The sequence below is a fragment of the Spea bombifrons genome, chromosome 7 (genome assembly GCF_027358695.1).
Source record: "Spea bombifrons isolate aSpeBom1 chromosome 7, aSpeBom1.2.pri, whole genome shotgun sequence".
NCBI classification, from domain to species: domain Eukaryota; kingdom Metazoa; phylum Chordata; class Amphibia; order Anura; family Pelobatidae; genus Spea; species Spea bombifrons.
The window spans coordinates 15884967-16003928 of NC_071093.1; the positions used below are offsets into that span (position 1 = coordinate 15884967).

Here is a 118962-nt window from a genome sequence, read left to right on the forward strand (position 1 = left end):
TGCCCTCCCCCAGTCTATCCGTCTCTCCCCCTGCCTTTATTCCTTCAAAAAATCCCTCAAGACCCACTTCTTTAAGGATGCTTACAACATAGCACACTAACGCCCTCCCATATTCCTTTAGCTTACCCTTCCTACTCCCTCCCCTGCAATACTTTTACTAGCGTGGCTGGTCTATCCCCAACAGTGGCACTTTTACCTTTTACCTTTTGTGTAATACAACCCAACTCCCTCTAGACTGTAAGCTCGTTTGAGCAGGGCCCTCCTCACCTGTTGTCTCTGTTAGTCAATTTATGTTACATACTACTTGTTATGTCATGTCTACCCATTGTACAGCGCTACGGAATTTGATGGCGCTATATAAAACAATAAATAATAATAATAAGACAAGGAATACTCAAGATCCAACATGAACAGGACAGGACACCCCTCTACCGGGGATTCAAGACAGGACACCTCTCTACCGGGGATACAGGACAGGACACCCCTCTACCGGGGATACAGGTTACATCACAGACTCACATAAATACAGGAACTAGCCTAGGACTATGTGATAACAATTGGAGATTCCGTCACATCTTATGGCCATAGTATGCTTAGCAAACCACTACGCCAAAGTACTCCAATATACGGTGGGTCCTAACGCTAAAACCTGCCTACAGAGGTACTAAACAAACCAAACAAGAAATCTAAACACATAGCAATGAGACATACCTTTAGACTGCAGACTGAGACAAACATAATGGGTGGGACACGCCTTATAAAGGAAACAGAGCTGAAGCAAAGAGCAGAACTAGAAGCAAGGAATGGAAGATCAGAACAGAGCATAAGGAAATCCAGGAATGGATTGAAGCAAAACAGAGAAACTGAAGCAAGATAGAGATATGCAGCTCTACAGCCTGGGTAGAATGTGACAGGGTATAAGGCATATCAGGGGGGCAGAGTGGCATATCAGGGGGTTATAAGGCATATCAGGGGGCACAGTGGCATATTTGGGGGGCATATCAAGGGCACAGTGGTATGTGGGGGATTATAATGCATATTTGGGGGGCACAGTGGTATATAGGGGGTATAAGGCATATCAGGGGCAGAGTGGCATATCAGGGGGCAGAGTGGCATATAGGGGGTTATAAGGCATATCAGGGGGCAGAGTGGCATATAAGTGATATAAGGCATATTTGGGGGGGGCAGAGTGGCATATTTGGGAGAACAGAGTGGTGTCTGTGGGGTATAAGGTATATCAGAGGGCAATATGGTATATGGGGGTATAAGGCATATCTGGGGGGACAGAGTGGCATATCTGGGGGTATAAGGCATATCGGGGAGGGCAGAGTAGCATATCAGGGGGTATAAGGCATGTCAAGGGGTATAAGGCATATAGGGGGTATAAGGCATATCTGGGGAGGACGGAGTGGCGTCTCTGGGGTATAAGGCATATCAGGGGGTATAAGGCATATAGGGTATATAAGGCATATGTGGGGAGGGCGGAGTGGCATATCTGGGGGTATAAGGCATATCTGGGAGGCAGTGTGGCAAGCCTGGGCTCAAATGTGCATAACTGAGGGGGGCAGATTGGGAAATAAAAACAAGAAATGCATTTTTCTCAAAGTTTTTTTTAATCTGCTATTTGTTTTTAACATCCTGTTTGTTTATTAAATTATTTTAAATAAATGAAAAATGTAAAAAAAATTTTTTATCCAATTCATCGAAAAAATAATCGGCCAACTAATCGATTATGAAAATAATCATTAGTTGCAGCCCTAGAAATTTGCCATCACAATTTGAAGACACAATTTTTTTAAACAACCTGCTAAATGCAAAAATGGTAAAGGGACAAACCAGAAATCATATGCACTTTAATGCAGAGTCCTTCCATATGCATGTGCCCCTTTTCCCAACCCCCAGCTTAATGTCCTGCAGGAGATATTGACTGTTTGCTACTCACTACTTACATGTTACTCACTCACCTCCAGTCAGATTGAGTGCTCACGCAGTGAATGCTGAGTGCAGGGCCCATTAAGGCCCCCATGTGCATGTGTGTAAAGTGCTTTCATTGATTTCAGTGGGAGCACTTTCGTGCAGCCAATCAGTGGCAAGAGTAGTAGGAGCATGGAAGAGTAAGGCAACATCTGGTGCAAGACAGCCTCTTCTGTCTGAGGTAAGTGCGTTTATTATTTTGAATGCATACATAAGTACAAACAGAGTTCTTTAATATGCATTCTTCTTTACGGAGGTGCCATTAGACATTAGACTGTCCCTTCAAGGAATATATTTACAAATATTTCCTTCACAACCCATGAGTATGCATATACAAGAAAAACTTGTGTAGTTTTAATGTAAGATTATATAATGTAAGATTATATACAATTAATTGTGTGAGAAGCATATCTGTTACCATTCACATGATTGACTGTGATTGAAGAACATCTGTTACCTTTCACATGAATGATGATGATGGAAGAACATCTGTTACCTTTCACACGAATGATGGTGCCATTGTCATCATTGGATGTATAGGGAGGTGGGTACATCTCTTCTTTGTGGAAGTAATAAATGTCAGTATCATTCTCAGTCAGGTCCCATAGAGAAAATGTGACACTGCTTTCTGTAGGCGTGACCCAACAGTTGTGGTGCTGGAATGGCAGGTGGGAAGAGTTGAACGATCCTTCACAGATAGTCTTTTTTTTACTAAGCCCCTTTTTCAAAGCTACCTTGAATACCTCCTTTGCTTCACTAACGTTGCAATGAAATGTTAAGTTGATTTTTCCATCAACAACAACATAGTTATTGCTTCTTTCAGTGTCTGCAAAAGTAGCATGAACAAAATTAGGTGAAGTCATTGGGCGCACATAATCCACATTATAAAATGTCATTAAAAATTACAGTATCAATGTTTTTTTGGAATTCACTGACTAATTCACATTTCAATCAATTTCAAAGCTGGTCTAATATACACGGGCATAGATAAAATGAGGAAAAAATTAAAATTAACAATAAGGCAGAAACATTTAACCCCTTAAGGACCAGGCTGTGTTTTACCTTTTGTACCCTTTGGGACCAAGGGTGTTTTAATACTTTTGCAGTGCTCGTGTTTAGATGTAATTTTCTCCTCACTCATTTAGTGTACCCACACAAATTATATGTTGTTTTTTAGGACAAGAAGGGCTTTCTTCAGATACCTTTTTTATCATGTTATCTAATTTTCCATAAAAAATAATAAAATATGATGAAAAATTTTCTGACTTTTATCCAAAAAATCTTTTACTCATCCAAAAAAAGCTAATGAAAAAACCTGTTAAATAGATTCTACTATTTGTCCTGAGGTTAGAAATACCCAATGTTTTTTTTTTTTTGCTTTTTTCTGCAAGTTATTGTGCAATAAGTACAAGTAGCGTTTTTTCTATTTTAAAAATATTGTTTTTCCAAAGCTGGTCATTCTGCTCCATGTGCTATTTCAGGTATCTTTGAAGCCGACCAATGCAATTTACCGGTACCTCATCAAACCATATATTTTTGAAAACTAGACACCCCAAGGTATTTCAAATGCTGGTATTTTAACCCTTTCCATGCACTAATTCTACTACCACCCTTTGTCAAACTTTGTGGTAGGTATGGATTTACAGCTCCTGGTATAAGTCACTTTCACACAAGAACCCAATATGTGTTCAGCAACATCTCCCAAGTACAGTGATACCACCCATGCATGGGTTTGTCGGTGTTTGTGGTTAAAAGTCTACATTTTGGAAGGACGCTTTTTCCCCCCATTTTGGTCAGTCTGTGCCTATGCCCTATCTTTGAGCCCGGCCACTCCAATTTACCCCATCAAACCATATATTTTTGAAAACTAGATACCCCAAGGTATTTCAAATGGTAGTATTTTAACCCTTTCCATGCATGAAATTCTACCACCAGCCCCTGCCACAGTTTGTGGAAGTAATTGTTTTTTTTGCATTTTCTTCACACAAATTGTACTTCGGGTATAAATATATAGCTCCAGGCCCCATTAAACCATTCTTTTTTTTTAAATTAGACACCCCTTCGGTATTAGAAATGCTTTTACTTTAACTCTAATATTAGCACTTGCTCATAATAATAAACTTAATTTTGTTATTTTATTTTATTCTTTTTGGACTTTTTTTTACATTTTGCTGGAACTGGATGGTCCCTCTGATGCATAATAATTTTTAAATGTTCCAATTTTTTTTTAAGCTATTTCTCCCAATTTTTTTTTTTTTTTTTTTTTTTTAAATTAAATACTAATTACATAGTGATGAGAAAGCTGGGCTACACTGACTTGCATAGTTGAATGCAATACCTGTATTCAACCTGCAAGTGGAGCCAGAGTTCTCTAGAGGGTCTGGAGATTTTTTTTACAGGACGCGCCGCCATCTTGCGAGTGGCAAAATCACTCTCCGGAGAGTTCACAGCTCGTCCTGGGGTGAAGTTTAGGAGGTGATCATTGATCGCCTCCTAAACTTTTAAAACGGGCGTCCACCGCCATAGAGTTTATGGCAGATGTGGACGCCCATGGGGAGGGGCCATACATGGGCCATGATGCCAATTTCGGTGTTGCTGAATGCCTCGACACCGAGGCATTACAGCAACACCATTTAAGCTTGTTTAATGAAATGACGGGTCAGGCACATCATGGAAAAAAGGTCACTTAATGACTTATGACATGCCTGACCCGTCAATGGACATTAAGGGGTTAAGAATAACCTGCCAGCACAGCTGGAATGAGATTATTTTAAAAAAGCATGAAAAGTTACCTTTGCAACAGCAATTTGGGTTGACTAAGCAAATACAATACCTACACACTGACTATTAGTTTAACATATCAAAGTACTGTTTAATCTCCATATTAATCTTCAGCATGCTATAATATCATTTTACTATCTGCTTTTTATCATTGCTTAACCCACAATATTTTCTGGAATAGCACACACATTTATAAGGCAAATAAGGTCCTATATTCTATGTGCAATTAAACAGTTTGACAATACTGTTTTTAGCCAAGATTTCTGTTTCTTAAAATCTGGACTCATACCCAGTCATGTGTCTCATATTTTCCCCAAAACAAAATATATGGACACAAATTCATGGTATGCATCTGCTTGCTCCCTAGTATCCTGATTAGATTAGTAACACTGTAATTTAGTCTCATTATCTCTTTTATAATTGGAGTCAATTACTGTACTAGTATGCACAGGGCTACAAACACTGTAATCTTTTCCATTCGTTATGATCGGTTTTGCAGCATTAAAAATACTAGTAGGCCCCAAGGCAGTCTAATTTTGCTGAATCTTCAGTCAAAATATATGTTTGCTTTAGGGGAAAAAAAAGTCCCTTTCATGGGACTTCGCATTCGCATGGGAGTCTTTTCAGCACTCTACCACATGGACACAGGCAGCAAGGAATGTATTTTTGGTTGAACACATCTCCTGCAAGCCAAGTGTCTAGGGGGCGAGGAAAGAGGCAAATGTAGGTATATATAATGCTATTAGGCAACTTAATATCAACAGGTTTCTCTCCGCATGTTGCAGAAATGCAACTCTGACAATTTGGCACGTGGCTTAACACAGCCTTGCTGAGAACCATGTCTGCACTTTAATAATTAGAGAGCACATATTTTAATTACATCATGAGGAAGACCCTTCTTCCTGTTAAAGCTTTGCTTCCTTTTCATTCTGGGGTCTTCCACAACCAACATACTCTACCCTGTGACCAATATAATCTTACCTTAAAAGTTTACTATAAACATAGATAAAAAAACTAAGATTGGCGGTTAACAGGAAGTGTGGAGGATATTTTTTTGTCACAAAATGAAAAGGAAGCTAAAATTAAATGCACACGATTCAAGCTTACTTATTTTTACTTAAAGCGGTATCGAAAATGGATATTCAAAGATTGGTCACAGAATGGATCCCAACAACATCCATTTAATATCCAAGAACTTACCAATAAAATACATCTCAATCAGAATATTTTAATTACCAAGTACAATTTCTAAAATAGGTCATGACAACTAGTACCTACTATCAAAATAAAAGTATTCTGCCCTTTTTAGAGGTTCAATCCATCATATATACCATTTAGGAGAGTCCTCCGAATCTCAGCTCGTTACCTGTATAAAAGACACCTGGGAGCCAGGCATCTTGCTGATTGATAGGGGATCAAATACTAATTTCACTGAGTAAAATGCAAATCAATTTATTTCAAATGTGTTATTCTGGATTTTTTGTTGTTATTCTGTCTCTCACTGTTCAAATAAACCTACCAAAAAAAAAATACTAAAACTATAGACTGATTTTCTGTCAGTGGGCAAATGTACAAAATCTGCAGGGGGATCAAACAATGTTTTCCTTCACTGCACTAACACAGATATACTCACCATTGTGAATACTGCAATTGATTTCAATAGTAGCTCTTTCCTGCCACTGATTGGCTGCTTCAAGTAGCCAAAGAATGGCAAGAATCATTGGACCACAGAGGTGGAGGGCAGAAATGTTATTATTTTTTATTAATAACTGAATGTATAATCACATAAAACCAACACAAAAATGTTTGAAGTGTTTCTAATTTTAAAAACAACAACCACGTATTTGTGTCTGCTTTTATGTTGAAAGAAGGGCTTTAAATTCTCACTCTACTTTTTGTATTATCGAGTCTTATGTGGTCATCTAGATACCCTTCCTATAATTTAAATTTCTTGATGATGTGTATATGGATAATGAGGTATTTTTACATTGTCTTGCATTTGCTTTTTACTTTACGTAATTAAAGAATTTAAAAAAAAGCTTTAAATTCAACAAAGTAGACTACGCAGCACCCTTAACTTAAACATATACTGTTACTTTTATTATAAAGGTAATATCTTTATTGTATTTGTATTACGGTATGTAAAATAGAACATGACTATTTATTATTGATAATTATTGATAATGTTTATGTGTGGTATATTTTTTTATGTTTTTTAATTGCAAAGTGTATTTGAGTAATAATGCAAACCCGCTGACACTTTTATTCTTTGTAGTGAACGCTATAATATAAACAGGAAGTGGAGAGCAGCACCTTAACCACCGCGGAATACCTCCTTCACCTCCTTCTACAGGTTGTTGATGTGCACAAAAACAGATGGCTATATTGTGAAAAGAAATTATCCTTTTAATTTACTTGTATAAATCATATAGTTTTCTGCATTATTGAATGTCTTAAAAAGTCTCTCCCATTGACATAGTGTCAAAACTACTAATATGATTTTGTTCTTCAAGATATCAGTCTTGCTGTCAAATTGGATTTGATCCTATATAACCTAGGCTGCTACCTAGAAGCAATGACAGACATGGAATCACTGCCATGACCATCTGTTTCATGTATACTCATAAGTAGACTTGGGCGCCCGCCAAGTCTCCGTGTTCGTCTTCATGTTCATCTTTGTGAAAAAACATTCGCCTGTTACCCTGTTCTTTTCGGGTGAATATTCGTGTACGTTCTTCGTGTTCCTTTTTCTCTTTGTTTTATGCCGGTTTTCTAGCAGGGATTAATACGGGGTTAACACGGTAGCGGTTAGCAGCAGCTTTGGTGCCAGAATTTTAAAGGCCCGTAAGAGCGACTCTATTGGTCATCGACAGGGGTGTCCTCCGGTATCAACCAATGAAGGCCATTGTTAAAATACTGGAGATCAATTCCTAAAAAATTCCTTGTTCGACCCTAAGATAGAAAGTTGCCAGGCGAGACCAGTCATGTCACCTACTGATATTGTATGGCAAGACTAAATAGCTCTTAAAAATTAAGAGCTGGATATTAGCTAAAGTGTCTCTGGTGGGTGGATGATCCATAAGCCTACAGTTCTTTATCAAGGCTAGTAGAACTCCTAAGTGATATTTGTTCCCTCTTCTTAAAAGATTAGTCACACTAGTGAGACATTCCCTGTCATTGAAGACCCCACAGCTGAAAACAAATCATAAAAAGGCACGACTGATCTTTGCCTACCAGTGAAACCAAAATCATTCTGGGAAAAATTCTATGGACAACTGAAACCAAAGTAAAGCTCTTTTGCAATGCAGTCTAGTGATATGTTTATAGGCAAAAAAAATAGGCTTTAAACAAAAATAACTTCTTACATACAGTTAAATATGGTGGAGGACCTGTAATAATGTGAGGCTGCTTTGCTGCCTCTGGTACTAGAGACCTTATACGTATTAAGGGAATCATGAAATCACAGGATTACTAAGGCATTTTACAGCAAAATGTACTATCCAGTGTCAGAAAACTAACACATGGGTCCATCAGTTGGATAATGATCCAAAGCACACATCTAAAAACACCACAAGATGGCCAAAAAGAACAAAATGGAATGTTTTAGACTGACCATTGATAAAACCTGATCTAAATCAAATTGAGAACCTTTGGGAGATTTGCCATTGGAAAAAGGAATCTTGCAAACAGTCAAGAGTTTGAACAGATTGCAATTGACAAATGGGAAAACCAGATAGGTGCAAAAAGCTTATAAAAGGCTACAAGAAATGTTTGGAGGCTGTCACTGTTGCCAAGAGCTGTGCCAAATATTAGGGAAGGGTGCCTTTAATGCTACCCAGGTCATTTTTTATGTATCTTCTGTAAAAAAATCACTACATGCATGCTGAAAAGGCATCTTTTTTCTTAAATACTTTTACTTACCAATAAAATGATCTGATACAACAAAGTAGGTATAATTCAAATTATTTCTGAAGATCTTGTACAAAATATTCAAGGGTGCCAATTATGTTGACCATAACTGTATATTATGTATACGGTGATTGTAGCTAGTGAAGTGGTTGATAGTTTTATTTTAAAACGTAGTAAATTATGGTAATTATTTATTATTATATGCTGTTTGTATAATGTCAACAGATGATAATGACAGACATGTCATGAAAATAGACAAATTGAAGGAATAAGGTGTGGAAGGATATTTCCAGTTTCTATACCATTCCATCACCAAAAAAAATTAAATTAACCAGACAAAAAGCAACACATTGTAGTATTTAAAAGAAAATTACAATATGTGCATATACATGAATTTCAATGCATCCTTCCAAAAAATAATCTAATGACAAAATAGTGCTTGCTACTTCAAACCAATATGTTTTACTTTTTTCTTCATAAAGCAAAGTTTAGGAAGAGCGTCCCCTAATCAGTGTAATTCACAGAAACCCATATAAAACTCTAGCCAACCCTAAGTGAAATAAAAAGTAAAGCTGCAAAGACGCCCACCAATAGTCTAATTTCAGCCCATTCTTAGATTGTTCAGCGTTAACCACAGTTATTTCTCAAAAAAAAACAAGAGTAAAAACGTTTCACATAGTAAGTAGGAAACTCTGCAGGTCATGAATGTTCCAAGTCAATTACACAATGCATTTTGTTTATGTGTAGAACACTACAAAGAAAGAAATAGATAGTATAACATAAGATAGATCACAGCATATAACAGCACTTAAAGATGATAAACTTAAGTTAAGATTCACTGGCAATATAGCTTTGTATATTAATTTAATATGTAACTAGGTATTTCTATGTGTCATTAGTACATGCTATCCTGTGCAAAGTATATCGCTGGACTTACCAATGCTTTGAGTGAAAAGGATGAAGCTTATAGACAGGGCCATCCACAGAATCATGGTCAAAATATGAAACTTGTGTCCATGCATATGAGGGGGAGACAAAGGCTTATAGTAGGTCTTCAGGTCTTATTCCCTCCTGTATAGTTGGTGTTTAGGGCCCTTTGTCTTTTTCAGAAGAATGGCTTCAAAGAGCGTGCTATTGCACAGCTAACTTTTTTCTTATTGGTCCCCCCCACCTCAGTTAGTTCTATATTACCACGTAAAAGACAGGAAACTAGCTTGATGACTTCAGCTTCTCAACATACGTTCTACAAAAACAACCTATTGTGAAATGTTTTAAGATATATTATTTTCAGTTCTCAGTTTTAATGTTTTCCTAATTATTTTATGTTCAAAGCAAAAAAATAAAATACATAGAGCTACAAATACATAGAGTTTCATATTTTGAGATTGCCAATAGAAAATAATATCTTTACATTTTTCTCAATATATTTGATGATATAATAATTTTCACTCTTGATGCAAAGGGTATGAAATCTACCATGCATTCCCACATAACATGGCATCTGAGTGGTCCCCAGGAGCATTTCTCAAAACTCTCCTCCTTTCCCCAAAATATTTTGTTTTGTTTAAATGTATAATTATTACATCATAATTATTATTTATGTATTATTACACTCAAAATTACTTAAGATCCAAGCCAAGTTACTAAAATTAAATACTGAACATGTAAGACCAGGTGTGACTCTTGATATTAAGCTAGGAAGAATGCTGTAGGGTGTATTCAAAATAAATGTTACCGGTTAGGAACAAATAAAGCTCCCAACAGCTGTGAACTTCAATTAACATCATGATCACAGACCTTGTGGCTGGCTAAGATTGATGACAGTTGTCGTCAGGTGCACCTGAAGTGCTTATCATTACACTCTGCACGGGACATTTATAACATAAAAGTAGCTTTTGTAGTGTGTGAATAATATCAAAGCAACAGAGGTAAAAATAGATTTTCCTCTAACTGCCATTCATCTTGTAAACAATGCTCGTAGTTATATGTTTTATGTTAACCACTTCATAGACTCATCTTTTTATCACATCCTCAATGTTACAATCTATAACAAAAACATACAATGGTTAACTTTATACTGGAATCCTCCCACTTGCACAACAACAGTATCGTGAGCTTTATCGAAATATCATTTAGGTTGTATCTTTGAGGGCCTCCAACAAAATCATCCAAGGTCAGCTATCTCTGATACAATGAAGACATTTTATTTTCTTCATGTGTTAGACAATACTACAGTGTAAAATGTTTGAATTTGTGAAACACGTTATAAGGAAGTGACAATATTTAATAGCATTGTAATATATTTTTAACATTAAAAATCCTTCAATAACTTTTCAGACAAATAATATCAGTTAGGCATGGGTTGGGGGGCGAGAACAGGGCTTTGCTATAGAATAGTGCCTGATGTTTTTGTGCCCTGTGTGAACTACATTGTATTTGCTTTCTATCTGTAATATGTCTGCTTCTATATCGTCTCGTAATTAAATTAGTATTAGTAATTACTAGTATAAAACACAACAGGCACGACAACTTGTAGGCATGCATTCCTCTATGGAAGCACAGCACACCATAGTTAGAAAATGTTGTAGGGTACATTTAAAACAAATGTTATGCTTTGGAAATAGACAAACCTCCCAAATGTATTCGGGTCTATTCACTAAAGGGAGAGATGGCAGATGAATTGTAGTTTAAATTTCCTAACTTCTCTATACATTATGGAGGGCCAAACCCAGTACACCTCTGGTACAGCAATTATGCATTACGCAGAGCACCTTGCTGGAGAAACTTGCCAAAGTTGGCTCTTCGTAATGAATAGTGAAGTAAAGGAATTGAACGCCCATTATCCATTGCAAACTCACCTGCCAAATCTCCCGGAATAAACCCTGACATTATGACATCTCTTATACAGTGTCTAGAGTTTCCGCTTTGAACACCATCATGCAGGACATCTGGAAATTAAGGATATGCCAGTTGAGAGCTATTGGGGAATTATGTTAGCTACATATCATCTAATGATCTGTACACGTGCTAGCAATTCATCAACCCATTTCTAAAGCATTATGGAAGAAATGATAGTTTTGTTGCTCATTTCTATATGCCAGCATCTAAAATGTAGACAGTTCATGATCCTCACATGCTATCAAAATTGAATAAATGATTAGCACTTTTTAAAATGTACACATCGGCAGTGACAGCTGTATTGGCAGGCCCGAGGTGACTATCTGATCATATGTTAATAAAACTGTTAGGAATCTGTATCCAAAATTATGTTTAAGAACATTACATTTTGCCATCTGTTTAAGCTCTGACAAAAATAGTCTTTAATGCGCAGGGATCTGTTAGGAAAATTACTGCAGAGAAATAAAAAAAAACTACAATTAAAATTACATTTTTCTTCAGTGTCACATTCAAAATTGTATTTAAAACTATCAGATAGACAAAGAACATAATACATTGTGCCAATGCTGTCCTGAATTAGAATGAGCATAGAATAGCTAAAACTATAACAGACTATATATACAAAAGACATAGTTGCTAACATTCATGTGTTTATTCACTAAAGAGGGAGTTGGTAGCAGAGCGTCACTGGCTTCTCTTACACAAAGAACAACCCCCTGTGAGATTCTGCTCCAAGAATTTGATGATCCTGTATAAAGCATGTTTAAAATAGTGAAATTTCTGAGTGAAATTTCTGAGGCACCCCATTAGTAACAAGAAACCATTAACTACATCCTCATGTCACTCAACTATTGACATATCCATTCAACACTTTTAACATTCAGACCCAAACACTATAACTTATTTATGGGGGGACAGTTTCAAATGCCTTACTGAAATCTATATAAGTCGTATTTACTACTCCTCTTTGGTCTATCCCTTACGAAAAAATTACTGCAGTTTTTCTGAAGTAATACTGCAGTTTTTTGGACATGAAAAAACTGCAATACTGCACTTTTACTGCAGTATTACTGCACATTTACCGCAGTTTTACTGCATTTGTACTTCACTGTACTGCAGTTGTACTGCAGTTATTTTTGTACGGAAGTACAAATGCAATAAAGCTGCAGTGCATTGAAGCACAACTGTAGGTTTGCAATATATAAAAAAAAAGTGCAGTAAATGTGCAGTAAAACTGCAGTACAGTGAAGTACAAATGCAGTAAAACTGCAGTAAATGTGCAGTAAAAGTGCAGTATTACAGTTTTTTCATGTCCAAAAAACTGCAGTATTACTTCAGAAAAACTGCAGTAATTTTTCGTAAGGGATTATCTTAATTACTCAGTCCAAAAATCACTTTGGTTTGTTTGCAGTAAACCTTTGCTGTTTCGACTTCCAAACCATTTACATCCAGATTTTTACCGATTCTTTTTTTTTTAACATGGCTAAACAATTTAGAAGAGAAGTAGGAAATTAAGGGTATTGTTTATGGGTCGGTAGGTAAGGGTTAGCAGTTTAAATTTTATTAGGGAAGGTATGAGGAGTAATTAGAGGGACCAGTAAAGTGGTGCAGCAGACAAGCAATGATGGGATAAGAATATTATTTAAATATTCATGAGGTAACTTACTTTTTAAGCCAAATATCTCCAGAAAACATTAAACTCATTTTACTCATTCAGTCATTGTATTCTAAACACTATGAAATAGACAGTTCAAAGTCATCACATTGACTTGGAAAAGTATGCCAATACTGGCAAGGAGAGCATTTGTGTTTCTTGCACCAGATAATTAGCTGCCAACTTCCAGATCAGCCACCTATGCGCAATAGGAAAAAATAATTTAGGAAAAAGTACAAGCTCTATCTTAGAAATCTAATAAACCTAATATCTAGGAAAGATATGGATAATATCAGCCGTTACGTGAACATTTATATCAGATACTCCCAGTGGGATGGAGGGGTACTAACAAGCCATACAGCAGCAAAGTATGCCAAGCTTCGGCCCCTCCTTTCATCCGCTCCATGAGAATGTCAAGATGGTGATTAGCGTATGTAGAACTACCTAATTCATCATCACGCTGCATATAAGATAAATATATATATATATATATATATATATATATATATATATATATATATATACGGTATATATATATATAAGAAGCCAGTTCTGCATTCACTTAACCTCTTCCTACATCCCAATGCATGTGATATGGGGAAGTAGCTTTGATTCTGCTTGCATATATAAAAACACCCTACACACTTTATTAATAACATAGTTTTATTTTTTGTATGGTGGTCGAGCTTCCTACCCGATTTTCAACTTGACTGCTGCTTGGGGGTTAATTTTCAATTTGACACAATGAAACTGTGCTGCAGCTAAATTTGAGTCAAGTTGAGATGCTGTTGAGGTGGAAAGTCTGTCCAAATCATGAAAGTTTGCCCCTGTAAACTCATCTTCACTGCATCTCTCACGCTTGCCAAATGTACATATTTTTATGTCTTTTATTTACTCTGTAAATACCAATGTTGCTTAAGTAATAGGAAGATTATGTATACTAGCACAGTGTAAACATATAGTGCAAGGTATGCTGGCTATCTTATATGCAGGGCCAAACTGCGGAAGAAAAGGGACCCTGGCACTTTAAGGCCTGTGGCCGCTAAATGATGTTCACGCAGGCATCCCTAACCAACTATTTCACACATTGCCACCCTGGGGCAGCAATAAGGTAAGTGTACAGCTTAATTGTAACTCAGCCATTTGCTTGGTTTACCAGATGTCCAGTTCATGTCTGGTTATATGTGATACTGCATTTTGAAATAAAATATTAGGGAATGGAGGTTTCTATCGTTAAAGAAGAACTTTAAATCATATTAATGAACAGTCTGTGGTTTCACAGAGAGAAGAAACACCAAGATAGATATGAGTTTGTGTTTTCACACTCTAGCTCAATTAACATATGCATTTCATCACATTGGTTTTCTTCACGCATTACCTGCATGATAAAAGTGAATACCGTATTTGCTCGATTATAAGACAAGGTTTCTTCCAGAGCAAATGCTCAGAAAAAATACCCCTAGTCTTATAATCGGGGTCATCTTATAATTAGACCTCAACTGACTATGTCTGACTATGAGACTAAGATCCGCCTGTCCCCCCCCCCACTTACCGGTACTTCTGAGTCCCCGGTGCTTAGTCCGGGCAGTGTGTAGAGCTGTACGCGATTCGCGTACACAACTTCCGCTGCAGCCGGGAGGAGGTGCGGTTAGCAGCGGGGGTTGTCTGCGTCCATCGCGCAGACCTTCCCCGGCTGTCAGAGATCAGAGTTCTACACGCTGCCTGGACTACACACCGGGGACTCAGAAGCTCCGGTAAGTTTGGAGGAGGGAGGGGGAGGGAGTGTTAAATGGGGGCATAAGGCATTTCTGGAGGCAGAGTGCTCTGTGAAATGCCTTTTAACCCCCTTAATGCCACTCTGCCTCCAGAAATACCTTTTAACCCTCTATACGCCACTCTGCCTCCTGAAATGCTTATACCTCCCTATATGCCACTCTGCCCCATAATATGCCTTTAACCCCCTAAATGCCAGAGTAGCATATAGGGATATAAGGCAATTCCTTGAAAAAAAAGGAAATAAAAATAAAATATTTTTCTCAATCATAGCTTTTATTAAAAAAAAATTGTTCACATAGTTTGCATGAATTAACATTTACTGGTAAAAAATTTTTCCCATAGGGTCGTCTTATATGCAGGATTTTTCTTTCTTTTAATAAATTACCGTATTTGCTCGATTATAAGACGACCCCGATTATAAGACGACCCCCCAAAATCAAAATATTAATTTAGGAAAAAAACAAAAAGCCTGAATATAAGACGACCCTATAGGAAAAAAAGTTTTACCAGTAAATATTAATTCATGTAAATATATTTTTTAAATTTCCTTTTATTTGCCAACCTGCCCCCCCCAGTTATGCCACTCTGCCCCCAGAAATGCTTTATACCCCCCTATTTGCCACTCTGCCCCATGATATGCCTTATACCCCTATATGCCACTCTGGCATATAGGGGGTTAAAAGGCATATCATGGGGCTGAGTGGCATATAGGGGGTTAAAATGCATTTCTGGAGGTATATATGCATATCATGGGGCTGAGTGGCATATAGGGGGTTAAAATGCATTTCTGGAGGTCCAGAAATGCATTTTAACCCCCTATATGCCACTCAGCCCCATGATATGCCTTTTAACCCAGCATGTACTGGCTACCTTGGCTTGATAGGAGTGTGATTGCTGCTAACAGCAATCACACTCCTATCAAGCCAAGGCAGCCAGTACATGCTGGAACCTGGGGATGATAGTAGTGGGATTACAGCCTCCCTATGCCATGCTACAACCCCCACCCGCCTTACACATCCATGCTATCACACACAAACACACATTCACAAACATTTAAATACTCATTCATTCCATTAATCACACATACTTCACACATTAATCACACATACTTACCCAAAAACCCTCCCCCACCCCCTTACCTGAACTGCAGATCTCTCACTCGAAGACTTCTGCAAGGGACCGGCTGTACGAGCAACTGCTCTGGCCCCGCCCCCAGAGGAGGGAGGGGGAGATAGAGTTCTGTGAGGAAGCTACAAGCTTCCTGTCCTCCTGCTTCTAACGGAAGAGACGCTGCTCGCGACCGGTAAGCAGCATGGCCCCAGCCATTTCTTTGGGGTCTGATTAGAAGACGACCCCGATTATAAGACGAGGGGTATTTTTCAGAGCATTTGCTCTGGAAAAAACCTCGTCTTATAATCGAGCAAATACGGTAATATTCAGATTTTGGGGGGTCGTCTTATAATCAGGGTCGTCTTATAAGCAAGCAAATACGGTACTTAAAAGAGGCTTCAGAATGCCCCCACTTTTGTTTGGAATTTTTCACTTGAGTTCATTTTATGAGACAAGTTACTGTTGTGTATTGTTTCTACTTACCATACTGCATTTTTTAAACTAAAATTAAAGCAGCAAATGCCATATTTTTGGGCAAGAAAGTATTGTATGGTGCTGCCCCCTTGTGGTAGCAGATAGAGTTAGCACTCCTATATTCCACCCTATCTGGCCACATATGCAGTAATATAGTCAAACTGAAATGGATGTATGTTACCACAATCTTTCTGTCGCTTAAAATGAACTGGTTAGGATTTTGCTTCTCATGCATCTTCAAGTCAAGAGGCAGTCTGCATATCCGCTAAATTGAACTGTGATACATATCACCATAGAAACTGTGACGTTAAGCCATCTTTTCACTCTGCAAGATGCTGTGTCAGCTCTTCCCTACGTGTACTGCATTCAAGAGTCTGTTTTCAACAGCATGACATGCTATTATTTTAGCAGAGAACCTGCTAAGTATTTTCCTTCTTAGGAATTAGGGTCCAGCTATTTGGTTCTTAATGGTCATTAAAAACAGTTGCATTTTAATGTTATTATTTTTTGCTTGGAAGATAAACAATTCAATGAAATACACCATATTTTAGGTGAAAAAGCCAGTGTGGAGTTGAGATAGACAAGAACCCAAAGCCCAGCTTCACCCAGCTGATAAAGAAGAGAAGACCAAGCAACCTTATACACAAGTTCGAGTTCATCAATAGAAGAGGATTGCCAGTCGACTTTAAGACCTCTCTCCCTTCTGGTACTTTGGTATTCTTGCATATCCATATTCAGAGGGCAAGTCCTGCAAGGCTCGCATACAACTTGACAAGCCAAGCACTGGTATTAGAGTGCTAAGGGCAATAAAATTAATATTAAAAATAGTTTGGTGAGTATGTTTGCCTTGTGCATCTATTCACCTATGTCAGTACCACAGACAGCGGACAGGATATTAGGATCAGGTAGAGCCATTTATATTTATATAAGCCAAAATGCATACTAAGTGCAACTGTAAAAGCATTCTAAATGCTGTACATTATTAAATGCACCATATATTTTTCTCTAATATCAAAGCAAATGTTTTTACCTGAACATTCTACAACAACTCACTGTCTTGGCTGTCCACAAATTAAATTATGTAAAATTATACTTTGGACTGGTGACTTTCAGACAATGGCAGTTGCTTTATTTTACCATAACAGTATCCCTCTGTTTCTGGTTGGACCCTCATGTACCACCATCACAATCAACACTAACTTGAACAATCCAGGAAATGTCCCTTTTGTACAGTAAGCACCCTTTTTGTAATCTACATTCCTACTATTATCTGTTAGATACACTATATAACCAAAAGTGTATGGACAACCCTTAAAATTATTGAGCTTCGGTGTTTCAGCCACACGCATTGCTAACCGCTATATAAAATCAAGCACATAGGCATACAATCATAGAAAAACATTGGCAATATAATGAGTCCTACTGAAGAGCTTAGTGACTTTAAATGTTGTATTGTCATAGGATGCCACCCTTTGCCACAAGTCAGTTCATTACATTTCTGTCCTGCTATATCTGCCCCGGCCCACAAGTGCTATTGTTGCAAAGTGGAAGTGTCTAGGAGTAACAACAGCTCAGCCACCAAGATGTAAACTACACACACTCACAGAGCAAGGTTGCCATCCTGTGTACCACCACTCACTACAGAGTTCCAAACTGCCTCAAGTAGCAACATCAGCTTAAACACTGTGCGTCAGGAGCTTCATGAATGGACACAAGCCGAAAGTTATTATGTGCAATGCCATGTGTGAGCTTGAGTGGTGTACATAAGCCCCACGAGACTCTGGAGCAGTGGAAACCTGTTCTTTGGAGTGAGGAGCTGGAAATCTGATGGGCGAATCTGGGTTTGGTGGATGCCAGAAGAACACTATGTACTGGAATGTATAATGCCTACTGTAATGTTTGGAGGAAGAGGGATAATGGTCTGGGGCTGATTTTCAGGGTTTGAGCTATGCCCCTTGGTTCCTAGTAAAGGGTAATGCCATAGCATACAAAGGTGTTTAGACAATTGAATGTTATCAATTTTGCAAGATTTTGGGGAAGACCCCTTTTTTGTTCCAGCATGACTGTGTCCCTGTGTACAAAGTAAAATCCATAAAGGCATGGTTTGATGAGTTTGGTGTAGAGGAACCTTAGTGGCCTGCACTGAGCCAGACAATCCTTTGGCCTCACAAATGATATTTTGGTTGAATGTGCACAAATTCCCACAGAGACACTAGAAAATCTTGTGTAAAGCCTTCCCAAAAGTGCGGAGGCTGTTATATCTGCATGCCCCCCTTCTTAATGCCCATGGTTTTGGAATGAGATGTCCAATCAGCTCAAATAGGTGTGATGGTCATTTGTCCACATACTTTTGGTGATACAGTATAAGTTAACTTTTTTTAAATGCTAGAAAATGAGCAATGCATTGGAAAGCATTGTATCATTTAGGTAAAAAGGAACAATCAGTTGTGATTACTCATATCCTGGAACATTCCAAATCTGCTGGGGGGCTTCAGATATAAAAGATTACTGTGCCAATGTGGCAATTATTTCCCCTCCAGGACTTGGTTCTGCTAATCTCCACCCACTGTACATAGAAACATAAAGCTAGCATAAATAAATCATAATTTATTAAAGCCCCTCCTACACTGCTTTTACCTATACATTATTGTAATATATCAGTGGTTAAGTGTCAGGACCTATTAGGGTGACCAAGGCTTCACATACTAATCCTCTGTATTTTAAAACCATAGGGCTTCGTTGAGCTCTTTCAGAATGTGATGATAGCTACAAAGGGAACCGTGAAATGAGAATTCCCCTTAAAAGCACAGCCCCAAGGCAAGATGAAATACTCAAGGGAACAAATTGTTTTCAAATAGCAAGGATGAATTCAACTAACTGTTGATCCACTCTGTTAGACTGAAATAAATATACTGCCTATACAAAAGGGTAGTCTAACTTAGCAACAAATTGAATGTGCTTAGCCATTTATAGCTTTTTTAATGACTCCACGGCTCACTATTAAAAAGGGAGTAACATTGAACTAAAATGTGCTGCTTCTGTCAGATGCTAATTATTTGATTGCATTAAACGAAAAAATAATAACTATCATAGGTGGAACTTGTCAAAGGACAGGAGGTAACAACAAAAAATATACAAAAAATAACTCTACACAAGTGTTTGGATAAAAAACAACACAGAACTAAGAAAATGTGAAGGAATCGTTTCAATACAAAATGTAGAAATGATGAAGCATGACAGAAGTAAGATGTTTGATAAAGATGAGTTTCTTATCTGCTGTCACAGACAAATTACTCATGTTTTCCAAATGGAATAGTAAAGTAATGTAAGTTGAATGTGTTTGAAAGCCTCCTTAGTAAATTTATCCAATAGATGTGGTTGTTTGGCTCTCTCCACCAAATGTATCGGTTTGTCTTAGTCTGTTAATTCTTGTCTTGTCATATCCCTTGAATTTATGTATTGTATTAAGCGCTGCTTAAACTATTGGCACTATATAAATAAAAGATAATAATAATAATAATTGCACTCGCAGCCCATGAAAGCCATAGTCTACAATACATTGCAGGTTAGGCACTATAGAAGGGGCTAAATTCTGTAGTTGTGCTAGAGACACAAACTCTAGGTAAGAAAAACTTGAAACCCCGAGTATGCCAACCCCTTTACCCCTTTGGCATATCTGTGTTTGAGAATTTAAACTCATCAGTCTTATCAACCTCATCAGTATTCTGGTGGAGAGTAATGAGAAATGAAGTCAGCAAGTTGACCTTGCAGTTCACTATTCACTTCCTAACAGCCGTGTCTTTTGCAGTCACTACATCAGCCCCCATGTTCTCATGTGAAATGGCTAAAAGCATTCTTTGTGCACATCTCTGGCCTTCATGCTTTTTGTTTTTATTATTATATATTGTTGCCTAATTTTGTCTTGTTACTGTATTTCTACACACTTGCATCTTAATTGTTTCAATAAAACAGTTATATATTGTTATCTGTGTCAGCAGAAAAATGTGGTATTGATTTAAATTTTACATTATCAGTATTCTGATTTTGACTTTATTATAATGGTTTTGTTTCCTGACATCCTTGGTTCCATTGTTAGATATCTACTGCACATGATCTTTTCAGTTGATTTGTGGCTATTATCAGTGCAGCATCCTCTATATTTTCCTAAAGCACAGTAACAAAATGTGTGTCAGCACGCTGGTATCTTTTACTAGAACGCACAACTAATTAAAGATTTTACAAAATGGATATTGCATGTCCTCGAACAAGATTGTCATACATAAACAGAGTTACATCATACAATACCCTTTCCTCAGGCAATTTGCTGTATTACATCTCCTGTAGTCAGTGAACAAGACATGATGCAGAAAACTCTAAGCAAAATAACTTCTAAGAGTATTCTGCTTAATGGCTCCTGCAAAGCAAGGCAAGATTACATAGAGACTAATGGAGCTGAAGCTCTAGGCCCTTGTCTCTTTAATAAGCCCATCAGCCTAACAGTAGCGATACAAACATTGTTTTGTGAAATAAAATATTACTAACACATCATAGTTGTTGACCGTTGTGAGGCTGGAGAAGGGGTATCAGAAGGGTGCTATTGGCGGGGAGATGGTTTCGTAGGCTGGCATCTCATTGTGTTCCTCCTGACTTCCACGTAACACTGTACAAATGTGGCTGCCCACTGTTGGGTGGATTTTCAGCTCCAAGATTGGTCCAGGTTTATGAATCCCTTAATCTAGGGCATATATACGGTATATATATATATACCGTGTATATGCCTTTTGTATATTTCACACATATGGATCTGATTTTTTTAAGTGTGTACTTTTCAGCAGAATTGTCTTCATAAATATGCCTTTGTAATTAATTATCTGCATGTTACCTTTTACCATTGATTGTACTTACAGCTACTCCATGGACATTTTGGTTAATTTAGAGTATTTCTGGTTATTTGCATCTGTACAAATCAGGTACTGCATCCAACCATGCAAGGTCAATGGAGCCCAGCTCACTAATCAGAGTGATTAGTTAAAAAAGAAAATAGTACATTTTAAAAAAAAAATGTTAAACAAAATGGTTTAAAAAATATGGTAACATGTAAAAATCCCCAGTCACCAAAAAAAAGTTTTTAATAAGCAAGTCCTACAATTCTTTATCTTCACAATAATTCCCGCAAGAGTTAAAATATTGGCATTACAAATGCCCATAGGGTGTCTAGTATTAAAAAATGTATGATTTGATGGGGTAAATTGAATTGGCCAGGTTCAAAGATGTCCCAAATATGGGACATGGGGGCTGTAGGATCAGATGTCTAAATGGCAAAAAATACACACCTCACAAAGGCGGCCTTTAACCTCCCAAATAACCCAACAAACCCATGCATGGGGGTATCACTGCACTCAGGAGATGTTACTGAACACATATACAAGGAGCGGTAAATTTATACCTGAAGTACAACGTGTGTAAAAAAAATACAAAAACAATTTACTACCATAAAGTTTCACAAAGGCTGGTGGTAAAAGCAGTGCATGGAAAGGGTTAAAATACCAGCATTTCAAATACCTTGGGGTGTCTAGTTTTTAAAAATATATGATTTGATGGGGTAAATTGCATTGGCCGGCTTCAAAGATACTCGAAATGGCACATGGGGGGAAGAATTACCAGATTTGGAAAAAATGGTTTTGAAATAGCAAAACGCTACCTGTACTTATTGCCCCATAACGTGCAGAAAAAAAGCAAAAAAACACAAAAACATTGGGTATTTCTAAACTCAGGACAAATAGTAGAATCTTTCTAGCAGGTTTTTTTCATTACTTTTTGCAGATGAGTAAAAGTTTTTTGTTTAAAAAGTGAGAAAAAGTCATTTTTTAACAAAAAATACCCATATTTTATCATTTTTGTAATAGTAAATTAGATGATATGATAAAATGAATGGTATCTAAAGAAAGCCCTGTTTGTCCTGAAAAAAACAATATATAATATGTGTGGGAGCATGAAATGAGAAAGAAGAAAATCACAGCTAAACAGCAACACTGAAAAATGTTAAAAGAGCCATTGTCCCACAATATACTACAAGTAATAACCCCTATTGTCCTTAAGGGGTTAAAGCTTACATCTGTGAGAGGCCAAGATAATCCATTTTGCTTCCTGTTCTTACCTTTTCCTCAATTACCTGTACAAAGACTTCCTGGATACATAAAAAACAAATAGCAAGTTAAGGGGCAACTTCCACCATATTTTATTGTCCTATAGTTATGATGAACATGTATATAATAATTGTAACTTTTTAATTTATTTCTAAGTCTTTATTTTTAAGTAGTCACCTACCCATGATTCTCTGCTAATTGAGAATCTAGCTTTCACGACCTAGACAGATCTTGAACATTGGTACACGGGCCCTGATTGCATAACACATGATGCTGCATGCAACATTGTGATGTAAATATTGATATACAACGACTAAATAGTTAGCCACAAATGGGATCAAATGTCCTTACACAAGTCAATTGCAAAAATAATAAATTACTTCTAAAAGTCAGGTCAGGCTTATTGGTGTCCAAAGTCAAAAACACAACTGTAAGAAACAGGATATACTGCCTGTGTAAGTCCTCCTACTCTTCTGCTTGAACTAATAAACCCTACCTTAGCACATATTGTTAGGTACTCTATTTGCAGTATAATTATGCCACATACAGAAAAAAATGGTGGGAGTTCTACTTCAACAATACAGGAAATACAACATCATGTGGAAAAAAATAAATCAGATCCAGAGAACTGTAACTTTAGACACATTTACATTTTTTTGTATACCATCACGTGAACCAAACAACAGAAATATCTCTCATATCTATGTGCTTTTTTCTTACATTTTTCAAAGTGAAATTCATGTCAAGTCCCAGGCAAACAGCTTTCTTCTGGTAGTACCACAGGGTGGGAGAAGTTCCATTCATCCAGATCTGCCAGAGACTACCCTGAAAGTTTAATTATTTTCCTCATCACGGCCAGGTTAACCCAAATCTCACCATTGCCTGATCTCATCCTATGCACATGGGTATGTATAGTTGAAACAAACTACAACCTAGGTTCTTTAGAATGGTTTTCTGTTGAAGGTAATTTTAAGCCCCTTCATCTGTGCCTGATATTAGAAATGCTCTACTGGATGAATAGGCAAACAATTCCCACAGAAACACTCTCAAATATTGTAGCATTCCCAGAAGAATAGAAGCTGCAAAGGTGGGTCCAACTACATATTAATGTCTATGTATTTAGAATGCAATGTCATAAAAGTCCCTGTTGGTGTAATGGTCAGGTGCCCCAATACTTTTGTTCTTATAGTGTATAAAACCATAAAGTCTTAGTGACCATCATTATTCTAGAGCAGGGGCGTCCAACCTACATCTCCCATGTAGTAGTAGATGTAGTCCTGCAGCAGCTGGAGGGCCGCAGGTGGGAATCCCCTGTTCTAGAGGTTCATATTTAAGTGAAGTCTTAGGCTGGCTTTACTATTCTGTATTACATGTCATTCTATCTATTATTTATTTTCGTATTCAAAACATATTTAATGTGGGGAAGGAGGGCTAACATTTGGCATGGAGATAACACCACAGAGAATTTAAACAATGCAGGGTTAAGAGACAATGCTGCCTTGATTACATTTGAAACCAAGCACATACTATTCTCAAAATCTCTAGATAAATGGTTTGGGGAGGAGATTTCCCTGCAAATAGAATAAGCAGCTTAATGAATGAGAAAAAGTGGGTCAGGCTGTCTAGAGTCTTTTCAGCAAAGCCTGGTGGCTGCATAATAATTTTAATGGAAAGAGCAGGTGTCAAGTGTCAGTATCGAAATACATTCTTAAGTACATATGACGTATAGGCCTCTTCAACACAACACATTTAAATCCCAAAACTGATATAGTCTGGTTGTATTTAATGCGTTAAATTAAAATTTTGGAGTCTTGGGAACATTGTCTTTAATCGTACTTACACAAGATAGTAGGGGGCATGTTAATAAACTGTAATATTCATAAAGGGACAGTCTAATGTCACTGACATCCCCTGTAAAGAGATTTATGTTAATTTAAAATGGAAATACGTTTAATTGAAGTTGTCTTGGTGTCCCCTGCCATCCCCTTTTGGTTTTGTTTTCGCTGCTTTTAGCATTTGAGAGAAGTGCATCAGTGGGAGGCTGCGGTTTACCATGGAAGTATTTAAAGTAAGTTATCTTGGTGTCCCTGGGCCATCCCCTTTCAGTTTTGTTTTCACTAATGAAAGAACTTAGTTGACATAAAAGAGGTTGCCCTTCTCCTCCATGGTCTGGTTATTCTTTCCACTGATTGGGTGCTTAAAGCAATCAATCAGTGGCAGGAAAGTGCTCCTCTTCAAATCAATGGCAACACTTTCCACACATGCACATGGAGGTCTAAACAGATCCCAGCTTTCTGAGCCAGCCCCCAGTTTTCTGAGCCAGCATCAGACTGGAGATGAATGTATCATGTGAGGAAAGCAGGGCCGTCTTTAACGTGAAGCAAAATGGGCAGCTGCCCCAGGAACAGTGTCTCCTGGGGGGCCCATAGTAGCTGCTCCTTGAGTCCACAGCAACCGCGGTCGAAGGGGATGCAACTGCGAACAGGCAGGATCACCAACGTCTCATGTACAGCCAGTGGATGCAGGAAGCCAGAGGAGTCAAATTACTTTACGTCATGTCACATGAGCCTGCTTTGTTCCTGCTTACCCTGGGCGGTAAAAGAGAAGTTGTTTGCACGATGTGCCACAGACAAATCTGCACTTAAAGCCACAGACAAATCTGCACTTAAAGCAAGGGTGGAGGATAGCGTACAAATCAGTATTTTTCAATGAGTGAATTAGTTTTTGTGAATGGCTATGTGAATGAGTGAATTAATGATTATTTGTATGTGTGATAGCACGGATAGGGCAAAGATTGCACAGGCAGGCTGTTAGGGGCAAGTATTACACAGGGATGCTGTTTGTGGCAAAGATGGCACAGCCAGGCTGTTTGGAGACAAAGATGGCAAGCCCTATGTGTCCAATCTGGATTGCAGTACACAGGGAAACAGTCTGCAAGGCAAATGGATGTATTGGAATGTTTAAGGCAAGGGTGGAGAACCTTTTTTCTGCCCCCAGCCAGCCCCTGCTTGTGAATTAATGCTCCATTACCCCCCACACCCTTGTGTATTGCCCCTGCCAGCTTCTCATTGTATATTTATCCCACCCCCCTTTAGTATTGGTTTATGTGATGCCCCCAGCCAGCACCCCCTTGTGAATTAATGCTGCCCACACCCTTGCGCATTGCCCCCAGCCCTACGTTGTGTATTTATGCCACCCAGCCACCCTCCCCTTTATTATCATGTCAGCCCTGACACCCAGGTTGCATCCACAGACTGAAAGCATAGGACTTAACATCTTTGGCCCTAAACATCCTCTCTGTGGCCTCTTTGCCTCAAACAGCCTCCCTGTGCCATCCTTCCTCACCACTTACACATCCATGTTATCACACACATTCATACTCATTCATACACCCTCCTCCACCCCTTACCTGAAATGCAGATCTCTGTGCTGCTTTCAGACTTCCATAGGGGCCCGCTTCTTCCCTCTGTGTTGAACAACTTCAGTTTTACCAACCTGGGGAAGCAGGAAAGCATCAGGGTCATGTGAGGTAACCTAACGTGACGTGACAGTTTCCCCTTGGCGGTACATGAGACATTGCTTGCACAGTGTGCGAGCAAGGCACAGGTTAGCAGCAGGCCCCTGCCAAGTGAGTGGTGGGCCCGATCACAGTTGCGACCCCCGCAACCCAGACCAAATAATTTTGTGGGCCCTATACAGCCTGTGAGCCAGGCGTTCACCACCTCTGGTTTGAGGGAACAATACTGTCAAAATTTGACATGATGTTTCCGTTAAAGAAGAATATCCATTTACCACTAGTATCAGATGAAGAATACATTTTCAAAAGTAATGGGCTATTTTTTAAATGTTTTTGCATGGTATGATGTTTTCAGGCAGCTGCATAGCCATTGTATGTGCTCTAGCTCTGGTATCTTAGTCTAATCTAGTAGAACAAAATACTGGATTTGTTACCATACCGTGGTGAAGAGTGAAATGGCTTGGTCTTAATCACACAGGCACTGACATTCGAACTAGTGGAAGTCTGTGGAGGAAAGGGTTTCATTGGTCAAACATGACCATATCACTGCCAACCATCAGCTCAGTGTGATGTTTCAGCAGGAAAAGTCAACATTGTGGTAAATATACATGACAGAAGTGATTTACTACAAATAGATGCAAATATATGTAACTAAATGTGAAAAGCATCTGATAAAAATTACAATTTCTAGGGGGTAGTGACATAATGGTACAAATTATGATAGTTGCACACAATCATCGGTGTCCAGAGGGGTACAAGAGCCCCCCACTGGACATTCAAAGAGGCCCACTGAAGCACCAGCATAGGAGGGAGAAACTGTAGGCTGTTAACTAGACATAAAGAGCGGAACAAATCACTTGGTAAAAATAAAAAAAACACTTTTACTTAGTTCTGTGGACCCCCAGCTGTCAAAGTGATTTGGTTTGCTCTCATCTTCGCACTCTAGCTGGTTTCCTTCCTGCCTGGACAGAGACACAGTTTGTATGCGGCAGACACAAGGTAGTTTATTTCAAACATGTATTGCGGCTAGGGTTAGTTAATACACCAGCTATTGAGACTACACTTCCCATTACTCTAGCTCACTCTGGTATGTTAAGCATCTGAACTGGAGATGAGGTTAGCTTTATATAATTATGGATTGGTAATGAAGCTGCTGTGGAATGCACATCTCATACTTCTCAGCCATCCCTTTGGTGGGCTGAATATCATGAGAAATATAAGAACAGCAATTGGAGTGCCAAATATTCACAAAACATTCACTTTTCTTAACTGCAACTCCCATGATGCTTGATAATTACAGGGATAGTAGCTAGTAACTGTAGATTGGGCTGGGGGGGCACAGTAAGTCTACACTACAACACTAACTTAGACTGCATCTACAATAATATTCAGCCAGCCATTTTGCTAGCCGAACCTCATGGGAATTGTGACTATAGACTAAGGTTGCGGTGGTTGAATGCAGTTCCTATGATACACAGTCAGTCATTGATTTTTCATTATTAATGGGTGACCAATATTTTCCTGAGCTAACCAAGATAAACAATGGGGAGGAGGTAAGGAGTTATTGGGGTGGGAGAGGAGAAAGTTGGGGATCATATTTTGAAAAAAAATCCTGCAACCGCTCATGCACCCAGTTTATAACTTTAAGGTTGAATTGTAAAATATATACTACATATTTTTCTAAAAATTTAGTTTAATTAACTGTAAAAGTAAAGTAACAGATGTTTTTATAGCCACGCAGAAGATATCATTACTCCTTAATCACACATAAATTGCTAAAGTATTGCATTCCAGCATCTGGTCTGCCCACTTTCATAGGACCCACTTGCTCTGCAACTCCCAGCTCCCTTCTGCTCCCTCTTGTCTGACCCACTCTTGTGCTTTACAGAGTATGACCCTTGGCTTGCCTGACGTTCTTGTCTGAACTTCTTGTGAACCATACTTTCCTTGGTTGACTACCTGCTCTGTGTATTGACCCTTGACTTGTACAACTACCCGTTTTGTCTTCTGAACCTGGCTGTGTCTGACCATCTAGTCTGTATTTACTCTTGGCATCCTGTGTTACCTGCCTGTGACACTTGCCTGCAATTTACCTATACAGGCATCTGGCTCTGCCTGTGTTTTACCTACAAACAATGCCAAGCTTTGCTTTACCTGCCTACACCTGAGCCCCCTCACTGTTGGAATCACCCAAATCCCTGTCTCTTTAGCTGGGGCTCTACCCCTCGTTCTGTGTTTTCAAGGTTGAAGGACTTCCACAGTAATTTTTATCATATCATCTAATTTACTATAAAAAAAATATATACAAGTAGCGTTTTGCTATTTCAAAACCATTTAAGAAATGTTTTCAGGAGAAGGTGGCAGGATTTGGTAAGGGACTGGATGCGAGAGCAGAGTCAAGTGTGACACCAAGGCAACAAGCTTGATCTGTCAGTTGGATAGTGGATTTGTTAACAGTGATAGATATGTCAGGAACTGACATTAATCAGGGGAGAGGACATCACTGGAAGCATCGCCATTTTTGGCAGAAGTTTAAACCGCGTTATGTTCGTGGAGATGGGGACGAAGATAGACGATTGAAGATAGCAGATTAAAGATACAAAAGAGAAAAGAAGGGAGAAGATAAAAGATGAAGAAGTTGCAGAAGCAGAAGTGGTTGGCAGAGAAGGTAAGGAAACATTTATAGAATGTGAGAGCGTGAACGAGAGAAAGTGAGTGCATGAACGAGAGAAAGTGAGTGCGTGTCAGGTCCCCGCCGCGGTACTCACCTTGGTCCCACGCAGCGTCCTCCTTCTGACCCACGCCGCCGATATGGCGACACACGAAGAGGGGTCCGACGTGGCAGACCCGCTCACTCCCCGGCTTTGACGGTGCCGCGATCTTCTTCCCGGCATTGTGATCCTCAGGACGGCCGGAACACAACAGTAGGGCTGTCCCAACAGAGACGGAGAACACTTTCCGTCTCTCGCACGCCCTCTAGTGGCTCGCGCGCATACAAATCCTTTTCTTAAAGGCACAGTCTGCAATATTCCCAGGTGTATAGAATCAGGTTAATCTTGACATCAGAGGGAGTATCCCTCCATCCTTCCTATAAATCTGTGTCCTTTAGTTCACTCATTGCTCAGATATACTGTGCTCCCTATGTCATGATTAACTCATATAATGTAGTGGATGCATGGAAGGGTAACCCAGCAGAGGTGGTTAGTTTCTTTGTTTAAGCATTCAATGAGTTAATCTGAGGTTGATTTAATGTGTTTCTTTGTGAATGCCCTCTGTATCTGTTCTGGCTAGAGGTGTCATCTTCCCAAAGGACCCCTGTGGTGATTCATGGCCTAACTGATTAGGATCCTTAGTTATAGGAATTCCATTCCTATCTTAAGTGGCGGGGCTTCCGTCACCTTTACTCCACCATAACTTATTGGCACATCAAAGATGGGACCCAATTCTTGGGGATGGTGTCATATAATCGGTCATGTGGTCAGAGGGGCGTTTCCTTGCAAAAGTCTGATTTAGGGACAATGCAGCGACCTCAAAGCAGAACTCCACGATATTCTGTGATTGGAACAACATCATAAGGAACCATCTGGACTTAAGGAGTTCCCACAGGCCGGCTTATTGGAGAGACTCCAATAAGCCGTCAGGGTCCTGTGTTTAAGTCCCATTGTTTTTGAGATCTGTTTGCTGTTTTATTTTTATTTTGTATGTCTTGTTTTTTGTAATTGTGGAACTGTGTAATCTTTGTATTTTTGTTATTAAAATATTCATAATCTAAGTCTGTCTTTGGGCTCTAGTATCGATATCCACAAACCCTAATAGATGATAACACGTTACCATATTGTTATTAAGTTCTACTGGATATATATATATATATATGTTGTTTGCCCGGGGTGGGTTGATATATATATAGCGATAGATGTTCTAATTCGGATTTCTCACGAATCCGGTATCAAAATCGTGAGTGGTGGCAGACTACCTGGGGGGATACAGGCAGGATTTGGGGGTTAATTTGGTATAGCTTATGCCTTGTTAAGGGGTCAAGTTAGTAAATCCAGAGGCCTGGTGCTATTAACCCCTTCATGCCCACGCCCTCCACACAGTCATGGCTTGGCAAGTAGTCCTGACCGTGACACCCTACGTATATACATCAGTGCTTCCTTATCGTTGTTTCATTGGATATTGACCCTTCACTTGCCTTATCGTGTCTGAACCTTCGCTGCCTGAACTGACCTCTGCTTATCCTGACTTCGTCTACGTCTCATCCCTATCGGTACCTCGCTTTTGATTCACCCACGTCTCCAGCCTTGCATATTGGGCTCCGACTACTAAACCCGACAGTGCGTATGAGAGTGTGAGTGAATGCAAGTGACGGCCCATGTATTTCGGACCAAAAGTTGGACCTTTTTGCTTCATTTTCGTCCAATTTGTGGGGGTTCTGACCTAATTTCGTGGTTTTGTACAAATGGTTGAATTTACCAAAATTAGGTAAATTTAGAGTTCGTATGTATCCGAATGCACAAGTCAAGTCGATATCCTTCTAGAGACGAGGGTCTACAAAACTGTACACAATATTTTAGGTGAGGTATCTGTGGGTAACAAAACACAAAAGAATCACTACCACAAACTTTGACAAAGGCTGGTAGGCATGGAAAAGTTGAAAAATAGTAGCATTTGAAATACCCTGTGTCTAGATTTGAGAAATATATGGTTTATGAGGTAAATTGAAAGTTCAAAGATGTCTCAAATACGACATGGGAACAGGAAGACCAGATGTAAAAATTTCAAGTTGAAAAATGTCCCAAATGTGGCCTTTTAGCCCCCAAACAACCCAACAAACCTATGCATGGGGTATCATTGTACTATCATTGAGATGTTGCTGAACACATATGGGGGGGGGGGTAAAAAAACTATAAAAAAAATCCTACCACAAATGTTGACAACAGCTGGTAGTAGAATTAGTACACGGAAAGAATGAATACACTTGCATTTGCAATATCATGTCTAGTTTTAAAACATATATGGTTTGATTGTTCTAAATTGAATTTGCGGGGTTCAAAGATGTCCCAAATCAGACATGGGTGTAGGATGACAAAATATCAAATTTCCAAGATAAAAACAGAAATGCGCCTGTGCCAAATGTGGCTATTGAGCGCCCAAACAGCACGACAAAGTATTTATAAACTTGTTTAACTAGCTTTAGTAGATTTTTCAAATAAAAGTTAGAAACCTTTTTTGTTGTTTTCATAGTAAATTAGCTGAAATTAAATAATAGCGAGGCATTCAGCAACACACGATTGGCAGCAGGGGCGTGATTTACAAGAGAAAAATGGAGCCCAGATTTCTAATCACAATGTGATTAGTAAAATAAATTAAAAAATAAAGAAATAAGAAAAAAAAATAGTTAAAAAAATAAACAAGCATTTCCAGTTGCAAAAAAGGTCATTTTTATGAGCAACTCCTAAAATTAGTGCTATATCTTCACAAAAATTCTCACATTGGAAGTGTTAAAATACTGACATGTTAAATGTCCATGGGGTATCTAGTTTTAAACAATGCCTCAAAAATAGGACACGGGCACAGACTGACCAGATGTCAAAATTCCAAAAAATGCACACCTCAAATAACCTCACAAACCCATGCATGGGGGATATCACTGTACTCAAGTGTGTTAAAGATATATTTGTCTGAACTTGATCCCTTTGTATTGTGATATGAGGAGCCAAGTACCATTCCTCCTTTTGTATTTAAAATATCTTATTGTGCGCTGTGTTAAAATCTGATTCTCTTTTCCATATAAATATCTGTGCTGTTTTACAAATAAAAGTTAGTTCCTGCTTTACTCTAACACTGGTTTTGTCTAATGATTTAGCACCTCCTGACATAGCTTTTTTAGGAGCTAGGAAGCAGCTTTTGACGGAGGTACTCAGTCAGGGTACCAGGGGTTCCGTCACAGCGACATATTCCAGGAGCGGTGAATTCATACATGAAGTATAAAGTGTGTGATAATAAAAACACACAAAAAATACAAACAAATTACTACCACGAACTTCGACTACGGCTGGTAGTAAAATTAGTGCCTGGAAAGGGTAAAAATACCAGTATCTGAAATACACTGGGGTGTCTAGTTTTCAAACATATATGGTTTGATGGTGTAAATTGAACTGACAATCTTCAATGATGTCACAAATAGGTCATGGGGCAGAATTACCATATAAAAAATGGTTTCGAAATAGCAATAGGCTACTTGTACTTATTGCCCTATATTGCACATTTTTATTTTTTTTTAAAAATGGGTATTTCTAAACTCAGGACAAACAGCAGAGTCTATTTAGCGGGTTTTTCCATTAGATTCCAAAATATTTTTCAAGTAAAAGTCAGAAAATGTTATTTTGCACCATATTTTCTACTTTTTTTTATAGTAAATGATATGATATGATCAAAATAATGGAATCTAATGAAAGCCCTTCTTCTTCTGAAAACACAATATATAACTTGTGTGTGTACAGAAATTGAGAAAGAAGAAAATTACAGCTAAACACGAGCGCCACAGAAATGTTAAACCATTGTTAGAAATGGTACAAAAAATAAAATCAGTCATTGTCACAAAGGGGTTAACAGAACCTGCAGGAGAAGGAGGTTTCTTCAGAACTGAACTGGTAGGAGCTGTCTGTGGGTGAGCACACCACATGGATGCAGGCATCAGAAACAAAAGGATATGATGAATTCTGCAGAATCCCTCCATACATTTGCAAGGGGGACCACAAAAATATTGAAAAAGAAAACTAAGCTTACATTGAAATGTATGTGATGGCTGGAGTGTCCCTTTAACTAAAGATAAAAATGCTGACTCCAAAAAAAAACTAGCTGCAAAAAAATAGAAACGCTTAGTAATAATTAACATTATTATTGTTCTAAGCAGTATTGGTGGCAATTATAATTAAATGTTATACATATGTACTACACAAAGTACACTAGTATGCATTGCACTACTATGCTCTCACCTAAAACATTTAATCTGTCAATGAAACAGTTAATTTGTGTGTGCTAAGGTTTATTTTGACGCCCCAGTTTATATGCTGTATAATAGTTTTACCTTTTACCATGTGCTAATAACCTCTGTTAAAACCATAGGTGTCGCTACAGGGGGGCAATTTCCCCACTAGATTATTCCTTGCCCCCCCACCACTGAATTTGGAACCCCTACCAGCTGCAGGACCAAATGGCACAGCACCATCTAAACACATAGGCAGACTGGGCAGTTGCCAGCAATGTGATTCACCATGAAGCCCATAAAAAACAGTAGCATATCTACAGGAGAGGGGGCGACCAGAGAGGCTCACTCCCCTGGGCCTTTCTTCAAGGCCATGCTAAAGATTATTGTGATCTCCCCAACCAGCCCTGGTCAGCGGCCGGCCGATAAGCAGGGCTAGGTGGGGAGTTCACAATCCCCCTCTAACAAGCCCAACAGTAGGGAGCGCGAGGTGACAGAAATCAGCTTCTATTACGAGGAAACTCGGAGAATTCCCAGGTATGTAGTATAATGTTGTGTCTCGTGTTATGTTTCTTGCCAGTTGTCCTGATATAAATGGGACAGCCTTGATCAGCACACTGTGAAACTTGTCAGTAGCCCTGAGCAATGTCACAATAGATAGACACTTCATTGGTTGCATATGCGAAGTGCCTATTTTACATTGAAACATGGTTTACACATTTGCAGTGGGCATGCCTTGGATTAGGTCATATAATGCAAAACCAGTGCTTGATATGAACAGTGTGACATCAAAAGGGAATATAGAGGTATCTGCAATAAACCGTGTTTTGTTTTATATTCATGTATTGTATTGAAAAATATTGGGGGGGAAATATTGGGGAAAAATATCAGGCCCTTTATGTGTAAATTCCCCAGGGCCCCAAGTACCTTAATCTGGCCTTGTCTGAGAGTTTGGTTGCTGCAGTTTCATGTTGATAAATGATAGACTTGGGACTTAAAAAAGGCGGAATATGGCATTGAGGATACTGTGCTGTTAGTAACAACAGAAGAGAGGGCCTTGGGAGTAATTACTTTTGACAACCTATCTGCCCTGTAGCTCACATTGCAAAGGTGCACATCTAATCCTCTCTCCCAATTTCTTCACAAATTGAACTATTTTTGCTAAAGAATTACATGATAAATAACTTTATTTGCACTTCAATAACGAGTGCATTGAATGAAGCTTAGAAACCTCATGTAGACTTAAAAGTGCTCTCAGATAAACGCATAGCCATGGGAATGTTTTCTAAACCAACTATACTTAGAACATGCACTGTGCTAAAGCAAACAGCCTCAGGTCTTGCTGAATATGTTCTGCTGGTTCGATTTACTAAGGACTAAAAGACAACATACTCAGAAATATTAACGGCCCATAGCAGTAGCGTACCTAGCGGGGGGCGCGGTCCGCACCGGGCGCCGCTCATCAGGGGGGTGCCAACTTGCCGGCACCCCTCCAGAGACGGACAGTAATGTCCGCCGCTGGAGGAGCAGGCTCGCAAGGGAGCGGTATCGGAGGTCTTTAACAGACCTCCGGCTCCCTTGAGTTATTTTAAGCCAGTTCAAGGATCTCCCTTGAACCCGGCTTAAAATCACTCAAGGGAGCCAGAGGTCTGTTAAAGACCTCCGATACCGCTCCCTTGCGATCCGCGCGGCAACACTGAAGCCGCGCCCACCGCTGTCCGTGCCCTCTGAACCGGAAGAAGACAGAAGAACTGAAGAAGAGGAGCGAAGAGCAGGAAAAGGAGCTGTAAGGACAAAAGAGGAAAGGTAGGAAAGCATTCAGTGAGAGTGACAGTGAGAGTGGATTGGTATATGTGTGGATTAGTATATGTGTGGATTGGTATATGTGTGGATTGGTATGTGTGGATTAGTATATGTGTGGATTAGTATGTTTGTGGATTGGTATGTGTGTGGATTGGTATGTGTGTGGATTGGTAAATGTGTGGATTGGTAAGTGTGTGGATTGGTATGTGTGGATTGGTATGTGTGTGAGAGTGATGGGTGTTATGCTGTACCATTTCCAATGTATTTTTCATGATATAATTATGCTCTAAAGTACATCATAACTCCCATCACTCTATACTGTTCCATACAGTGGCAGAGCTGGGAGGCAGAGGCCTTGCACCCCCACCGCAGGACTCCTGAAAGGTAAGTGAACTTCAAAGAGAGAGAGGGTAGATAGTTAGGAGGGGTAGATAGGGAGAAGGGAGTGAGACGGGGTATAGGGGGTAGATAGGGAGAAGGGAGTGAGAAGGGGTAGATAGGGCAGAAGGGAGTGAGAAGGGGTAGATAGGGCAATCATACTCCTATCATGCCAAGTCTGCGAGTGCCTCCTGGAATCTGGGTATGCCTGGGCATGATAGGAATGTGATTGCTGTTAACAATTATATATATATATATATATATATATATTAATATTGTTATTTAATTGTTTTGTCCTATTTTGGTGTGTTACTTACTTTAAATAAAAGTGTTAGATTTTTTTTATGGTGTGTGGGGGGGGGTCATTTTCAGTTGCGGCCAGGTAAATGCTGCATTTTCGGTTTCAGTCCAGAATGCATTTTGGTGCATCCCTACTACTAATGAAGTGGTAGGACTACACCACATCAATGTTTGGGGTTATGCTGCACTATTGTCAATGTCTGGCTCAATGTATAGTGATAGGGATTACGCTGTACCACCGTCAATATGTGCCTCAGTATATAGTGATAGGTGTTATACTGTACCACCGTCATTGTCTGCCTCAGTATATAGTGGTAGGTGTTATGCTGTACCACCGTCAATTTCTGCCTCAGTATATAGTGATAAGTGTTATGCTGTACATATATGCTCAGTATATAATGATAACAGTAATGCTGTACCACCTTCAGTGTCTGCGCCAGTATATAACGGTAGAAGCTATGCAGTTTTAAAGTGTGTGTGTGGGGGGGGGGGGCGGATCCACATACAGGATCCGCCCCGGGTGCCAAATACTCTAGGTACGCCCCTGGCCCATAGGCTTGCTTGATTTTCCTAGCATTGATTATGGTATCCCAAGGAAGAAAAAAGTACTAAAGTGTGCTTAATTTCAAAAGAAATCTAAATAAAAAATATATAGAAAAGGCTTTACCGTCTTGTGTATTACAATTCTATATATATATATATATATATATATATATATATATATATATATATATATAAATAGTATAATATTGTTATAGGGTTGATGGTATTATTTGTGCTTGTGATGCACTCACATATTCCCTAAAGATAGCAGTCCTATCACAGATATGGGGCCATCAGGTATCAGCAATGGATGTTTTCAAGATCTCACCAGCTCCAACTTCTCACCAAATCAAAAAAGGATATGAAAAGCAAGGTCAATAGCAAAATTTTATAGAAATGCTTTTCATTTTAAATGTTGAGTAAATGATCACCCACAGTAAAACCCACTAGTAGAACAGTTCATCAAATATCCAAAGAAATACAAATAATGCACAACTCCAATATTACTATGAGTTTTGCCTTTTGGCGCATTGACCAGGTGGTCAATGTAATTTTAAGTTCACCCTGTCAGTTCATGCCCCTTCTATCATTGAGCAAATATATATTCAGGCTTTGGACTGAAAGAATAAATATTAAGTGCTGGTATACATGCATAAGTGGGAGAGAAGAGCACACAGCTTAACTTGTTTTGCTCCCCAAATGGTGATTAATAACTCCATAAGCTCAAAACATCATTGCACTGATGTTCATCTTTCTTCATTGTATACTTTTCATTATCCGTGTATGTTCACGCCATCCCTTCCACCTTCATAGCCCTCGCTAAATTTGAATTTAAAGTGCCCTTAATATCTTTAAATGGTCTTCAGGTGACATTTACACAAAAAAGGTCCAGCATCTAGATGCAAGCAAGATCTGTCAACATAATTGGCCTACCTGTATATGCATTATATCCCCAGCTGCCTTCCAACTCCATCACAACTCCATCAATGGCGGGGACATGCTCTTGCCTCCTTCCTGGGAGTGATGGTCATCATGGGAACACACCCACAGAATGTAGGACAGCATTCCCCTATGCTGCCACACTCAGGTTGCTGTTGACACCGACCGAAAGTTGACTTGAGGACAGGAGAGCATTAGCAGAGTCTTTCTAGACCCTGCTGGGCTCTCTCTAGTTAATCTCCCTGATGGCTATGGAGCCCTGGTTGCTGATCATTTTGTGCACAAACAGACCAGGAGGAGGGGGAGAAAAACAGAAAGACCTGTGCGTCGAAACGTTGCCTGCGTGAAATAAACTCACCTTATCATTTGAGTGCTGAGCCTCTGCTTCTTTATTTTGGATTTATTGAGGGACTGGTACCCTGGCTCGTGCACCATTTCACTGCCGAGTGCTGCATCCCAACCTTTCTTTTTGTGTATCCTCCTCCATACCTGAAATAGGCCAGGACAGTGAAAGAAAATAAAACCTCTCCCCTCACGAATACCTTCAGTATTTTCTGCCCTTCCTTAACCATTTCGATCTCGGCAGGAAGCATCGCAGAACCGACAGGCGTACCCAGCCAGTACAGGGCGGCCCTTCACATTATGCTTTACCAGGACTTTACTGCAGCTGTCTTCAGTTGTTCGTATGTGGGTCTTTCTGCCTTAAGTTTTGTCTTCAGCAAATAAAATGCTTGCTCGATCGGATTGACATCAGGTGATTGATCTTGCCTTAAAAAACTCCTAGGTTGTTTTGGGTCAATGGCGCTGTATAATCAACTTTGCTGAATTAGGCTGAATCTAAGCATACACTATATCCCTATGTATCCTTTTTTTTAATACTTGAGTCGCTTGGCCCTGTTTGCACATTGGAGGTGTAGGGTGTACCAGGGTGCCGTATGCAGATACACACATCCAGCCCCATGGAACAGGACACTAAGAATTTCCCCCACATTTAGAAAAACATTTAAAGAATTGATCCCTCACAGTACGGAAAGAGATTAAGCCGCAGCAGCAGGCAGGGCATGGCACACGGAAGGCACTGGCAGACAGACTGAATCCCCCATATTAGAAAAAAAGGAACAATAACTGATCCTTCAAAGTAAGAAGGGGCATTGAGGTGCAGGGTGGGGCATATGCCAAGCACTGGCAGACAGACACATCCAACTACAGGACTAAAGATTGATTCTCCTCCCCATGTAAAGAAAAGAATTGATCCCCATAGTAAGGTGCAAGACAAGCATAAGACTGATCCCCTTCCCCATACTAGAATAAAATAATTGATCCCCCCAGAGTAAGGAGGGGCATTGAGGTGCAGGGGCAGGGCATAGGCCAGGCACTGGCAGACACATCCAGCTACACGACTAAATCCCCTACAGCATATTAGATAGGGCATTGAGGCGCAGATTTAGATGCAGGGGCAGCACATATTACAAAAGAGAATAATTGATCCCCCAGAGTAAGGTAGGGCATTGAGGTTTAGAGGTAGGCCTGGGCTTGGTATTGGTCAGGCACTGGTAGACAAGACACATCTAGCCACAAGACCGAATCCCCTCCAAATATTGGGGAAAAAAAGAATTGATTGTCCAGCGTAACAAAGGAGACTGAGCTGCAGCAAAGGCTGGATAGGGCAAGGCATAAGGCAAGCTTTCCCAGACAGAGACATGCAGACTGTACAGGATTGTACAAAACTGCCCCATTGATCCTCTAGAGTAAGGAAGTGCATCCTGGGGGGCAGAGGCAGGGTATAGGCGAGGCACTGGCAGACACACACATCCAGCTATATGCCTGAACCTCCCTGCAATATTAGAGTAATTAAGAAATCATTCCCCAAAGGCATTGAGGTGCAGGGCACATGGCAGGCCAGGCACAGGCAGACATACACATCTAGCTATAAGACGGATCCCCCATATTAGAAAAAAAAAAGAATTGATCTGCAGAGGAAGGTAGGGCATTGAGTTGCATTGGGTAGGGAATAGGCCAGGCACTTTCAGCTACATGACTGAACCCCCAATATTAGAAAAATAACAACTGAGGAAAGGGGTGAGATATTGGGAAAAGGTGAAGAGATAATGAGAAAGGGAAGAGATAATGAATAAGAGATGGGGACAAAGGGGAGAGATCAAGCGAAAGAACAGTGATAGAGACAAAGAGAAGGAAAGATAGAGAAGGGGAAAGGTCATGAGGGATAAGAATAAATGAGGGAGATGGGGAGACGAGAGAGAGAGAGAGAGAGAGAGAGAGAGAGAGAGAGAGAGAGAGAGAGATGGGAAGAAATAGTGAGAAGTATGAGTGGCAATAAGATGTGGGAGATAATGAGAAGTGGGAGAGATGATGAGAAAAGTGAGAGATATATAGAGTGGAGAGAAAGGTAAAAATGTGAGGTAAAGAGAAAGGAGAGAGATGAAATGAAGAGGAAAAGAAGAGATAGTGAGAAAGTGGATGATCATAGAGATGGGAGAGATAAAGGGGACAGTAAATAAACAGAAAGGGGAGAAAGGAGAGAGAGATAAAAGAAAAGGGTGAGAGTAAAAGTAGACATAAAGAGAAAGGGTGAACGATACAGAGAACAAAGAGAGAGAAAGGGGAGGATCAAAGAGAATGTGATACATAAATAAAAAAAGGAGATAATGAAATTATGAGAAAGGGTAATTTCTATGTGTGTATTTTGACAGTCTTTCCATTACTGTTACTGTTTTAGGCCTTAAGGGTATAGACTGAATAAAGTGTGCGTGAGCCAGACTGATAGGAGAGCACTGTGGGTGAAATCTGGGTGCTGGCTAAATCATGTGGATGCAATCTGGGTGTGTATAATCCGGGTGTTGGGGCGAGTCGTTGTGTATTATATAGTTATATAGATTGCTGGAGACGCCAGTATATTAAAGGGAAAAAATGCAGGTGAAAAGCCTAAAGAACTGTTGACATACATGGAACAAATAATAATCAAGGAGGAGAATATAAAACGACATGAAGAGTATGGCGAGGGTAGGAAGAAGCCACAGTGGGAATAGCCGAGGCACCCAGAGCAGGAGAACAAGGTATGGCCCTGGAGGGTACAAGCGCAGACTGATAGAGGGACAATACTGTGCAGAGGTGGCGACCAGGGAGATCAGCCTGCAGCCTGGAGAAGAAGGAAGGGCCTCCCATCTCCACTCCTCCCTCTCCCATCCTCCTCTCCTCCCTCTCCTTCTCCTGGCCGGTGCCGCCGTCACTCTGAAGCCGGGAGCTGACGGGAGGTTAGAGGCCGCTGGGGATCTGTATCTTTTTTCGGGCGGTGCACCACAAATAGACGGGATCCGTGGCAGAGCAGCCGGACAGCGCGTGGAAGGTGAGTGCGGGTTGTGGGGATGTGGAGGCCTGGAGAGAGGAGGCGGCTGACAGGGGGCCTTGGTTGCCGTGGCTCAGGCTGTGCCTTGGGAATGGAGCAGACAGGAGCAGGATGTGTGCTTCAGGGTGTGGGTGGGTTGCATTAAAATGACTTGTAATTCATGATTTAGAGCGGCTTTCCTGTATGCTGCGATGGGGTGATGTTGCAGCGGTCAGGCTGCGGTGTAGGGATCCTGGATGGGGGTTGTAGGCTGTAATACAGTATTACGCTGGCCGGGCGTTATGCTATAGACAATGATGTATATTATAGTAACACAGTGTGATACCAACGCAGTGTAACACTCGTGTGTCTTGGAATAGGATCTCCCATAGATGATCAATTGAATTCCTGTGTATTGTAATGCTGTGTTGGGTATCAGGGATTGCTTCATATTGTTACAGGGTTTTAGGATTGAGAAAATATCATGTTTTGTGTATATATCGTCCAGGCTGCTGGATAAGCCTATGTGCAGCTAGCAGTCCATAAATATCTATAAAAGTGCTAACCTAAATCTGTATTTTTCTACTACAGGCAGTCTAATTAGATTTCCATAGGGCTGATACAGGCTGATAGGACACACACCAAACTATAAGCTGCTAGGCTGCTATCATTTCAACAGATGTATTCTTGGAAGATAACATATGCATAATATGGGGTTTGTCCATAGAGGTCTTCTGGGTTAATTGAGATGTTGTAGGACAGGCAAGCATGTGTACTCAGAGATATATTGGGTATAAAGTTTTGCCACTGCTGTGTTACACCATGCACTGCATGCATCAGGGTTGCTGGGTACTTGTGAGCCCCAGTCTCACAGGCACCTGGGGGTCTCACAGGTTTCTTGGCTGTGCCATGTAGGTGACACGAGTCCTTTGATGTTTCACTGGTTTTGGGTTGTCTGGGGTGTTTGCATTTCTCCAGCTGTGATGTTTATAAGGTGTCTACACTCCCAGGTTTTTATTTCTAAATGTTTTTGTTGTCTTCTGGCTGATCTGCCAAGTCATTCCACCAGTGAGTTTGTCTAGCATGGTTGTAGGGGGTGGTGACAGTTTTGGCTAATATGGAGTCTTTTAATTTCAGTATCATCATTATCCTCTGGCACTTTTTTGTCCTTTTGGATGGGGCGGGGGCAGGATAGAGCAAGCTCACATTTCCATTGCTGGAGGGCTTTGCAATGCATTGCTGCTCCCTTTTGGCAGATAGTGTTTAAGTAAACATATATGCTTTTGTGTCTTTTTTTTATTTCTGGGTTTTTTCTTGTTATATTGAAAAAAGTAGTTTTAGCCAGCTCTTCTCCCCCTGCAGACTGAAGCTGTAATTTCCCTAGGTGGCACATGACGGTCTAAGAAATGTATAGGGGTGCTCATTGCTGATGCATATTTCAACAAATACTTATTTAAGGACAATCCCTTTCTTTCATATATCTAATATTCCTTGCATTTTATCCATATTTTCAAACCATGTTTGATATTTCATCTTCAGCACATGGATAGTTCAGTAAAATTTTTGTGCCTAAGAACTAAAGAAATCAACTTCAACAGGTCTACATTGTATTATCAATCAAAATCTCTTATCTTCATCAGTTGTTTGAGGAAAATAAGTTGCTTTATAGTATGATTGTATCTTAAATGTTGCTGCTATATAGTGCGGCCATAACATTTGTTAATCGGTGTTTTTGCTGTGATTGAATTTAATCTGAAATATTTTAGATTTTTTTTTTCAGCAATACATCACAATCGCGTACACTATTTAGACAGTTTGGGTGTGTCACAAGTTATTTTTAATGGAGTTCTGTAACACTTTCCAAAGTATCTTGCAGCCGCTTTTTGTGGTCAGTGCCTGCTAAAAACTTGAAACCAGTCATCGGCTCTCTTAGCTCATTTTCTTAAACTCATCCCAGATGAGTGGGCTTTTTAGCACCTGTGTACACTACACGGCAGGAAAGCAAACCGAATAGAATATAATGCATGCCTCCAGCTGTTTAAATAATTGTCATTACTTTACACATAATTGTCGGGTGGCGGGAATTATATATTTTTTTCCGATTTACTATAATCTTCCTACCTTGTGGATATGTTTGGTCTACTTACACCTTGTATGAGAAGATTTATAATCAAACAAATCCAGCTGCAAAATGTTAACTGCATTGTACATTTTTCTGCACAGGTGTATTCAACCCAGGAATCTGAATATGTATGCTTGTAGGTGGTGCACTCCCCTAGTTTGTATATATTTGCATATTGAAAGTCCATGTGTAATAAAGAAATGTCTATTTTGCCCATTTTGGGTTCTTCAGTTTTAGGTTGGGAAGAACTCAATGATTCATAATGTGTCTTTATTAAATAAACATGACTTAAGAACAATTTCCTTTTATGCTTGACTCATAAGAGGATTGCATATCTGTACTCTGAAGGAGTGTCTCTAACAACAACGGGTGTTCATTATGAAATTGGTGCTACTGTTGCTTCTGACATAAGTGGTATTGTGGTGGTGCTCATACTTTTTGGTGACAATAGTCATTGCTGTTGGATTTTAAAGCAAAACTCCAGCCATCAAATGCACTTTAATGCATATGATAGCTGCGTGCTTCCTGGACATTGTATGCCACGTTAATGCATATGATAGCTACGTGCTTCCTGGACATTGTATGCCACGTTAATGCATATGATAGCTACGTGCTTCCTGGACATCTTATGCACTTTAGCACTTTAATGCATGTGATAGCTGCGTGCTAACTGAACATCAAATGCACTCTAATGCATATGATAGCTGCATGCTTCATGAAAATGAAGTTGCCTGTTTTATAAATGACTGGGGGATTCTGCAGAGTTCCCCCGACAGCATTTGCCTTCTTTTCCACTTTCCCAGCCCAGTGCCCTGCAGACGATGCAGTCTGCCAAATGCATCTCCCTGCATGCAGGCGTTTTTTGGGACCCTAATGCACGTGTAAAGTCTTCTTATTGGTTTCAATGGAACAACTGTGCTTTTCTGTTACCGATTTGACAGTGTCTTTTCTCTTATTTTGGAAAAATTCAGACTAAAGTACTCACAGATTACTTTAACATGCATTCTTCTATAGCAGGAGTGTCCAAGTGTTTTTCTGCAGTGGCCTTTTAGCTTTAAAATTCATATTAACACAGGGTTAATATGTCATTCTATCAATACAAAGTCAGTCCACTAACCAATTAAAACAAGTTTAGCCAAATAAAAATGCACAAGGCTGGAGCACACTATGGGTACAAGCTGGATTTAAGCTGGCACACGCTGGAGGCAGGGCCGGATTAAAAGCATCACGGGCCTGGTCCTGAGGATTTTTGGTGGCCATTTTATGGACACCCAAACACACACACACACACACACCAGGACAGGCTCTGCCACATCAACACCCAAACACACACCAGGACAGGCTCTGACACACCAACACCCAAACTCACACACACAACAGGGCAGGCTCTGCCACACCGACACCCAATCACACACAGGCTCTGCCACATTGACAGCCAACCACACACACCAGGACATGTTCTGTCACACCGACACCCAGACACACACACCAGGACAAGCGCTGCCACACATTGCACTGTGGGGGGTCTGGATCTTAGTGTTGTTATCCAACCTCTGTTTGAGTTCAGTTTATAAGATGAAGAGCATTTTTCAGAGCATTTGCTCGGGAAAAAACACTCCTCTTATATTCGATAAAATCCATTCAACTAATCGATAATGAAATTCGTTGGCAACGATTTTCATTATCGATTTTATCGCTTAGTTGTTGCAGCCCTAATACAGTACTATCATGAAATTAATAAATGACCGTTTTCTGCTGATGCCAACCCTTTCTACTTAATCTTCATGGGGCTGTGGATTTTATTCGTTAAGGTTTCATGGCTGACATTCAAGTCCGTAGCCTTTACTGTCACTGAATGCCTCTCTTCTTGATCTGGTTTAATGGATGCAAAGGTTTAAGAGAATGAAGATCTTATAGAGCGGAAACATTTTGCAATATATATTTTTTGCGTTGTACAATACCAGAGCCGATTTCATAAGTTGACAGTGGATCATCTTGATTTGTTTGTGTCCTTTGGGCAGCAATTAAGTTAATGTTTCTAGAAATCCCTGTCTCATAATGCTATTCGTGCAGTGAAGCAATCTGTTTACACATTAGCTGAAAACACTTTAAGCTAATAACCATCCTGCCACGTATGTTAAAGGCAGTATATATACAAATACTGTAGTTATAATTGTCATTTTGTGTGCATTTCCATTTCCAATAGACTACCTAAAACTTTAATGTGTGATACTTGTCCATAAATCAATATTCACCATGAAAATTATTTTGGTAAGTATTACTTGTGCCTCTGTCTGGACTACCGTATATGGATCTGTTTACTACTGTGGTAATATGTTTTGTTTGTTCTTGTGAGCATAAGAGTAGAGTGAAATGTGATGTAATTGGCATATGGATCTGGCAGCTGCTTCCTTTTTTCTTAACATACCCAAATACTATAATACGTAACAATAGAATATGGTCTTGTTGCTCCGTTACCAAAGCAGATGCAGGCTTTCCTGAGATTCATTGACACAAAGGGGAAAAAACATCATTTGTGTTATTAAATATTACTCTCTCGTAGAGCAAAGTAATTTGAGTTGGATCCCACTCTGTGTCCATAATTGGGGCAATGATTGAATCTATATCCTCAGGTCTAGTCATTAACAACCAGTCATATGCAGACACATTAGGGTAGGCAGTAAACTCACGCAGCTCATCTCATTGTATGGAAGAGCTCTTAATGCAGTGTGTAGAATTAGATTAAACCTCCATGAAAGCTGGCAATTGTGTGTGTTCTTTTTTCTTTCTCTTCTTTTCGTGTACATAATGTGATTATTTTATTTTCTGCTCAGCTTTTAGAATGGGGGGGGCATCATCCAAATCAAGCAGTGGTTTCTTGTGTGTGGCTTGCAGTTTGTGAATTTTCTACGGAGCATACTAACAAGCCAGCCTTTTGTATGACTACTTTACTTCCCAATCACACAGCTTTTCATTGTTGCTCCTAAACTTGGCTAAAAATGGGCTGGGCACAAATCTCCCATGTGTTTTATTTTTGAAAGTACTCCTTTCTTCAGCCACTATATGCGTCTTGTTCCCTTCCTTGGATCAAAAAATATCCTATAAAATTATAACTGTCCAACAGAGTATGGGATGGATGTGGACTCAGCAAGCCTTTGATGTTCAATATATTACTTCATTAATTTAAAAGGGTTTAGCCCGCCAACATATTGATTTTAACTACAACCTCCACCATAAAAACTGAACAGCATGTCTTTATGTGAAAAACACTAACTAGCTGTACCTTCTAAGATTGTAGACTGTTCCTTACCGAGGAATTATCACATTCCAGATTAACTTCAATCTCAATTCCTGTACCTACACCACATTATGCAATTTTCTTTGGGGTTCATAGGTCATACACTGGTTCCGCCATTTGTAGGTGGCAGATATAGAACCTAAATAATGGGCCATTAAAATAAAATGTATTTCTTGTAGTGCCGAATTAAGTAATGCCTTTTCTCACATAGCAGGAAACTTTTTTTTTTTTTTGAAGGAAGATGTAGCTTGTTTTACAGTACTGGACATGTTTGGTGAATCTGTTGATGCTTCAATAACATATTGGCCCATATGTATGTTACACCCCAAAGTTTAGGTGTGAAGGTTGAAATCTATTTATTTTTAAAGGGTGCTGAGGGTTATATTAAGTAATTACAGTGTGTTACTTCCTTTGAGATACATATACTTTGACTAATTCTTTTATGCAGACTGCAAATTTCCAAACATTTTCAGAAGTATTTTGTCTGCCACGCCGTTCAAGGGGCAAAGTATTGAAAATGGTAGATCTATTTCTTTTTAGCCTTTGCTGTCTTACAGCAATATATTACATTAGGAGTCACAAACTGCAACTGATATATTCAGGTAAAGTCATTTAATGGGAGATATAAATGGCTATCTTTCCTTACATATTTCTGTTTAGAGAGTATTTATCATGAAGTATTTTATTTTGGAGAAGAACAACCCCAGTAGACGGCACAGAAAGTGGTAAAAGAAGGTAAATTATATGTTTATTGAAAATAAATGGCTCATTCGGTTACTTTTTGGCTGTGCAGTTATAGGGAATTTAAATTCACAGTGGCAGATCTACCTGAGACAGGTTTCCCTGCCAGCCAGATTGGAATTGAAATGTTGCTCTGCTCAAAGAGAGGTTGTCATTCATTTCCAGTGTGAAATACAAGCGGTCCCAGGTGGCAGATGGATTTTGTAATTGTTTGGAAGCCAGTCTACATATGCTTCAAAAACATGCCCCTTGTTTAATCATGCCTGAGCACGTATAATGTGGGTGTGTCAGTAACAGAAATATATATTATATATGTTTATTCTTAAAGCATATGGTATACCCAGTAAAAAAAAAAAAAAAAAAAAAAAAAGTCGCTGCTCTTTGGTTAAGGATCTGCATTGGCCATGTCCGTTTACTTTTTTGACATATACAGGAGAATGAGGCTCACATGGGAAACCAAAAGGCTTTGATCCCATGGAACATTAACATTACCATCCTGATGTATTTTTGATTCAATCTACGGGCACACTGCTAACAATGTGTATCTTACATCTGGCTCCGGTTATTCAATAAAACTTTGCTGACCTTCAACATGGCTCGCAGCTGCCATTCTCCCCTAGATCTACTGTTTAGGGCATAGTGCAAAATTGGTTTCAACTGAGAGCAAAAAGGTGTGGCAGGAATGCTTTATCATTTCCCTTCTGATCCTGACGTTGCTGGATTTAAAGCAATGCAGAGATATTCAGTGAACTGCACCTTGTTTGTTGTTGTACAGTGGGAAGGCATGTGTCCAGAGGGTTATCTTGTGATGAGTAGTCACTCGTGGAAGTAATAACATAACTTAGGTGTGTTATCCAGCAGCTTATTTTGACGAGGCCTAGGTCAACCTGGTGGATTGGGCACCCTAGTCATCCAAATGGCCTATTAATCAGCCCATTTACACTACTGAAGTCTGCAGCTAGTCATCACAGACACCCACGCCATCATGGCATTGCTTTCCTTGCAAGGATGCATAGTCTATGGAAGAGACCCCCTTTTAAGCAGGTGCTCAGGACTGAGGCTAGACACCAGGGCAATGACCCCTCTATGAAATACACCACTGTGTTATCAGCCGCTCATGGCATCTGGTTATCGGTATCAGCCTAAAATTTATATCCTCAGAGAAAACTAGTATCCGCAATAACACCAGTAATGGTACGGATACACTTGAATGCAACTGAGAAGCATGGATAATCCATTGGTACATCCATTAATCAAAATATGTCTGTGTACATGTTTAAGGGAATAATTAGATACATATTTCTTTACATAATTGCTCCTTTTTCAGAAATGTTAGAAGAGCCTGTGCTTCCTTAGTTTTTCTACGAGAAACATTCTGCAAAGCTACTTGGCATTCCCCACCTTTCACAATCCTGGCATGCTAGCCTGTTCAGCAGGTCTGTGTACCCAAAGTACAGACCGCCGGGTTCTGTTAAGGAAGAATGTATTGCTAGCGTGCCTGTGTGCATGGGCAGAGACCACAGCCTCTAGCTAACTAAAGTGAAACATTGCTTGTAATACTGGAAGACCATGTGCTTTACTGATCCCTTAAAAAATATTTCGCCATGGCTGCATTCAAGGATGTCCTAAAAGGGGAGAGGATTTAGGGAAAGAGGCTGGAGTCTAGGGCTGCAACTAACGATTATTTTAATAATCGATTAGTTGGCCGATTATTTTTTCGATTAATCGATTAATCGGATAAAAAAAATGAATGTAAATTTTTCATTTATTTAAAATAATTTACTAAACAAATGATGTTAAATACAAACAGCAGAATAAAAAAACTTTGATAATAAATTTCTTGTCTTTATTTCCCAACCAGCCCCCCAATATATGCACATTTGAGCCCAGGCTTGCCACGCTGCCTCCCAGACATGCCATGCTGCCCCCCCACATATGCCACGCTGCCTACCACAGCACTCCACGCTGCCTCCCACATCTGCCACTCCACGCTGCCTCCCACATCTGCCACTCCACGCTGCCTCCCACATCTGCCACTCCACTCTACCCCCCACATGCCACTGTGCCTGATACGCCTTATACCCCCTGAAACACCACTCCATCCTCCCCAGACATGCCACCCTGCCCTCCCCACATATGCCACGCCATGCTGCCTCCCACATCTGCCACTCCACAATGCCTCCCACATCTGCCACTCCACAATGCCTCCCACATCTGCCACTGTGCCTGATACACCTTATATCCCCTGATACCCCACTCCATCCTCCCCAGACACGCCACCCTGCCTCCCAGACATGCCACTTCTCTACCCCCAGATATGCCACTCTACCCCCAGATATGTCTTATACACCCTGATACACCACTCTGTCCTCCCCAGACATGCCACACTGCCCTCCCCACATATGCCTTATATACTGTATATGCCTTATACCCCCAGATATGTCACTTCACTGCCCCAGGATTTAGATTCCCCTAAATTAACCCTAAACTCCCCATTAACCATAACTGCCCCTAAATTAACCCTTAACACCCCCTTAACCACAGCATCCCCTAAATTAACCCTAAAGACCCCATCAACCACAGCATCCCCTAAATTAACCCTAAACACACCATTAACCACAACTGCCTCAAATTAACCCCAAACACCCCATTAACCACAGCTGCTCCTAAATTAACCCTAAACACCCTATTAACATAACTGCCCCTAAATTAGCCCTAAACACCCAATTAACCATAACTGCCCCTAAATTAACCCTAAACACCCCACTAACCATAACTGCCCCTAAATTAACCCCCACCTCCCCTAACTTTCAGTAGCCCAAATATATATATATATATATTACATACATATATACACATATATATATATATACACACACATGCACATTATATATATATATATATAGATATATATATATATATATATATATATACATATACTTACAGTTAGATGAGTGTCACAGCCATGTGGTTCTGGCCTGGAGAAGGAAGGGGCGGGGCCAGTTGTCACAGTGATTACAGGGAGGGGGAGTAAGTAGGAGCTGCTGCTGTGAGACGGTGAGTCAGTGAAACGGATTATATAATAAGGGGGATTTTTCAGAGCGTTTGCTCTGAAAAAACCCTCATTTTATAATCGATAATAATCGATTCAACTAATCGATAATGAAATTCGTTGCCAACGAATTTCATTATCGATTATTATCGATTTTATCGATTAGTTGTTGCAGCCCTACTGGAGTCTAAATCTTGGGGGCCAGAGGGTAAGATATAAGTTTTACATTTCTGAGATAAGTGGAACATCCTGTCAACAAAACTTGATGAAGATGATAGTGAATGAATTTAAACATAAAACAATACGTATTCGGCTATCTAGAACGTACGGTAAGACAAAGGACCAAGTAAGTTTGTTTTTGTTTTGTTTTTGAGATTTTTACAGCAAGAAAAACTGTAGACAAAATGAACCAAGTGGTGGTTCTCTGTTCTCAAAATTTGTATCAGTTTGTATTTCCAGCTCTAATCAGATTCCTTTTTGAATTTATTAGGCAGGATACATTTATCAGATGAACTGTATCTTTTTATCTGAATTAGATACATGGTGAAACCCAGATTATTGCAACCCATCTAAAATACACATACACTTTTTAATGCACCAGTCTGTGACAAATACCTGCTTTTTAGGGAGACTGCAAGAATTAGCAGGGACAACAAAATACCTTTTACAACATTGCCTGTATAGACAAAGCAATTCATTGCTATAGAACTCTTCAAGGGTGAAAAATTGAGGCTGAGTAGCAAAGGAATTGCACGTAAGTTGTGAACATTGCTATCATGACAGTATTATAAGACTAAAAATTGTGTTTTACTGCTGATTTCATATAATACCATATCTGTGCAATGATGTGTAATAATATCATATTATAGTCTGGTAGGAGCTCTAGTAATAGTTACTGAAAATGTTAATCTGCAGCTGCGTTTTACTAGTTTTGAAAGTATAGTATAAGATTTGTTTGCTGTGCTCTGGACTTTGAACCACAACAGAGCTGCATTCAATGTACCCAATAGCAGATCTGATATGAGTTAGCCTTAAAACATCGCCCTGTAATCAAACAGTAATGTTAAAAGTTGGACTGGAAAAAAGCAGTAATTCATCCAGAAGGGGCACAGAGCTCTGCTCCAGGTGTGGCAGGGGCGCTTCCTTTGGGCAGGGCTCTGTTACTCTTCGGATGAAGTCTATATAGTCTCTCAGTCGTTGGGCCTCTCGCTGAATACTTCTTGGTTATGACCTCATTTCCTTGTTCCATGTAAACTATAACAAGGACTGCAACAGAGTGAATGATAGAAATATCTGACAAAAAAGACACCAAACCCTGTTCCTGACCGATGCCTATTTGGACAGGGCAGTGAGTCTGCAGCATCCATTTGTTGTGCTTCCCTAAACCTGTATACATCCCTGGACAGCTATAATCCAGACATTGGTGACATTGAGTAAAAAAAAATATGCGGGGGTTAGATAGTGCCCATAACACATTGTGCTACCTAATGTTTGTTCCTCTCAGGGGAAAATCTAGGGTGTATTTATGTTTTATGGTTTCTTGGTCTTGTTAGGAATTGTTTAGCCACCCCTGTGAGGCACTAAAGTGATCTCATGTTGGTGACATGGTCACTGGGACAGCCTGTAATCAATATTTTAATCGGGTTTCCACACTTTCCTAGGGCCAGTGCCAAAAGTAAGTTCTTGTAGTAGTCCATGCGCCTACTAAACTAACAGTGCCTCTGCTGATTTGGTGGATCAACAATTTAAGAAGGTGCCTCTGTGGTGTATTCTGTACTCATTCTCTAGCACATTAATGATAAAAATAAATAATTTTAATTGCCACGGTACTGGCGTTGATTATACTTTAGAAGCAGTGTTTATAACAAGAGACCTTTTTAAGTGTGCGTGCTTTAAAGGTGTGTTATGGTAGCTAAAATCACAGCCTTCTCTGTGTGCCTCTGATATGTATTTAGTGGTGAAAGAAACACACACTTGCTATAATGGTAGGCTTGTTAACACAGCAATGCTGACATTGTTGCAACATGCCACAAGTGTTGTGATTGATACAGCAAACCTTACATTTTAGAGCTGTTGAAGCCTGCCAGACCCGCCAATTCATTTCTTAGCAATGTGCAGGAGTTACGTCTGCTGATTAGAACATTTAAACATTCAAAATAGTTACCGTACTATCATCATACCGAGGTGCCAAAAAGGTGTACTTTAAACAGTACTATGTTGAGGGGCATTTGGGTGACAAATCCCTTTACAGTGTTTGTAGGGAATGACACACTTTTTTTATATTTTATTACATGTATGTGGTTTAAAACTCAAGATTTTTCAATGTGCAGCCTGACATGCAAACTATTAGCGCTTCAAATACTTTGTTTTATATATGAAGGTAAACCGTGATGTCATGGGCAGAGCCAAAAATGTAAATTTTCACCTTCTTTCATTCGTACATTGAGCTGAATTGTTGGCTTTCTGTCAGAAGTACTTTTCACAAACTAATTAAATATATCTAAAAAGGATCCTATACTACTATTACCTGGACTATTGCATTGCTTAGGAAATATGGTCCCATGTCTCGGCCAAGCATTTTAAATGTGAATTTTACCCACACTGGAGAATAACTGGCAAGTTTGTTCTTGTTGGCACTGAGAGGTGTCTGATTATGGATGGCTGTCCGTAGTAACAGATGCCGCTTAATTTTTCATAATGTATTTAAACGATGATCGCTGGGCTGCCCTCTGTGGCTTTGACATGAGTTCAGACTGCTGCTGTGTACACGTTAACTATACAACTGGGCCTAGTAAAACACTGAAGGATTGCTTTATTTACCAACTACTAGGTATTGATGCTTCTTTCTCTCAACTTTTATTATGGCAAGAGAATAAGATACAGAAGCCCCAATTGAGTCTTACTTTTATTGTACTAATGATTTTCTTTCGAAATAACTGGAGATCTGGCATGGTTGGTTCAACTAGATTTTGCAGGTGTATGCAACAATTGTTTCTTTACTAAAATGTGACCCTTTGTTCTGATCTTCCATATACACATCTGTGTTTCATATATAAATCTGTTGCATTTTCAAAGCTGAATAATTCCAGAATTTTAGTTTACGCATGTGTTATGCATATGGTTACAGATCTACTGTATATGTGTACGTATGTATAAAAATGTATTGGGGTCTCCCCTGGATTCCCTAAGGACATCGATCTTGACTGTGTGTCCTCTGCATTTAATTTCTCACTCTTAGTGGAAGCTGATTGGCCCACTCATCCTTTGAAAAGGCCTCTGTAAAGGCGAAACGCGTAGTGTGCTGTTTTATACTCTTTTATACTTTTTATTCTGTAAATTATAAATAAACAACCTTTTTACATTGCTCCTGGGACCATTTTCTTTTTTTTATCAAGAAGGACACCTGCTGCTCCAATATCCTTGGTGGGATCATACCACCTACACCTGTAGGAAAGAGCAACCTTCAAATTGCTCTTAACCACGATTTTAACCAATGCCTGAGTACCACACCATTGCTACTATTTCATCCATAGGCGAGGATTGTATCGCCCATACGTGCATTTTGGAGCTAGGAGTACCACATTTTTATCTCTTTTTATATATACCTGGAGTATAAACATACTATACCATTGTGCTGCTTTTCCTTTTTCTATTTTATATTGTTGAAGCGCAACCACTACCCCCTCTATGAATTTCAGCATTAGATGAAGCAACTATACCAGCTAAAAAAGCACAAACTGTAGGTATTTTTGGAAAGAAATTAAATAAATTAAAGAGCATAGTTAACTGTAATATTTCAAATGGCCCCTGACGCTTGCATCTAGCAATGCTACAGTAAGGCAAACTTGCTTTGTTTTTGTCTCTTTTCATACTTTATTTTTTGGTCTCCAGTATAATTCCTCGGTCATATCTATGCCAGATTTACTTAAGAAACATAATGTCTTTCCCAAACGTAGAAAATTAGGGAGTGTTGCACAACCACGTTAAGTAAATTATAAGCTGGTTATCACTCCTTGAAGAATGACTCAGTGGTGTATAAATGTGTCTGCTGGCATCTGTGTGACACGGGCCATCTCAGCAGACATCTGTGTGTGTTTATAGCTGTGGGCATTGGTTGTAGATTACTTGATGTCGCAATGAAGAGTGTTTAGTCACAAAATATACATTGGAAATCTAATCTTAAAGGGGCAATGTCGTCACCATTTGAAATATTCACGTATTGGATATTGTGCTTTTATATGAATACATTGTGTACTTTTGCAATTATTCATTCCTCCCATCATCTTTATTGCTCTTCCTCCTCCTCTTTTGAAACAGTGATAGCAGACTCCAGGGAAGAAGTCCCTTAGGTTTTAAGAACCTATGTCACAGCTAAGAGAATATTTAGGGGTCAGTGGAAAGACCTTTTAGGTTGTTCATAGCGTAACATAAAGCAAATGTCAAATATTTTAATATCTCTATACTCTACCTGTTTTCCCCAAATCCATGGACCTCTGTAGCGCTACTTTATACAATATAAACTAGAGGCATAAAAAGCACAGATGGTTATATTAATATTTACATTTAGTTCCCCTAACACACTAGTGATCTACTGATGTCCTGCATGTAAAAGAGTTGATGAAAATACAAATAAAAGTCGTCAATGATTATGCCAGGTGCGCTTTCCTGTAGATTTTTAGAGTTCATGTAGATTTTAGGAACCAGTAAGCTATGTGTTTCTTGCGTGCCACTCCATTGTGAGTTGCCTTAATGTCTGGTGAACTTGTTTTTTTGTAATATTATATAATAATATTATATAAAATATATTTTATAAAATGTCCTGTGTATAAATTCAACATTATGGGTCTCTGATTCATTTCCATAATTATCCAACATTCGATTCCCATGTTGGCTTCAGTGTCTTATGAGACAGAGAGCTGGTTGTGTTATAAGCATTAGCAGCTGACCCCACAGAGCCTCCTTCGAGCCCGCATTTAAATATTTGGTTTTTACAGTGAGTGTTGTGACATGCATGGGAGATTTGAAGGAGGGAGTTGCCTCTGACACAAGAAGCAGCTGCTGTTCCCTAGATGAGTGGTTAAGGTTATTCCATCTCACCCTCCCCCATATTTTCAGCAGCTGTGTGCATTTATGGTCAACATTTCCAATGCTGTGGATCTTGGTTACACTCACCAGACAGCACGGAAAATGGCCAGATACGTTTACATTATATTTCCAAGCAGAATGTCTGATTTTTTTTTTTTTTAACTTAAATGAAGTCATTATATATATATATATATATATATATATATATATATATATATATATATATATATATATATATATATATATATATATATATATATATATATATATCTTCTTCTTTAAGTCAACTTTGACTGTAGCTTCATACTCTATACTGTAATACGTGTCCAGTGTAAATGGTGGAGATCTACAGCTTTTAATGGTCTGTATGATTTACACTAACAATTTATTGTGTAACTCAAAGTGTTTTATTAGATACTTTTTTGGCATGTCACTTATTAATTTTGTGACCAGATAACATGCAGTAGACCTGTTATTTCTCGTATAGTAGGGATATGCTTGATACTGGAACGGTGCCTATTATGCATTAGCCCGTTGCTTCTGGCATATGGGCAGGAAGATATTTGGCTCAATGTATGCCATATCCTCACGCCTCCAGTGCTATGACAACATCATCGGGAAATGCAAAGGGACAGTTCTTGGAGCTATAGTACTTGCAATTAAAGCCATTCTTGCACATTGTATTTTTGTAAAACTGTATAATTTTCATTTATTTATATAAACATTAGCTGATTCATAGGTACAGATGGGCCTGCTTAAAATTTAGAGGTACCTCATATTACACTAGTCTGCCTGATGTGGTTTAAAATCATCATCATCATCTTCATAGAGAATATTTTTCTCATATACAAAATATACATATGTATTTTTTTTGTTTGTTGGTTCAAACACTGATTATTTACCTGCATAAAAATGCAATGACTCCTTTTAAAGTGTGCATGCTAAAACAATTTTGAATCTTAATTGAAATTCCACAAAGGTCAAAACCAGCTATCTATTCTGGCCTGGCAGTAGGTCCAGGGAGGAGTATGCTTCTGCTTAGTGGACTGGTTACAGGAGAGATCTCTGTTCTCGCCATCCGCCATATCCGCACTATGGAGACCTGCGCCTTTGGATCCGTTAAAAGTCGCTGCACATCATGTTCTGGCGTTCCATTGGAAGCTGGACAACACAATGTGGGAGCCTAATGGCCTTGCCCTGGGCCTAGTGCTCTGCAAGAGGTAAATACATCACAAATGATCACATGGCAATTTGTACACTCATACACCTGCAAAGTCCTAGGGCACTAGTAGGTATGACTTGAGCCCTTACCGGTTCCAAAAAACATTCTGTGAGCCGTAATGAGTGCGATATATTCTAGTGTGTCTGAGCTTGTCCCCAATTATTTGAATTGCATGCCTGTCCAGTGTATACTGCTGCCGAATAAATCGGGTTTATGAATGAGTCATTTATACAGTCTGTTGTGGCTGTTTTGTTTTTTTTTAAGTCTATTTTCACTACTTGGAATCTAGCTGTCTCATCTTCACTACTCAGAATCTAGCTGCTCTCATTCAAGTAGTGTATAATAATGTGCCAGCATTGTCAGCAACCCCTTAATCTCTAGCTTTGAAATGAAAACCTGCTTTTCATCTGGTTTAATACGATCATATGCACTCCATAAGAACATGATCTCGCTAGTTTGAAGGCTTACAGCTTGAAGTCATTTCACAAGAGGAATATTGTCACGTTTAACTGGGTATACCTGAAGTAATCCATATGTGCAACGATAATTGCCTTTGTCACTTGAAATACCGTTAAGCTTGTGAATAGGGGTGTGAATTAGCACATGGTGCAGGGACCTGGCTGATACGGTTTTAGTCTGTTGCATACTATAACCGTGGTGTTTTCTGTTAATTTAGGAGTGTGTCATTATCAGACGTGGATGCCAGTTTTTTTATTTTTGTTTGTTTTTTACATTTTTCATCAAACGATTCTTGTGGGAGTTTTGTTTGTTTTGATGGTGTGTCTTAAATGGACAACATTTGTGCTTAAACTTTTCATTAAATCTTTTTTTTTCCTTTTTATGCGTATACTACATGTAACGTACCACAGTAGCGGCCATGTTCCAGTCATCCAAGAAGATTTGCTTTATTCACTTGTTCGTGAAAAAACGAACTGTCTGATTTAAAAGCTATATGATGGATTTTACATGGTTGCCAACAGTACCAATTTGGTTGAGAGAGACGTATGAAAGAAGTATGTTTTATCTAAAAAAAAAAAATAAAAAAAAAAAAAAAAATGTAAGAAATACTTTGACGTAGTAGGACATACCGTAAATTGGTTAAAGACTACTCCATTTATGCATAAAGCCATCCCAAATAAGCACTGTGTATGTTTTGTTGTTTTTACTTGGCTTTCATATTGTATATACGAGGTGCCAATCACTGCCATTTAAAAGGCCTATCTCTGAACATGTTCCAAGGAAACGTCCCTGCGTTAATCAAAACCTTTCTAAACAGAATTAACCTCAATGAACAAAAAACACTTTTTTTTCTTTTACTTTGTCTCATTTATGAAGAAATAACAATCAAGGCTTTGTGCCGTCAAAAGGATGAAACTAAAAGTGGTCAGAGCAGACAAAGGCTGCAGACTTAACCAATAAAGCCGTTGATAACATCAAACAAGCAAACAGCCTGCTTGTGCAACGCTGGTCACATGATATGGATTCACTTCCTGTTAGTTTAGGGATTAGAAAAGCCATGAATATTAATTCCAAGGATAATACTTCCATATATTTCATTCACATTAGTGTAAATGACAGGTATATACTCTGTCATTCAAAAGTTTGGGGTCACTTAGAAATCTTCTTGTTTTTTGAAAGAAAAGCAAACTATGCTATTAAAATAACATGAAATAGACCAGAAAGGGAGTCTAGACATTGTTGATGTTGTAAATGAACAGGAGAAAAATGGAGCGCCCAAACACCAGAGCATGTGGAAATCACAAAAACAACATTAATACAGAAATATTAGCAAGGAGAATTGTGACAAGAAATTGCAAATTTTTAATGGAATATCATCATAGGCGTACAGGGGCCCTGTATCACTCCTGTGAAAACAGCTAAGTGGATCCAAACCTTTGAACAGTAGAGTGTGTGTATGTATGTATGTGTATATGTATGTATGTATGTATGTATGTATATATATATGTATATATATATATATATATATATATATATATAATATACATACATACAGTATATGTTAAATATCACATTGATCTATATATCACCTGTATATAGGATAGGTCTTAGGCTACATTAGCTGTGGTATGTTAAAGAGACAACATGGTTCATATCCATGGATATTATTTTATGAGTGCCACTTCTCACTTAAAGAGTAGTGACTTATTACTACGTCTTTAGCAGGGATTTATATTATTTTGACGTCACTTTGACTTTTTGATTTCATCAATTTTCTGTTGTAGTTTTTCTTTCTTTGTGTTTACCCTAACCCAGCAGTTGTTATATTCACAGTATTTTGATTGATTTAAGAAAACAATATTTTTTATGAACAGCAGCATTTTCCATCAGTGCTGCCTGATTATCCTATGCTTGGTTCCAACAGTATTGTGGTTTCTGAGGTGCCGTTTGAGTTGCCATGAGATAGAGAATTATTTCCCTCCTTTCTCCAAGTGTGTCAACTACCATGCCCCTGTATGCTGGGGAAGAATAGCCATGCATGTCCTGCCTGGCACGTGTAGACACACAAGTCTAGTGACTACATCAGAAGATGAGAAGGTGGCCATTCTGATTTAGTACTTGAACTAATTCCCTTAGGGCCTATATCATTCCTATATCTATGTGGCACCACTGGACCAACTTTAATTATGGGTTTTCTTATTGTTACATTGTGGTTGTCCATGCAAGGCCAGGTGTGGCTCAGAAAATAAAATCCAGCTCAATGGCTAACCAGGGATTTGAGAATGACTTGTATCAGAAACACACAGTATAATTTTCAGTAGGATATTCTTTGAGCCTGAGCTCTGATTTTCATGGAAGTGAGAGGAATCATTTGGATTGGATAGCTTCCTTTTTTTTATAGAAGAAATACGATAAGCAGGAACTTTGCCAGTGTGTTGTACAGCTGTTTCGATGACATAATGGCTTTGTTAAACCACACTCGGTAATTAGGAGCTTCCTGTGTCCCCCACCCCCCCTCCAAAAGAAAATCATGATTACTCATTGCAGTTGAGATGTACACAGCATGAATAGACCGCCATTCCCACACTCCTTCAAAATGAAGTGTAAGCCTGGGTAAACTACAGCTAAAAATATATATTTCTAATCTTACAAGGATGTTTTTGATGCCTACTCTGTGTGATCTTGAGAATAAATAGGACCCTCCCCACACACACTGCAGTTTGTGGAGTTTGTTGTACAATGCGATTTTTGTACTTTATTGATCATTGAAACTCTAATGGAAATTTGTTATAAGGCTATTTCAGCCAATAGTTTTTTTGGCTTTATGCATATTTGGAAAATATTTTTCCAGGAAAATAAACAGCTCCTGATTGTTTCATTTTACAATTTCAGCTTGAAGCTAAGTTCAACATCATAACAGTAAATTACATTTAATACTGCTCCTTTTGTATATAATAATGTAACTAGCATTGTTGCCAAAGTAGGGTATTCACATTAGGGCTGGATAAATTACTGTTTATAGATTTTAGGTGGTGGGGAAAAAAACTAGCCAAGTTAGGTGCCAGTAGTAGTAACTTATGAACCATGGCTACCTGACGCCTGAAGTTTGTCTACAAGTGGATGCCACAAATGATGAGAGCTCAAGCATTAATAGTTGGTAGTCCAACAGAAGAAGAGATAAGAAAAGATAAGTTTATGCTAAAGAACATTGAAAAGGCTTTTGTTGGTGAGAATTGTATTTGTATTACATATTATACTGATAGAAGATATCACTCTTAACCCATTGAGTACCATCTACATATGTGGTATGTAGCTGGCTGAAAATAGCAGTTACGTACCATATATGTAGTGGCACTCTGGGGTCACACACGATCACAGAAAAAAATTCTGTAGTGTAGAGGCTGATAATGGGTACCTGAGCTGATCGATCTTACCACCTTCAGACAGAAGTCTTCCAAAAAGACGCGCAAGATTTCTGTTAGAGAGGAAAGCCATGCAGTTAATGTTAAATGTGCTAGCTTTCTCTGAAAAGAAGGGAACGCTGGAGACCAATCATAAATAAGCCGCTGATTGGTAAACTCGTTTGAGCAGGGCCCTCCTCACCTGTTGTCTCTGTAAGTCAATTTTTGTTACATACCACTTGTTATGCCCTGTCTACCTATTGTACACCGCTACGGAATTTGATGGCACTATATAAAACAATAAATAATATGTCTAAAAACATGAAGCATGTGTGTACTCGCCTATCTATGACCCTCTGCTACTTGTGAAGCTAGTTTAATGCCATGGAAGCCTTGTGGAAAAAGGAACATGATACAGATTGTTTAACACGTGTATTTATGCCACAAATGGTGGTGTACATCTTTAGCGAAGCCGTTGGTTGTCGTAAAATCTGTCTTTATTTGCAACAATACTCTTCAGTTACCAGTGGCAATTCTGGTCTGAGCTGACAGAAGTAATACTCAGCTGCAGCAAACGGTGGATTTACTACAGGTAAATCACACTGGGAAACCAGTACTGCGGGACACCCATGGCACAGCTCTACGTATGTGTGTGTTTGCCTGCTCTTCTGCATAAAGTAATAAACTTACTTAGCACAGATACCCCACTACAAACAGTGATGTTAATCACATAAATTTTCCACCTGTTTTAGATAATATGCCAATTATGTGAAAAACTCACAAGTGTTTGTGTTTAAAAAAAAAAAAAAAAAAAAGAAGAACTTAAATATATGCCCTTAAGCATACATATATCACTATACACCCCACAGCACAAATATTGTGAATAGGTTTCGCATAGAGAGAGGCTTGCCCTTAGTTACAGAAAATTCCAATCACTTTTAATGTGATCATGGACAAGGATTGTAAAAAATTATCTTTAGAATACACACAACACACTCCTTTGACTATGTTTATATGCATATATTCTTTTCAAGAATACATTTTATGGAGACTTTTTTTTTTTTTATTTAAATACTAATCAAATCAAATATTGTCTTGGGTGCTTGTTAAAAGACCAGTTATCAAAACTTTGTTAATTTTGGATTACTTTTAAGGTGTTGGTCAGATGCCAGAAGGTATTTTACAGGCATGCGAAGGACATTCAGTTAAGAGTCTTAAACCGTTCTATAAAAGTTTGGTAATTCGTCATTTCTATTCTTTGTACTTGTTTCTGTTTTTAGTTCAGTTTGTCAGTCGCATCTATACTTTATTCACCCATCAAGATATAAATCGTTTCTATTTTGTGAAATCTTTCATTTTGAGAGCATCTGCATAAAATCCCCTGGAACCCAAGGCTGGGGAACATTATTTGAAGCAGAGTTGGTCTGAAGGGAATACCCGGTACTCTGAGATAAAAGGGTCAGTGATGAGTACAAGGAAAAAAAGACAACATTTTTCCTGTGCAGGAATATTAAAATATTTATGCTACCGCTCAAAGGTTAATAGATTGACTGTTCCATGACCTACAGTTAGTTAAACATGCCTATAAATTTTTTGACTTTTACTGTTGCTTTTACTGGTAATTGATCCATGTGACTAGTATAAGATTATACTTCATTAATTATATATACACATCAGTAATGCAAACAGCTTGATTAATTTTCTATATAAACTTTTTTTTCTTAATCTTTCTGTAATACAAGAAAAGGTTATTTGATGCATAAGAGAATGTATTCTATAATCGCGTGAACATCTGGCATATATATATATATATATATATATATATGTTTGTGACCTTAGAATCCGAGAGGATGGAGTGACTGTCTCCTAAGAATTTACAGTAAATTCTGTGAAAAGATAAGTTAAATATATTCGTCAGTGTTGGTCTTCATACCCCCAGCAGGGCGTGTTCAGGGTCTCCGATTACTGCAGATGGGTCAATCACAGTTGGTCTATCAAATCTATGTTCAGATGTGAAAAATTCAAACACCGGCGTACACACAGTACGTGAGCGTGGGCCAGAGGACCTCCATGTATTGGAGGACAGACTCTTAGGAACAGAAGAGGATGCAGTGTCTTGGCTGCTGCTCTCCGGTAATTGTTTCCACTTAGACAGTTTAAATCACTCATGTTCATTAGTGTCACAACACTATGACCTAAGATAAGTCATACCTCTTGAAGAGATCTGATTGGCCTTAAAAGAATGTTCTGTTATGTGATTTAAAAAGGTACATTTTTAAACCAGGTTTTGATTTGCCCAGAATCTAGTGTCCTCACCACAAGAAGTCCTTGGGCAATTTTTATAACATTTATTTATTTAGTATGTGTCCAGTTTCTATTTCTATATTTCATATTTTGAATTGTTAACATGTAAGCTTTTAGCAGCTCTTGAATTGAATCGCTGCCAGAAATTGCACAACTTTTAACAGTGGCCAAAATGGAAAAAAAAGCATCAGTAACTTACTGCTCTGAGGGATACAAGACTGTTGTTGGCAAGTACGTTTGATTGGGACTGTACATGGATTAGTATTATGGATAGTAGGAAATCTATTTTAGATTTTGGAGTAAAGTAATGTGTATATTTAATTTGTAGGTCATGGTTTCCTAGCTCTAACATGATTTTCCTTTTTCTTTTTTTTGGGCATTACAGACACAAGACTTAGTGTTCCACTAGCTAGTATGGTTATTTGTGGACGTCTGTACTGCTTTAGTGTGATATTTCCATGTACAGTCAGTGAAGGGCATAATTCCAAAAGACTGGGTGGGTCACTCAATTTGGATAGTCCAACTTAAAGTTAGTGGAAATGTCCTGCCTTTCTTAACCATCTTGTCTCTTAGCAGCCAGACAGGTGGGTTGCAAGTAGACTGTAGTAGACGTGCCTACACATTTCTAAACTGCAACAAGGCACTTGCCTTATAGTTTATTTTCCCCAGAGAAAACAGAGGAAAAGGCTGTTTTTGTGAAATGTAGGTCAGTGGTTCTGATTGCTGCCATAATTTCAAGATAAATCTTGCGTCTCAAAAATGGATATATGAGTATATTGGTAAATGCAGGGTTAAGCCCCCTTCTAATATGGAATAGACATTCAATGTAGATTAAATTCTACATCACGGTTTATAGATTGTGTACAACCTGTGACCTTTACTAACTACTTGAACTCCTTATTTCAACCTTTTTAGCAAATTAATTTTACGACTCAACAAAATTGTCTTGTAGATCTGATCATCCGTAAAAAAAAAAAATATTTACTAACTAGTTTTCCATGACAAACTATTATATGGGTCTGTGTTTATTATACCTAAAACATTGTATTATTTGTCTTGGTTTTCAATGTTTTCAATATTAGACACAATTACAGAGAGGGCTGCACCATCTGCTGTGAGGCATTGCATGTCATAGATACCTTGTCTATTTCTAAGGAAGCCATAAAAGGCACAAAAGGGCTATATCTCTACAGATGTTTCTCCCTTAAGGTCTGCTACTTAAGTATTTGTCAGTAGCTCTTCAACATCTGGTGTATTTCATACCAAACCAAGAAGATGCATCTTTAAGAAGATGATCTGCAACAGATGTCCTACTAGGACTACTTATAATAGTTTACCTGTATGTCACAGAAGTCTTATCAGATACAACTACTGTTTTGGTCTGATCCCATTTGATATGTAGCTTTTCCCCATACTTTTTATTGTTGATCTAGATAGATGTAATATGGGTTTTAGTGGCCATATGTACAATATTTAGAATCTAAATAATAGTCAGGTTATGTATATTGGTCGTCTTTTATATCCAGTGTCATACAAAGAAGCCTTTATGATAGCAATGTTTTTAAAAATATGTATAAACTGTTAGTTTAGTGATTTCCTAGTAGCCTTCAAGAAATTATTTCTAACAAGCCTAATTTAGGTATTACCGTAATCTGTAAGAACCCAGTGATTTTTTTTTTTTCTTTTGTTGCCAAATATTGTGCTGTATGTAAAGGCGTTTCACAGAGAGCACATTTTATTTGCATGGAATGTGCTGAACAATAGCAAATCTCTGAAAAGAGCATGTGTAGATGTGTAGAGAATGCAGCCCTCCCAGTATCTCTCCCACTCTTCCCTGAGGCAAGTTTTTTTGCATTTAAGCTTGTCATTGCCTCTAGCCATGTTTCATCCACACTTGTGTTGCTGTTATTGTATCTTCCTCTCAAAATATCTCTTTTAAAAGGCTAATTTGTGTTTAAAGATTTCATTGCCAGTGGGGATGGAGTCTTTAGTCAAAGGTGATGCCTTCATTGGGCCAGCATAGAAAAAGTTGCAGAGCCGCATATGCTTTTAATATCTCAAAGGTCTCTTAGACCTCCTGTGGTGCAAATACATTGTTTTAAGCACTCGCTAATTATAAAAAAAGTAAAGATTTTGATGACTATCAATGAATATCGCCAGATATTTCAGTAATTTTTAAGCTTGTGGGGTGGGGTGGGATGGGGTTAACCTGTATCTTATAAAATTAACCAATTGTGGCTTAAGACTTCCTTATTTAAAGGGCAAAAGGAGATTCTGTTGTGCAACTAAAAAAAGGGGAGTATACATAATTATATATAACCTATATACAATAATATAGGTTAACATATTCTTGCAAGCTTAAAGTGTGTGAGGTTAAGGGGCAATGAGAAGGAAGTGACAACTGGGGTGAGGATGGTTTGATTATAGCTAGTGTTGTGTGGAGGAAGTGGTGGCCCATAGATCTTGCAGTAGAAGATGATATAGATGATTATATATATATATATAACAGCACCAGGTAAAGGATTCAAGAAAATAGGCACAGCACTGGTAAAATCATGGTCACATGAGTGATAACATTTGAGGAGAGAAGCAATTCAGCAGAAAGGAGGTTAAAAGAGTGCAGTGTTAAGGCTTGATAAGTAAAGATCAAGAGGGTATAGGAAGCCGGTGGAGGGCCTTGCATCATAAGGCAGCAGATAAAGAGTGATGGGATAAGATTTGTCTGTGGCAGAGGTGACGATACATGTTATGATTATTGTAGAGCCATTTTCCCCCTTGCTTAATTAACTTTTAGGTATACTGCCTCCCGTGCTGTTGATATTACGAGGAGCTTTCAACATTCTGGAATTTCACCAAGTCAAAAAGTGACCTAGGTTTGTCCTTTTCTATCTCAAATTCTCAGCTTGCAAGGTGATTGCCACAGGTCATCTATTTCTTTTGTGTTTTATCTATTGATCTCGCATACAACCTAACTCTAAATACACTGGAATGAAGCCCTCAGCAAGGCTTTCTCTTAGTACCATTGTGCACACCCAAGGTTTAATTTATTTGCTAGATAAATGAGTAAATACATATAATTCAAAACCATAATATTTTTATGACTGCGGCAAATGTATACAGTACATTGAAATGTAGTCCAAGTCTGCCATTCCAAGTATATTTTAATGTTTTCCTTTTATATTTAAACTATATTTTCAGTATTTCTTGCCCTCACAGATGTCCATTCCTGTAAGCATATCCTGTAAATACCAAAAGGCACTGTTGTGGTCCTAACCTAAACTATAGGCACTGAAGTCAGAAGAACTTGAACAGATGTGAAACGTGGAACCCTACCACAAGTTACCAGACTGGTAGTTTGACTGAGATAAAATAGTTCCCACGTTTTTTCTTGTTTTATAGAGCTAGAGCTTATTAGAACATACTAAAGGAAGTGCTGAGTATTAACAATACTTGGTTGGCTTGGCGTTGCTGTTCTCAGCAGCAGATCCGTTATTCGTCCTGAGAAAATGGCCCTCTAGATTTTTATTCTGGATTTGCATGCATTAATAAATATTCCCGCTATCCACTCAAGTTACTCTATTCAAAACGTAACTCGGTGAATGCTGCTGATACAGTGATTTAACTGCATCCAAGAAAAGTGGATTCTTGGCTGTTGACTAACTTTACAGTATGGCTAAAAAGGCAAAGAACGTACATATATCCGCTAATTTTCCCCTTTGAACAACAGAAAAAGTACTTGCTTTTTCTCAGATTTATATAATTACAGGTTTATATTGCAGTCTGCCATTGCTATAGTTCTGATTCAGCACATTCCCTGTAATCATATGTTCTCTGACATTTGGAGAATATACTCTAGATTATTATGCTTAGCTAAAATAGATTCACTCAGTGGTTTGGCATAAAAAGACCTGTTTTTTTTTTTTCTTTTTCGCAGTGCAGTTATCCAAACAAGTTGATCTTAGGGTAAGCTTGTGCTGGGTTCAGTTTTTTGAGGTGGCAAGAATCCTTATCTAAATGACAGCTGACCCAAAACCTACCAGATCAGAATGAACGAAAAAATATAATTACACATAAGAGCTGCCGTTAAATGAAAACAAGAGGGGTTTATTAACTAAATGGAAAGTTACTGGGAAAGTTGTGATCTGAACTCCCATGTTTCACTATCCATTATAAAGATCCAAAAATTTCTTAAAATTGTTCAAAATAAGTCTCCCCTTAGCATCTCGGCACCCTGCATAGTATTTCTATGTGAAAGGCTCTGCGGAACTGCTTGCCTCCATGGCATGCAGAGGCAGTAAATCAAGCATTATTTTTTTAAAAGATAAGCGGACAGGGCCGCTTTAAATAGTTCAAATATTGCCTATTAGCATCCTGCTTTCGTTTTTTTTTTTTTTTTTTTAATAGGATGTAAGATTATTCCGTGCCCCAGGGATTGAAATTCAGCCTTCAGAATGGTGGTTACCCCTTAGAGATTTGTTAGAGCTTTTATTAGCTCAACTTGATATTTATGTTCATTTGTGTGTTCTGCATACTTCTATTAATGTTCAACAAATCCTGCGAGATTTCACATTTGATTTCCTTAAGTCTGGCCTTTTCTCCCTCCCCTGTTTTTGTATTTCCATTTCTAATTACCAACTATGAATTTGTTAGAAATATATATTTTGGTTAAGCAGCATTTTCCACTTTACTGAATAATGGTGATAAGGAATATATTTGCACCTAAGTCTTGAATACATTTCATAATGGCTCATTCAAGGAAGGTTAATGCAATTGCGATACAAGGGCCTACACGGTTTAATTTAGTGTTTTGTTGGCCGATAACAGCAGCGTTTGAAGTATCAGAGTGGTTAAGCAGAAATGTTTATTTCTTTTCAGACAATTCTGTAGCCACTTATAAATACTAATTGGTGTAAAGCCCCCCGGTAGCGGTTTTAATATTTAGTTATAGCAGATCATATTGTGACCTGTATGTCTTGCGTATGATTCGACTTCCATTGGTTAGAAAATAAATTAATTGCTGATCCTGCCCAGGACAGGAACAATTGTTACATGTTGCTGTAAATATGTATTGGGGGATCAGACAAGCTTGCAATTGGGATGTTTCAATGTACTTCTTCAGTTATCCTTGCAGAGAAAAAAAACCTACGTTTTGACATTTGATAACCAATTTGTAAATATACAGACTGCCCATTTTTATATTTAAATGTCTTATGACATTGGGATTTATTCACTAAAGGGAGAGTTGTGAGGATAGTTGTAGTTCCAACCATCTTGCATCACTATTCATTATCAAGTTCAAACACTAGCACGTTTCTCCAGCTTGAAGGGCTGAGCTGGCCCTGCATAATTGTGTGTGCATAATAAGTGTGTGCAGAGACATCTTGCTGATTTAACTAATATATATTACACAGGACCAGCTACGTTTTTTTTCCTGCAGCAGAAGCTCACTGGGGGTTGGCCCTTCAATGTATTGTCAATGAGATAAAACACAACACCCCCACAAACTCTTCCGTCAACTGTCTCCTTGGTGTCTAGACTCTATTATATCAATTCTCATATTAAGAGAATAGCGCCGCAGTGCAAATAACCCATCTTTCCTACTCCACCCCTGTCACAAACACATAAAATCATCATTGCATGCTTTATATGCCTCGGGTAGATGTCTGAATTAAGTGGCAGATATTAAGTCATGCATCTAAATGTAGCCATCTTTTAGCCAGATTTTTTATTGGCTATCTGATCTTCTTTGTCCATTTTTTATGTTTATCTTGAAGAAGATTTATAAGTTCCTGGAAGCCTGCAGAGTAATGCAGAACAGATGCTAAGGTCAGAGTCCACACTTCAGGATTCAATCCAAAAATGCATGGTTGAAACTTGGCCAGGGGATCTAGATCTGCCTTTTCCACCAAATTCTTTGTTATTTAACTGTTTTTGTTTCCAGAGGTTTTGTAATCAATAGAAGGGACTCTCCATTAGATATATGGTACTGAAATTCAAAAAGTGTTCTTTCTTATTTGTGTCATCTGCCAACGGATGCAGCTGCAACAAACTGGTTTCACTCTATCCAAGAAGAAGAGACTGCTACATTGCTTATAGCTCAGATCACTTCCTCCTCTTTCTATATAAATAGAAGACATATAGTTGTTAACATGCAGAGCTAAAAACGCTTGCATTTCCCCCTTCTGCTATGTTTGATGGATAGACCTTTAAAAGATGTGGCACTAGAGAGGATTGCACCACAGGTCATCCTCAAGACACACATACAAAGCATATCCTGTTAGAAATTCTTTGCTACTGAAAATCTTATATGCTTTAGGAAGTGTTCTGCAAAAATATTGTGTGAGTGGATTAAACAGCAACACAATTAATGAGGGCTATGTTGTGATGTATACCATGTTTGAGCAACATAGAAATCCAGCTGTTCTAGAACTACTTCCCCCATAATGCATAGCAGAGCATCATAGAGGCAATATATTTACAACAGCTAGAAGACCTATTGCTGCAGAATCTGGGAATACACATTAAGATAGCATTAATATTTCTACGGTACGTTTTTATACTAAGTAATTTCAAAACAAATTTGGTTGGTGGTAACAATCAGATTCCATGGGCATCATCAGTGAGGTACAGTTAGTATCTTCCTGCAAACCGTGAGCAAGGGGTTGATGTCTGCACATTCATGTTTTGGGCTCGCTCAGTTCAGATACTCCCGAGAAAGGATTTGCTATAATGTAGAAATGAAGTGTTGGTTATTCCGGATTTAACACATGTAAGATAAAAAAAAAAAAAAGCTTAAAAATGTTATAGTTGTAAAAAGCAATGTAAGTGAATTCATGTGGCATCGCCAGAAACAAGTTATCTGAATGCAATGAGGTCTGGGAAAAATGTTCCCTACTGTGTCACCCCCTGTCACAGAAATTAGAGAGGAGAGGAGGGTTCTATGATTCAAATCTGTAAGGTTAAAGTTTCTGAAGTAATAAATGCAGTTTCATTATCTGTTCCACCACCATAGCCCTCCATAGCTTTGGTGGTGAAGAGGGCCATTGCTTGACACTGGAGGGACCCTCTGCTTCTGGTGATCAAAGAAGTTGTCTCGGAGGTTAGACAAGTTGAAATCATGGAAAAGATGTTCTAAACATTGTCTAATTCATTCAAAGTGTATTACAGAATTTGAGGTGCATGAGAAATAATCCAGTTTCATGTGTAGGTTCTTGTTATTACAGTTGGCAGTTTATGTTTCTGGAACGAAAAGAAGACATGTTAAAGGGGTTCTCCCCTCCTGGCGTGATTAACTGTTTAATATAATACCTAAAACTCCCCTGGTTATGTTTGTTATGTGAAGTTTTTTTTTTTATAATATACTCTTGTTCTGGGGATATTCAAGATTAAAATAATGTTGGAACATTGTTTTCTCTTGCAGAGATAACGTTTTTATACTATCGTCTATTATCATTTAACAAATACATACAAATGTTGGGGGGGGTATCTGAACGTTATTACCCACAATTCTTTCTGTCCTTGGAAGCTCTGTTTATGCAGTGCTTATTAAGTAGATTAGTGCTATTCTGATGTACTTGGTTGAATGCTATCACTGTTCAAGTATTCTGCTTTACTGCTATACAGTGTCTTATTAAATAAGCATATGCCATTTTACATTGCAAATGTTATGTTCCAGCATTTCATCAAATTTAACAAAATTGCTTCAACCACCAATTCTTCTGGGACCTTAATCTAGCGATAGTCGGACTTCTGGTTTTAGGCCTCTGGTTCAGTCTGCCTGGTTTGAAGAACTCATGGGGGTACCTTTACAACCAGGTTTCAAGGAATATTACTAGGGCATGTCACTGCCAATCACTCAGTTTATGCTTAACATGACTGTGGCAAGACCTACATTTGTTGCTTATGTTTGAAAACCTCTGATTTTAGGTATACTGAGCATATATGCAGTGTAATGTTGTACATTGTCCAATCTAATACTGTACCTACTAATGGCAACATTTAATTGGTTTCTATGGTGATTGCGCCACAGTTTTGTTTTGTTTTTTTCCCTCTGTTTTGTTTTACAAAATTGTCCCATATTGGCTCTATTGGGTCTGTAATGCTCAACAGAAGGATCCGTTCATGTTTCCCATATTGTATATAGCAAATGATGGGTCTTAGCATACCACACAGTGATAAAATGCATGGGTCTGGCAATTGTATTCCAGTTTTGTGGAAAGATTATTTTAGGTTGTAGACTGATTTTTGGAAGTAATATATTAAAATGACTCTAACCTGTGCAAGCTATTATAAAATGAAAGATTGTATTATTTAACTTATTTATACCTTGAAAGTATTCTTGTGCAGGGGATCAATGGGACCAGATTTGCGTGAATGTTGTGATTATGAGCCACAGCAATTACGTCCGACATGCGACTGTTGTTAAGGTATGGTGTCTCCCAGGTCAGGAAAGGAAAAGCGTTACTAATCCTCTGCCCTGTAATGCATCGTACTGGGAGACCGTGAGGACGCCATATTCTTTTTCTGCATATGAAATAGAAACAACCCAAAGAGATGTGATTGCTCTGGATGTTGATTTTTGTTTTTTCTTTGCAACTTTGTCATATTGTTTTTGGTGCATTTTTCCTTCTAGAAATGGAAGGAACCAGTCTTATAGACCGAAGGTTAGATATATTTATCCACACAGCTGCAATCCATCTGATATCCCCCCCTCGGCTGTGTTTTGTGCCAAACCAAATTCTTCAGAGGTCCATAACCCTGTAAATTGGCTATAAAACACAGGGGACAATGCATTCCTCTTTCTGTAGCAATAAGCAGTTATTCTAAATATGCAGCTATGTGGGTAGCTGACACGGAACTGAGGTTTTTCTTTGTGACTACCAAAATGTTGTCCTGCTAAATGATAATTATGTTCTCATTGACCCAAACACAAACCACAGAGCGACTCTTCTGCTATTACTTCAAAAGTATTACAAATGCTTTGAATTGTTGGAAATTGTGCTTTTTTAAAAAAAAAAAAATCTGCTTCACTAGTATGATGTGGATTTATTCATGTCTCAATAATGAATGTGGTGATATTCTCAGAGAGAGGGTTAACCCATAATATATCCTTGGTGTGAGACAGGATGGTTACTATAACAACAGACAATAGAGCATCATTTTTTATGTATTCGGCAGACTGGCTGACGGCAGCTACTGGGTTGCTGGGCACTAATGTAAATGCAAAAGGTTTTAGGAAAGATTGAAAGATCCTCTGCGACCGCTCGGCTGCATGTGTGCGATGGTCAGGCATGCTTCTTCACTCGGCCCTCCTGTTTAGCTTTGTGTATCCCAGCATTATGTTACTTAATTACATTTTAAGAGGCGTTTAAAGGGACACTCCGGCTATCATATGCATGTTCGTATCATATTTCATGTTGTCTGATTTTGCAAATGCATTGGGAGATTCTGCATCCCCCCATATACATATGCCTCTTTCCACACACCCCAGCTAAATGTCTTGCAGGAGATACAGGCATACACCCCACTTAAAGGACATTTACTTTAAGGACATAATTACAGTACAACCATTGCCCTGTTAACGTACGCTCCCTTCGCGAGAACTGACACATGGTTGCCTGCATTTCACGTTGTCTTACGTCGTTTGAGCATTTTGCGGTGGTGGTCATGACAATTACAGTGCAGTACATGCATTGATATGTGGGAAAAGGTAGTGATTCACTAAGTACGTTTTCTCCCTGCACATGATTTACTTTCATTCAATCCGCTCCAGTGTTGTCTCGGGTAAAGCAGGGAGTGGGGATCGCATCTAGCAGCCAGTCACTGCTATGTGAACACTATATACTTGTCAAAATGTAATTTTGGAAGGTTCATGCTATTCACTATTATAAAGCAGTTAGTGTCGGTCTAATGCATAGGTGAACATCGTACGAACAAGAAGTAATATGAATTTCTTATTTTAATGGCAGTTAACCACTTCTTTTATTTTTATCATTGCAAACACTTTGGATATCTGTGGAAAGTCAATGAGCTTTAATGTGCAAACGGCAAGGAAAAGCCATTGGGTGTTAATACACATAGTGGTATTAGTAGTAAAGCAATTTAGGCAAAGTTGCATTATGACCCATCTCGGAGATGTTTTATAATTTGAACTATAATACAAACAAACCTCCCACTTTTCCCACGGTTCTGTCCCTGGGTCACTAAGGGGGCTCTGGAATCCATAGTAGAGAACATATGTTTAGAGGAAGTTTCCCACAAAAGAGGAGACAGGAAGCAGTTTAAAGCTATAGGTCCTGGATAAGTATGAACTATAAGTGTATGCTACACATTGCACCACTTTGCACCATGTTTCCAGGATAAAATTGTTGCATAAATACATAAGACATACTAGATATTCCTCATTTTTATGGAAAACCACATTAATTTGTTGGAGAGTGGCAAGTTTATCATCAATACACTGAAAATTTCAAACCAAATTGAAAATAATTTTAGAAAAAAAAACTTGCAAAGAACTCCCTCTAGCTGTGTGTTTGAGCAGCCCAGAGTACTGTTAGACAAAACATACCTTTATGCACCTGAGAATTATTTTTTAATTGATTAATTAAAATTGATTACATTACTAATTCCCTAGTATGAGTCCTACTATGTCATCCTTAACAAAGAAAGTAATTTGCTGGTTCTTGAAGTTTGTGACTCAGATCTACACCTTTTAAAAAGTGAAGCAATTATTCCAGTGAACACTTTTTTGAAAAAATCTATTTTTTGCATAGTTTTCAGACAGCTCCATATTAGCCATTTGTATGTGTTCTAGTGCCATTATCTTAGCACAATAGCCAAGTTTTAACTACCCAGTCAGACACTGACTTATGAAAGTCAGTGGAGGAATGGACTTAATTAGCATTACCATAAAGCATCCGCTCAGTGTTGTGTAGAGTTACACAGAATATAAATTCAAAATAAAGTGAGGTAAAAACAGGATTTTTATGAATGCTTACTCTATAATTCTTTTTTTCCCCATTCCTTTTCTTGTTCACTAGTTATTCCAGAGAATTATCATTTTGTGGCTGCATAATAAGTAAATTAAACCCAAAATGCATTGTTAATTGCTGATGATTTTCTGATCATTTCTAGCATTTGTTTCTTCTCACAACATGAGGCAGTCATTTTCAGGTGTATAGCCATAACGTCAACACTTTCAATAAGTTACTAATAATCAATTTAGCCTGGCTACAGGTCACTGTATCATGTGTAGAAAATACTGAACTGTTTGACACTTGTACCGGTCGCCCCCGGCAGCTCTGTGTTTTCTTTGTATGGTAGTGCTGATCCTGCTCTGCCACATTGTCTAGCATTGTAAGAGTTAACATTCAGTTATGGAATATAGAAATAGAAGCAAATGGCATTGATCCCATTAGACCATCAGGTCATTTGTAACATATGCTCAATTATTAAGTGGTTGAACTGGTTCAAATGAAATGATGAAAATCTAAAATGTAATACTAAACTCTTGTAATTGTTTGATAACAGGCATGTATCCACTGTATGCTACAGCAGTAATGAATATATATTGTTGTATTTGTTTTTTTATTGTTATTGCGCTTATTTCACAATTTCTTACTTACTGCCTGGAAACCATAAAAAGTCCTGAATTTATTACCATCCTTTAGCAAAGTGGCATGCCAAAAAATCAATACTGCGTGTCAAGGCTAATGACTTGGAAAGAGAAAACATTTAGGCAACACCCTATGTCACTAATAACTATTCCCAATTCCCCTGCCACTAGCTCTTTAGTATTTTTTCCAGTATGTGACAATTTCTGCATTGATTTGACAATTCAAGAGTTTAAAAAAAAAAATAAATAAAAAAATAAAATAGCAATCGGCATTATTCAATTATGTTAAATTGTGTTACAACTAAACATAGTTGTGGATTTTGGATATATTCTTTATGTGAAAGTTAAGGTATAGAGGAGGAAGCAATGGTCTGGCTATTCCTGAAAATAAAAAGTTGAGATGTCACTCACCGCCCTATTCCCCTTCTTACCCCATATGTATTTAATGTGTTTGTGACTAGCCCCGCCCATATATGCCATAGCCTTTTCCTGTCACATGGCTAACCATGCCCCATATGAAGCCACTCTCCCTAAAGACAGAGGGCTCCAGGTAGCCATAGTCTGCAACTTCCCAGAAACACTCATTGCATATAGATTCCAAGAGATTTCTAAAATATACAGATTTTAAAATATACAATTAATTTTCAGCCCATACTATCGTTGAATGTACTGAACTGGAAATGTAAAATTTTTGATAAGTGACCTCATAGACCCTACATAGAGCTTTAGAAATGATGAGCTGTTGCAGCACAAAATCTTATTTTCGCTTTAATCTATAAATTGTTGTTTGGGGTAGCCGTATTAGTCCAGTGGATAACCTGTTGTTTTTTTTGTTTTTTTTTTTCTTCTCTCTCCTACATGCTTACCCCTGCTCCCCCCCTTGCCTTATCTGTGCAGTATATGCCACTATTTACTATTTACGACCCTCTTAGTTTTTTGTCTGCAAATTCTCTACCTTGTTGTTTTAACCCTGTATCAGAACATGTACTGGTCAGTTTTAAACTGTGTTTTTCACTTGCTTGGTCAGAAATGCTTTTGACTTGATAAAGGGAGGACTCCCGAAAGCTCGTCTATTATTTTAAATACTGTTAGTCCAATAAAAAAGGTATTACAAGATTCTGCAACATTCTGTTTTTTGCATCTATAAATTAAAATTTTAAGGACTGACTTTGCTATATGTGTCGGCTGGAGGCTCCTCAGTCAATAAAACAATTAGTTGCTTGATTTATCTGGCTTTGGTGTTTTACAATACAATCTTTTGTAGATCAATTATTTACAGGAATATTCAAGAGCCAGAACACATTGCAGAGGTGTAAATTAAAAATAAATCACACTGCACTAGTTTCATTACAAAAGCATTTTTGGATGGAAGAGATACCAAAGTGCAGTCAAGTAATTTATAATGCTTACACTCAAACCTTTCTCAACATTATAATCGTATAAGCAATAGGAAAGCTGCAGACACCTTATTTGTAATAGGTTTCTATGTAGCCAAGAAAATTCAGACGAGAATGGTTTTATTAGGAATTTCCATGCTTATATCCAGAATTCTCCTGGTGAGCATCAGAGAATGCTCTTCTTGGTTTTAAGCCTAATATAAATAAAATTATCGATCATATGAAGCCAAGGAAAAAGACAAAGTAATTCAACAACTTTAAAACCGCAAATGTTTTTACAATTTTAAAGCAAGGGTCTAACAACCTCACCTTTCATTAATCCATATTGTATTTAGTAAGTACTTCAATATGCATTTTTTTTCTTTGATGGACAAACACCGGACTTCTGAAGACACTGTAGCTGAAGAGGAGAGCGTCTTTGTGATTCCCTCCAGCTTTCGTGGCTACATTCAATAACTGGCCTGGCAAACAAGGATGACATGGAGATGGTTCATTGTTGATATTTTTAAGCTTACTTGGTAAAGGACACTATCGGTTTTTTCATTGAAAACAATAGTAAATGGTTTCCCTAGGTTAAAATGTATATTCACTTTAGGCTCAAAACAGAAACACACACACACACAAATTTGTCCATACATGCACACACATTTACATTTGCCCTTACACACAGTAATTCAAGCTTGCTCTTGCCCATATATACTTCTTAAACATCCCTCTCACAAACACTTTGGAAACACACTCTCTCTACCTCTTCCCTCTCTTTCTCCTTTTCCCCTTTTCTTCCTACCCTGGTCGTCCTCTGGTAGGAACACAAGGTCTATTTCCGCAGAACTTTACTTCCGTGCTCCCTCATTGTGCAAGGAGCTTCAGTGACATCACACCCTAACATGACATCACATCCTGGTGCTCAGCATCAATATAGGTTAGGGCGTCATCTGCATATATGTGGTACTGGAAGCCAAGTGCAGATACCAGTTGTCAGAGGGAATAGGTGGAGATGGACCTTTAACTCTTTCAGCTATAACCATACCTGGGAACTCTGCTTTCCCAGGTCAGTTTCTTCTTCCTCCAAGGAGGAGAGCAGCATTTGGCCACAACTACTTTCCTCCCACTCCTCACCTACTAAAGGCTGTTTTGGGCTAGCCCTGCCCCTGCACAGGCCTATCCCAAGCCCTTCTTGAAGCCACTCCCTCCAATGAGGTCAACCCCAAGAGGGTTACCCTGTGAAAGTTCTCGGGTATGGCTGCAACCACTAAAGGTTAGTTGTTTTCATGGAAAAGTGAATGAGTCTAATCAGCTAATAAGAGTCATGGGTGCAGACATGCTCGTGCATGCATACCTGACCCCCCCCAACACACACATTGTGCATTCCACTGGCTGCTAGGCAAGGGAGCTTAACCAGAACTACAGTGGTATGTAAAGCTTGCTTAAGCAGGCTTAGGATGCTGTGTTGTTTTGTGTCCGTTTAGCATGTGTTACAAGGAAAGGTTGTCAAGTTTCATCCCAGGTAGGCATATTCAACCACGCAGCCTAGTAACACAGAGGTCATAAGTGGGACTGCTGGCTCTTCTGTCCAGAACCTATTCACTTAAAGGAATTGCATAGAAACACAAAGGAAACACATAAAGTGTACTTACTGTACACAAGAAAACTTAGCAGTTGTATCTGAAATCCCATACATGAAAAGAGAGCCTCTGGTAGGGGCCCAAATCTTCTGACTGGAGCAGATCTCCCTTCATCTGGCACTTTTCTTCACCTTTCTTATTCAAAGTGAAACTTTTGTTGTTCTAAGACTTAAAACAAAGTAAGATAAAACAAGAACAGAGTAAAGAGTTGTTTACAAATCTGCCATTTTGCATAATAAAATTATCCGCCTTACATTTATTACTGTATCATTTGCTTTTCATGTGTTTTCTTAACGAGAATACTCAAAACATTTTCTTTTTTTGCCAACTGTGAATATACCGTGTCCCACATCCCAATTCTGAATTTAAGATGAGCTCCAGGATCTACCAAAGATTTAAGGCAGTGGATGTCTGTTCCAAATCCTTCGAGTATGTGACATTTTTAAAACAAAAACTTAATTCTTACCATACTAGCCATTAATGACAGAGTAAAGATAAACACGTAGAGGAATGGGAGAGGTGGTTGTCAGTTTAGAATGTAATGCGTATTCCAGCAGGGCTAGAAATTTTCCTTTGCGTCTATAGTGGGGGAAAAAATAGTGGAAATATAAAAATGCCTGTTGTAAATGAATCACTTAGTTTGGACACAAGTGGCTTCCCCCCTTACAGGCAATACTTTTCCAAACCAGGGTTTGCTGAACCCTCAAAATACGAGGAACACAGAGAAGATTGTTTTACAAGCCAAACATTGCAGAAACAAAACGCATGTGGAAAAATACTTTTTCGATTCCACTGGAGTGAGAACCAAAAATCCATTCATGTATCCAAATAACACAAGTATATCTCAAGCGTGCCACGTGCCCTACTCCTAAGCCTCCTTGTATTTTACTAATACATGTGTGTTCTTTTCCAGTAAGTGATTAACAAAGTTACATAAGGTATTTTGTGTTGACATGAATACATCACATGTTTAGTTCCAGGCAGGATGACACAAGTTCAGACATACGGAAAGGGAAATGTCCTTACATGGGGAAAAAGCTATGTTAAAGGCGAAATACATAAAGCTGGTTAATGCAATGTCTAAAGTGACAGAACGCAGATCATGGTGGGGAGCTGGGGGGGATAATGGGTGAAAGTTCCTCTAAACTGGATCTGTACTTTTTCACATTGGATTCTTTGTGTTACAGGAAATTGTACACAAACCAACAATGAGATGTAAGGAAGTGGCAGTTCAAAATGTGCTTTCTTTGTTTTTTTTTTTTTTTTTTTTGTGAATTTGTTAGTTATTCTAATTGTAAATGTCTGCTAAAATACATTGCACCAACGTTTTAAAATGTTTACACAAAACATATAGTTTAGTGTGAGGCTCTGTATGTCATCTTAGAATATACCAGTATTCGCAGTCTGTCATATTGGAGTAACCTATAGGACTAATGGAGTCTTAAAAAGGGATTCAGCAGTGAATGCTTAAACATTTGAAGCACTTTTCTTTTACTGTTAGGTCTAGCTGTTAAAAAGAACATTCAGGTATATGCATAACATAGCCGTTACTTGTTGTACTTGTGTGTATATGTCACTACTTTTTCTTCAAGTGGGTTGAATTGTCTTAATTTGCCCATTTTTTGCACTCTGACCCTGTCTTAGCAAAGTTGCACTGATTTCCCCTCCGTAATCACAGAAGGATAACATGAGAGGCTAATTTGTAGCCGGTTGTCTCACATTTCCTTAACTCTGAACTAGGTACCTGTCCCGAGCCTCCAATAGCCCGCTAATCGTATTGCATGTTTCATGGAGCACCTTGGGCAATGAATGTGTATGAAAGTACCTTGTAAATACTTTTATAAGCTTATAGAAAAGCTGCAGCTTCCCACCTGCTCGACAATTCTCGACTGCACTCCTATTGCACGTTCCACGCATTCAGATACACGCATTCTTCAAATGTATGTGTACTAATATCTCTGTCCTGTAAAACCACACTTTAGGTGAAATGTATTCAGGTGAAACACCAGATGTCTGGTATACAAGAATGTACTAAATTAATTTTTCGGAAAAAGAGCCTAGAAAAAGAAAATCAAAGTGGGAGCTTTAATTTGTAGTGGTTGCTGTCGTTTGTTTGCTGAAGATGTGCTCACAAGGAAGTGACTCCCACAGTTCTGTCCTCTATTAAGACTGCTTTGTCAGCATTGGTTATAAATATTGCTAAATAAGAGCCTCCCCCCCCTCACTTCTTGCTGCTGATTACCATTCACTCTCTCAGAGCAGATGTGGAGACTTTGTTCATGTTAAATGCATTCTTTATTCTGATTCTTCTGCAGACAGTGCCTTATTCAAGCCTTTATTTGCATTGGCCATACATTTTTTTTATTTCTATAATGCACATATAGTAGCTGTGTCAGCTAACCAAGACATGATGTACTCTGATCTCAACACTGAACTATATACTATAGTTATCAGATTCCATGTGCAATGGAAAGAAGCAGCATCAGCATCTGACACAACTGTCTCACTTCCTTTTGGACAATACCAGGCTATATCCATGACAGGACAGCTGTAAACAAACAGATAAGCGTCTCTAGCTTTTATCTCTTATGGTTTCATGGCCCCAAGTTCCCCATGGAGAAAATAACTGTATAATTCATTCCATTTGCTTATACCAGTTGGAATGTTCACATCGCAATAGTTGGGAACACTCAAGACTTTGCATCTACACGGGATTTCAGTAAACTCTTGGTGAAACTCACAGGGAATACTCTTGGCTCCTAGAAAATACCTCCCAATGTTACAGGTAACCCAAAGAGTAACCTTTGTTTTAAGTGGTCTAGAGGAGGGTAGACTTTGTGACGTATTCATAGCTAATATGAAGTTTAGTTAAGCATTATAAAGTAAAGAAGGTTTTATTCAGTCACTACACATATCTCCTGAGCTCCTTGAAAAAGCTTACTCTTGTATTTAAAGCTACATTATGCTCTACAAATGACAATGTTCACTGATACAAGTCTTTTTTTTTTTTTTTCTTGTATATGTTTTATTGTGTGTGGGTTAAGCAGATGCATTGGCCACAAAACCTCTTATCTTTTGGTTTTAGTGGCTTTCACAGGAAATGTGCAAACAGGATTTTTCTTTTCTGTTTCGGATAAACTGCAATAAATTCAACAGGGGTCTGTTTGTGGCTTGTTAGTTATGTGCCTCGTATTCCTTATATTCCTTATATCTCATCTGTACAAACCATTATTTGGCGAAAGCAGGACATTTTTTTTTCCTTTAGTTATCATATTGATATACAAAGTGATAAAACAAGAACATAAAATCCCAAAAAACTTGGAGGAACAGGAGGATCTGTACAATATCAATTTGTCCCGGACATTGTTGGTCATACTACCGTATTTCTGTCCTTCTCCATTTCCTCTCTTATTCTCGTTTATTTGGTTGTATCCAAAATAGATTGTAAGCTTGCGAGCAGGGCTCTCTCCACCAAATGTATCGGTTTGTCTAAGTCTGTCAATTCTTGTCTTGTCATATCCCTTGAATTTATGTATTGTATTAAGCGCTGCGTAAACTGTTGGCGCTATATAAATAAAAGATAATAATAATAATAATAATATATCTAGATCTTGTAAATTTACCATACATTTTTCTATTTGCATCCAGATTTGTTCAATCTCTCTTTTTAATATTCTCCATTAGTTTTATATATATATATATATATATATATATATATATATATATATATAATCTGTCAAGGCTAGTCCTCTTTAAATTTGGGACCCTTGTTTAATTAAATAACCCCTCATTACATATTTATATGTGCTCCAGATTTGGCCGAAATTTATTTAATAAAAAGCTATATCATCTCCTTAAAATATATCTGAATTTCCTCAGATATTAACAAGTTAACATTCAGTCTCCAGAGTCCATGGATTTTAAGTCTCCCTGCTTAATCTCTTTAATTCTTCATTTTCCATAATTTCTTACCGAATTGGTATCTCCTAGAATCATGACAATGTGGGAGTATGAATTTGAATTTTAAATTCTTGTGAAATGTGTATAGTCTTGCCAGTTCCTTGGAGATATTAACCCATTTAGGCTGTTATTTTTTAAATTGTGGTTTCATCACCAAATTAAAATCTCCTGCATTTCTTATACAACCTTTTTAATTGTTTTACCTTTCTTTGCCATGATACCCACTGGGTTTTTAGTTGGGGAAACTAGGATGTTATCTGATAATTTCCTTGCCGGTTACTCTGGACTAATGTTTTTGTTTCAAAGTATTGTTTGATGTTGTTTCATATAGGTTATATTAATGTTTGGCAAGCATGTTTTGACATTTGATCTGCGAAATTAGCCTTCTAAGAGCCATCTTGATGCAATGTGCCTTTTCAATATGACTCCTCCTAAATGTGATTTTGCGAAAGGTGCTTTGACAAACCTATAAAACTGGGCCTTCTTGGTCTTTATTATTCTTTTAGTTCATCATGTTTTATTTTACTCCCACCCCTTTCTCAAATTGTATTTCTACCATAGCTGGGGCACCGATGTTGGTTAGTGTTCAACACTGAACACTGAGCTAAGGTGGCTCAAATTTGTCCTTTTCTTTAGTACAGGATGTTATCCTGAACAACTTTAGTTAAGTCTGGCTCAGCTTGCCCCGCTATACCTGTTGCAAACACATTTTACATTGATCATTAAAGCAAAGGTGTGCTTGGACCTTGGCTCATGTAATTTTTGTGACGGTTTTCCAAACCTAATACTCGTCATTTCCTGTTGTGTTTTAGATGGAACAATTATCTGATGAAGAACTTGATCATGGGGCGGAGGAAGACAGTGATAAAGAGGACCAGGATCTGGATAAGATGTTTGGAGCTTGGCTGGGCGAGCTGGACAAACTCACCCAGGTAGTAAAATGAATCTTAATCAGATTTATAAAAGGGACTAAGCAACCAGGAATCTGATGTTTATATATTCTGAAGATCTTCATTTTAAAATATGGCCTTTGTGATTTATTAGACTACTTCTTCAGTATGATGCATCTTATTAAAGGTATAAACTAAAAATATATTACTGTGGGTTACATTAATGCTAAACTCTAGCTCTTGAGGAGTTGGAGAACTTTTAGTTGAGATGCCCGTGTTGGAGCTGGAGTTTGCAAAAAATGTGGCCTGGTTGCAACCCTCAAGGGGATGGAACCACATTTATAAATAAAGCAGCATGTTAAAATATTTACTAATATCTAACCTTAGGGTATTTACCATGTCAGGTTTAACTAGTTTAGAACTGTTCTCTGTGTGAACGTAATTTGTGTTTCTTCTTTTAGAGTATGGATACAGAAAAGATTGAAGAGCCAGTCAAGAGATCTCCTTTGCGCCAAGAAACCAATCTCGCTAACTTCTCCTATCGCTTCTCCATGTATAACTTGAATGGTAAGATAAATATTTTGTACTTTAATCCAGTGGGAATACTTGGGGTACACTGTTCTAGAAGGTAGTTTTGTATATCACACTGTACACTAGAAATACAATGGTACAGTTACATGAACCATCCCCAGCCTTTCACCAATGTTCACCACTGTTATGGTAGTTTTTTCCTCCAGTTATCAAGTCCTAAGGCTTCAGCAGCAGACTTCTATTTATTATTATAAGGTATTAACACTATAAGGGATGCTGTTACTTTGAAAAAGTTCCCAGGTCGTGGCAAAAGTTGACAGCTGCCCTTTTTATTCAAAGAATTGTTGCTGATTGTATCATTTTTTTTTTCTATCTGCTATCTCCCATCTTTAGTCTGCTGCATAGATATTTTATACAAAAAAACATATTCATATTCCCCTGTACAGGTCACAACATTTAATATCTGATTTAGGCTTGAATAACTTTTTAAATGTAATTTTGTTATGTGGTACACCCGCCATACCTAGTACGTTTGTAAAGATTTTTAGTTTCTTTTCAATTTTTTTTATTTTGCAAATTTTAAGAATTCAGTTTAAGTGTCAGGGGAAAGTGTTTTGTTGGATTTTGTTATGGATAATGTATATTCAAAACAGTTAAAGTTGTGGATTTGCATGTCGTGTGGCAAGTACAATCATGAAATAAGTTTTCAGCTTTTTCAATGCATCATGGAAGCAATAAGTGACAGAATAAGCAGTGTTATGTGGCAGAATACTGAGATTTAAATATCAATTTATATGACATAATAATGGATATACTTGTTTGTTATTTATAGTACTGTGAACGTACATAATTACTAACTATAAAGTGATTGTGAATTATTTACAGTGCTTCTAAATATACATTTTGTATAACGAGTAACCAAGTTAAAAAAGTCACCTGCATCTGTTGTTGCCAGCTTTTCAATATGATGTGCGTGCATTAGAAAAAGCCCCCATTTTTCATGCTTTTCTCATGTTTGTGGTATATCTTGCCTTTTTTTCCCATTAGGTCTTGAATTAGAAGGACAGTATATGTGTATATACACACACACACTTTCTTTACGCTGTGTCTCTGTAAAATCTACCGGGTATTGTTTATTTGGCTATGGTCTATGTGTTTGTGTATTTGCAGAAGCTTTGAATCAAGGTGAGACAGTGGATCTGGATGCTCTTATGGCTGACCTCTGCTCAATTGAGCAGGAATTAAGTAGCATTGGGACACATTCCTCCAAGAATACACTCAAGCCTCATGAAAGGAAAACTTTTCAGAAGCCACCTGCGAGTCGATTGAGCTCAAAGCAGAGCAGCTTAAAGGGACTGCATTCTTCATCAGGGAGAATGTCCAAGCCCGCTCATGCCAACTTCTCCTTGGATGACATCACTGCACAACTAGAACAAGCATCTCTTAGTATGGATGAGGCAGCCCGGCAGACCATTGTAGAAGATAGCAAACCTGTAGTAACTGTACACCACCGGAGGACCGCATCAGCAGGAACCGTGAGTGATAGCGATATCCGATCTGTCAGCAATTCTTCACGTTCCAGTATCACATCTGCAGCTTCCAGTATGGATTCCCTGGACATTGACAAAATGACAAGACCACAAGAACTGGAGATTCTGTCACAAGTACCACCAATATCTGAGGTAAGAAGCTATAACAAGGGCTGTCTGGAAAGTACTAAATTGAACATGGTGATGTGCTTTTGGAATAGACTACATTTCTGTATTCACATATGAAGACAGCGGCAATCTGAAGTTTAGTTAGCACTGTTCTTGGGTGTTTTGCATTACCCGAAGATATGTGCAATGCAAGGAAGTCTGTAGAAAGAAAGACAGAGCTTCTTTTTCCATCTCTCTAAAGTAGCCACTGTAATTTGCTGTTAATTCTATTAAGGATGTAGGTAAATAATTCATACAACTGCATTGCACTTCTGATTAACCCTCCTTTAAGTGGAGGTACTCTAATAAGCATGATCTGCCCATGGACAATTGCTATTGAGTAATTGTACCATGTTTTTGTCTGTCCCAGAACTGAATAGTTAAAACTTAGAGGAATGCTGTATTTTGCTGCCAAGTTCTGACATGCCATATTTGCTGACAGCACTGTTCTCTTTTTGTACTGAGATGTACTCTGAGTTTTTTTTTGGAAGGTTATATGTAGCACATTTTATATATGCGTAAGGTTACAAATAGACAGAATGTATCTTTATTTGTTCTTATCATACAATGTCTCTGTTGAAATTGGTTGGCATATCTTTCAGTGTGACTGAAATGTTTTGTGCATAAGACTTTATCATGCATAATTGACTGTTGCATGTTTTTGTGCATTGTTTATCGGAGGAGTTCATGTAGCATGATTTAGAGGAGGTCTGTTCTCAGGTATAATGCATTGTTCAATCAGTGAGACTGCAGGGCCAGGTCAGCCTGTCTTGCAGGAGAAACTTCCAAGTGCTGACCCTTCATAAAGAATACAGAAATGAGAGAGTTGAAACCATAACTCTCCTGGGAACTCTCCATTTAACAAATAAACCCCTGGATCTCCAAGTCACTGTAAAATGTGTACATGCCAAAGCATTTCCAAAGTTCCCCCGATACTGTTAAGCATTTGGTTCATAATAAAATTACACCTGTAGTATCTGTTTTTAAAACTGTCTTTACTGTTTGACTTCCCAAGAACTGATGTATTTATTGGAAATGTTCTGACATTGTGACTAGAGGGTCCATTGGAAAGATTTAGTGTTTCTTGAAACTAGATCTGTAACCTTCAGTGGTGGAACTAGAGGGGTTGCAGCGCGATGGGCCAGGTTCCGCTTGTCTCCTCGTACTGATTCAAAATTGTTTAGAAAAGGCCATTCCGACTTGGGCCGCACCAGGAGACGGGAACATATCACATGACCCTGTAGTGAAACTGACAGCGAGCTGCAGGAGCGGTGAGAGGTAAACGGGAGTAGGAAGGAGGTGGAGTTAGATGTCTCTACATGTGTGTATATGTAGTGTGTGAGCATGTGCGTGCCATTTTCTCACCAGGGCCCTGTGGTTTCTAGTTATGCTCCTGGGCACCTTGAATGTCCATCTACAAAACCTACATTGTAAAAATTATAATGTGTGTAATGCGTTTTACAGAATAAAATAACGTGTTAACTTCCCATTCCTAGGATTTACATTCTTCTTCTTCCCGTTGGTGCAATATATTGGTTCAGGTATCCTTTGTAAGGGTTGGGTAAAGAAAAGAGAAGTCGACTTTAGGGCAGGAAACTAAATAAGCCAAAGCAATAGTATAAAAATAATTTAATCATGCTAAATACTGTAAAAGTGACTGATCCTTTTAAATCTTGGTTCTTCAGCAGCAGGATTTCTGTGTCAACAGGAACGCAACTGTGTTTTTTTTTATATTTGTCCAGAGAATTCTTATCTCTGGCTTCAATATTTTGCAGCAATACAGAAACACCTTTGCTTTTCATATATAAGAAATTGGATGAAATAGCTTATTAAGTGTTACACCAACAGATGTTTTGGGGTTTTGAGGCACGTACTGGCAATATTAGTGTCTAAAACCTGCTGATTAGGTTTATTTATTATTCATGTTTGATTATTTTCTCCTTTGCTTACCAGCAGGACAGGCATGTCAATGTATTGCACGTGGACTGATTACTCATTTAAAAGTTTGCCCTCTTCAAACTTGTAATTTGATCAACTTAACATCTTCATTACCAGTGTTATTTACTGTGTATTGGTTTAACCATAATTTGCCTCTTTGTGATTTACTACACCCATACACATTACATATTTTTAGTGTGGCTATTATTTTATATTCAAGTTTAAACGATGGGTTTTATATATATATATATATATATATATATATATATATATATATATATGTGTGTATGTGAACAAAAACCAACAGAAGGAGAGCGGAGACATGTATTTGCTATAATAATTTCCACACAACTGAAGGAAATGGACCCAGAATATATTAGTTTACTTGTACTCATATTTGAGCTTTGTTTCCATCAATTTTGAAAATAACAAGACATATATTACAGGATGCACACCACCTTTTCCAAGTTATACATTTCTTACCGCTGTAACTTCAATAGCGAAGTACATACTTCTGAAAAGCTGTTTGGCTACATTTTGCCAATGTTTGAGGCAAAAGGTGTATAAGAGGAAAAGCTTCCCAGTGAGGGAATTCATACATGCATGTGAATGGGCATAATGCTCAACTGGTTAAGGTCTGAGTCTTTACATTGGCAGATTAGATTCACCAAGATTCACCAAGTGGTTATGATCTGTTGTCAAATTTTATGTTTCTATGTGCCACAGCTGGAGAAGAGCAATTTGTGATTAGCAGCATCTCCCAAGTAGAGAAGTACCCAACATTATAGATTCTTATTTTATAATTTGGGCGCTCTAGCTCTTTGGGGTGGAAACTGTGGATAAAAGGGTCATTTTTTATAAAAAATAAAAATTTTAGCCTTACTTCACTTTAAACTAATTCCACTTGCGCTAACATAAAAAACAACATATATATATATATATATATATAATATTTAATATTTAATCCCTGCCTAAAACTGAACTGTCTAAATGCCACCTACTAATCTTTCCATGTACTAATCCCACAAATTCCTAATTCTGCCCACTGTAAAAATAGTAAAAGTAAATTTATATTAACTTACTCATGAGGACTGCCAGCTGTAGCAAACCTTCTATACTGGGACCCGGCATCCATGAGGATGCACACAGGTAGTTTCCAAGGGATGTTCTATGCTAATAAAATTTTTATATCGCAGTACGGGATATCGGTTTGCACGAATGGATTTACGTTAAATGGTAGCCAGGCAATATATGTGTGTTATTTGGCAAATATTTTCCTTTGTGCAGTGCATTTAGGGCCTGTTTTAAATTAAATGGATTGTAGGTACATTCCAATGATATTAAATGTTTTCTGGTTTCCATGGCTTCTTACAATACAAATGTCACATTTTCTTACTTGGTGACAAAGTGAAATAATTTGGATTTGAGAGAGGAAAAACATTTTTTTCCAGCATCTGTGTAAAATCAAGAAAGAAATGTTCAGCCTGCCAACTTCCGCATTACAGCAACTTTCAATCAAGGCCCAACTACACTTGGGCTTTCAGGGCCTTTATTTTATTATGCATGGCTTAAATATAATACATTTTCTTAAAGATTATTGAAACTAATGTTAGGTGACCGGATTTCAGAGTGATTGTATTGTCCACACATACTTTAGAAAGTGACATTGATATAAAATTTCAATAAAATAAATTTTAAATGCTTAAAACATCTAAAATACTCCATTTGATGCTCCATTTCGATTAACAAAATTATAAATATTGGCATTCTACCTTTATTTTTTTCGGATTTACTTATAGGAGGGGCTAATTATTTTTGTGATAATCTAAATTTACTTATAAACAGTCTCTTGAATCTCAGCTCCAGAATTGTATGTATTTTCTAGATTGTATTTATTTTTTTATACAACACACAACACAAAAATGTAGGGAATTAGGGTTCCTGAGTTATTTCCACTTCAGTGTTTTACTTGCTGTTTGAGCACCTACTGCTTTGATGATCGCTAGAAACTGAAGCCTGTTGTTAAAAGCTTGGAAAAGGGCCTTGTAGAATTCACTCATTCTTTATTAGCTTGTGTTACAAAGATAATCTCTGGTGGTTTGTGACGTGTGTTCTTGGTTGGGTACTACTAGGAAAAACTGTTTCCTAGAAATACACGCAAACAGGTTGAAGGATTTTTTGGAACTTTTAATGCAAAGGAAAAAAAATAGGTGAAAAACTGCCCTTTTGGAAATCCATTTGCTGAAACAACATTTGCTACCAATGGCACATCTCCAGCCTGGGTTCTGAAGCTCCTGGTGTAGATCCATACTACTGTGCAATTTTAACATGTTGATGCATGTTCCTATAGTTGTGGCTGGCACAGTCCAAAAAACTGTGAAATATAAATCCTACTATATTACAGCTAATGATTTATCGATGCAGGGTGACCTTACAGTTGCGAAATAAAATTCTACGCTTGTGTGTGTAAGCAGTGCTTTGTGGCCTTTCACACATCCACGTGATACACTAACCTATGAAGGCCAAAGATTAGGTACAGATATAATTTTACTTGTATATGTGTAACATACCACTAACACAATATGCACATGAAATCCCCTCTTGTATTATGTTACAGCAAGTGATCCAATGGGCAGCTATCAAATAATTATTGATCTGAAATCTGTGATTATTTTGAAGGTCTTTGACTATCTTAGAATAACGAGAGTTGTAGATTACTAGTTAAAAGCTGATTTTACTACAACTGTTGAAAGAATTTCATTTATCAAAAATCACTTTTTTGGCATTTCAGACAGGTCATATAACGACAAAGTATTGTTACACTATATGGCCATGTATTGCTTAGCCCGCCACTACGTCAAAGTACCCCATTTTTGACAAGTCCGATTTCATTTTACATATGCTTATATTGCTTATCAAGGAGCTGAATCAGTGGGACTGAATTACATTTCAGACTCTGGACACCAATAATGAGGCATCTGTGAGGCAGGTGGGGCTGCTCAACCCTAAGGTTTGGTCAGACCCTGCATCCTCGTGGGTTAACCAATATATGGCCATATAGTGTGAAGGCATCCCAACGTTTGTGCCTTTATATAGGTGTTTTTTAAATGGTATTCCCTGGGTATGCAGTGGATTGTTTTGTGTACAGATTCATCTTTATTCTAGCAGCAAGAATAACTTTTAATAAGCTATACCTGCCCTTTCTATGATCAGTTGTTTAACTTGAGCAACTGCTGTTTTTTTTTTTATCATTTTATTGATATGTTGTCTCTTCTAAAATACAGCTTACCATACACTGATTATGTCTTTTCTCACATTGCACACACTCCTATCTGTCACAGCATGTGACCATAGGACAACCTCGGAAGCCAAGCTTCACCTTGACTTTACACACAAGGAGGCGGAAGCGATCCTTGTACGTTGAAGGATTTATCTGTATGACTCCTTTTGTATACTGTTAAGATAGCAGCACACTTACATCCCGTATTGTTTCAACCACAGCACGGAAGAAACAAATTGCATGTTCCTCTGTTCCTCCGATACATATATGAAGCTTGGCATATAGATATCACTTTCTTTTTCTTCTAGCTTCTAGCTGCAGCATACACTGTAATTGTACCAAATGTAACGCAGTATTATCAGGAATAATTATTCTCTTGTATATGATTATGTATAATTTAGCAAACAAGTGTAACACACAAGATTTTGAATTGCATAATGTCTTATAATATTGGCTGAATATTAGAGACACTTCAGCCATCATATGTACTTAAACCTCTTTGCGACAATGGGCATAGTACTCAGGAGGATATAGCACTGGCAATTTATGCATTGCCAGGTGACTGCAGGCTGAGCGACTGACTTTACATTCAGGGGGATTCAAATGCCTTTTCCGGTAACGCCACTGGGGAATCCCCTCGCTCTGATGGAAAAACCAAAAGGTTTCCCTGCTGAGGATCATTCTCTCTATAGTGTCATCAGAGATGGAGATGGCTGCTTGTGCTGTAATAGGTTGTCACAGCAGCCTACAGCAGTATGGGGAAAAGTAAGACATAGAATTTATTGCCTGGGGTGCTGTTTGGTCTAGGACCTGCCCTGACTGGCCATGCTGCTGTGCATTATGTATCCACCATAATTTAGTTATTCTCATTTCCAAAGTCTAGACGTAAGTTATGTATTGTGCACAACATATGTTTAAAATAAAAATATATCCCTCAACAGACAAGTTATGTCATATCAGCGTTCCAGTTTAATGAACCAACCGTTTTTGTATGCCTGTTTTAATCTTGGGACTGTATATAACATATTAGAAAAGAAGGATTTAGAGACCACTTAATATTTATACAGCTCAATTGTGTACTTGTGTATATGGGTCCCCTTTTTAAAATCTTTCAGCTTCTTCCTGTAGTTTTTCTCTGGAAAAAAAAAGAAGTGACGGTCACATCTGAAGCAAATCAATGTCTTCTTCCATCAGTGCAAACCGTCACTTGTGATTGTATTTTATAGTGTTTCACATTTATTGATTTTTTTTTTTTTTTTGCTACCTCTGACATCATGAGTCCTCCTCCTGGCATAGCCAGTATATTATATGCAGCTCTAAGATTGCATTAAAATCCTATTGTTAACTCAGATGGGGAGATGGAGCACAAATCCTGTGCTACACTTGCAATGTTTTAGTAAACTGCATTTTAGCCTGTTTGTATCATTTTGTTGAAGAGCGATTATCATGACAGAATAGAATAGGCAGAATAGAAAATAAGAGCAGTTTTTTTGTGATTCTTGGGTAAAAAAAAGAAAATATGACTTTGGTGTATCTGGTTGTAAGTGTCCTGTAATTGTGCTGGAAAGTTATCCTTTAGGAGTACCACTCAAAGCTGGAACGAGGCATTCACTTTTTGTTGGTTGGAGGCATTGGAGCAGTGGCACATTTAAAGGCAAATAATGTATATCGTACGTTCTTACGATAGAAGGATATTGAACCTTGTATAAGGACTAGGCAGCACAAAGCCCCATGGGAAAACATTAACACACTGTCAGGTAGCAAAGTTGTTATCCAAAATAGCAAAACAGAGAGGTGTAGAAATGTTTTGAACTGGGTGTCTTTTTATATATATTGCATGCTTGTGCAATGAACATTATGCAATAGCAATCAACCAGAGGCACATCTATGTCTGCTAATAATTTAAATCAAAGACACAGCTGGTGAGCATATGCAAGTCTCTCCAACAAGCACATCTTAGACATTCTACAGTTGCAAGGGTCACTTGTAATGGGTTCCACAATTAAACACTGGAACAGTTTCATAAAAATCTTTTTTAAAACATATTTATATTCACACTATAAATATAAGTATAAGGATTTTTTTTCTGTAAAGAAACTTAAAACTATTACATAAAACATATGGTGTGTATATGTGTGTATATATATATATATATGTGTGTATGTGTGTGTATATATATATATATATATATATATATTGAACTTCTAGAACTTGTTGCCTCACAAACATATCCCTGACAAAAGCATACTTTGAGTGGTTCCCAGCAGGTTCACAGCTTAATGAATGTTTCAGTTTTATCCTTATACCTGTTGATGTAAGATTTATTTTTTATTTTTTTTTGATTCGTGAGGCTCCTTAATTGTTTCAGTATGTCTTATTCCCATAATTAATAAATCACAGCTTGAAACAGTGTAATAATTACAAAACTATGGAAGCTGCATATCAAATATCAAAGAGGTTTTAGTACCAACTACCTGGCGATTAATGTCCTACATGACCTGTTAAATGTGTCATCCACGTTAATTCTCCTAAATATCTCCGTAGCCATGTGCTTTTCATTAGGGACAGCAATATTTGTTTTGTGCAAAGTGTATCTGTACTTTTTTCAAAATCCTATATTTTACACCTTATATATATCATGAAGCCAGCTGTCTTCCAATTCTCTGCATTATGTGTGGAGTGAATCTAATGGAGAGAAATTTTGGGACAGAAAATCCTTTAGATACATTTAGTTGTTACACTGGGACTCAGATCTATACTTTAATTTTATATATTTATATAATTAACACCTTTACTTTCAGGTTGGGGAAACTTGATGAAAACTGTATGTATATGTGTTGAGGAAAGATACATAATACTGTTTTTCTTTCATTTTTTCCTCTTTCCTGGCACGCTGAATTAATCAGAACACGCAGTGATTTTCACCGATATTATCTTTTAATTGTGATTTTCACCGATATTCTCTTTTGTGATTTTCCACCCACCCTTTCTATTTCTTTTTTCTGCAAGCACTCCTATCTGGACAGGGAGACCTCACTCCTACTCAGAAACATTGCAGGGAAGCCCTCTCACTTGCTGACTAAGGTGACTAAGTGTGTTCTCCCATCTGCATGCTTTACTTCCTACCTTCCCTAAAATGCCAACCATGAAATGGAAGAAAGAAATCATGGGCCTAGGGCAATATTTGATCGAGAGGGACCAGTAATCACTGGCGCGTCATTCCATTTCATAAAGGCAGTACATCTTATTGTACCATGCATGCTGTGAAGCAATTTTGTTTGCCCTTTTCAGGAGGGGCTTTGAATGCTCCAGATTTGTTTGGGAAATTCATGCACTGCTTCGCACGTGACAGTGCATGGAATTGTTGGGATTAATCCAAACAAACAAAACTTCTGCAGATTTCATTGCCTTTTTTTCATTCCTACTCATGCATACTGTGTAGGTAGGTGGCACCTTCTTAAAAATCCTTAGAACTGGATGTTTTGTTAAGTATGATTCAGTGCAGTACTTATCATGGCAAAACTGGGGCACATCAAAGTGCAAACTGTGTGTGTATATGTGTCACTGTGTGTGTGTATATATATATATGTGTATATATGTGTATATATATATATATATATATATATATATATATATATATATATGATGAACCTTTTTCAGAAAATTTAATCTTAAGCTAAAAACACACAAACCATTATCATTTTTAAACATTCACAGTGCTAGTGGGAAAATATGTGAACCCTTGGATTTAATAACCGGTCGAAGTTCCTTTGGCAGCAATAACCTCAAACAAGAGCTTCCAGTAGCTGAAGATCAGACATACACAATGTTCAGGAGGGATCTTAGACCATTTTTCCTTAGAGAACTGGTTAAGTGCAGCCATGTTCATAGGATGTCTGATGTGAACGGCTCTCTTGAGGTCATTCTACAGCATCTCTAATTGTCTAGGGTCTGGGTTCTGACTGGATCACTCCAGTATTTATTTATTTTTTAAAGCAGTAGTAGATTTACTTCAAGGTTTAGGGTCATAGTCCTGCTGCATAACACAACTTCTGCTGACCTTCAACTGGCGGACAGCCGCCCTGACAATAACCTGTATGGTACCTTAATAAACTTGGGAATTCAGTGTCCTCTCAATGATGGCAAGCTGCCCAGGCCCAGAGGCAGCAAAACAGCTCTAAATCATGATGCTCCCCCATCATACTAAACCATCGGGATGACGTTTTCATGCGAGTATGCGGTGCCATTGAGTCATCTTGGCTGGGCGCCCACTTCTAGGCAGAGTAGCCACAGATCTAAATGGTATCCATTTCTAAATGATTTGCCTAACTGGACTAATGAATATGTGAACTCTTATTCACTCTTTTCAAGCTTAATGCAAATCGACAATTCTTGATTGGGATTTTTTGTGGGGCATGGTTCACATCAGCAGATGCTTTTTGAGAATAGAAAACTCAAAATGTTTGAGTGGGTTTTCATGTCAAGGTAGCCCTAAAACATACCTCCAATCCTGTTTCGTTAATTGAGCTCCACGTTTGCCGACACCAATTAGCCTATGGGTTAACATATCTTTTCCAACACACTGTGATACGAACAGTAAAAAATGTGTGTTATTAGTTAGAACATATTGTGTTTGATCATTATTGTAACTTGGATGAACAGCATATATTTAACCCAATTTTATATATAAATGCTGGTAATTCCAAAGGGTCCACTTACTTTTTCTTGCCACTGTAGATAGTGATATATCTAAAACTGTGGTTTCATATCACTATCATCCTTTACTGTACATTTGTAGGCGGACTAGAAGTCCTTCTAGGCCTTGCAAACTACACCAGTAATTCAAAATCATTATTTATATTGACTTTGCTTATAGATGTAATTGTATTGGTTATAATCCTCTAGTCGTTTGCCGGTTGTAGAAACCAGTTAGATTGGGTTCCTAAGTAATGAATGGAAATCAGTTTGCATGGTCTATTAAGATGCACTGCTTGTATTCTGACATTGGTTGCTACTTACCCTCCCTTGTGTCACCAAAATGTTTGTTCTATGTGTTTCTGGCGTTTTATGGTTGGGGTGTTCTTTTCAGGACTAAAATACTTTGAATTATTATTATTATTTATGGTTTTATATGGCGCCATCAAATTCTGTAGAGCTGGATAATAGACAAATGCACAGCATCTTGCTTTTTTGAATGTAAGTTGGTATTAGACTAAAAAAGACAAGATGAAACAGAGTATTTACTTTTTTGTAAAATAACAAATTTATGGGTTTAAATGTATGTTTAGTATGTTACTGCTGCAAGAAAATCAGCACTTTAGGAAAGGCAGACATTCAGAGTTTCAAAGAGACACAAGAAAGCAGTTGAGCGTTTTTTTTTTTTTTTTTTTTTGTGGGAATTAGAATTCAAATCACTATCAGTGACCAAAAAGTCCAGTATAATAACATTGATCTGAAATGTTTCTGTTATACAAGATTATAGGTTAGTGCGATATTGACTATCCTCAGATGCATAGAGGGAATGTCTCGGTTGCTGGTTTCCATATTGTGTTTTAAGTTTGCAAATGTTTTAAGCATGTTGATATATAACTACAGTTGAACCATAGCTAGATCATTGCATCTTTCTGTTTGCTGGGAAAAATATGGTACTTAAAGTGCAGGTTTAAGAAAGTTAACTCTTTCAATGTAATAAGTAAAGTCACACCCCAATACCTTACCAACTAAATGGAAAGTGTCCGAGTTTAACTTTGTTAAACCTGCACTTTAAGTGTGTGTGTGTGTATGTATATGTATATATGTATATATATATATATAATATATATGTGTGTGTATATATGTATATATGTATGTATGTACACACAGGAGTTTGCTTTGAAATCACAATATCAGATTTTTAATGGTGCTATTAAACCATCAACGTTTCATACTTTACCATGGTCCTTTTTCAAGATGATCCTGGTAAGGTATCTATTGACGAAATTTCACCCGACCAGTTGTTGGAGCAAAGGTTAAGTAGGGGAACATTGGCTTTCTCATACTATACACAAATGTGTGGTGCGTGCCAGAGGACAGGTCTACATAAAAATGAATATACATCTGGTTTATATTCTACACAAAACTGTTTTGGGCCTTCAAATTAAATAGTGTTTACGTTCTAGCAACCACACATGTTTACGCAGTTGCAACATACACATGCCTATATTATAGTTTTTTATCGACTTACCGTATTTGCTCGATTATAAGACGAGGTTTTTTCCAGAGCAAATGCTCTGAAAAATACCCCTCGTCTTATAATCGGGGTCGTCTTCTAATCAGACCCCCAAAAAATGCTGCTTACCGGTCGCGAGCAGCGTCTCTTCTGTTAGAAGCAGGGCAGGAAGCTTGCAGCGTCCTCACAGAACTCTATCTCCCCCCTCCCTCCTCTGGGGGCGGGGCCAGAGAAGTTGCTACAGCCGGTCCCCTGCAGAAGTCTGCGAGTGGGAGATCTGCAGTTCAGGTGAGGGGGTGGGGGAGGGTTTTTGAGTATGTGTGAAGTGTGTGTGATTAACCCCTTCAATCCCAGGGGTTTTTGGTACCTCAAAGCCCAGAGCAATTTTGCCATTTTTGGGGTATGTCGGTTTAGCGATGATTCTCTTTTCCTGTGAATAGTGTACCCATGTAAACTATATATCGTTTTTTCAAGGAGAGATAGAGCTTTCGTTTGATACCATAGTTGGATGATTAGCTGGAAATTTAGAATGAGAAATTTAGTAAAAACTAGCGAAGATTAGAAAATTAAACTAATTTTTTTTTACATTTTCCCTCTGAATCCTCACAAAATTAGGTAAAGTGATGGAAAATCCCCTCCAAGTTTATTAATTCAGGTGTCCTGATTTCAGAAATACCTAATTTATATAGATTTTCCAGACTTTCCCAGCACCAGGGAGCGTTCTATTAGGTGTACAATTTTGTAAAATTTGTATGCCTATGGCTTAACGGGTTTGGGGGTTGTGAACGGGGGCAGGAGGGTTATACTGGCTAGATGTTATGCTAGGGCAATGGGAAGTAAGGTTTTTTAATAATTTTTTTATTATCTTTTTTTATATATTTTTTTTTAATTTTTTTTTTATTTTAATTTTTTTACATTTTTTTTATTTTTTATATATTATTTTTACACAGTAATGGTTAGAGGTCCTCCTAGGGACCTCCTGAACATGCCAGTGATGTCACAATGACATCACAGCCCACATTATAATTTTTTTTTGTATTATTTATATTAATATTTTAATGATTTTTTTAATATTATTTTTTAAATCACTAACCGTTTTTTTTTTTTCAGCTTTTCTGTTACAGGACGGGAGGGGGAGTGAGAGAGATGGTCTCTCACTCCCCTCCCCGCGATCCCCCTGCACCGATCACACTGTGATCTCTATGCAGGTCCTCACAGACCTGCATAGAGATCGCAGCGTCTCTGTGCCTCATCGGAGGGCAGGATATCCCCGCAGGGGATATCCTGTCCTCCGATGACCTTCCGGGTTACGTCAGCAGTGACGTAACCCGGAAGGGAATGCCCGATCGCGCGTTTCAACTGCGCGATCGCGCGATCGGGCACTTTCAACCGTAACAGCTTACCGGCTTTCATGCCGGAAGCTGTTACGGGAGATCGGGCAGCAGAAAGCCGGCAATGCCGGCTTCTGCTGCCAGGGGGGAGTCCAGGCTGTCAAACGACTGCCTGGTCTCCCGTGCAGCGGCAGGGATGTGTCCCTGACGCTGCACGAAAGGCTGGACGTACCGGGACGTCCATAGGGGTTTCTTTGTGGGCGTTTTTTGGACGTCCCGGTACGTCTATAGGGGAACTAAGGGGTTAATGGAATGAATGAGTATTTAAATGTTTGTGAATGAGTGTGAGTGTGTGTGTGATAGCATGGATGTGTAAGGGGGGTGGGGGTTGTAGCATGGCATATGGAGGCTGTAATCCCACTGCTATCATCCCCAGGTTCCAGCATGTACTGGCTGCCTTGGCTTGATAGGAGTGTGATTGCTGTTAGCAGTTTGATATATATATATATATATATATCAAACTGCTAACAGCAATCACACTCCTATCAAGCCAAGGCAGCCAGTACATGCTGGGTTAAAAGGCATATCATGGGGCTGAGTGGCATATAGGGGGTTAAAATGCATTTCTGGACCTCCAGAAATGCATTTTAACCCCCTATATGCCACTCAGCCCCATGATATGCCTATATACCTCCAGAAATGCTTTATACCCCCCTATATGCCACTCAGCCCCATGATATGCCTTTTAACCCCCTATATGCCAGAGTGGCATACAGGGGTATAAGGCATATCATGGGGCAGAGTGGCAAATAGGGGGGTATAAAGCATTTCTGGGGGCAGAGTGGCATAACTGGGGGGGGCAGGTTGGCAAATAAAAGGAAATTTAAAAAATATATTTTTCTCAATCATAGCTTTTATTAAACATGAAAATAATTTACATTAATTCATATTTACTGGTAAAACTTTTTCCCTATAGGGTAGTCTTATATTCAGGCTTTTTGTTTTTTTCCTAAATTAATATTTTGATTTTGGGGGGTCGTCTTATAATCGGGGTCGTCTTATAATCGAGCAAATACGGTATATAGCACCATCATATTCCGCAGGACTGTACGATGTGTAAACAGGACATTAACCCCTTAGGGGAAACGGGTTGTCCTTAAACCCATTAATGACAATGCATTGTGAGATTTTTGTTATGAAGGGGTTAATAAGTAGTGTACAAAACATTTTGGACTTACAGAAACAAAAGGCAAAAAAGACCTGTATCATAAAGAAGTCAATTTCCCACTGGATACACGTGGGTTGTTTTTGCACAGTAAAATAAAAATAGCCTTGTTGCAGATGAATGTTTTGAACCACGTCACTCTAATGAATAAAATATTGGCCACATATTATGTTTCGTTTCTCAGCGTCTCTTTGTAAGGAGAAGGCAATGCCGATCAAGCGCAACTGTGCAATGACCCTAACATACTACTTGATTACTGGCCATTTTGTATATTGTTTCAAACTCCCTCCATTGGTCAGTTTGCTGATGTAGGGATGGGACCCTCTAAATTTTATGAATCGTTGGGCTAAAACAAAATCAGGAGACCTTGCGTTGTAAATGCAGAGCCTGCTTTCTCTTCCTAAAACATTTATTTAATGGGTTAATGTGATGGGTTACCAGCAACAACATGGCTTTATACTCTCAAACAAGACATTTTACTGAAGGTAATGTTACCTTGGGCAGTCTTTACGGAATTTCACTGAGCCAACGTTCTTCGAGGTCTGTTGGGATTATACAGCACATTCTATAATTCTCTAGCTACCTGGATTAACGCTACATAGTATATGCAAATTATTTTTAGTCATCAGATTTTTGGAAGGAAATATTGTTGGATTCTTAAATTAATGTATTAAACCCATATTTATATTTTAGATATCATTGATGCATCTTAAATTGGACTTTGCATGTTTCTTCTGTGGCTGGTTTTCTGTATTTTTTGTGGTCGTGTTGAAGCAGAGATTTTAATTGTTTGTTTTTTTTTCTGTTAATTTAAATGTTGCTCATTCTTAATATTTCTGTTCAGTGATGTGAACTGACAAATGCATGATATTTCTACTTACCAGAAAACTTACATTTAATTTTTGTTTGTGGAAAATGGGTTTAAATGTTTCATTTCCTGCTGGTCATTATTTTAAGGGTTTTACCACTTTCCTTATGTTTGCAGGAGGAACAAGCTGCTAAGATTAAGGCAGAAAAGATCAGAGTAGCCCTAGAAAAGATAAAAGAAGCTCAGGTTAAGAAGGTGAGTTTGTGGATGTATATGTGTTTATGTATGTACGTGGATGTTTTCCCTATCCACCCTGATGTGGATGTGTATGCATATATCAATATGAATCAAAAGAAGTTTAAAAATCCTGTGTGTCAACATGTTTAGTAGGGTGCTGCAGTTTAAGTTTAATTTTTGTTAATCCATGCTCTCGACTGTGGAATACTTAAATAAATTAATGTCTTATGATAAACAAATAGGTAGCAGCTTAGGCGCTTTAATAGTCTATATGTAAGGCTCAATAACCATTTAATCTTATTTACTTCTGTGACCTAGCAAAAGTGACGTTCAATTTTCTTGTGCAGCTGGTGATCAGAGTCCATATGTCTGATGACAGCTCCAAGACGATGATGGTGGATGAGAGGCAAACGGTACGACAGGTGCTTGACAACTTGATGGACAAGTCACATTGTGGGTACAGCCTGGACTGGTCGCTGGTTGAGACCATTTCTGAACTTCAGATGGGTAAGGGCACCTTTATGTGTTTTTCTTTGCATTACTCTTTAACTAAAATATTGTTCTGTCCTCTTCCTTGTAAGTGTACATATTGTTTCTCTAGAAACAAAGATAAGTAGCAAAAGGGAGCATTTATCCTATGCCTATCATTCTTAATTATTAAGATGGCATGTAGCTCTTCACAACCATTAATTCATGTCCCATGGAAAATGTTTTGCAGTTACTAGTAAGAGAAGTGTTAATAGGAGTATTTTCCCCATATGGCTAGAGTAAACCATATTCGTATTGTATGTTAATAAATATTAAGTTATTTTATAATCTAATTCCCATATCATTGTTTGCCGACTGAAAAAAAAAAAAACAAATGCCATCTGAAATGTTTTGCAAGGAGAGAAGGTGTTAAACTTTCTAAATTATGTAATTGCTAATGTATCGTATTTTGGTGAACTACAAAACTGAAAATCCTTATCAATTTTTGCTTTTTAATATATTGTATTATAAGATACATATTCAATACTGTGACCTTGTGCTCTCTTTGTAGAACGCATTTTTGAAGACCATGAAAATCTGGTTGAGAACCTTTTAAACTGGACCCGGGACAGTCAGAACAAACTCATGTTTGTGGAACGTATTGAAAAATATGCACTTTTTAAAAATCCACAGGTTAGAATGATATACTGTTTGACATAGGGATGGGGAGAGGGCAATTACTGAACATGTGCCAGCACCTGAATATTTGTATTTGGGTATCTGTGTGTTTATGTATATGAAATGAACATTGTTGCTTCACATTGTGAAATCCTTCACTTCCTATACTTCTCTTCTCTAGTAATCTCATCTGAAAATGATTTAAATTACCATGTACCAAAGTTCTTCGAAAAAGGTGCCCTTGCAGTAAAACTCCTTATTCCAGGTGCTTCCATATATATTTATATATATATATATATATATATATATAAATTAATGTGCATTCAGATTTGTACAAATTGCAAATTTACTGAATTTTGGTAAATTTGGCGAGCCACAAAAATGAGGCCAGAGCCCCCAAAAATGAAGCAAAACGTTTAGAATTTTCACACGTTCTAATGCTAACACTCTCATTCACGTTCACTCTCTCACCCTCTAAGTGTTTCCCTATCTTCTCTGCCGACCCCTTCCGCGTCTTCTTCGTCGTTTATCTTCTCCCTTTATATCTCTCTGCTATCTTCGTTTACATCTCCATGGGCATAACTCGGCGAGTGACGTCCCCTCCTTTGATTGGATGATCAAGGGAGAGGAAGTCACCGAATGCGCCGTCATTGTACCCTAACTTAAACTAGGGCAAAGGTTTGGGGTCTTGACATATGGAACTTTCCTCTAATAGAAATATATATATATATAAAAAAAAGTTTGGGGTCTCTTAGCAGTTTTCATGAAAAACAACGATAATTCGTAGCTGTGCTAACACATTTTCAAAAGGGTTTTCTGATGCTCACTTACATTTAGATCAGCCAACATAACATCCCACTGGAACACCAGAGTGATCAATGCTAATAAAGGGCCTCTGTATGCCTATGAAGCTATCCCATTAAAAACCAGCCATTCCCAGCATGTTTCAGGCCTTTCTAATTGGATTCAGGTGCCTAGATACATATACCCATCAATAGTAAGGTAGTTACCCGCAGTGTTCCAATAAAGAGTCATGGAGTTGCATCTTATTCTGCAATTACTTAGAGAGATCTAGTAGGCTTGCTTATGTATTCCGAAACCTGACTTGTCTTCAGTAACATACAGTCCAGAATCTAAATATTTTCTCCATTTTAAACTAATTTACTTTGCTATATTAGAAATAGTGGTCTTTGAGAGATATTACGTGTGTGTGTGTGTGTGTGTGTGTGTGTATATATATATATACATGCATACATGCATACATGCATACACACACATATATTATATGCAAATGCATTAAGCTATGCTTGTTTGAAAAATGAAAGTGCTCTACTTTCTCACAGGTAGAATGAAAGCCTACAATGTGGCACCATTACGAACCTGAAACTTCTTTCCGTGTACTGGATTATGGAAATATATCTGTAAATGTTGTTATATCGTATACCATAAATGTATAATTATTTAATCACTTTATAGGGTATGTAGCCAAAAGTGTGCAGTTATAGCTCTCTTGTATCCCAGTGTCCAGACAACTGGGCATCAACACACTCGGCTCAGAGAACAAAGCGTGTTTATATGTTTCTATCTATTTATTTATAACTCGATGGGGGATATGCAAGACTTGCATAGTGTTATCACAAAATGTATATATAAATGTATATACGTTTTGGCCACTTTCAGGGAGCTGGGAAGGCAGAGTGATCAAACAAAACAATGTGAAATTACACTATAAACAGTTAAATTAACATTGCATAAATACATGCATCCTAAGACAATGGTAAAGGAAACCGTAAATCCATAAATTACTATGCATTTATGTGTACAGATGTCAAGTATATAGAAGTTTGACAGAAGAACCTACTTCCATAAGCACAGATCTCTTGGAAGAGACCTTTTAGTCACAGATGGTATTACAATTTCTTAATTTTCATGGTAGACATGAAGTACAAAACTGTGTTATGAATTCTACGTGTTCATTTCAGTGTCACCCCCTCTCTTCCCTTTGTTTAATGAATACTGTTCTGTTGTTTCAGAACTACCTTCTAGGAAGGAAAGAGACTTCGGAGATGGCAGACAGAAATAAAGAGGTTTTATTAGAGGTAAGCAACCCTGTAATTATGTCTAACTTTTGTGTCACAAGAAATATATATTCATATATCTTCATGAGTTCTGGAAGCCAATTCACCCTACACTTTTTTTTAAGCTCTAAATGTAAAATGGCAATGGATTCAAATAATTGAATCAGGTTTACTTTTACAATACACTTTTACAAGCCCACTACCTGTATCGAAAGTATCATGTTTTTTAAATATGTAGCATATGACCATTTTGCCGTGGGTAGCTTTGAACAACCACAAAAAGGCAGCTGTGTGACAGGCATAGATTTGTATGGGACATGTAGAATGCAAGACAAAGATGGCATATTTTCAGATACATTGGTATGGTTTGTTATTATTTAATGTATTTCCTAATGATCCCTGTCTGGCAAACAATGTATATGTAGCTGGAATAAATACTTAAATGAACAAATTGAATCTGCCAATTGTTTGATTTAATGAGAATGACTATTTAATATTGTCCTCTTCAAGTGAAATTATTAATATGAATTAAACCTTTTATATACAGACACACTTAAAAGGCAGTAAGGGAATTATCTTTTACAAAAGAAACTAGTATTTTGTTATGTTTTAAAGCCAGATAATAAAAGAGTTTCTAGGGCACTTTTCTAGTCTACAAATCTCAGAATTCAGTTCTTGAGCTTTGTACAGAGCTTACAAACAATATACTGACCTCCTTGAGGACACAACTCGAGAAACCGGGTGTGTATATAGCAAACTCTACACAGTAATTTTATTGTGAGTTTTTTTTTTCTGTTACTTAAAAAGCTACTTTAAGGCCATAAGAATATGATGTTCCTTTGATGTTCCTCTGTGCTCCAATCAAAGCTTTTGCTGGTAAAATAACTTTGGTGTCACATGGTAAACACATGTCTGCATCTTGTATGAAGTAATGCAGTCCTGAAGCATCCGTCCCACTCTATTTCACAAGTAGGTTATATATCATTTAGGGAAAAAATACAAACCACATATCCAGGAACTTTCTAAATTAACAGAGTCTTTTAATTGTAACATTTAGCAGTCTATCCCAGAGATTATGCCATAGTAATGGTGTTTGTTGCAACTGAAAGATTCTAATAACGGTACCTATAGAAACCATTAATTACTGGAATGGCTAAAGATTTCTGAATTCAATTATCCATATTCAAGCAGTGATTTTAACTGACATCCAATTAAAAAAATGACCATACCATTAAGCTTTTTAATAATTGATATGCAGTTGGCAAAATGGCACCCAGGAGCGAACCATATACTTCATAAAGTTGTTTCTGTAGTGAAGGCAGCCATCCTCTCTGGTCCAAAAGACTTCACCAGAATGAGCAAGACTTCAATTTAAGAGGAAAGCCACAAGTTTAAAATTAACCATGCTGGTCATAGACCGATCAGCAGTTTCTCTAAAACTAAAAAATTGCAAAATGAATGTCCAATCCCTGGCACTCAACAAAACTAATTTAAAGTAAATAAGATTAAGAAAACAATGAATTTTAAACAATACATTTTTTTTTATTATTCTGAATAAAAAATGGCTTGTTGCACTTCTATAGACTATAACTATTATCATCCATAGCCAGAATGGTGATGAGGGTTGTGCCTTCAAAATGGGTGCAAAAAAAATGGTTGGCAGGCATATGCATTTTCTTCGTGGAGTTTGTCTGTCTCAGACAACAATATTAAAAGGGGTTATATTTATTTGATTTTAGAATGTATGGGGGTATAATAAGTTATTATGCTTTTTGAGTGTTGTTTTCTATTTTTAACATAATTTTATGTGATCATCCCTAAAACTTTTCGCATCTACAGGAATGTTTCTGTGGTAGTTCAGTAACCGTGCCAGAAATAGAGGGAATTCTGTGGCTGAAGGATGATGGGAAAAAATCTTGGAAGAAGAGATATTTCCTTCTGAGGGCTTCTGGTATCTATTATGTTCCTAAAGGGAAGGCTAAGGTGAGACGGTGTCGCAAGCCATTTTAAACTCAAATGCAAACAAGAAATGATTTTACATAAAATGTAACAAAGCCATTTCTATAGTTACAATTGCTAATCATTAAAAAAACCTGTGATTAAATTTTTGTATCTCCCACCCAGTCTAAGCCATAAAAACTATGACTACCCATTGCTCTTTAGCTTTAGTTGTGCAAAGCTAAGCGCCATTAATATTTCATAACTGGTTTCCAAGGAAACTGTTTCACTGGAGGAAGCGGAAAGTCATGTCATGTTTTGAATCCAAATAACTTTACATCTGCTTGATATTCAGCTTTGTAAACATAAAGGCAGGAAAAGCAACGTATAGAGTAGTGTAACACTTCTGTGAGAGTTTTGTAGGGAATTGTGCGTTCCCTAGTATTGTAAAACTTGTCATTTTCTAGGGCTCGATTCCACTTGATATATACTTGGATTTCACCCCATGGGGAAAAAAAAAATCTCTCTGAGCATAAAATACAGTAACCTGTATGGCAATGTAGGTTAGCATTAAGATAAAAAAATGGCTTTATTTAATTTTGCTTCAATAAACTTCCTTTACCCTCAGACTAGGCAGCTGCCATTGTTGTCAGCCATGTGATATTTGGGTGCCTTTCCCTGCTTATACAGCACAGTGAGCAGATTGTTTATGGCAATGCTAATAAAGACATACAATAAAATCCTTTCCTCCGCAGACTTTCATTTGTCAAAGTGTCATGCTGTGTGATTAAGACTGAGACGTTCCATCGTTTACCAAATGGAAGTATTATAGGGAGTCAGGCTTTGTCTAGATAAAACACCTAGAGCACATACTGTACATTGAACTAATATGCAGTTGTCTGGAAACATAACAAAATAAACTTAAATGGTTTAAAACAAAAAAACACAATACATCTGTACCATTGTTTGGCTTTGATTCTCGGTTTGAGTCTCGGTTCTGTGCCCGTACTGCATTTATAAGGCACTTTTCCATTGACTATATTTTAACCCAATTTTTTCTGTTATCTCATTTCCCCACCCTGTATCATTTCTAAAACCTGTGATATGTGGTCAAAAAAGTATGTTCTTGTCCGCCCTTCTTAATGCTATATTCACCTGTATTACTGAAAATGGCTTTGCTAAACCTAGTCTAGACTACATACTCATCTGTTATGGAACCAATGTCACATGTTCTGTCCTTTTCATATATATATTAGAATGAGATCTAAAAATAAAAAAATAAGATTCCCCATCTTACTTTAAAGGATGTTCATAATGTAGAGAGGTGTATTAATCAAATTTTCTAACTTTTGGTGTCTCTATGAGCATGATATTTATTGGCTAGAAGTAGCCATATGCCTACATCTCTACACTTAATATATGTAGTAGCATTTACAGATTAAAACAATGAACTATACTATGTGACAAACACATCAAGCCTCATTACCGGGAAAGGTGTGTTAACTTCCTGTTTTCACGATCTGCATTAAAGGGAAACTCCCACAATGTTTTCTATTTTATTAGTATCACATTAAAATAGATTTTTCAAAAAATATATATATTTTTTTTTAACAGTTCTATTTTTCAAACAATAAAATTTCCGACAGATGCCTATTGTCTTTGTCTAATCTACAAAACAAACACCCTGACTCCTCATCTGAAGAAACTAATGTCTCAATCTTAATCGTCCAGACATTGATACTTTCCCCAATGAAAGTCTATGGAGGAAGGGATTTCATTCCTTAGCATTCCCATGAACACTTAGCCCAGTGGGATATTTGAGCGTGGAAAGGGATTTTATTGGAACAAAAAATTCTCTGGATTGTAAGCGCGTCAGAGCAGGGCCCTCTTTACCACTTGTTCCTGTAACAAAAAAGGATGTACTATTTGGTATGTCCCGTTTACCTATTGTACAATAATGTGGAATATGATGATGTTTCAAAATCAATAAGTAATAATAAAAAAACAAAACCAAGTTTTCTTCAGTGCAAACCTACATTACTATATACAGGCATCTTTTGCAAATGTGGATGAGATCGTTAGGAAGGAAACATTACTAGTTGATGCTTGCTCTATTGTAGGCTATAGTTTTTCTGCTTTCAAGAGGTTAACTTTTTAAGCTAAATATATGTTAAAAGGCCACGACAGTGACTGCTCCGCTTTAAATGTGTGTGCATGAGTAAACTCGAATAGATGAATGGTTAATTTTATATGTAGGTTTGCTTGTTTTAATCAAGGTTGTCGACTAAAATATTGTATACTGTTATATGACTAATATGTAATTTAGTGGATATGTAGTACTTTATATAGTAACATATTTATTCATTTTTCTCTAGGCATCAAGGGACCTTGTCTGTTTCCTTCAACTGGATCACGTTAATGTTTACTATGGTCAGGATTACCGCAGTAAATACAAAGCACCTACTGACTACTGCCTTGTGCTAAAGGTGAAGCAGTCACTACAAAAGATTTCAGAAACAGATTTGTAATGGAATTTTAGCAATACTAGTACTTCTTTCACCCTGCTTGGCAAAAACAACTCTTAAGTTGTGCAAAAACGTTATTTTTCTTGGTTGCTGTTGATACATTTTATGTAAAAGCAGGCAATACAAAGATCTCCATTGGGTACATTCATTATGCAATTTATATTAATATGGTGCCATCTAGTGGGTATTTTCAGAAATGCACCAAACATGTCCAAGAGCTAAAACCAGTACTTCTTGTGTGAGGTTTCGCAGATCTTATGGAGCTGACTCCATTTATCCTTTGGTGTTGCCTAAAGTTATCGATTTCTCAACTATGTATATAGGATAAATTTCTTATTTAAGTATGTAACCAAATTTGCGACACAGAGATCAATGCAATCAAACATTTAGCAGACCAGCTCATTTGTTATACCTCATAATCTTTGTATGATCGATTTCAATCACCATTTCAATTGTGCTAATACAATCCTGTTATCACACCATGACAAGGTGTGTGTGATTATTTGGTGTGTTTGTGTGAGTTCCTGTCGTTTGTGTTCCTGCACAAGGCATGTATTTTGTTTACTCTGCATATGAGTCTAAACAAATCTATACTAGTCTGTAAACCTAGCATACATGATAAAATATAGCTCTATGGAAAAAATTACAGTAGCCACAACTTATTTTTGTGTTTAAAAATAAATAAATAAATAAAATCTAACTTTCTTCTCTACTCCATAGCACCCTCAAATCCAAAAAAAGTCTCAGTATATCAAGTACCTGTGTTGTGATGATGTCCGAACATTGCACCAATGGGTTAATGGGATCCGCATTGCCAAGGTAATCTTTATTTCCTTGATCTGGCGTAAATGCATAACAAAAGATATATGTGGATGCATATTCTTAAGATTCACTTAATGGGGAATTGTGCAGAATAAAGTCTTATTTGCTGTCAGATTTAATGTTAAAATGGTCTGCATTTGGGCCAACACACAGCAGCTTGTGTTTTTTTATTATTTATTTATTATAACAAAAGGCACATTACCACTATTTGTATTTAACTTTTTTTCAACTTTCCCCAGTATGGCAAGCAACTATATGGTAATTATCAAGAGGCGCTGAAAAGGACAGAGGCAGCTTACGACTGGACATCTTTATCCGGTTCCAGCATGAAGTCTGGTTCCAGTTCATCCAGTTTACCAGGTACTTATTAAACAACCCAGCTCATATTAGCCTGCATGTAGGATAGGTTGCCATGGATATAGTGTATTTTCATGTCATGTTCCATACGTTGTGGCTTTCAAACCTGATACATGATAGCACTGTATAAATTAAAAATAACTGAATTAATCAAGCCTACAAAATATGTTGTATAGTGTGGTAATATTTTCTTCAAATCTTCTACATTGCACCAGATAGTAAAGTCTGCAACATTTTCACAACTTTTAGATACCAACATTCTTGTACAACTGAAGCTATGTCCCTGTAGTCACAACCTAGAGTCCCATGTAGAGTGGGGGGGATTACTGGTGAAGAAGTTATGTTTGACATTGCAAAATAAGTTCAAAGGACAGTATTACAACCCAGGTGTACCTATGAATTGCTGTGTGATTCAAGAAATATTCTATAGCAAACCAAGTTCCTCTGATTCAGGTGCCCCTAATTGATTTTAACGCTGCACCTGTATTTTGGCATTGATTGCTACTGGATAAATGATAAATTCTATTTGATGTAGATGATCTTAAAGAAATGCATTGAATTGAGTTCAGGGCCATTCTTGAAGACAATGGGACCTCAGAGAAGCTTCTGATTGTGGGTCCTTCCAACATGTTCGCCTTCCTTGCCTTCCCCATTCTCCAGTTTACCAAGACAGATGGTCCAGATCCTAAAAGCCTCCATAAAAATGCTTAAGTCCTTAGCATCTGTACCCTGTCTTATAAATGGCTCTGAGCCCATATGGTTTATCTAACACAAATGTAAAAACTGAACTTCACAATGTTGCCAACCCTAACCATACATACAAAGAATAACTGAATTGGCACATATATTTCAAGTCAGTCCTTGTTTCAAAGAGCATGCAGTCTAATCTAGGGCCCTTACCATCATGATATATTTAAATTTAGCAAGTTGGGGTCCAAAAAAAAAATCCATATCAATGCAGTACTGAAAGAGGTAGCATAAACACATATTTAAAAAAAAAATGTATGATTGAATGGATTTCATTGCTTACTAGAGTTCAACAACTTAAAATGTTATACCAATTCCTTTTTTTTTCTCAGAATCCCAGTCAAACCATTCCAACCAGTCAGACAGCAGTGTTTCTGATACCCAGGCCTCTTGCCATGTGCGTTCTCAAAGCATTGTGAGCTCCATCTTCTCTGAAGCCTGGAAGAGAGGAACGCAGCTGGAGGAATCCAGCAAGGTAGCAGATCATTACCCCTCCATCCCAAATAAAAAGAAATAAGGTGTGGATGGTGTGCTGCATGTATAGCCGGCTGCTGGGTACTAATATCACACACCTCCTTTCTCTTCCCATAATATGGACCAAAGCATTGGATCCATTTCCTTTTCATTCATTCATAGATATTATGCCATTATGTGCCCATATCATCTGGCAAGTTTGCAGTTCATTGCTTTTTACCAAGGATAATGTACTAGCAAAATTAAAGTGAAATTTAAATACACTATGGTATTCTATTATGTTTTAGATCTTGACAGGCTGCGAGTGAAGTCTATGTTTGTATTTCAGCTTAATATGGTATTTTGGGAAATCTGACTGAACGGGTTTGGAAGATACAGATTCACATAGTGTTGCTTATTCTGTCGCCACGCATTTTGTTTCACTGTTCGTGTTTCTCCTGTTGCCTCATTGTCCCAGGTTCCAAATGTGAAGCCCACCACTGCTAAGGTCATCAAGCCCACTGCGATTTGTACGGGGCATTATTAAGGTCGGGTCATCTGAAAGCACATTTAACCTGGATGTTTTTAACTAGAGTCCTCCAGACTAACTTTCTAAAAAAAAAAAAATTATCCTTAATCCTTTCTTGACCAAAAAATAAAAATAAACCTTAACACAAGACCCTGGCTTCTGTTTGGTTAACATGTCTTCTTTTTTAGCCAAAAATCAGAACATGCTTTTTGTTTTATTTTTAGTAAAAATCCTTGTTCTGGTTTACTGCAAATAATTCAGGCAAGGCATTGCGTTATACATATCATATGTCCAATGGCTACACAGTGGTCATAAGCAAACAACCCAGTTTGTAATAGCACATGGTCATACATGAAAGGGGGTTTCTGTGACTTTTCTTCATTGCACCGCTTTGTTGTGTAATTCATTTATCCATTAGTTTTATATTTTTGTACAAATTGCAGTGACATGCTCCGAAAGTGGATTCATTGCTTACCCCCTCTCATATTGTAAAATAAACTCCTTGACCTAAAACCAAGGTTGAAGCAGCAATTAGCATCAAGGCACGTAATATATAATCACAACGGCTATAGCTTATAGCTGAGAAGAATATATGGATATTGTATTAGATGGGGCAATCGTTCCTAATTTCTAAACTGGCCAAATTATTTTTCTCTGCAATATATTCATTAATACCAAAGGAATTAAAGCTATGTCCTGCTTAACTTGCCTATTCTCATTTCCCTGCTTCCTGTTTTATGTTGTATACATATATCCTAATGACTTGTCTGTCTTCAGCTGACATCTTGTGTAACACCAAAACGTGATTCTCTATTTCCTGTCTGTGTTACTTTGTTGTACAATGCATAATGCATTGCTGTATCAAATTAACCACTGAACCATGTACACTCAATGACTACAATCCTAATTTTGGAGATTAAAAATGTTTTAATTTTTCTAGAGCTACACATTGTTTAACATGTCACTGTTACCTCAAAGTTGTATTTTTTTTTCTCAAGGAAGCAAACTTACATTTAGCTGTATCCTGCATTAAAACATGTTCAGATTTCTTACAAATCTTTCTAATGTCCCAATCCACCATCTTTGTTATGTCTGTTATGTTTGTTATGAGGTATGTGCTCCATTGTCTTTTCTAATGTCTAGCCCTACATTGTGTAAAGGGTAGGGTGTATGTACCACAGAATATATCCATATATGTGTTTTTTTTTATATTTTAGGCTCGGATGGAATCCTTAAATCGTCCCTTACCATCAATGACTCCTCAGCTTCACATCCAGATCAGAGCTGTATCTCCTCATGCAGCATCTCAGCCTTCACCTCTTGCACCACCCCCTCCTCCTCCTCCACCTCCACCCCCACCACCACCACCACCACCCCCACCGCTTCCCACTCAATCCAAGAGTCCTTCTGTGTCTACACCGATATTGTTTGCTAAATATAGCACCATCACCAGACTACAGAATGCTGCCCAGTACCCAGGACCTACATTCAAATTACCTGTCACAAGTCAATCTGCCCAGCATGTTCAGCAGTGCCCAAAGCCTCATGTGATTGTTACCCCCAATGGGGCAATTCCTCCACCACCACCTCCTCCACCCCCACCACCTCCTCCACCCCCAGGATCAGCAATGGCAATGCTTAAACCTGCACCATGTACACCTTCCATGCCACAATTTACACCTCCACCCCCTCCTCTCAAAATTCATCAAGTACAGCAAAATAATATTGTCCATACAGCTCAGCCTCCTCCACCTCCTCCTTTGCCACCTCCTCCGCCTCCGCCTCCACCCCCACCACCACCTCCTTCTTTCCAGGCTCCCACTAAACAGTTTGTGCCTATCTCTAAAAAAGCAGCACATGTAGCTACCCCATCAGCATCTGTACCCTCTGGTCCTCCAACTGCACCAAAAAAACAGCTTCATTTTACAGTTTCACAAACTCAACAGCATTCTATGGCTGCTATGGCTCAATGTGCTCCTGTTCCACCTCCAACATTACCCAAACAGCAAAGTTACACAGCCAAGCCTCCATCTTCCCCACAGTCTCCCATGCCCTCAGTTAAGCTGATTGCTAGTCAGTTCCCACCGCCTCCACCACTGTCAGATCCCCAGCCTACCAAGCCAGGCACTCCTGTCTCTGTTCCACAGTCTCCTCCAGCTGTCAAAGCAAAACCAAAATGGCAGCCTTTTTCTGTCCCATCTCCTGAGTTTCCCCCTCCACCTCCTGAGAGCAGCCTAGCACTTCTTCCTCCACCACCACCGCCACCACCACCGCCTCCTGCTTCTTCTCCTGTTCCTCCACTTTCTCCCACACCAGAAAAGACAGGTTCGCCTGTTAAAAAGTCAAGTAAGACATCCAGTCCTGGCGGGAAAAAACCTCCACCCACTCCGCAACGCAATTCTAGCATTAAATCCAACAGTTCTGCTGAGTACCATGAATCCAAGAAGTCCTCTGTGGATAGTCTAGTTAGCAAATTTTCAGAGTCACCTGGATCACCGTCAAAGGACTCGGCAGCTCCACCAGCAGCTCCACCAAAGCCAGTTAAACTTAATCTTTCGGGTGTAAACCTACCCATGGTTTTCCAGCAAGGAAACCTGCCCAGTCAAATGCCTGGGGCATTTCCCTCTGCAAAAGAATCCACTGAGTTTCCTTCTCCACCTTCTGATACTGAATCTGAATTCCCACCTCCACCAGCAGACCTTGAGCTTCTGCCTCCACCCCCAGCAGACGGTCCACCAGTTTTGTTTTCTGGGAGTACCTCTCCAAAGGTGGCTGTGGTGAATCCACAACCTCAGACATGGTCAAAATCATCTGTAAAAAAAGCACCACCACCCACCAGGCCAAAAAGGAATGACAGCATGCGTCTGATGCAGACAGAAATGACAGACTCTCCTTCCCCAGTTAGCACTCAAGTACCACCAACATCACCTAAGCCCAGCCTCAGTGTACAGCCTGGCTTCCTTGCTGACTTGAACAAGACCCTGCAAAGAAAGTCTATCACAAGGCACAGCTCACTGTCCTCTGCTCGATTGTCCAGGCCTGAGCCTACTGCCACAATGGATGATATGGTATTGCCTCCTCCACCCCCAGAACTCCTTGGCGACCATCAGAAAGCTAACTGCTATGGAGGCAGCCATTTATCTGGCTATGCAACATTACGAAGGGGGCCTCCTCCAGCCCCCCCTAAAAGGGACCAGAACACCAAGCTTTCTGGAGATTGGTAACCTACCAGTAATAAACTCTTTTTGATTGGTTCTACAAATGGCCAGCTGGTGTGCCATGAACTTTGAATCCTTTGTATGATACTCACACAAAGTGGTCTCCAGATAAAACTTAACTTGCACCTCCTTTACCCTCATGTTTCATAAATGCAGCTCAAAATCAAGTCCCCAAATTGGAGAGGACCAAACATGATTCATACTCTGCGTTTAAAGACACATTTTTGTAGTGTATGTTGGTGTGCAGTGTGTCTCTGCATGTTTTCCTACAATAGGCATATAATTCTGTCATTAATACAACGGCTGTACAATAAACGATAACAAGAATGTTTTGTTTCACCACATCTTTCCACTAAAAGGCTACATTAAACTAGATGCATAAATCGTGCCGTAGCTCAAAAATCTTCTTTTATTCATACAGTCTGGTTTTTGGTTTGCTGCATATGGACCAGTTCTTTAGCAGTGATTCATTGGGTAGGTTTTATAGAACTCACGTTTGGATAATACCAGATCAGATTACGAACCTTGGTAAAGGTTTAATTTTCTCTAAAGACCTTGGTATTCCCAACTCTTCAAATTTAGAATATGAGGTGAATAGCTGTGTTTAAGTGGTTTGGTATATCGTCCCATGACATTACAACACTAAATGTAGCCAAAGAGCAGAGCTATCTTTTAACTACATCTGCCTAATGTCCAATACTGTACATTGACTGTAAGGGGAAGTCCAGTTTAAGCAATCACAAGAAAACTTTATTATATTAATGCTGCTGTAGTAAAAATAAGGAATGCTTTTCCATTATTGTGCATAGGACAATTTTAAGAAGATTTAGACATCGTGGCAATGCCTACAAATGTTCTAATCTTGTCATCATTGATCTGCGCACTTCTAACACATTAAACATCGGGACTAACTAATAAACTATTATTGTGTCATTTTATTTAATGTGCAGACATTTTCTGACTCTTTTGACTAAATTTGTTTATACGCACTGTACAATGTTTAAATTCCACTTAAATGTAAAACAGTTAAAGGTTTTCCTTTCATAAAGGGATGCTTGAAAGGGGACAAAATCATTGTTGTCTTGGTGTGTTTGTATCTTAGCATGTGGTAAGCCATTATTCTGAAGAAATTTCATGAAAATCTTGAGTGTAATAGGAATATTCAAACTTTTAAGATACTTGAAGAATGGGTTCATGCTATATGCAAGCACAGGGCGGTATTGTGTAATTCAATTTTTTTCCTACATACAAGTCTACATTTTAACTTTGCATGGTTTATGCCACTAGAAAAGGTGTGGAATTCCATCATGTAACAGAAGAGTTGTAGTATTGGTAGCACTCTTTCTCCTGAACAACACAAAATAGATCAACTCGAATAATAGAACACACAGTACCAAAATAATTTGGTAGAAATAAGTAGCTGAGGACTCTACTATACTAAATATTATAAATCTTGGTTTATAGATTCACAATAACATCTGAGTGCATTTGGGATGGTTTGGGAAGGTTTGGGAAGGGTCTCTAGCAAGGGTCTGGTTGCAAAGGAGGAGGGGGCAGCAACTACAAATTGATGTCTTCGTATTTAGAATGTCCCTGCTATAATGGGCAGGTGTTCTGATACCTTTGTCAATATAGTATATGTTTATATTAATGCCAAGGGAGGACTTTCAACATTTAGCTTAGGGGAAGTCCAGCCAAGCAGCCCCATGATTAAAAAGCCCATGTCTGGTGGCCGACATGCTATACGAACACAATCCAATACTTCTCATGGATTGTCATCATGTAAATACTACATAAGGTTGGGTGGCTGCATGTTGAACTTTAAAAAGTAGTGTTGTTGAGGGGAGAATAAGAAATCGTAGAGTAGTAATAAACAGAAGTAGAAAGAGTGGTGGAGAGAGAAGATGGAGATAAGGTGGGTTTGTTCACTCAAGGGAGAGTTGGCAGGAGTGTTGTGTTTTCAACTTTCTTGCTTAACCCCTTAATGACAAAGCCCATAGATGTACGGGCTCAAAATGCATTGTTTTCAATGGGTTTAGGGACCGCCCATTGTCCTTAAGGGGTTAAGTATTTATTATTAAAGGTCAACAGGTTTCTTTGAGCTGGCCCTGCAGGATACATTATCCTGCAGGACCAGCTCAAAGAAACCTGTTGACCTTTAATAATAAATACTTAAGCAAGAAAGTTGAAAACACAACACTCCTGCTAAAAAATATTTCAGGAATGGTTTGAGGAACACGAGTTCAAGGTGTTGACTTGGCCTCCAAATTCCCTAGATCTCAATCCAATCGAGCTGTGGTATGCTCTGGCCAAACAAGTCCGATCCATGGAGGCCACACCTTGCAATTTATAGGACTTAGGGATCTACTGCTAACGTGCCAGATACCACAGCATGCCTTCAGAGGTCTAGTGGAGTCCACACATCCAGGGGTCATGGCTGTTTTGGTGGCAAAAAGGGGATGATGGCTGATCATTTTTTCCCCTTTAGTAAATAGAACTCAGCGAGATTATAATAAATAAAAAAAGCACATGCACTAGTTTTAATATTCTTAATTCTGGTTCTCAAGTAAACTCAACAGTGCATTTTCTCCATTCCTCCTCATGTAACTATAAGTGGTTCTGTAATTAATAAATGTCTATGAGGTAGGCACAGATTCATTCCCCATAATGCCACACTCAAATTCTATGACAAAAAAAGCCTATGACACACATGAATGCCCAATATGCCATAAAGCCACAGATATTTATATTTTTTATGTTAGATCATATGAACATATACACACACAATTAAGGTCTATACTTGGATTTCTCTGTTTAAACATTTATACACTATTTAAAATTTACAGAATGACTCAACTAGGGCTATAAATAGATTAACATTATTATTTTAGAGCTTCCTGATCCAAGAGATATCTGATTGCCTTGTGGAGTCGAGAAGGAATCCCCCCCCTCCCGGCAGAATTTGAAGGGGGGACCTGCCTTCGTTTGAATCAAGAGTAGGAAGGTTAGGTAGAAGGGTTGAACGATGGTCTTTTTCAACCTTATGTACTATGAGACTTAATGTTTCATTTCATACTGAGGAGCTGCTTGAAAAGCAGTCGGGTTGAATGAGTATTTTGGGTACAAGTTTTGGAAGAAATGCAATAAAACCTTGCTACTACTATTTATTTATAAGAGACCCATTCAGTTTGCTGAATACAGCAGATACATTATTTTAATACTAGTTGCGGCTTCATTTTTTCCAATGTATTTACTCACTCAATACTAAGTGTTTTTTATTTTTGTTTAATCAAGAAGTGTGCACCATTATTTGGTGGTCGCAAATGCCTGTGACATCTTAAATAAGGAGTATATTTGCTATTTGTGTGTGCAAGCACATGCAATCAGACCTATTGCCTCATAATCACGCTTTATCCATCAGCAAATTCTTGTTTCAGAGAGAATGATGAAACTTGACACAGAGTGAAGCATTGTGCTTAGGATATGTTTCATTGCTCTACTTTAGAGACATCCTCGGTTCTCCATTGTCAAAATATTTAAAGCACCAGGAATCCACCACATAATGGGTAGCTAATGAGCAACTTGACATAACACCTTGCATAGCACATGAGTGACAGTGGAACCCCTGCTCTAACAATATCAAGTTGATCAGAATGTGTACATCTCCTGTACTTATAATAAAGATTGCTAAACTGAAGGAAACAGAAGAAACAAATGATATTTTATTATGCTGAAAACCATACATTTCTGTACGCAGAACATACTAAGCAAAACACATAATTTAACTGTGCTTTAATGCTTTTATTGAGGGACTTAACAAGAGTTTTTAATACATAGCAACAGTTATTTCAAGAACATTAAAAAGAAACAAAATAACTTCTTATCCACTAGTGTTGGAGGTTGCTTGATGGCACACAATAAAACAGAATAGGTGGCAATAAAAAGTCGACCAAATACTTTAAGAGCAATTGGTCTTCTAGTTGTTTCACGCATTTGTTTTTACATAAAATCATGCCAGACGTGGGATTGATACACATTTTATGTAGTTAAAAGATTGTAGGGGACCAAATTAGAAATACAATATTCAGGAATCTGAAAGACTTTTCCAAACAATCTCAAAATTTGAAAAGGACCTTGTGTGTGTTCTGTTACGATCACTTTTGCTTTAACTTCGTATAATTTATACTCAAAGATACTTGTGTTTAGGCTAAAGAAAGATGAAGAGGAGCCACTTGAAAATAATTTAATGAATGAGCCTCTCTGTCTCTGGATGTACTTTTTTATCATGGCTTATCTATACTGCTGATGTAGTACATGTGCAAAAGCACTGAGCAATTCTCACACAAAAAGTTTATTTTCAATATCGGCCTATGCCAGCAGGGGAGCTTTATTTTATTATTATGAAAAACAAGAGTGCATTGAACAAATATCCACAAATGGTATTGATACCATAAGCATTACCTCAGCAATGTGAATGAATGTAAAACACCTGCCCTGTAAGATCTTTAAAAGGAAGTGTAAAAGAAAAAGCTGTTTCACAAGCATTACCAAAATAACAATAGTTGTCTACAGAAATCTTTCACATTTTATCCAAAAGGTAATGTAATGAATATAATGTATAATTTATGTAAACAATTGTAAATCAATATGGTTATTTTGACTACATACTAAAATATTTCTAGTTCAGATTTTGCGCCTGTTTTCATATGAAATCCCATTTTCATAATAAAGGAGCACAAACTGACTGCATTAGCCTGCAGCTGTACGAATGAACCAGTGTTTTGCAAATATCAGCAGCATATAGAATGAGCCCAGGTTAAAACCTTTGATGATGAAGACCACAAAGCTTGTGAGCATTAGCATTTTAGCTGATGTGATGCTTTTCCCCCCACTGCATACAGAACAAGTATAAGTGCTGTTCTATAACTTTTATTATGCCACTGACATCACTGTGAACATCAAAGCAAGTTTTAAATTTAATACTTTACAGCTAAGACGTCTTACACGTCTCATCCACTTGTATACAAGAATGTACTCAACGCAGGTCCATTGTATAATCCTAATGGACATTGAAGCAGAACATTTAAACATGTTAATTTACAGAGCATTTTAAAGATGTTAATATCTGATTGGTACTAGCAGTGTCTGTCTCTGCAGCATACATGTTTTCTTTTCAACTGGCTCCTCATTTTAAACTTTATTTTATCACTTAGGATGTTCTTAAAACACAGAAAACTTGGGACCTGCCCTTGGCGTGACTCAGCAGTTCCTTATTGTCCTTCAAGCTTCCTTGAACATCACAGAAGCCAGCTTTAGGCAACTTGTGCTTTACCAACACCCTACAAATTGTGCTATGTAAAGCGTGCTGGTCTTTACTTTTTGATTAAGGCAAAAGTGCAAATCCAATGATGGAAAAAGTCTGTAAAACAGACAATTTTAAAATTTGAGTTCCCCTTTAGAAGAGGCAAAAGAAGTCTAGCTGTAGTCTGTGCGACCGCAAGTCCTCCTTGACGCCTTAGTTGAATATAGGTTTCCCAGTCAACATTTAACTGGTATGAGGTTCTCCATATACGTTCGAGAATTGTTTAGATAGTTGTATCCAAATATAACACCTTAAAAGCTTCCTGTACCTGTCATTTGTTTCAATTATACAATTGATAATAAGTATTACCCAATTCTAAGGCTATCTACAATTTTCAAAGTATTGTGCCCTGGAGAATAGGAGTGGTAAATGTTGCACTGCAGCCTATAATTTTAAAAAAAATGATAATATTAAAACAAGTTTGTCACTCCTGTTCAAGATAAAAGGTTTTGGATGTACTGTACAAAAAAAACTGTAAAGGTGTTGCTTCTAGATTGACACTCTTTTGAATATGCCAGGTATTTCTGTCCTTTAATTATGTGAAAGAATAAAGAATAATAAAAAAAAAAAAAGTAAAGATGTGCACACAATGTATTATTGTAATGCGTCTCATTCGGAAAACTGGATTTGATTATATTGGTACAAAAGCAAGCAGGTAAGTTTCCCAGTAGCAAGTGATAATTTCCAGACACAGTACCTAAGTTCCAGATACTTTAAATCCAAGCATTATCCAAATAGTTTTGTAAGTGTACTGATAATCATTAAAGTTTTTTGTGCACAAAAACAAGGGGAGTATATATAAAAGGGTAATTATGGTACAACATTTGAA

At 38.1% G+C, this 118962-nt stretch overlaps 2 protein-coding genes across 6 annotated transcripts in view; one reads left to right on the plus strand and one right to left on the minus strand.

The window, feature by feature from the left end:
• CD28 (CD28 molecule) overlaps positions 1 to 9790 on the minus strand; it is a 17799-nt gene extending 8009 nt beyond the window's left edge. For 2 of the 3 annotated variants that reach the window (XM_053471419.1, XM_053471417.1), the window contains exons 1-2: positions 9602 to 9790; positions 2432 to 2800 (exon numbers count right to left, since the gene is read on the minus strand). In XM_053471419.1, coding sequence (XP_053327394.1) covers positions 2432 to 2800; positions 9602 to 9686 — 454 coding nt within the window. In that variant the 5' untranslated portion in view covers positions 9687 to 9790. The remainder of the gene's footprint in view (positions 1 to 2431; positions 2801 to 9601) is intronic. The other variant, XM_053471418.1, reaches the window with a different exon arrangement.
• A 30599-nt stretch (positions 9791 to 40389) lies between these two features.
• Positions 40390 to 113709, plus strand: RAPH1 (Ras association (RalGDS/AF-6) and pleckstrin homology domains 1). 3 transcript variants are annotated; one of them, XM_053471820.1, is made up of 15 exons: positions 40390 to 40554; positions 81626 to 81745; positions 82165 to 82270; positions 83405 to 83916; positions 92159 to 92233; positions 98899 to 98976; positions 99306 to 99465; positions 99998 to 100119; positions 102138 to 102203; positions 104022 to 104165; positions 106496 to 106606; positions 107366 to 107464; positions 107707 to 107827; positions 108904 to 109089; positions 110771 to 110901. In XM_053471820.1, exons 2-14 carry the CDS (start codon positions 81626 to 81628, stop codon positions 109086 to 109088), a joined length of 1899 nt encoding a protein of 632 aa, XP_053327795.1. In that variant the 5' UTR covers positions 40390 to 40554; the 3' UTR covers position 109089; positions 110771 to 110901. The 3 variants fall into 3 exon arrangements, with proteins under 3 accessions (XP_053327795.1, XP_053327793.1, XP_053327794.1); XM_053471818.1 differs by having other exon boundaries at positions 40391 to 40554; positions 108904 to 109046; positions 110771 to 113709; XM_053471819.1 differs by lacking the exon at positions 92159 to 92233 and having other exon boundaries at positions 40392 to 40554; positions 108904 to 109046; positions 110771 to 113709.
• Positions 113710 to 118962: the final 5253 nt, after the last annotated feature.

Coding starts and splice junctions, on each gene's coding strand:
- RAPH1 (XM_053471818.1), top strand. CDS start 81,626: ATGGAACAATTATCTGATGAAGAACTTGATCATGGGGCGGAGGAAGAC. Junction 82,271..83,404: donor CTCCATGTATAACTTGAATG/GTAAGATAAATA, acceptor GTGTATTTGCAG/AAGCTTTGAATCAAGGTGAG. Junction 106,607..107,365: donor ACTACTGCCTTGTGCTAAAG/GTGAAGCAGTCA, acceptor TCTACTCCATAG/CACCCTCAAATCCAAAAAAA.